Genomic DNA, 144,179 nt, shown 5'->3' with positions numbered 1-144,179 from the left:
CAAAGCGCATACGAGACTACCAGGCAATGAGCCAAGAAAAACAATATTAATTTACAGACAGTTCTTGTCTATAGTTACCGTACTGTGAAACGATGTTAACAGTTTAAAAGGTTACAAAGACAGTTTGTGTGGAAACACAAACTTAAAATCGGCCCCGCATATGGTCCACCCAGGCAGGTAAAAAGGCAGGTTTCAATGTTTTCAAAGAGAATATCAGAATGACAGAGAAAAATTGAGAAAAACGGTTGACAGATCTTGTGTGGTGCCCCAGCGGTCCAGCAGACCAAAGGTTAGGTGAATGTGAAGTTAGATGTGAACCTGGCCTAACCATGGCCTAACTGAAGTCTTATCATGAATATCTAATTGATCTAATTGTTTTGTAAAGGGATCAATCAATAAAATTCAAATCCTCAAGAAAAAAACATTTCCGTAAAAAAAAATATTTTTTTTCCTTTGGTTGAGTGTTTTATAGCCTACACTGTGGGGTGCAGTTCACGCGATAATATGAAAAACTACTTATTAATTGTTGTTTTAAATTCTGTCCAACCTATTTGCATACTAAATAGATTATTTCTCTTTAAAAAATAGTTAAAATTTTTTCATGTAAATGAATATAGTAGTTAGTATGGCACAACTTCCTTAACTTAGCAATACAAATGTAAAAAAATAATTTTTTGACAAAAAGTTCTAAAACCGTTGCCATAAATGTGTTGCAAATATAGCTTCTGCTTGGTCCTCCAACTAAAGAGCCTCATGTGTTTATCACTATTAATAGTGAATAGTTGTAAAAGTTGTGTATTTTAATGAAAAATCTGCTTGCATAGATAATTTTTTAAATTAGATGGTTCACTTTTGGAAAAGAAAAAAGTAGCCGTTGCATTATAACTTTGAATGATCTAAAATATCATGATGTCCGATTTTCATTTTCTCTTCTAGTTTCTGAGATCTAAACAGATGTACAACAGACAGGCCACACAAAACTAATAGCGTCTTTTCCCCTTTCGCGGGCCGTTAAAAAACTTTTGGAGATGTTCATGCATGGAGACAAATCCTTCAATAGCAAACTTTTTGACCTGTCCGGTGTACAGAATATTGGAAGCCTAGATACACTATGTTTTTTTTTTTTTTTAAATCTCTTTGATTATGTATGTGCACTTTTAAGCCCTGTAGAAACCAATTTTCTCAACGCTTTCCGTTTGTAGATTGTATTTAGTTGGTTACAAAGAAATGTAATGAAGCATGGGCAGCACTGACCGTGAGAATCTCCACATAGATATATGCTAAGCTTAATGACAAGACTGGCCACAGCACCAACGTGGAAACAACGATTTCATAACATTTCAGTTCATGGAGTACGAGAACAAAAAACAACGAAACATCTGGTTTATATTTTTAAACAATATGTATGGTGGGTTGTTGTTTTTTTCCGAATGTTGGTTCATTTTGTTTTTAAATTTAAGTTTTGTGATGAAGCTTTTCAAGCCTTTAAAATGGCTGTAATGCTATTTGAATAATAACCTTGTTCACTCTTTCAAAATATTCGTTTTATTACTTTTTACCAAACACTGCACATCAAAACGGATAGAGTGTAAAACAGTTAAAACGATATACTATTCAACTTGCTGTTCTCATAACTTTATATAAAGCGATTTGTCGTAGTGTGTAGCTCAGAACTTAACAACGTTTCACTTGCATGTATCCTGTTTGGATTCTCAATCTAAGCGAACTAACGAGAATGACTGTACACTTATCTCAAACTGTTTGGCTAAAGGTTTGGAGAGAAGTTGTGTTTTGGTTTGTATGACTTCAACAACAACAACAAAGTCATTAGGTGTTCTACAGACTGCACAGAAACACAGGGGCAACAGCTAAATATAGATCTGCATTTAAATAGCCATTTGATTCTTTACTTCATGTCTGAAGGTACCAAATGTTTTACTTTGACATGTTTAGCTCAGAGCTAATTGTGGCCACCAAAAATATTACAGATTTTAAAAATTAGAAATGTGTCAATATTTGTGTGACATTAAATTACAATAAACACTGAATCTGATCTTATAAAATACAAATGATTACGCCCTGCGCATGTTCCCAGGTCAATATTATCATGCATGTTAATTAATGACTAAACTGCGCCAAGTCGTTGGTTTTCCTGGCTGATACAGGCAACCCATTCCATGCTATAATAGCACTAGGGAAGAAAGAGCATTAGTACAAATTTGTCCTAGCATATGGAACAAGAAATGTAATGCACTACTTGACGCAAAAGAATTATTTTAAAATGTATAAATAAGTTTGTATCGAAAGAGCTGTTTGGTTTAGTTTGAAAAGTCTTCAACAAAACAGAGTATCGAAGCATATCTATTTCACTTCGTAGTCTTATTTGTTTTCATTTATGTTTCAATTCTTTAAAACTGTTTATTTCTATTGAATACTAAAAGTTTTTTCTATATACTAAATAATATCCTCTCTGAATACAAATATCTGACAATAGTTTTTTAACGTTTCTCTTAGGCTCAATCTTTTCACTATTTTCACACCTATTGTAAAATCCCCTATTGTAAAATCACCTATTGTAAAATCACCCTAGGATTGTATCTGTAGCTCACCATGCAATGTCTCTATATATCATCTACAATTTCACCCCTAATAACATCCTTACTTTCTTTTAGCCTTGAGAAATTCCCATGAGATTTTAGCAACATAAATTTTAGATCTAGCGTCTAGCGTGAGCTAGCTCTTCTACTTTATCTAATTTTTGGTTCAAGTCGCTCTATACGTCCAGTATTATCGGGGCAGTATCTCTGCATGGAATGTCTATCTGCCTAGAGCATGCCGGTACACAAATTGGTTTCATCTGCTGTGATTGATAACATCGTCTGTTATCAGATATTTTGTATCTGAGGCCAAACGAAAAGTAAAAAAAAAATTATAAATATTTTATATATATATATATATATATATATATATATATATATATATATATATATATATATATATATATATATATATATATATATATATATATGTATTTACTGTGCTATAATTAGAGCACAGTACCAGACTTTTAAAAGTGTGTCTTGAGCTCAGTAAGCACATCATTTTGTGTGTGTGTGAAGTGGTAAACTTTAGTTGAAAACAATATACACATTAGAGCAATTTGAGACAAAATAGAATCAGTGAATCATGCCCATGTTGAGGATGCTGGTCACGAGTTTCAACTGTACAATTTTGAACATGATTGATATACTGGTCCAAGGAGGCCCCTTAAAAAGACGAACTGCATGGAAAACTGCCTAATCTGGATATTTGAGCCTTCCAAACAAGTAACAAGAAAAGAAAAGTAATTAGTTTTGATCGCACCACAAACCTGTGTGTGTGAATTACATGTAGATTTAGGAATTTATTTAGAATCCTGTTCATTCTTCATTCGCTTGAACTAGAGAACTTTTATAACGCAGACATTTTTTTCCAAGGAAAAAAAAAGCCGATAGATTTGTAACATGTTTATGTAAATATGTAAAAATAAACACCAAAAAAAAAAAAATCCAACTAAACCTGGCACACCTTATTTCTTGTATAAAATGTCCTACATATAAAACAAAAAAAGCCAAATAGTCCTACCTGATACAATGAGACATTGCCAAATGTCAGCTATGATCTTGTAGTGTATGGCCGTGTAATACGAACCAGTAATTTACGTTTCCAAACTATAAGGAAAAAGTTCATGTGAAATAACAATTGCACATTAATTATGTCGTCCCCATAACTCTATAAATAGTTCACTGATCACCTTAGAACAAGATCACAATGAACAAAATAAGCAATAAAAGAATAATATCGATTCGATTCTCGTAGAAATATATATATGTATAAAAAAAAGGTGCTACTACAGACAGAGCGAGACGCTAGAGAGACACACAAACTCATGCCGCGTGGATCAAGGTATGCGCCGAAGAGGTGATCGCAGTCTTCATTTAAAACAAACAAAAAGACCTTTTAAAATCGAAACTTAATTCGACATCTGAAAGTCACTGGTGCGGAGGGTGTCTTCCCAGGTACACTTCCCCGGGGGCATGCATTAGTTCAGTGAGCAGGAAGACCATTAGACCATTAGATCATAACCTAAGTTTACCAGGTCGCCATTAGTGTATGTGTGTGTGTGTGTGTGTGAGAGAGAGTATATATATATATGTGTGTGTGTGTAAGTGTGAACTGTGTTATCTACTTATAGCATTGAAATAAACACAACTAGCGTATCGGACTGCATAAATTACTCTGAAGTGACTTTACGTTCTAGATGTAGGCTATATATAAATTTTAGTTTGAAGTCATAAATATAGGTTTTAAAGAAATTGATCTACAGAGCTTCGGTAATGGAAGAAGAGAAAAACAAATATGGGTGGGGGGTGGTGGATAAGGTGCCCATGTAAGTATAGAGTGTACATACCAGTTGAGAACAGGGAGGGGGTGGACACTATTTCCCAGAAAAGAATCAATAAAACTGATCTCTCGCCATTCAGCAGAATGCAACAAATCGATTACGTTCCGGACTGCTAAGTTGGCACATTTCACTGTCTGCAGGGAGGTGTATGGGAATACAAATTTGTGAATGAATCGTCACCCCGCCCACATATGAGATGTGCGCATGACACAGAATGGCGGTTGGTACCATTCACAAAGCGTGTATACATTTTTCATTAAGAGAGATATCTCTTAAGTACAGCTTGTATCTCTAAATACAGCTTGTATCTCTAAATACAGCTTGTATCTCTAAATACAGCTTGTATCTCTAAATACGGCTTGTATCTCTAAATACGGCTTGTATCTCTAAATACGGCTTGTATCTCTAAATACAGCTTGTATCTCTAAATACAGCTTGTATCTCTAAATACAGCTTGTATCTCTAAATACGGCTTGTATCTCTAAATACGGCTTGTATCTCTAAATACAGTTTGTATCTCTAAATACAGCTTGTATCTCTAAATACAGTTTGTATCTCTAAATACGTTTTGTATCTCTAAATACGGCTGGTATCTCAAAATACAGCTTGTATCTCCTCCCTACTTGAACCATTTTTAATGTTTTTCTTGCAATGCTTCAAGATAGTCAGATACAGGTTCCGTATGCAGATAATTTTGTGCAAAGCTGTTTGGGTAAAAAAACTATCGAGAAAAGGAGGTATAGACCATTCCTAAATGTAACAGAAGATATGGACCTAACATGCACGACTAGATAAACACAGATAGATAAACAGCTTGGATACAAATCAAGGGGGCTTGAGCTCGAATCCCGACTCGAGCAGAATTGTGTTTTTACTTAGTGCCTAAAGGCAGCACGGAAACCTTCTTCCAGATACACCCCCCCCCCCCCCCTCCTCCAACTGGTCCACAAAATAGATTGGACCATGGCGTTCTCAAAATGCTATAAGCATGAAAGTTGTGCAATAGAAAGGCAATTATGTATTATTGCTAATTCAGACTAAATGTAGTCCATAGTGGCACAGTGAGACGGCTGCAGACAAAAGATAGCTGCTGTAGGTGTTACGTCAAGAGTTTCTATTTCCAAAATAGTTTTATAGCCCAGTCTGCTCATTAGTCGTACAGAGTTGTCTTAACTACGTTTCATTATTAGCATTGTCTATTTGTAAGAACGCTTTAACGCTACAGTACGATTTCCTAGTTTTACACAGCTCAAACTGTAGAAGTTCTTCAATAAATAAGTTAGAAAAGTACTCTCAATGTCACATCTGCAATATTTTAAGAATCAAAATGTCTGCCTGGTTTGATTATTTTTGAAATAATAATGAAAAAAAGAATCGACATTAAATTTTAAAAATTCAACGTTGTCAGTATACGTTACTACAGTACTGAACGCGTCTTCCCCTACATCGAATACTTCCGGGTCAAAGTCGAGGTAACTGTGCCGGTCTTTAGAATGCTGAGACCCTATCCATATTGGCAATGGACTGAATAAAGGGCCCATTATTACAGGGTTCCGTTAGATCCCCACCCCCAGCAGACTAATCAAAGCATGCTAAAAGCGAAGCTCTAAGCACCCTAACTTTCTTAGATAACTTTTACTTGCCCCATGCAGTCAAAAAAAAAAAAATCACAAGGCGCCTCAAACTTCTGTGGGGTCGCACATTTTTCACACCACTAAGTCCATATCTGTCCATGGTAATCAGTGATAATGAAATGTCATGGGAAAAAAAAAAGAACTAATTGAAGCTAGGAAAACATATGTAAAGCTTTCTTGACAGACATTGAGATTCTTATCATGAGATACACAAAAGCACAGCCCCCACCTTTCCCACTCAGTTGATTGACATTTAACATTGATATAGAGAGACTAAATCAATAAATGTAGTGCTTTCTCTTTCACTCTGTATAAAATGTAGATCTCTAGTGTTAAGTTGATCTAACCACTTGTACAGCAGTGTTTCTCAACCTTTCACTTGGGACGGCTCCCACATCAGCTGTAAACTCTCCTGGCCAGTTCCTGCATTCCGAGCTGCAGAAGTACATTCTATTGGTGTCTGCATTGAAAACGTCATCGAAGAATACAAACATACAAATATATACGAACATACAGAAGTATATTTTTAATACACTTTTCATTTTAGTGCACTACAAAATGAAGAATAAATTGTATACAATACATAGAAATGTCGAGTTCCGACCATTTATTTAAGGCTATTAATGTATTGATTGTTCTGTCAGTCGATTTCTTGGGGAGGGTTCGAATCCTACCGCTTCCTATTTTTTTAAAAAACCAAACGAGATTAATCAGACATAAGAAGAGATCATCAGATCATCTGGTCTGAAAGTGGAACTTTACTTTTAAAAAGAGACAGATAAGTTCAATGGAAGTATGTAAAGTAGACAACAGGTCCAAAATAAGTCCAAGAAGAGGCAGGGGTATGACCGATGCAGAAGTAGGACAGACAATGGAGCCACGTGTAGGGCACGCACATCTGTAATGTGCTTGCTCGTTGTTAGATCCTCTTTATAAAAAAATGTCTGTTAAATGTTTGACATGTTTCGGATGTTCCTTCAGAGTTGAAGAGAATCTACTTCCTAGTTCCTTCAGAGTTGAAGAGAATCTACTTCCTAGTTCCTTCAGAGTTGAAGAGAATCTACTTCCTAGTTCCTTCAGAGTTGAAGAGAATCTACTTCCTAGTCCAAACCTCCTGCAGGACGACGGGGGATGGCAGCGGGCAGGGTATGAACCCGGTAATATCGAGACGACCGAACGACAGTCCAGCGCGCATACCGCACACCCAGGCAGCCATGTTAAGCACCATGTTTTGTAGTAGTAGAATGATGCTACTTCGCTAGGGAGTAATTTGACCGTTTAGAAGAGAAAAGATATCAACACGTCTTCTGCGAAAAATGGTATAAATTGTCCTAATTCGTAATTGAAAAGGTGTATGTTTATTTAAAAAAAAAATTAATAAAAAATTGCATTCGTCCCTGCCGGAGTCGCGCCCCACAGATTGAGACTCGCTGATGTAGATAGATAATGTAAATACAGAAACAGTTGTTGAATATGTTTATATAGATCTAGTTTTTTTTCTCCTATCTTGAAGAGTTCACACCTCAAGAGCCATAAGTCACTTAGTCTTAAAAAAGGGGGGAGGGTTATAAAGTTTATCTCTAAATGGAGGAATATATAAACGGTTTAACGGCATTATCTCAATGGTCATAAACTGGCCAGAATAATAGAACGACACATTTTTTTTTCGACCTTTTCTTGCTCTGATTTTCTTTTCTGTTTCTCATTTTTTTTGTAACATAATGCATCCAGTCATGTACACACACACAAAGCGTCTATTTACAATTCTCTCTCTCTGTTTGTCTGACTGGAATCTTGTACACTTCCAATGCTCTGATCAAGTTGAGACTTTGTATAATTATTCATTGTCTACGTCAACACATGAATTAAATCATTTTGAATGTCTTCGAGTCAGAAGATCAAGTAGTGCAGTATTTCACGTGACTTCGCAGCTCCAGCTGTGCTCTACAAACTTTACCACAATCAGTTTGACAGTTAGACCTGCCTGCCTGTCCTCAGCAGTAGCTTTCCATTGGGTCTCAAATGTGTATCTCGCATGTAAGAAATCTTCATCTGTCTCGTTCGGAAACCTCCTGCTGCCAGGTTTGTTCTTTTCTATGTGAGTGAAAGCAAAATGTGCATAAGAGCGTCTCTAAAGCGTTTTCGGTGCGGGGGTGGGGGGTGGCGCACCGTAATACAAACAAATTAAAACAAACCAACAAACAAGAAAAACAAAACAAAATATAAATAAATTGGTTGAATTTTACCGTCATCACCTTTTAAAAGCATTTTGTAAAAAAAAAAAAGAGGGGAGGGGGAGGGAACAATCCGAATTCGTAGTCATGGTTCTCGCCTTCTCAAGCCCACATACTAACTACTCTGCTAATGAGGGGAATATAGAAATAGAAGATTGTATAGTTATCTCTTGTTTGTTTCAAACTTACTTTACAGCGGCGACCTACAAAGTGGCTTATACCAACACTTCAGGCAAGAAGAATTTCTTTCCCTTGTTCGAGATACCAAACAAAATAGTTAATTACCAATAGTTAACTAATTGGTTAGTTTTTTAAATTGAATCTTATGTTGTCAGGTAAATAATAAAAAATAAAATAATTCTGCGAAATTTCAGCTTGGGTGTCGGAGAAATAACTTGTATGAACATTTAACCAGATAGACAGACAGAGTGAGTTGATATCAACTTTGTTTTGAGACTTCAACAAGATTTCACCACCGTTCAATAGCGCCCACTTCCCAACCAGCGAATTACAGCAACCACCATTCATAATACAAAATGATTTTTATGCTTGCCGCGGCAAATTTTTTAAATCTCATTTTGCAATCAATTCTAAGATTCAATAAATCATTGAAAGCGAACTAATCTTTAGCAGTTTATTCGGAGATAAGCTTTTGTCCAAACAACAAGGTTGGTTATATGGATAAGTTATTGTCTAAACTTAAAAAATCAAAAAGGAAAAAGAGAGAGAGAGAGAGAGAAAGAGAGAGAGAGAGAGAGAGACTCCCCCCTAAATTCGTAGAATATGTAGAACAAGAAACATATTTTAAAATACTTTCTACAAAACAAAGCTTACATTAAGTGCACTTGTATCCATTAGTTTGAATCAGATATGCAGCCCCTCAGAATACTGCATTAGAGAATAACGTATAATACTAAATATCTCTACAAACTGTTTTTGTTGAGCTTTTAGCCTTTCTCAATGCGCCTTGATCCTATCACTTGTCTGGACCAGTTAGGAAAGGGGGAGGGAAGAAGGGGGTATGTTGTTAATGTTTACATGATCTTTTTTTTATACATAAAAATGTTTCCTAAGGGTGCAAGAGTCCTCAGGGGGACGTATTCAACTTATACCACCACATCTGTCAAGTACGATTTCCTTCCCTTGTTCAAAGATACCAAACAAAATAATTAATTACTGTCATAGCTTTCCTACTGTATTTATAATAATAACTCTATAGAATCTACCTTAGGTCTCGATACGTCTAGGTGTCCCTGGTTCAGTTCTAGTTAACGAAATAAAACAATTAAACCACTAGATCAAACACATAAACTTATACAGCTTTACTGCATATCACACACACTGGTCTCAGCGTAAGGGTGCGTGATCTGTGCGGAGTACGAATGTTTTGCCCAACAGGTATCTGGCCAACTTGGTTACTGCCCAAACAACTGCCAAGCACTTTCTACGGTGCTGTATCGTTGTTCTGCTGAAGACAACTTTCTACTGACGTACATAACGGGATGTAGAATGCCCTGTGATTCCTGTGCTAGGCATCCCCCGATAGCAACAGCATATGCATCAGTAGCTAGTATGAATTCCTTCTGACAGTCAGGTAGACGCAGGATCGGCTCCTCAGCAAATGCCTTCTTTATCTTCTGCAGCGATAATTTACAGTCATGTGACCATCTGATCACGTGCTCCCTTTCTGGTGAGGTTTGTGAGTGGCTCAGTCATCTCTGCAAAATCCGCTATAAACCTTCGATAGAAGTTGCAGAGTCCCAATAAACTACGGACCTGTCTCTTGGTTGTTGGCTGACGAAGATTCATAATCCGTTGTCGCAGTTCAGGTTGTGGTTTCAGTGCGTGTCCTCCAATTACATATCCTAGAAAGGAAATGTTCTTGCAACCAATCTCCACTTTAGATGGTCTCACGGTTAAACCATTTCTCCTCAATGTATCTAGAACTATTTCTAGATGTTGTAGGTGATCTGACCAAGTAATTTCATGAATGCAGATGTCGTCTAGGTAGCACAGTACATGGGGTAGATTAGACAACACCTTTCTCATCATTCTGCTGAACGTTGCTGGTGCGTTGACAAGCCCGAAACTCATGACATTAAATTAAAACAACCCAAAAGGACTACTAAACGCTGTAAGTGGTTTAGCTTTATCTACCAAAGGTATCTGCCAATACCCACGGGTCAGGTCTAGCTTTGTACAAAATGTTGCGTCTGCCATTTGCGGTAACAAGTCTTCAGGATTGGGTAATGGTTCTGAATCAAGCACAGTAACTTTGTTAAGCTTCCTATAGTCAACACATATTCTTACTGTGCCTGATTTTTTTCTAACCACCACCATAGGTGCCGTGTATGGTGACTGTTGGTGATATAATATCTAACTTCAGCATCAATTGAATCTCTTCTTCCACTTCCTTCATATACCCTAAAGGTACTGGATACGGTTTCTGTTTCACTGGTTCATAGTCTTTGAGAATGATGTCGTGTTTAATGGCTGCAGTTCTCCCTGGTACATCCGTCAAGATATCATCGTATCTAGTCAGTACTTCTTTCACTTGCTTCGTTTGCTCTACTGATAGTGACTCTTCAATTTTGCAATCTGTCCAAGTTTCTGATTGCTTTAAAGTTAATACAGATAGTAATGAACCAGTCAATTCATTTTTGTCTTTCTCTGGTTCATTAACTATCGCACAACTGGAACGAACTACTTCATCAGTGTTAGCATTACTTTCCTTTGACTTTCCACCAAACTCTCTTAACATGTTGATGTAAAAAGTTTTCAGTTTTCCTCTCATATTGATTTGGTAATCTACTGCAGTTATTTTCTTGACTACTTGAAATGGTCCTTGCCACTGAACAATCAGTTTACTGTCTTTCCTTGGTGGTAGTAGTACATACACAAGGCTTCCTTCTTGAAGTTTTCTTAGAGTTTTATTTCTGTTAACAATGGTTCTGTGTCGTGCTGTGACTCTAGTGCTTGCTTTGCAAGTTGACATGTTGTTACCACTTTCTCTAATGCTTACTTTGCCAGTTGACATGTTGTTACCACTTTCTCTAATGCTAGCTTTGCCAGTTGACATGTTGTTACCACTTTCTCTAATGCTTGCTTTGCAAGTTGACATGTTGTTACCACTTTCTCTAATGCTTGCTTTGCAAGTTGACATGTTGTTACCACTTTCTCTAATGCTTGCTTTGCCAGTTGACATGTTGTTACCACTTTCTCTAATGCTTGCTTTGCAAGTTGACATGTTGTTACCACTTTCTCTAATGCTTGCTTTGCCAGTTGACATGTTGTTACCACTTTCTCTAATGCTTGCTTTGCAAGTTGACATGTTGTTACCACTTTCTCTAATGCTTGCTTTGCAAGTTGACATGTTGTTACCACTTTCTCTAATGCTTGCTTTGCCAGTTGACATGTTGTTACCACTTTCTCTAATGCTTGCTTGGCCAGTTGACATGTTGTTACCACTTTCTCTAATGCTTGCTTGGCAAGTTGACATGTTGTTACCACTTTCTCTAATGCTTGCTTTGCCAGTTGACATGTTGTTACCACTTTCTCTAATGCTTGCTTTGCAAGTTGACATGTTGTTACCACTTTCTCTAATGCTTGCTTTGCAAGTTGACATGTTGTTACCACTTTCTCTAATGCTTGCTTTGCAAGTTGACATGTTGTTACCACTTTCTCTAATGCTTGCTTTGCCAGTTGACATGTTGTTACCACTTTCTCTAATGCTTGCTTTGCAAGTTGACATGTTGTTACCACTTTCTCTAATGCTTGCTTTGCCAGTTGACATGTTGTTACCACTTTCTCTAATGCTTGCTTTGCCAGTTGACATGTTGTTACCACTTTCTCTCTGAGCTCGACGACATGTTGATAGCTTGTCCTAGATTCATTATCAAGATTTTCTTTTGTCAACAAATCTTTCAGCAAACTAAGTGGACCTTTCGGATTTGCTCCATACAATAATTCGAAAGGTGAAAATCCTGTACTTTGTTGTGGAACTTCTCGGTAAGCAAAGAGAACTGCTGGGATGTACATGTCCCAGTCTGCTGGTCTGTCTAGTGCTACTTTGCCTAATAATCATTTCAAAGTCCCGTTCCACCTCTCGCAAACCGAATTGCTCTGGGGCCTGTAAGGCGTTGTGAAGGTTTGACGAATCCCTAACTGTTTCAGAAACTGATGTGTTAACTCGGACGTAAACTGAGTCCCTTGGTCACTTAGAATTTCTTCAGGGAATCCTAAGCGAGATAAAATGTTGAACAATTCATGAGTTACATTTTCTGCAGTTATTGTCTTTAATGGCACGGCCTCTGGCCAACGTGTGCCTAGGTCAACCATTGTAAGGATGTATCTGTATCCTCTTTTAGACATAGGGTTTATGGGACCCACAATGTCTACGGCCACTTTCTGAAATGGTCTATCTTGCAGATCTGTGTCCTGTAATGGGGCTTTTGTATAACGATCTCTGGGCTTTGTACTGGCACAAGTGCGCACGCTGAACAATATTTTTTCACATCTTTAAATATTCCTGGCCAGTAAAAGTTATTCAGAATTCTTTTTCTTGTTCGTGCTGTCCCCATATGACCCGCAAAAGGTGAGTCCTGACCTAACTCCAAAATTCTTTTTCTTTCGGCAGCAGGGACGACTAGCTGTAGTTTCTCTTTGTTATCTTGTCTCATCAGAAGCCCATTTTTCACTTTAAATTTACTGGTGGGACGCTCAGCCAATTCAAAAAGTTTAACCAATGTTTGGTCCTTCTTTTGTTTCAATGCGTAACTGGATGTTAATTCTGATTCTGGCTGTTCGATCTGACTATGTAGTATCGGTTGTCCCATGTTATCTATTACACCAGATTGAGATCTAGTTACCGCATTTGTAACTTCTGACATTGCTGACCTTTGCCACTTGTATATATCTGTGATGGTAGGCTCAGTTATGCCAGTCACGTTTCCTAGAATCAAGTCAGCTGCAGGCCTCTCCAACACACATGCTTCAACTTTTCCAGATAAAAATGGCGTATCAATGCCAATGACAGCTGTGGGATATTCTTCAATTGTTCCTCCAAATGTCATACATTGGACTTTCTTACCCGTCAACTGGTGAGGGTGCACATGTAGTCTCTTCACTCCGATTGTGGTCGCTCCTGTGTCTCTCAAAACCCAAATAGATTTCTTCCCAACGAATCTAGGATAAATTTTTAATTTCCCAGCGTCACAAGTTACAGCTCCAGCCATCTGGATCTGATCAGATTCATGAGGGAGTTGTTCACCATGTTGATAGTCTATGCAAACTGACGCATTGTATGGATGTCCAGTTGGTCTTCCCCTGTTGCTGGTTTTAAACTCCTGACTTCTGCTTGAGCCTATAGTCTCATTTCGTCTTAATGGGCTTTTGTTTCTACATTGGGCTGCTTAATGTCCTGTTTTGAAACACTTAAAACATTTTCTTTTTTCACCCACACTTCTTTTCTGCAGATGGTCCTGTCTCCATTCTTGTTTAAAGCGACTTCTGTTATCATTAATTTGCAAATGCAAACTTGCTAGTTATCAAGTCTTCCTCTCTCTGAATTGTCTGCTCTGGATGTGCAGTAATATATTGCTGACACAACTTGACTGCTGTTGGCACATCTTTCGGTTTCCTTTCATGTAGAAAAGCCACTAACTGAGGATTGCAAGATGTGAGGATCTTGTCTCTGATGAACAGATCAATGAGACCTTCGAATGTCTTTTCAGTATTAGACAATTCTACCCAACGCATTAAGTATCTTGTAATGTCCTCAACAAATTCATGGAATGGCTGGTTTCTCTCTGGTTTAGCTTTATGGAACTTCTCTCTATACCCATCATCTGTCAAGTTGTATCTTTTCATTAATACTTCCTTCACCTTGTCATATTCCTCTAAATCTTTCTTAGAAAAGTTGATACAAGCTTGCAGTGCATTTCCCTGTAACAATGTGTAAAGATGACTTCTCCATTGAGTTTTAGGTAAATCTGTAGCTTGAGCATGCACTTCAAATCTCGCCAAATATGCATCCATTTGATCCACGTTCTCATTGAAAGATGGCAACTTTGGCTTCCATACAGGTTTTATATATATTTTTTTTATTTTGTATCCCTAAGCTCCAACTCTCTAACTCTCAATTTGTGTATTTCTACCTCAGCTTCTTTCTCTTTAGCTCTCACTTCTCTCTCTTTAGCTCTTTCATCTCGATCTTTGTCTTCTCTTTCTTTTATCTACTCTTGTAAAGCGGTTCCAGTCAATCCCATTTCTTTTCCAGCGGCTATTATCTGTGATAATTTGTCGGCCATCCTTGTTTATGTGTGTAGCATCAAATATATACAATACAAATTACTTTGTCACTGTTTGACCTAGTTTCGTATTGGCTGATTGACTTAGTTTTTTATTCCCGCCGTTGCACGTGAGCGCACACACTTCACGGCCTTCTTTGTCCTTGACCTTTTCACAATGGCGAACCGCAGTTCTGCCTAATGTCTTCCAAGACTAAGTCAAGTAACTAGATAAACGAGCCTCCAAATATGTCACAGCCTTCCTATTGTATTTATAATAACTCTATAGAATCTACCTTAGGTCTCGATACGTCTAGGTGTCCCTGGTTCAGTTCTAGTTAACGAAATAAAACAATGAAACCACTAGATCAAACACATAAACTTTAATCAGCTTTACTGCATATCACACACGCTGGTCTCTGTCTGATTAACCTCTGACAACAAAACACATTTCTGGTCATTCGCGCAGAATGTAAAAATAGATTATACATACATACACACATCCATCCGTGACAATTACCATTAGTAAATTAACTGTTTTTTTTTTAAATTGATTCTTGTGTTGTCAGGTAAAAGAAATAAATAAGATAAGAGATAAGATAATTTGTATTTGGTGCAATCAGATGGAAATTCAGTTTGACTACAATTGACGACCTTAGCATAACTACTGTAACATTAACAATATACTGCACTGGCAGATCCAGGGGGAGGGGGAGCGGAAGAGGTAATTCTTGAAGAATGCAAGAAAACGCTTTTTTTTTGTCGCCGAAGGCTGAGAAACCATGCTTTTATATATAAATGTATGTGCTGTACGCGCGTTTATTCTTAGGGCCAGGCTTTACAGGGCGTTAGGGTTATGGTTTGGAAAAAAAAATGACATGCTTTTGAATTTATTAACATTATTAAGTTCGATTTCTATTGAAGTTTGAAGAGGGTTAGGGCCCTTACCCAGGACCTTTTACAAACTAGAATCCGCACTGACCTTAGACTTCATACGAAACAAGCAGGTCTAGGAAGTCTGATAGACTAACAGTTCAACACAACAACTAGAGATAGTTTTGGGTAATTGCCAAGAAAAAGATATAAGACCTTTAGAATGTACACCACATTGATGTGGATATTCGGCCTTGATATTTAAAAAGCACTACATATGGATGATTTTACTATTATTCATTCTATTATTGTTATGTCCAGTGGCGTAGCTAGGAATTTGCCACCATTTGGAGGCCCGGGGGGGGGGTGAACTCTTTGGGGGCCCATGCATTTTGCGTAATATTTAACGAAAAATTTTGTTCGAACACTCATTTAGGGAACCTGAAGTGGGGGCCCGGGGGGATTTTCAAATTCTCCCCCATCCTCCCTCCACACTAGCTACGCCACTGGTTATGTCTAGCTTGAAGACGTTAACGTATTGATACTTGTGTTTGCTGCAAACGTAGAATCTTGTCTAAATGAGTGCTTCCCAACAGACTGGGGACACACGTATGTCACGTAGAAAATTCAGATAGCATCACGTCACGCGCCGAATAGGCTCCAAGTGTTCCTTGTTGTTACTGGTCTAAATACACTATTTCTGTCCAAATCTATCCATCTAAACTATGTATCTATTATAGAACCATTTCATTGTCTACACAGTACATGTGCCCTGTGTTTTCTACATTAACACACAGTCCATGTGCCCTGTGTTTTCTACATTAACACACAGTCCATGTGCCCTGTGTTTTCTACATTAACACACAGTCCATGTTCCCTGTGTTTTCTACATTAACACACAGTCCATGTTCCCTGTGTTTTCTACATTAACACACAGTCCATGTTCCCTGTGTTTTCTACATTAATTTACAGTCCATGTTCCCTGTGTTTTCTACATTAACACACAGTCCATGTTCCCTGTGTTTTCTACATTAACACACAGTCCATGTTCCCTGTGTTTTCTACATTAACACACAGTACATGTTCCCTGTGTTTTCTACATTAACACACAGTCCATGTTCCCTGTGTTTTCTACATTAACACACAGTCCATGTTCCCTGTGTTTTCTACATTAACACACAGTACATGTTTCCTGTGTTTTCTACATTAACACACAGTCCATGTTCCCTGTGTTTTCTACATTAACACACAGTCCATGTTCCCTGTGTTTTCTACATTAACACACAGTACATGTTCCCTGTGTTTTCTGCATTAACACACAGTCCATGTTCCCTGTGTTTTCTACATTAACACACAGTCCATGTTCCCTCTGTTTTCTACATTAACACACAGTCCATGTTCCCTGTGTTTTCTACATTAACACACAGTCCATGTTCCCTGTGTTTTCTACATTAACACACAGTCCATGTTCCCTGTGTTTTCTACATTAACTTAAAACCATTCAAATGTAGGAGATAACATCCACCGTCCCGGCCTTCATGTCATGACATTAATCAAGAAAGAAAAAGAAACAGCTGGCATTGAAGGTTACCAACCTTTCTTTATTTCCACAGAAACATAAACTATTTGTTTCATTGGTTTTAAAGGTAACACGTGGCAGAATAACTTAAAAAAAAAAACTTTCTAAGAGTGTAACAATGCTTTGCTTTGAATAATAAGGTAAGTCTTTGAGTCCGAAGATTTATGAAGAGTGCAGTATTTCCAATGACTACGCGGCCCCAGCTGCGACCTACATATTTTGCCACACGCAGCGCAGACATAACCATTTTCCAACGGTGGCCGATTCAGGTCGTTTTGATGGATTCTGTTGCAGCTATTCATTTTGCGGGCTATTTCTATAAAATACTTTGTATTGCGTCCAGCCTGCGCAGAATATTATTAAAGTGACCATTGGCTCGGGCAGGTCAATACCACTCTTTGCACTAAATGCAGTTCACAGTGGGACAGAAGTCTGAGACGGCTGTGATCAACAGGCATCTGTAGGTTTTAAATCAAAGTATCCATCTCCTAGGCTGGCTGCAGACCAAGAAACAAAGTGCAGTGTAAAAAAAAATATTCAACCAATGTCTCGGTGTGTGAGGATTAAATCTACCGAACAGTTTTGTTACATCTGTGGATCAAATCTAACGTTTATTGAGAAATGCCATTCTATCTTTTCAAAGTATTACACTGTAATACTGAATGGTTGTCTAACTTTAAAAGTGTTTTTTTTTAAATCTAAATATAACCTAATCATGCTTAATTAGAAATGGTGGGCGATCTGGTCGCAGACGACCAAGAAAGAATTTAAAACTCTGGTGCATTTCATGTCACTATGATCTGGTTGAGAGACGCTACTCATTTTAAACATGTGCGGTTAGCGCGGGTCAATGACTCATTTTAAACATATGCGGTTAGCGCGGGTCAATGACACATTTTAAACATGTGCGGTTAGCGCCGGTCAATGACACATTTTAAACATGTGCGGTTAGCGCCGGTCAATGACACATTTTAAACATGTGCGGTTAGCGCCGGTCAATGACTCATTTTAAACATGTGCGGTTAGCGCCGGTCAAGGACACATTTTAAACATGTGCGGTTAGCGCCGGTCAAGGACACATTTTAAACATGTGCGGTTAGCGCCGGTCAATGACACATTTTAAACATGTGCGGTTAGCGCCGGTCAAGGACACATTTTAAACATGTGCGGTTAGCGCCGGTCAAGGACACATTTTAAACATGTGCGGTTAGCGCCGGTCAATGACTCATTTTAAACATGTGCGGTTAGCGCCGGTCAAGAACACATTTTAAACATGTGCGGTAAGCGCCGGTCAAGGACTCATTTTAAACATGTGCGGTTAGCGCCGGTCAAGGACACATTTTAAACATATGCGGTTAGCGCGGTCAAGGACACATTTTAAACATGTGCGGTTTGCGCCGGTCAATGACACATTTTAAACATGTGCGGTTAGCGCCGGTCAATGACTCATTTTAAACATGTGCGGTCAGCGCCGGTCAATGACACATTTTAAACATGTGCGGTTAGCGCCGGTCAATGACACAGTAGTATAGCAGATTAGTATTATTAGTCTTGATCTTCTGATATGCTTGCTGATAGCTATTGGTGACATATGGGCTTTTGTCTAGTTCTCTCCCACAAATCGATAGAAGTTATCTTTTCTGGCCACCTAATTCCTAATATCCGGCGTAGGCATCTGTTAACAAAGGTCTGGAGCTTTTCCATATATTTGTTTTAGTGACTCTCCAAGGGGACACTAGTTAAAATTTCTTTACATTCGAAAAAAAAGAGCAAGTTGCTTCCCTTGCTTTAATAGAATTGAAAATAATATTTATGGAGAACATTTTATCTATTTAAATTGAATGAACATTAACTGATATATGAACTGTAATGACCTTATATTAAACCGACCAAATCACAAGAAAAATTTGAGGAAGATGGAGTTATATATGTCAGCCTAATAATGGGTAGAAGAAGAAAAATGTCAAAGTGTAAAATTATTATTTTTTCTCTTTTTAAAGGTAATATACCTTCATTGTGCAACCTATGGAGCGATTAGTTTTCGCTTACCGATACTATAGAGTAATGTTTGAGTTGATTGTATTCAGTCCTACGTGATGCAACGCACTGAAGCAACGATCATCAGGCGTTTTGTTGTCAAGATTTAAATAGTGTTCACTCCCATTTTGCTTTGTAGATTGTGTCTTCAAAATGTTCTTTAGCCAGGGGCGGACTGGGTATCAAAATCGGCCCGGGCATTACCATATAAACCGGCCCACAAATGGCATGTCATATATTTTCGGTTGGGGGGGGGGGATTTTTATCCCACTCCGCAATTTATATACATAAATATATGTGTGTGTATATATATGTAATTAACCTTCATTACATTCGGATCTTTCATTCTTTCAAACTTTTTTTCCTAGCCTAGAATACTCTCTTCCTATAATTAGTGGACAGTACACACCGCCAAAGGGCAGCTAGGAAGTCCGGGGGAGCGCTGTGAGCTCCTCCTAGTGGGGTCCGGGCGAAGCCCCGGAACAAAGAATTATTTCCGTTATTTTAAGCTTTAAAAATGCATATTCTGAGGTATCTACAGTGCAATTAGCCTGCTACTCTTTCGCTAAAAAAATTCAAAAACCAAATCTGCTATTCATTGGAGTCCAGCGACTGGTAGAAAATGGTAAAATGCTTTAGTTTTTGTACTGGAGGGGGAAGGGAAACCACAAAACCCCTTTTGGCTACGCTCCTGAAATTTGGTGACTGTAGTTTGCTTAAGTTGGCTGCACTGGGCAGTAAGTAAAATTTCCCTTTCAGACAATGAGGTCTGAGGCAAGTGATGGTTTGAAGACCCTCCCCTCCCGGCTACGCCCATCTGTTATATTATAGGTGCAAGCCTAATTCTCTACAAAATATATAAAGTTTGATAATGCATCGAAAACTGGATGTATGCATTCGTAGGATTACATAATGTATTCTATTTATAAAAACTATAAACAATACAATAGCAGCCTAATGAGTTTGAAGCTTTTTGGTATTACTTACAGATTACAGACGTTTCTTCAAAAAATAAAATTGTTACGTCTTACGCATTTCATGTGTCAATCTAGTCATGTATGTTGATCTGTGACTTAAAATATACTAAATCATTGGTTTTCCTGGCTGACTCAGGCAACCCATTCCATTAAAAGACAAGAGAAAGTAGAACGGTTAGAGAGGCACTTACTTAATGTGAAAAGCTCTTGCTTCCTCCTAGTACATTCTCAAAAACGCCATTTGTATAGGAATATACCATGACCCATTATTGAAAATATAAAACTCCTTTCATTAAATATCGGATGTGACAGCGCTATATAAATTATTGTAATTATTGTAATAATTTTCATCATTAATGACTTCATACTAAGTTGCTCGACCGACTAACCCACTCTTTAGTGGACGAGGTCTTATCTGAAAGCCAATGTGGTTTCAGAGCCGGAAGAGGTACATCTGACATGATATTTGTTCTGCGACAATTACAAGAAAAATGCAAAGAGCAGAACTTAAACCTATACGCTGCCTTTGTGGACCTCACCAAGGCTTTCGACACAGTCAGTCACGATGGTTTGTGGAGGATTTTAGCTAGCTTGGGATGCCCACCTACGTTCCTTTCCATTCTCAAGCAGCTTCACGTGGGTCAAAGAGGCCAGATCAGACACAATGGTGCCCTTTCTTATCACTTCCCAATAGAAAATGGTGTGAAGCAGGGCTGTGTACTTGTTCCTACTCTATTCGCTATCTTCTTAGGCGTAATGCTGGGTCAAATGAGGCAGCGATTGCACGAAGGCATCTATATCCGGTTTCGTTCTGACGGCAATATGTTCAATCTTCGACGTCTACTATCCCATACAAAAACAAAGGAGATGGTCATAACGGAGCTACTCTATGCCGATGATTGCGCCCTGCTAGCTCACAATGAACATGACCTCCAGAACGCGATAAACGAATTTGCATACACTGCCGCCTCTTTATGTATATGTATAAACCTCGGGAAAACAGAAGTCATGTTCCAGAAGTCACCCAATAAAATATACTCAGCCCCAAGGATCACCGTAAACGGACAGCCCCTTAATGTGGTAGACCACTTCACATACCTAGGTAGTATAATGTCAAATGACGCCTCACTTTCAAGGGAAGTTGATAACCGTCTGGCCAGGGCTAGTAGCGCTTTTGGACGCGTTCAGGCGAGAGTTTGGCGGAACAGATCGCTCCGCATGCCTACAAAAACCAGGTGGTGGTTCTCTCAACCCTTCTGTATGGCTCTGAGACATGGACACTATACAGGAAACATCTAAGACTTCTTGAGCGCTTCTACCAAAGATGCTAGCGCTCTATCATGGACATACGGTGGCAAGACCGCACTACAAACAGCGATGTCATTGCGAACGCCGGTATGGACAGTATAGAGGGACTTCTTTTGGTCCGACAGTTACGCTGGGTAGGCCGCGTATCCCGTATGGGAGACGAACGTATGCCAAAGGCAGTCTTTTTTGGTGAGATAAAAGTGGTCGATGTAACAGAGGCGTCCCACTGAAACGATTCAAAGACCAGCTTAGGCGTCAACTTTCCTTGGCTGGCGTAAAAGAGAGCACCTGGTTGAATGCGGCCTCAGAACGAGACAGCTGGAGGTCACTCACGAAGGCCGCGGGATACACATTTGAGAGCAAAAGAAAATCTGCTGCCGAGGACAAACGTAGACGGCGAAAGTAGAATCTAAATCGACCACCTGCGGACAATGGTTATGTTTGCCCTGGATGTGTCAAAATATGTTGGTCTGAGCTGGGGCTGCGCAGTTAAGGGAAATACTGCATTCCTCACTAATCTTCGGACTCGAAGACTAGCCTTATTATTTTTACTAAGCATAAATTTGACATTAATTATAATTGTATAAAAATTGATTTAGATCTAGATTTATTTTTTTTATTAAATATTTTAATTAAGTGTAGTATTTTTAGATCTATGTTATTAAAAATAAACAAAAAGAAATTTACTTTTTCTTATCAAATCGCAGAAAGAATAGCTTTATACCCCTATTGAGATGTGAATAAGTAGGGTGGTTTGCAATTTCGCGGCTGTGTGTATGTGTTAAAGTTAATTTCTAATTTTCGCGCCTTTTTTTTTTTTTTTTGGCTGCTTTATAGCACTGTTTTCTAAGTTAACCTCTCTCATCCCTCTTTTTGGTTAAATTTCATTGGAACCATTAAAAGACGGAGGAGGGAAGGAGCAAAACAAAATGGGAGTGCCATCAAAGGCCCATGCCGACCAGCAAAATGATGAGGCCAAACACAGCCTCGAAGACATCAAAGCAGTCCATGCCGCTTGTGCATTGCGCAAAGTACGGTCTAACGTTTTGCAAATGATAACACATACAGTGTATAGTGTTTTTTTTTTCTTGATATTCTTGATGAATTTCAAACAAAATTAATTGTAATAAGAATTTAAAAAAAAACAACAAGAAAACGTGTTCGGGCCTTTGTGTCTTGCTGCTGTCACTTTTTTTTTTAAGTTGTCTGCGTTAATTTTTTTTTCTTTGGTCGCGACCAGACCGGCCCATTTGGTACCGGCCCACCGGGCATTTGCCCGTTTGCCCATATAGCCAGTCCGCCCCTGATTCTTTACTCACAATTAATAAAAGGACCTTTTTTTAAAAAAATAAATTCGTGACTTATGTAGAAATTATGGGCGTTTCAAAGATCTTTTTAATTACCATTAAGTTGAAAGAAAAAGAAGATTGCATCACTAAATGTGGACACTGTTATCTCCCCTGACAGGCTGATAAATCCATTCACATCCCGTGAGCATGTTTATTCACTACTTGTATGAATAGCAGTTCTATCTTTAGTAGTCCTCATGGAATTTGTGATACAATAGTACATTACACAGAACACAATAATACCCGAATGTACTACAAGAAATACATTCCTATAACAGTCTCACTCAATGGCTTCATCTGGAGTGTGACATCAGAAAGTTGGCTTGTCATCAACACTTTTATTGCAACGATTTCTTTTGTGTGTATAGACATCTACGCAAGTAATAATAGTACTCATATTTTATACGAGTTCTCTGGATGTCTCTTTCGGGAGCCAGTTACTTCAGGGGCTCTATTCTCGGCCAATAGGAGTTTATCTGCTCTTTAAAATGCTACTAGTGAGTTCATCCGGTGTCTTTTACTTCATTTAACGCCGTGGAGAAGATGGCCTTATGAGCAACCTTCAACAGGAAATGTGGCTCAGATATAGGGCAGGGCAGGGTTAGGGATGAACTCTTCACAACCTCAACAACAACAACGATTCAAAAGTTTCAAGATAGAATTCTGTATGAGTGGGGGTGGGTTTCTTAGATTTTTATTTGTAATTTATAGACACATACACAAGAAACTATTGCGTAATACATGACAATAAATAGACAAGCCTAACCATCTGAATATTGTATGCAATCTTTCTGAACACAATCATATACATACTTATCTTTCTGAACACAATCATATACAAACTTATCTTTCTGAACGCACTCAACGCAATCATATCTTAGTAAACTTTCTTAGCACAATCATAGCTATTGTAAAGTTTCTGAGCACAAATATAGCTATTGTAAACTTTCTGAACACACTTATAGAGATAAAAAAAACCTTTCTGAACACAATCATAACTATAGTAAACTTTCTGAGCACAATCATAACTATTGTAGATTTTCTGAGCACAATCATAACTGTAGCAAACTTTGAAACATAATTATATCTTTCGTAAAATTTCTGAACACAGTCACATAGGTAAAAAGAAAACTTTTCTGAACCCATCATATCAATAGTAAATTTTCTTAACACAAGTGTTTTGTCTATAGTTAACTTTCTGAAAACAATAATTTATCTATCTCTCTCTCTCTCTCTCTCTCTCTCTCTATATATATATATATATATATATATCATGGGCGTAGCCAGGATCTTTTTTCGGGTGGGGGGGGTTCTCCCGCCCCCAGGCCCACCCGCGGGAAAAACAACTATGTATGTATATGTGTGTGTACATAATTAATGTTTATTACGTTCTGAGCCTTCATTCTTTCCGTTTCTTGTGCCCTAGAATTTGTTCTTCCTACTTCCCACTAGTTCCGGCATTGAAAGCCAACAAAATGCATATTCTGAGGTATCTACAGTGAATTATCCTGCTATTAAAAAGTTTTATTTAAAAAATCTAATGTGCTATTCTTACTCATTTAGACCCTCCCTCCTTAAGTTTAATGGGGCCACGTTTCTTAGCCTACCAGATTATTCCGCTCAAGTTATACTGTTGCCCAAGTCTGATGGACCCCATAAGAGGTAGCGTATCCTTGACCTTGTTTGCTGAATTTACCCGCAGAGATATTGTGTCCTTCACCTACCAACTTGTTAGACCACGTAGTTCAGAGGTTATGTTGCCTTGAAGTATTTATAGTAGGATTGAAGGGAAGGCAGATGTGGCTACTGCTCCGGGGGATCCACAAGAGAGAGGCCCCCACAAGAGAGAGGCCCCCACAAGAGAGAGGCCACCACAAGAGAGAGGCCTCCACAAGAGAGAGGCCACCACAACAGAGAGGCCCTACAAGAGAGAGGCCACCACAAGAGAGAGTTAGTTTAGTTTTTTTTTCACCGTTATTTTTTTTTTTTTCATTTTTCCCGACACTGTCGCGATTAAGAAGAAAAAAGTGTCCACTGGTAGCGTGCTCGTAATATATAGGGGCCTGCACAAAATTCCTGCCTCGGGGCCTTCCCTAACATGAATCCGGCCCTGGTAGTATTACATTAACACTTGTGTATTTTCAACCTCAAAGATCATTGGTTGCATACTGTTCACCTGACTCGTGTAGCCAGCAATCCTATTATTTTGTACTTGGAGGGACGGAGATATGACAGCATTTCGTTTACAACTAGCTGTGACATTTGAGCCTACACTTTTCAGATCAAGCATATATCTCATACAATTACTTGTCCACAATTTCTACTCTTATTATTCATGTGAAAATGCTCCTCTGTCAATGTGTGAGCATTTTGAGCATTTTCATCTATCAAAAAATAGAAACATGTCCAATAAAATGTAGTAACCTTCGTACACTGCACAGACACGCATGTTCACCGCATTCTCATGTAATATTGCACCATTTTAATTTTAAATATTATCTATATTACATCAGTAACAATAAATAAAATAATCTGTAATCAACATAATATACAAATCAATGTCTCATGACTCCATGAATTTAAAGGAATAAACTTGACCTAATGATTCAGACAAATAATACATAATGGAAAACATCGTATTTAATGTTACAAACATCCAGTATTTAAATGCTGTCATTTAGTAATTTTAGTCAATTGAGGGTTTCTCAATCACTCGTCTTTCAGTCGTCCTTGTAGAGTTGTAAATGGAGATTGGAATAACTTGAAACTATTCAGCTTATAAATGAGTCTTCTTAGATTTAATCTATTGATTGATCAACACGTAAGCTATTAAGCAGACATCTCTAATTCAATTAGATCTCTTAATTAACGAACTCTTTGACGGGAGTTTCAGTTCATGTTCCAGGTCAGAGCATGCAGAGACAAGGAGTATAGAGACTGTCTTATCAGTAGCTAGCTAGACTCTGCTAGACCTAGATAAAGAGTGCAGAACATAGCCAGAACAGGACACAGGTCTTCTAGCTGATTAAGAAAGAGTTTAGCTCTATCGGTATTGAACATAAACCTAACAAACATCATACTTCCAATCTAGGTCAAGTTGGCATTAACAAACTGAAAAAGTGGTATCAAGGGTTGAAACAAACAAACAAACATCATGTTTACTTCTTAGCATTTGTTAAAATACTGCAGGTCAGTCAGTTAGTAGAATAAATATATATCCATGTAATGTCATGAGCTCATCGTCAAGTATCGATCAAGCCTATTCTTCAGCAGTCTGCTCTGAGAGGATGTTGAGTCTGCTCTGAGAGGATGTTGAGTCTGTTCTGAGAGGATGTTGAGTCTGTTCTGAGAGGATGTTGAGTCTGTTCTGAGAGGATGTTGAGTCTGCTCTGAGAGGATGTTGAGTCTGCTCTGAGAGGATGTTGAGTCTGTTCTGAGAGGATGTTAGTATGCTCTGAGAGGATGTTGAGTCTGTTCTGAGAGGATGTTGAGTCTGCTCTGAGAGGATGTTGAGTCTGATCTGAGAGGATGTTAGTATGCTCTGAGAGGATGTTGAGTCTGTTCTGAGAGGATGTTGAGTCTGTTCTGAGAGGATGTTGAGTCTGCTCTGAGAGGATGTTGAGTCTGCTCTGAGAGGATGTTGAGTCTGTTCTGAGAGGATGTTGAGTCTGTTCTGAGAGGATGTTGAGTCTGCTCTGAGAGGATGTTGAGTCTGCTCTGAGAGGATGTTGAGTCTGTTCTGAGAGGATGTTAGTATGCTCTGAGAGGATGTTGAGTCTGTTCTGAGAGGATGTTGAGTCTGCTCTGAGAGGATGTTGAGTCTGCTCTGAGAGGATGTTGAGTCTGATCTGAGAGGATGTTAGTATGCTCTGAGAGGATGTTGAGTCTGTTCTGAGAGGATGTTGAGTCTGTTCTGAGAGGATGTTGAGTCTGCTCTGAGAGGATGTTGAGTCTGCTCTGAGAGGATGTTGAGTCTGTTCTGAGAGGATGTTGAGTCTGTTCTGAGAGGATGTTAGTATGCTCTGAGAGGTTGTTAGTATGCTCTGAGAGGATGTTGAGTCTGTTCTGAGAGGATGTTGAGTCTGTTATGAGATGATGTTGAGTCTGTTCTGAGAGGATGTTGAGTCTGCTCTGAGAGGATGTTGAGTCTGTTCTGAGAGGATGTTGAGTCTGTTCTGAGAGGATGTTGAGTCTGCTCTGAGAGGATGTTGAGTCTGCTCTGAGAGGATGTTGAGTCTGTTCTGAGAGGATGTTAGTATGCTCTGAGAGGATGTTGAGTCTGTTCTGAGAGGATGTTGAGTCTGTTCTGAGAGGATGTTGAGTCTGCTCTGAGAGGATGTTGAGTCTGCTCTGAGAGGATGTTGAGTCTGTTCTGAGAGGATGTTAGTATGCTCTGAGAGGATGTTGAGTCTGTTCTGAGAGGATGTTGAGTCTGCTCTGAGAGGATGTTGAGTCTGATCTGAGAGGATGTTAGTATGCTCTGAGAGGATGTTGAGTCTGTTCTGAGAGGATGTTGAGTCTGTTCTGAGAGGATGTTGAGTCTGCTCTGAGAGGATGTTGAGTCTGTTCTGAGAGGATGTTGAGTCTGTTCTGAGAGGATGTTGAGTCTGCTCTGAGAGGATGTTGAGTCTGCTCTGAGAGGATGTTGAGTCTGTTCTGAGAGGATGTTAGTATGCTCTGAGAGGATGTTGAGTCTGTTCTGAGAGGATGTTGAGTCTGCTCTGAGAGGATGTTGAGTCTGCTCTGAGAGGATGTTGAGTCTGATCTGAGAGGATGTTAGTATGCTCTGAGAGGATGTTGAGTCTGTTCTGAGAGGATGTTGAGTCTGTTCTGAGAGGATGTTGAGTCTGCTCTGAGAGGATGTTGAGTCTGCTCTGAGAGGATGTTGAGTCTGTTCTGAGAGGATGTTGAGTCTGTTCTGAGAGGATGTTAGTATGCTCTGAGAGGTTGTTAGTATGCTCTGAGAGGATGTTGAGTCTGTTCTGAGAGGATGTTGAGTCTGTTATGAGATGATGTTGAGTCTGTTCTGAGAGGATGTTGAGTCTGTTCTGAGAGGATGTTGAGTCTGCTCTGAGAGGATGTTGAGTCTGCTCTGAGAGGATGTTGAGTCTGTTCTGAGAGGATGTTGAGTCTGTTCTGAGAGGATGTTGAGTCTGCTCTGAGAGGATGTTGAGTCTGCTCTGAGAGGATGTTGAGTCTGTTCTGAGAGGATGTTAGTATGCTCTGAGAGGATGTTGAGTCTGTTCTGAGAGGATGTTGAGTCTGCTCTGAGAGGATGTTGAGTCTGCTCTGAGAGGATGTTGAGTCTGATCTGAGAGGATGTTAGTATGCTCTGAGAGGATGTTGAGTCTGTTCTGAGAGGATGTTGAGTCTGTTCTGAGAGGATGTTGAGTCTGTTCTGAGAGGATGTTGAGTCTGTTCTGAGAGGATGTTAGTATGCTCTGAGAGGTTGTTAGTATGCTCTGAGAGGATGTTGAGTCTGTTCTGAGAGGATGTTGAGTCTGTTATGAGATGATGTTGAGTCTGCTCTGAGAGGATGTTAGTATGCTCTGAGAGGATGTTGAGTCTGTTCTGAGAGGATGTTGAGTCTGTTCTGAGAGGATGTTGAGTCTGTTCTGAGAGGATGTTGAGTCTGTTCTGAGAGGATGTTAGTATGCTCTGAGAGGTTGTTAGTATGCTCTGAGAGGATGTTGAGTCTGTTCTGAGAGGATGTTGAGTCTGTTATGAGATGATGTTGAGTCTGCTCTGAGAGGATGTTAGTATGCTCTGAGAGGATGTTGAGTCTGTTCTGAGAGGATGTTGAGTCTGTTCTGAGAGGATGTTGAGTCTGTTCTGAGAGGATGTTGAGTCTGCTCTGAGAGGATGTTGAGTCTGCTCTGAGAGGATGTTGAGTCTGTTCTGAGAGGATGTTAGTATGCTCTGAGAGGATGTTGAGTCTGTTCTGAGAGGATGTTGAGTCTGCTCTGAGAGGATGTTGAGTCTGCTCTGAGAGGATGTTGAGTCTGATCTGAGAGGATGTTAGTATGCTCTGAGAGGATGTTGAGTCTGTTCTGAGAGGATGTTGAGTCTGCTCTGAGAGGATGTTGAGTCTGCTCTGAGAGGATGTTGAGTCTGTTCTGAGAGGATGTTGAGTCTGTTCTGAGAGGATGTTAGTATGCTCTGAGAGGTTGTTAGTATGCTCTGAGAGGATGTTGAGTCTGTTCTGAGAGGATGTTGAGTCTGTTATGAGATGATGTTGAGTCTGCTCTGAGAGGATGTTAGTATGCTCTGAGAGGATGTTGAGTCTGCTCTGAGAGGATGTTAGTATGCTCTGAGAGGATGTTGAGTCTGTTCTGAGAGGATGTTGAGTCTGTTCTGAGAGGATGTTGAGTCTGTTCTGAGAGGATGTTGAGTCTGTTCTGAGAGGATGTTAAGTCTGTTCTGAGAGGATGTTAGTATGCTCTGAGAGGATGTTAGTATGCTCTGAGAGGATGTTAGTATGCTCTGAGAGGATGTTGAGTCTGCTCTGAGAGGATGTTGAGTCTGTTCTGAGAGGATGTTGAGTCTGTTCTGAGAGGATGTTGAGTCTGTTCTGAGAGGATGTTGAGTCTGCTCTGAGAGGATGTTGAGTCTGTTCTGAGAGGATGTTGAGCCTGCTCTGAGAGGATGTTAGTATGCTCTGAGAGGATGTTGAGTCTGTTCTGAGAGGATGTTAGTATGCTCTGAGAGGATGTTGAGGCTGTTCTGAGAGGATGTTAGTATGCTCTGAGAGGATGTTGAGTCTGTTCTGAGATGATGTTGAGTCTGCTCTGAGAGGATGTTGAGTCTGTTCTGAGAGGATGTTGAGTCTGTTCTGAGATGATGTTGAGTCTGCTCTGAGAGGATGTTAGTATGCTCTGAGAGGATGTTGAGTCTGTTCTGAGAGGATGTTAGTATGCTCTGAGAGGATGTTGAGTCTGTTCTGAGAGGATGTTGAGTCTGTTCTGAGAGGATGTTGAGTCTGTTCTGAGAGGATGTTGAGTCTGCTCTGAGAGGATGTTGAGTCTGTTCTGAGAGGATGTTGAGCCTGCTCTGAGAGGATGTTAGTATGCTCTGAGAGGATGTTGAGTCTGTTCTGAGAGGATGTTAGTATGCTCTGAGAGGATGTTGAGGCTGTTCTGAGAGGATGTTAGTATGCTCTGAGAGGATGTTGAGTCTGTTCTGAGATGATGTTGAGTCTGCTCTGAGAGGATGTTGAGTCTGTTCTGAGAGGATGTTGAGTCTGTTCTGAGATGATGTTGAGTCTGCTCTGAGAGGATGTTAGTATGCTCTGAGAGGATGTTGAGTCTGTTCTGAGAGGATGTTGAGTCTGTTCTGAGAGGATGTTAGTATGCTCTGAGAGGATGTTGAGTCTGTTCTGAGAGAATGTTGAGTCTGTTCTGAGAGGATGTTGAGTCTGTTCTGAGATGATGTTGAGTCTGCTCTGAGAGGATGTTGAGTCTGCTCTGAGAGGATGTTGAGTCTGTTCTGAGAGGATGTTGAGTCTGTTCTGAGAGGATGTTGAGTCTGTTCTGAGAGGATGTTGAGTCTGCTCTGAGAGGATGTTGAGTCTGTTCTGAGAGGATGTTGAGCCTGCTCTGAGAGGATGTTAGTATGCTCTGAGAGGATGTTGAGTCTGTTCTGAGAGGATGTTAGTATGCTCTGAGAGGATGTTGAGGCTGTTCTGAGAGGATGTTAGTATGCTCTGAGAGGATGTTGAGTCTGTTCTGAGATGATGTTGAGTCTGCTCTGAGAGGATGTTGAGTCTGTTCTGAGAGGATGTTGAGTCTGTTCTGAGATGATGTTGAGTCTGCTCTGAGAGGATGTTAGTATGCTCTGAGAGGATGTTGAGTCTGTTCTGAGAGGATGTTGAGTCTGTTCTGAGAGGATGTTAGTATGCTCTGAGAGGATGTTGAGTCTGTTCTGAGAGAATGTTGAGTCTGTTCTGAGAGGATGTTGAGTCTGTTCTGAGATGATGTTGAGTCTGCTCTGAGAGGATGTTGAGTCTGCTCTGAGAGGATGTTGAGTCTGCTCTGAGAGGATGTTGAGTCTGTTCTGAGAGGATGTTGAGTCTGTCTTCCCACAGTTACACATCATCTATACTAGGAATGGGAGAAGAGGTAGACGGGAGGTGAGAGGGCACGGAAGGAGGAGTAGACTGTCACGTCAGCAACCGGTGTACCAGAAGTATAAACATGATGTAAGCCGTGTGAGTACTGGCGAACTGGACATTCAACATGGCACTGGACTCTGGGGGCACCGTCATCGAGCCAGCTGGGAACAGACAAAATACAAGCAAGATTATTTGTTGTAGAATCCAATGCAGTTATAGTGGATAGTGTTGTATCTATAAATATCTTAATAACAAACTTTATATGGCTGATATTAAATTCACTGTTAATATATCTAGAAATAGATCTGAACAATACTGAAGAATGTCCCGTCATTCAAAGCGAAAAGTGAAACAATTTATAATTGAATATCTCTATAACTTTCATTGAATATTTTACTCTCAAAGTGACATAAAGAACTGTTCAACCAACAGAGCAAAACTTGCCATAACTCTGTTCCTTGGATACTAATTGGAGCAGTGACGTATGTATAGTAACCCTAAAACAAACTGAAGACATTAAAAAAAATAAAAAAAATTGCCCAACTCTATGAAAGTATTGCTATTTTATGAATCTAGGCCATGTTTATCATGTTTACATGAGAGAAGATCTAAAGGATCTAGATCTAGATCTAATTTTTAAAACTACACTTTGCACAGATAGTTCTTTTTACTTTGACACATGAAAATTACAAAATATAGTCTATTGATTTCATTATTTAATAAAAATAAGCTTCAAATTTGTCTTTCAAAAGCATTTTTACATAAACTCGTTCCTTATATCTGCGAAGTTAGAAGTCCTGACGTACTTTATAAACCCATTCATTAAAAAAATCGTCTCATTCATCTCGCTCTAATTTCATTTTTAATACATGTGAATGTATCGGCTTAACGGGTAAACACATTTTCACAAAAATCCTTTTATTTTCGTGGCGAAAGAGAAAAACCTGAAAGGAACATTAGCTAAGTTTAACATACATCTGAATCCAATCCACTACATTAGTAATACAGAAACTAAGGACCGCAGGCCGCGGGTAATGTCCGGCTAGCTATTAATAAAATGTATTATACTGCATTTGTTTTACTCTGTTCTATACTTTTAAAATCGAAATTTAAGAATGGGATACCAAAATGGTCTGTACTTTATCATAGCATTAGAGACTTTGCTTACTGCTTTAACTAATTAGATTCTAGGACTAGAAAAAAACACACACACAACAATGACATCTACCTCTTTTGACGTTGTTTGATCCACCTGCAAATGAAGAAAGAAATCAAATGTTAATTAGCCTCAAGGCTCCGTGGCAGAAAAATGGTTGAAAGCACGTGCTAAGTAAATACTATCAGACTAATAAAATGACCTTAGCCTAAATACTTTCCACACCTACCTGTTAATACGCTGACGTGGGCTGACGTCATTAGCGTTTCGTCATGAAACCTACAGGTGTAAATACCTGAATCGTCATGATGAGCACTCTGAATCCTGAGATGACTGCTCACTTGATCTCTGGGAGAGAAAAAAAAAGTCTGTACAAATGGCGGCTTCATTTATTAATTCAGAACTGAACTGGAAACTTTGCAAGACATACAGCACTCCGGTAAATTCAATAAGCTTCAGTCTGCACAGCCTTCTAAACGTCTTGATCAGAGACAGAGACCGACTTGGGTCAAGTTGACCACATTAGATTAAGTTATTCGCTAATAGCCCAATGCTGATCCACTCCAAGCTCCAACGAGTGTAAACAATTGGTGAAACGAAATATTGCCAGGAAGTGCAAGCATTGGTTGCTCTAAATAGTGCAAGGTCGATTGTGTGCAGGTCGATTGTGTGCAGGTCGATTGTGTGCAGTGTGCAGGTCGATTGTGTGCAGGTCGATTGTGTGTAGGTCGATTGTGTGCAGGTCGATTGTGTGCAGGTCGATTGTGTGTAGGTCGATTGTGTGCAGGTCGATTGTGTGCAGTGTGCAGGTCGATTGTGTGCAGTGTGCAGGTCGATTGTGTGCAGTGTGCAGGTCGATTGTGTCTAGGTCGATTGTGTCTAGGTCGATTGTGTCTAGGTCGATTGTGTCTAGGTCGATTGTGTCTAGGTCGATTGTGTGCAGGTCGATTGTGTGCAGGTCGATTGTGTGTAGGTCGATTGTGTGCAGGTCGATTGTGTGCAGGTCGATTGTGTGCAGTGTGCAGGTCGATTGTGTGCAGGTCGATTGTGTCTAGGTCGATTGTGTGTAGGTCGATTGTGTGCAGTGTGCAGGTCGATTGTGTGCAGGTCGATTGTGTCTAGGTCGATTGTGTGCAGGTCGATTGTGTGTAGGTCGATTGTGTGCAGGTCGATTGTGTGTAGGTCAATTGTGTGCAGGTCGATTGTGTGCAGGTCGATTGTGTGCAGGTCGATTGTGTGTAGGTCGATTGTGTGCAGGTCGATTGTGTGCAGGTCGATTGTGTGCAGGTCGATTGTGTGCAGGTCGATTGTGTGCAGGTCGATTGTGTCTAGGTCGATTGTGTCTAGGTCGATTGTGTCTAGGTCGATTGTGTGCAGGTCGATTGTGTGCAGGTCGATTGTGTGTAGGTCGATTGTGTGCAGGTCGATTGTGTGCAGGTCGATTGTGTGCAGTGTGCAGGTCGATTGTGTGCAGGTCGATTGTGTCTAGGTCGATTGTGTGTAGGTCGATTGTGTGCAGTGTGCAGGTCGATTGTGTGCAGGTCGATTGTGTCTAGGTCGATTGTGTGCAGGTCGATTGTGTGTAGGTCGATTGTGTGCAGGTCGATTGTGTGTAGGTCAATTGTGTGCAGGTCGATTGTGTGCAGGTCGATTGTGTGCAGGTCGATTGTGTGTAGGTCGATTGTGTGCAGGTCGATTGTGTGCAGGTCGATTGTGTGCAGGTCGATTGTGTGCAGGTCGATTGTGTGCAGGTCGATTGTGTGCAGGTCGATTGTGTGTAGGTCGATTGTGTGCAGGTCGATTGTGTGTAGGTCGATTGTGTGCAGGTCGATTGTGTGTAGGTCGATTGTGTGCAGGTCGATTGTGTCTAGGTCGATTGTGTCTAGGTCGATTGTGTGCAGGTCGATTGTGTGCAGGTCGATTGTGTCTAGGTCGATTGTGTGCAGGTCGATTGTGTCTAGGTCGATTGTGTGTAGGTCGATTGTGTGCAGGTCGATTGTGTATTTCTTGTTTGTTTTTGTTTGTATTGAATGACTTGAACTAAGGTTGACAAACGTCCTTTGTGTTTGTGATCTGTCCTCTGTTAAGCCCGTCTGTCATGTTTATTTCTCAATATGCGAAACAGTTTGAAATAGGTGCGAGACTTTTGCTCTTTTGAATAGGAGACTCTTTTATTATTAAACTGAGCAAGCCAATGGTTTCTACATGTACAAATACAACGATGTACAAATACAACTTTGAAAGAAGATTTGAAAGTTATATAAAGTTTTTGTTTCTATAAACTGGAATTAGTCAAACTATTTCGTCTCCTGTCACATATTCACACACACACAAAACAATATTAAAAAGGTTGTTCGTGTTTATCCCCAACTGTGTAATTACTATGCACGGGAGCTTGAGTAAGTGCTATTAATCCGCAGGGAGCCATCTACGAGTTTATGTGCATAACAGAACCCTTTTCTTCTTGTGTTGAAACATGTCATGATTTATTTTTCTTTGATGCTTTTAGAATGATTAACGAAATGGATAGTTACATTTTGATACGTTTTCTTATTCCATTCTAAAATAAAAAAAAAAAAAAGAAACAAGATGACCGAAAGTAGTTACGAACCCTATTAGCATCGTATGATGCCAACGTGCTATAAATATGGCCATTTAATATTAATACCAGTAACAATCCATAGAAGAACACGTGGATTGGGGCGGGTCTGTCAAAATAAAAAAAAAGTGTTTGAAATGGAACTTGCATCAAGTACGTGGGATTAGTTTCTATAGACGTGTTCAACGATACGGTTTATAACTGACCTATTTGTATGCTAACAACGTCCTAAGTCCTAAGGAGTTGATTGTGAAGCCAGATTCCACGTCTAAGTACTCAGACATACTGAAGACTGGAGTTCATTATTCAGTTTATTTACATTTCAGTATCCTGATAAGAACACATTTGCATATTGGAGTCTCCTTCATTTCTTGGTTTTCTAGTTTAAGAATCAGTCCTCCACATGAACTTTACCCAGAGCTAACAAGGAAACTAAATGACCAGATCAACTGAAATTCGTGTCCTACATTACAAAACAACTTGGTGTCAGAAGAATGCTAAATGAATCTAAAGGAAATGTATCAGTTCGTTTTGATATTCTTCCGATCTGTGTGATAAACATTGATGAGCTAGATTTTATTTGACAATACTTTGTTTTGTTAATGAAATGCCTACGCTCATCGAATGTGCACCGAAGATAATGCAGCATCATTTTTCTTTTCAACCCTATTGCACTAGTCTCGGTATGTATAACAATAATAATTTCGGGAAAGTGAGTTAAGATAAAGGCACATTCCTCGTTCCATAAGCTAGGACAAATTTGTACAAATGCTCCTTCTTCCCTATTGCTATTATAGCACGGAATGGCTGGCTTCAGCAAGCCAGGAAAACCAATGACTTGGCAGATTTTAAGTCCTTGGTTAACATGCATGACTAGATTGACCTAGGAACACGAGTAGGACGTAATCATCTTCTTTTTTTTTGAAGTAACTTCTGTATTTTATGAAATAAGATAGTTACTTCTATTTGTGTGTACAAATACACAAGCCAATGAATTTAAAAAGGAAATCAACTAAAACCAAGAGACTACTTCGTGGGTCCTTATTAAATATTTACACCCCATTAACACTGACACGACCTCCCCCAGCAATTATCGTAATTAATGTGTAATCTAGGTCAGTCATTAGTGCCAGCTAGAAGTTTCGTGATTTTATTGAACCCTATCGAGAAGTTGAATCTTCTATGGCTCACGCGAACAATTGAAACATTTGGCATGTGTTTGTTTGGGCAGGTCACACATCAAGTATTAAGTACCAACAATTAAGAGAAAAACTCCAGAGTAATCACTTCCGGTGTTACATAATGCATTTCTAAGATTTGATAGGCCATTTATCAATGTAAAGAAAGTGAATTTCGTTGCATTTAATTCTTCTAAAATTGAAATTAGGAAATATTCGATAATTAATATGGCAAATGGCACAAATATAAATCACATAATTCTTTAAGTTATTAAAAGAATCTAGTTTTCTTTCCAATCCTCGGACATGTGAAGGTTTTTAATAAATGTTGCTGGAAATTATATTGATGTGTAGGAAGAGAGTCCAAAACACCAAATCTTTAATTGTATGAAAAACGTGGTCCTGTTTTTGATTGGAATCTTGATTTCAATCTTTGATTTATGCCGTAACACTCTTGCTGGCTCATCATCAGTGGCCTCTCTTGGGAAATATGGAAAGCGGAAATGAAAGAGGTTCAGTTCAATTGGGTGCGCATGTTTTCCAGTCACGTGGAGGCTCTGTCCGGTGGCAGACATCTTTAAATTCAAATATATTTTAGTTTGTGCTCGTGTGTCTTGTGTGTCTGTGTGTGTCTATGTATGTCTACGTGTGTCCATGTGTGTCTATGTGTGCTTTAGTGTTTGTCTGTGTGTACTTCTTCAGATTTATTTATTTATTTTAATAGAGCTCATTTTGTTACGTGAATGTTTAAAAACTGCGAAGATAAACAACAATCAAACGAAACCATAACTCAGTTATCGCATAATATCGGTACGCTACGGCTGACTATGTCATAATTTTATTTGCATTAAAAATACCAATCATACAGTCGCTTCTTTGTAAAAAAAATAGGTGCCGGTGATGGATTGCTAAACTTTTAACTACTAATACATTAATAATAAACGTTAAAATACTAGAAAAGTAATAATTTTTCCCCACATTGAAAAAGGTGCCGGTACTCCGTACCGGTGCGTACCGTCACAAAAAAGCACTGGATCAATAAATCTAGACTTAAAAGAGAATGCGCAAAATTTTCCTGAGTATGAAGTTATTACACTCTTGAATCAATAATGCTTTACATTCTGAAAGTCCCGAACGCGATAGTCCTTTCAAGATGGCGATAGTCCTTTCAAGATGGCGATAGTCCTTTCAAGAACACGATAGTCCTTTCAAGATGGCGATAGTCCTTTCAAGATGGCGATAGTCCTTTCAAGATGGCGATAGTCCTTTCAAGAACACGAAAGTCCTTTCAAGAACACGATAGTCCTTTGAAGAACGCGATAGTCCTTTCAAGAACGCGATAGTCCTTTCAAGAACGTGATAGTCCTTTCAAGAACGTGATAGTCCTTTCAAGAACACGAAAGTCCTTTCAAGAACACGATAGTCCTTTCAAGAACGTGATAGTCCTTTCAAGAACATAATAGTCCTTTGAAGAACATGATAGTCCTTTCAAGAACACGATAGTCCTTTCAAGAACGTGATAGTCCTTTCAAGAACACGAAAGTCCTTTCAAGAACACGATAGTCCTTTCAAGAACACGATAGCCCTTTCAAGAACGTGATAGTCCTTTCAAGAACACGAAAGTCCTTTCAAGAACCTGATAGTCCTTTCAAGAACACGATAGCCCTTTCAAGAACGTGATAGTCCTTTCAAGAACACGAAAGTCCTTTCAAGAACACGATAGTCCTTTGAAGAACGCGATAGTCCTTTCAAGAACGTGATAGTCCTTTCATGAACGTGATAGTCCTTTCAAGAACATGATAGTCCTTTCAAGAACACGAAAGTCCTTTCAAGAACACGATAGTCCTTTCAAGAACACGATAGTCCTTTCAAGAACACGATAGCCCTTTCAAGAACACGATAGCCCTTTCAAGAACGTGATAGTCCTTTCAAGAACACGAAAGTCCTTTCAAGAACACGAAAGTCTTTTCAAGAACGTGATAGTCCTTTCAAGAACACGATAGTCCTTTCAAGAACACGATAGTCCTTTCAAGAACACGAAAGTCATTTCAAGAACACGAAAGTCCTTTCAAGAACACGAAAGTCCTTTCAAGAACACGAAAGTCCTTTCAAGAACACGATAGTCCTTTCAAGAACATGATAGTCCTTTCAAGAACACGAAAGTCCTTTCAAGAACACGAAAGTCCTTTCAAGAAAACGAAAGTCCTTTCAAGAACAAGAAAGTCCTTTCAAGAACGCGATAGTCCTTTCAAGAACACGATAGTCCTTTCAAGAACACGAAAGTCCTTTCAAAAACACGATAGCCCTTTCAAGAACGTGATAGTCCTTTCAAGAACGCGATAGTCCTTTCAAGAACGCGATAGCCCTTTCAAGAACGCGATAGTCCTTTCAAGAACACGATAGTTCTTTCAAGAACGCGATAGTCCTTTCAAGAACACGATAGCCCTTTCAAGAACACGATAGTCCTTTCAAGAACACGATAGTCCTTTCAAGAACGTGATAGTCCTTTCAAGAACACGATAGTCCTTTCAAGAACGTGACAGTCCTTTCAAGAACGTGATAGTCCTTTCAAGAACACGATAGTCCTTTCAAGAACGTGTAGTCCTTTCAAGAACGTGATAGTCCTTTCAAGAACACGATAGTCCTTTCAAGAACGTGATAGTCCTTTCAAGAACGTGATAGTCCTTTCAAGAACGTGATAGTCCTTTCAAGAACGTGATAGTCCTTTCAAGAACACGATAGTCCTTTCAAGAACACGATAGTCCTTTCAAGAACACGATAGTTTCAAGAACACGAAAGTCCTTTTAAGAACACGATAGTCCTTTCAAGAACACGATAGTTTCAAGAACGCGATAGTCCTTTCAAGAACATGATAGTCCTTTCAAGAACGCGATAGTCCTTTCAAGAACATGATAGTCCTTTCAAGAACGTGATAGTCCTTTCAAAACCGATGTTGGCTCTAGTGTTTAAGCTAAATTAACATTTATTTATTTTTTACTTTGAAAAATTTTAACGGTCAAACTAGAGTTTTCCCCATGTGGGCTACGAGCTAGTAATTCTTTTTTTTCAGCGATATACATCAACTGTTACATTTCTGGGAAAATCGTTAGAGACGTTTCATGATCAGAGTCCATGAAGGTTCCTGGTTGCTGAAAGTTCAACAACAAAGAAACTCTTCCAAGGTGCCCATGGGTTAAAGAACAACAACAAAAAAGAATATAAACATATTTGTTTAAAACATATATTTAAATGTCCTAACATCCACTGAGAAGAAACACAGCTTTTTAAGTGTATCATGTTAAGTATGTTCACCCTTAAATCTTGATTTCATCTAGCTTCCATTAGACGTCACCAGAGATAGAGACCAAATAGATGTAGAATATAGATTATAACATCACCAGAGATAGAGACCAGATAGATGTAGTGTATAGATTATAACATCACCAGAGATAGAGACCAGATTGATGTAGTGTATAGATTATACATCACCACAGTTAGAGACCAGATAGATGTAGTGTATAGATTATACATCACCCCAGTTAGAGACCAGATAGATGTAGTGTATAGATTATACATCACCACAGTTAGAGACCAGATAGATGTAGTGTATAGATTATACATCACCACAGTTAGAGACCAGATAGATGTAGTGTATAGATTATACATCACCACAGTTAGAGACCAGATAGATGTAGTGTATAGATTATACATCACCACAGTTAGAGACCAGAGAGATGTAGTGTATAGAATATACATCACCACAGTTAGAGACCAGATAGATGTAGTGTATAGATCAAGTTTCTTATATTCGATTTCTTTTTGTTCGCATGAAATGTTCTATGTCAATGTCATGCAATGTCTATTCCTTTGTTATTAACTTCCAGACTTGAACGTGAGTGTTTGCATGTGTGTATCTGTGTTATTTTTAGCGTACATGTTTTAAAGAAAAGAAATGAAACATGTAGAGTAACCTACTTTGTCAACTCGGAACTAGAGCTATGCATGGCCAGACGGGTCAACTAGAGCTATGCATGGCCAGACGGGTCAACTAGAGCTATGCATGGCCAGACGGGTCAACTAGAGCTATGCATGGCCAGACGGGTCAACTAGAGCTATGCATGGCCAGACGGATCATGTATCATATTTTACGTATGTGTAAGAGCATTTGTCATTTACACCTGAGCTACTGAAGTGGAAGGTATTTGTCTAATGAAGCTGATGGTGATTTTAAATTTGAGTGTGCAGACTAACCTTATCGTTCTAAGCAGCTGACGAATGAATCTGTTAACGCTAGAATTCGACAGTTTTTAATGGTCGACCGATGTTTCTCCAATTTGACTACTGCCGCCCCTGCAAATCAAACCATTCGTGTCCCCCCTTTGTCATGTAAGGGATCTTGTGAAAGTCCGGGGAGCAGCTTCATGGCAAAACGTTTCAAAGCAGTATGAGCTCTAGACAGAACGCTATCTCTTCCAGTCAGAACGCAGGTCTATACAATGAAATGAAGAAGGAAGAAACGGGCTGACGTTGTAGCGTGAGAGACATTGGAGGAAGTAGAGCATGTAGACCTATGTACAGTCTGGACTTGATAGCAGCAAGATTATCTTCGTGTGGACTTGATAGAAGCAAGATTATCTTCGTGTGGACTTGATAGCAGCAAGATTATCTTCGTGTGGACTTGATAGCAGCAAGATCATCTTCGTGTGGACTTGATAGCAGCAAAATTATCTTCGTGTGGACTTGATAGCAGCAAGATTATCTTGATGTGGACTTGATAGCAGCAAGATTATCTTGATGTGGACTTGATAGCAGCAAGATTATCTTGATGTGGACTTGATAGCAGCAAGATTATCTTGATGTGGACTTGATAGCAGCAAGATTATCTTGATGTGGACTTGATAGCAGCAAGATTATCTTGATGTGGACTTGATAGCAGCAAGATTATCTTGATGTGGACTTGATAGCAGCAAGATTATCTTCGTGTGGACTTGATAGCAGCAAGATTATCTTGATGTGGACTTGATAGCAGCAAGATTATCTTGATGTGGACTTGATAGCAGCAAGATTATCTTGATGTGGACTTGATAGCAGCAAGATTATCTTGATGTGGACTTGATAGCAGCAAGATTATCTTGATGTGGACTTGATAGCAGCAAGATTATCTTGATGTGGACTTGATAGCAGCAAGATTATCTTGATGTGGACTTGATAGCAGCAAGATTATCTTGATGTGGACTTGATAGCAGCAAGATTATCTTGATGTGGACTTGATAGCAGCAAGATTATCTTGATGTGGACTTGATAGCAGCAAGATTATCTTCGTGTGGAGCACAACATCTTGTAGCGGGTCTGTTCTACGGAGCGATGGTTTCAGAAAATGCATCTCTGTTTTTTTGGAACTTATTGATTTTTGGTTGAGTTGGTGGGAACTGAACAGGCTGTAAGTTTTCATCATGTCCTGGCTGAGGCTGTCCAGGCCTGAGCAAGCTATGATAGCACAGTGCAGGACAGGCCACTGTCCTGTTGGCTCATATTTCTCACGTCTATGGCCAAATTTCGATTCACGGTGCCCCCGCTGTGGGAAAGAAGAGGAAACCGTGCCTCATATTCTGTTTGACTGCCTCAGACTTACTGATCTCCGCCTCTACTGGTCTAGGAAACCCAAAATTCTCGACCTGTATGGTGACATATATGCACTACGCAAGCCAGCAGGTTTCTGTCCAGGGCTTTTGCAAGAGAGGATTTGAGCCTCTCAAGCCTTTTAATACTACACATCCAAATATAAAACTCAAGCACGCATCAAACATGTATCATACTTATGTACCTGGCAGGTGAGTCTTCTTGTGATAAACTAATTCTATCATCCTCCTCATCCACCTCCTCCATGTCCTTGAACCAGACGAGTCCTCCGTCCGTGTTGCCGTCTGTGGTGGCGTTACAGTATAAGTTAATGACCTCGCCACTGTTTAGATAATGGGTGCCGCTTATGAAGATCTCTGAAATGGAAGAGAAATTTTGTTAGGTCAAGGTCCAATATTTTGCTGACTCAAAATGGAGTTGACGTAAAGAGTAGAAGTAGGTCAACCAGGCACCTTGGGCACACATTACAACATTCGTATGGCAGTGCGGAATGACTGAGAAAAAGAGAATGCTTCTTCTTACAAAGCTTATATCAACTTTCTCTCTCTTTGTCTGTCTCTCTTTGTCTGTCTCTCTTTGTCTGTCTCTCTATGTCTGTCTCTATGTCTGTTTCTCTGTCTGTCTGGTAAAAAATTTTTTCAACTTACTCTCTCTTTGTCTGTCTCTCTGTCTGGTACAAAGCTTCTATCATCTTACTCTCTCTTTGTCTGTCTCTCTTTGTCTGTCTCTCTTTGTCTGTCTCTCTGTCTGATAAAAGTTTTGTACTAGTTTTTGTCCCATTTCCTATTCTAGGATCAAGTTGAAACTTTGCACAATTATTCATTAAACCTGACAAGACATAAAGCGATAAAAAAAATTAAACAATTAGTTCATATATTATTGGGGATTGAAATAAGAGGAATAAATGCTACTTAATGAGAAATGTGGATATATATATATATATATGGGTTTATTCCCCTTATTACGTTTGGACACATTTTTTCTCCCATTTTCCATTCTCGGTTCAAGTTGAAACTTTTCATAATTATTCATAGTCGATGACAATACACGAATCAAACTATAAAAATAATAAATTAATTAATCATTTAGTACTAACTAATTAATTTTGTGTTATATAACAGTTAGGAGTTAGGAAGCATCTTCTTCGTTTTCATTTTACATGTTGAAGGGTTCAGATCAGTAATCCTATATCTGAGATGAATCGCGCAGTGGTTTCCAGATCAAGCAGTTCTCCGTATAGTTTCTGTTCTATAGGAGCTCCCTCAAGAGAAAGGGAGCTAAATCCAGCCATTTTCAGATCAATGGCAGTAATTAGTTGTTCTTTTCCTTTGATAAGCTTTGTTTTTAAAAGTATTTTTTTCCTTTATTGCTGGTTCAGCGACGGAAATAGCTGTCTAGATGAAGAATAATTATTTCAGTAATAATAATTTTGAAAGAACAAAGAAATGATTACAAACGATGCAGGGCAGTGTCCCCAACTTTAAGATGACAGCAAACATCCATCTGTCTACTGCTAAACTATTGACGATTTCTTGCTATCTTTAGGCAAAGTTAATCGGACACCAGTAACAAACTTTTTTTAAACACTTTAAGCCTGACTAAATATATTCTAGTTACATGGCTGTAAGCTTTGTGTGAAAAACAGTTCGCACAAGTCAATGTAGAATTATTGTAAACATCTGCATTTAGAGATCTATTATGAAAACAACATAATTACATACCTGGGTTTCTTTTAACGGGAGAACTTGATGTTTCTGAAATGAAGTCAACGTTTGTGGAAATCAGTAGTGTATAGAACTAAGTTACCTTATTTCGCTATAACGCAATAAACTACAGTCAAATCAGGCTTTGAAAGTTTTCCTTAAAAAATGATTCTCCTGAAAATGTTTCAGAATAAAATTGAAGTAAAAATGTAAACATTTTCCATCTATCCATCCACTGCGCTACAGCCCACAGAAGGCTCTGGCTTACTATAACATTTGATTCCATTCAGATCTCTCTTGAGCTTTGAGTTTCCATGCCCGTTTGCTATATTGGTATTAAATAGCGCTAAAACCCTTTCTTTAGAAGTAGTGCACATTTAGATGTAGACAATACACAGTGTGTTGCTTAGCACCAAATTAGTTTTACATCACTTCCTTTAGTTTCTCAGCTAAGTTATATCATACCGGAAACAGATAGATCCACAACACGGCGCAGGATCTTTTTGCTGACGCTAATCTGACACTCGTATTCTCCCGCGTCATCGACTGTCACGTCCTGGATGATCAAATCCCAGCGGTTCTCAGACATTGAATGATCCACAGAAACCCTTGGATCATTGATCCATGTCTTCTTTCCGATAGTGAGTGGTCCTTTGGCTGACAGCCTTCTCCAGACAACCTGTTAGAGAAGATAGTTCTAATTCTGAAGTGGGTCACACATGTCTTGTATATAATAATAATGATAATATTAATAATAAATCCTCAGTGAATACAACATGAATTTTGTTTCTATTTAACGAAACTCGAACCTGGCAGTGCCAGAGAAGGAATACTTGTTCGTTTCTAACATAATAATAATAATAATAATAATATAAGAAAAACCGAAATGGAAAAAAAAAAAAAAGAAAATATGGGAACCTAGGCTTGGAGATTAAGCGGTTATGGACTTTATCTAAAGTAGCGTCTAATATAGCAATATATCCTGTTGTTATATCAACTGGGGGGGGGGATAATGGCAACTGAATTCACAGATAGCTTTAGGGCTCTTAACATCTCTAAGAATATTCTAGTGCCTGTCAGAGGGCGGTACTGCTTCAGACCTGCCACATCACCAGAACATTTCTCAGTGGACACTGTTAAAGGGAGTAATTCGAATTATGTTTCTCGAAGCTGGACTCTGGCAGTGATTGTAATTCCCAGCGGGGCATGACACATGACACCGTCCACAACAAAAGGAAAAGGCAGAAACCATTGTAAAAACAGTAATAAAAGGAAAAGAGTTGGTAGTCAGGTGGGACAACTGGACAGGTCACATGTTTAAAGATGAAGATTGACAACTAAACAGGTCACTTTAGTCTTAAGATGAAGATTGACAACTGGACAGGTCACTTTAGTATTAAGATGAAGATTGACAACTGGACAGGTCACTTTAGTCTTAAGATGAAGATTGACAACTGGACAGGTCACTTTAGTCTTAAGATGAAGATTGACAACTGGACAGGTCACTTTAGTCTTAAGATGAAGATTGACAACTGGACAGGTCACTTTAGTCAAAAGATGAAGATTGACAACTGGACAGGTCACATCAGTCTTAAGAAAAAGATTGACAACTGGACAGATCGCATTAGTCTAAAGATGTAGATTGACAACTGGACAGGTCACATTAGTCTAAAGATGTAGATTGACAACTGGACAGGTCACATTAGTCTAAAGATGTAGATTGACAACTGGACAGGTCACATTAGTCTAAAGATAGAAATTAAACAAGACATAAACGTCGCGAGATAACAACGCGGATACAATAATTCGTAATTAGAAAAACACTTAAATAACACAATGATAAAACTATATATATATAATCAATTAGAGATTTTCATAAACGGCAGATAACTATAAATAGCTAGTAATTCGGTGCATCCAGTGTACAAATGATAGGAAGTGTTAGTCCGTTGATCAGATTAGATCCATGGTTCAGCTATGACATTCTAAAGTTCTATGCTAAATTGTGCGCACTTGTTAGCAGTGTACAGTGGAATAGAAAGGTCTAGGTTCTTTCGCTTGCGCCACAATTTAATTTGTAGTCATAGAAATAGAAATAGATCTTATACATGTCAATGTTTCTATGATTTAGTTTTCAACCATTATCTTTTTATATAGCATCCTCAACATAGTTTAGAATTGAAAATTTATCGTAAATAAACATCTTTACAAAAGTAACATTTTTAACAGAAACGAAATACAAATGTTTAAAATAAGTCGGCTTTTTCATTTTACGCATTAATGACTGACAATGTTCATGTCAGCTGATGTCAGAATTACAGGGACATGAAGTGAAACTAGAGCTCTCTTAGGTCAAGAGTTGAAAAAAAAAACCCGTCTATTTAGTAATTAAAAAACCTGGAGCGGGACTTGCAATAAAACAGCAAAACAAATTGTCGATTCCCCGAGGTATCCTAGAACACAGGCTTTAAAAACATTTTTTTGTTTGTTTTTTCAAAGACCTGACAACAAATAAAGCTCTCAAATTTCTCCCATGCAGTTACTCAGGATAAAACAGACGAGCCTCACATTATCTGTGCCATAAATGTTTTTCTAAATTCATACTTGATACGAATGAAATGTTTTAGAAGTGGTAGTGGTAGTGGTAACTGTCAGAACCAAATGTTAGTTAAATTAAGAAGTCTCTCCCCCTCTCGAAGTCTTCTGTGGAGCGAAGACGCCATTTAGCTATCTGAAAATAGGATACAACTATTCTCCCTTAATACAATACAAAGCACATTGTCGCCTGTAATGTGAGGAAAATGTTGCAAAATTCTTTTTTTTTAAACTCTCTAACTTAATCTCTTTTATGTAATCTTTATCTTAGTTTTTTTTTTTATCTCTAAATTTTCTCTATTTCTTTATAACAAACTTTATCTCGCTTTCTTTTTATAACGATTCTATCAACTCTGTCTGTCTGTCTAGTACAATGTTTGTCCACGTTATGTCTCCCACTTCCCATGCTCGGGTCAAGTTGAAACTCTGCACAATTATTCATTGTCCCTAACAAAACATGAATGTATAAAAAAAATAACAACTTTATTAATTAGTGGCAATTTATTAATTTAGTTTGATATTGATTAAGGAAAAAAATCTTAAAGTATTGATAGAAATGTCTTTATTATAAGTGTACAGTAATTTCCCTTACATAAGCTGGTTTCCTTTTAAATTTTGTGTTTATTTTGCTTGTTTTTTTTGTTACAAAGCTCATTTCAACTCACTCTGTCTGCTTGTCTGGTACAAAGTTTCTCCACGTTATTTCTCCCACACCCAATCTCGTAGGAAGAAATATTGCGAAATAATTTCTTTTACCTGAATTAACTATTTTGTTTGGTATCTTGAACAAGGGAAAGAAATCGTACTTGTCAGATGTGGTGGTATAAGCTGAATAAGTCCCTTTGAGGAATCTTTAGACCTGAGTGAACATTTCTTTATGCATTAAAAAAACGATCATGTAAACATTCACAAATACCGCCTTCTTCCCTCCCTCTTTCACAATTGGTCCAGACAATTGATAGGGTCATAGTGCAATAAGAAAGCTAAAAGCTAAACAAAAACAATTGGTAAAAATAGTTCCATCGCACAGACCTATATGTCTAGGTCGATCATACACATATATATACATATCTATACATATACATGACTGATCCAAACGTATTGATACAATTACACTTAATACAAGATTTTTTAAAAAAAGTTTTAATTGTTTTTCTTGTTCTATCAATTTTAATTGATTTCTTTTCCTGAACTTTTTTTTATATCTCTTTGAATCCTAGACATTTGTTGTTCTCTCTAAATCACTTGCTTTTGGTCACTGACACCCTTTTGGTCACTGACACCCTTTTGGTCACTGACACCCTTTTGGTCACTGACACCCTTTTGGTCACTAACACCCTTTTGGTCACTGACACCCTTTTGGTCACTGACACCCTTTTGGTCACTGACACCCTTTTGGTCACTGACACCCTTTTGGTCACTAACACCCTTTTGGTCACTGACACCCTTTTTTCCCCCAATCTTTTCTATTATCTTGATTTCTCTTTTTTTTTCTCTCAATCACTTCATCTTTGACAATTCTCACTAACTAATGATCCCTTCTTTCTCAACTAACTAATGATCCCTTCTTTCTCAACTAACTAATGATCCCTTCTTTCTCAACTAACTAATGATCCCTTCTTTCTCAACTAACTATTGATCCTTTCACTAGCTATTTATCCCTTCTTGTTCACTATTTATCCATTCTTATTCACTAACTATTGATCCTTTAATTTTCTCCGGACCAATCACTTAATATCGATCTTTCCATCATTTGCCTTTTTTTTTGTGTAAATGTTTCATTCATTATCACTCTTATTCTCACTACTCACTCAAAGTGTTATCTCTCTCTTTCTCTCTCTCTCTTTCTCTCTCTCTCTCTCTTCGTCTCTTCCCCACAGTAAAAAACCCATTGAACATAAAATGAGAAGATTGATGTGTTTACTAGAGGGTAAAATTTTATATCGAATTTTTATTTTACTACTCTCAATGACACTAAAGAGGCACATCAAAGTAAAACGTTACTAGTCTCGGTGCTGGAACACTTTGAACACGTGGACACACTTAGGAGTTTCATAGAAATAGTTTCTTACACCAAGTGTTTGTAATTAACTGGATAAGACATTTGAAAGGCATCATTGCTGTTCAGAGTTTTATATAGATTAGTGACAACCAGGAAGATCATGAGAAACAACATGAACTCTTGGACATGCAGACGAGTAGTTTCACTCTTTCTCTTTGCTATTCTGATGTGTGTGTGTGTGTGACTATGTGTCAGAACGTGTGCTGCAGCTAGTGTGTTTGCGTGCAGATTTGTCTTTGTATGTATGTTCGTGTTTTGTTTTATGGAATTAAATTTTCCTAGTTTCCAAAGTTGAACTTTGTAAGATTTTTGTTTCTTTTATTTATACTGGAGCTAAGTTTTCCGATAGTTCCAATCAAGTATCAGTCATATATAGACTTTGTTTTATTTATACTGGAGCTAAGTTTCCGATAGTTCCAATCAAGTATCAGTCATATATAGACTTTATTTTATTTATACTGGAGCTAAGTTTCCGATAGTTCCAATCAAGTATCAGTCTTATATAAACTTTATTTTATTTATCTTGAGCCTGACTTTAAGAGAGTTCCCATCAAGTACATATCAATATTAAAGGATACACTAATGTTACTATTAAAGAATGTTTTGAAAAAGATGCGTGCATGCATTTGCTGACATCGTTTCGACCATAGCTAAGGGCCAGGCATTCATCTTAATTCTATGAGATGATCCATAGCCGCTTCGCGACTGAAGGAAGCCATAGGCATGCATCTGTATCTTTAATTGTAACTATATAACAAATGTTTACATATGTATGTGCTAAAATACTCCGCTTTCATACAACGAAAAGGAAAGTTCTATGAAGACCATACATAGACTTACATATTATATCTAGACTGGAAACCGGAAACAAATTCTTATCCGCGATTGATTGATTCACAGACCTATATATATACAGATTTTTATGTACGTAACTCTTTTTCAAGCTCGTAAGAGTAGTCACCCCTTTAGTTTTCAAAGTTTAGAAATAATGCAAAATCATTTCTAGGATTTTCTTTAGAATGGGCTATTAATTCACGCTAATATATGAAACAAAGCCATTTCCTGTTAGTTTCCATTGAGATAATGTTTCAAAAATCCTAAATCGACATAATTCATGTCTATTGATTTTAATCATCTTATGTACATTTTAATAGATTGATGACCTAGATCTTTCTAGATTATGTATCAAAAAATTGCAAAATAATAATTATGAGATGAAAGTACTCTTATTTTTTATGTCCAATTACTAGATCTAGATCTAAAAATTAAATGTTATATAGGTAAGGGTTGAAAAAAAACAACAATTTACCTCTTGCAACTACTTTACAAAACAACGCCTTGTTTCAACTTTAAAAAATAAAATTCACGACATTTGTTTTTATTTTTTAAAGATCTCCATGTCCAGTCTAGATACAATATATATATATAAGTGTATGAGACCATAATAAATATAAATATATTCACTTTGCCTGTTTCATTTAACTAACAAATGAGTTCTTTTACACAAGACCAAAAGTAGCGGTTGCATCTATTACGATCACAGTACAATTAATAATGACCTGGGATTTAAAGAGCTCCTAAGTCCAGCCCAATCTAATGTTAAGGAAAGTAGAGGCGGTTAGTCCTGGTTATATCACACTTTTGTTAACCGTCAAAGAAACAGAGGACATTTCAATCAACATGGATGGCAAAGTCTGAACGTTAGGAACGGAGAGTTAGTGTGCCATTTAGAAAATGTACCATCACATGTGTGGTTTCTTATATTATATATATATATTTCTTTGTATTGTAGAATAGCTTAACATTTTAATGGTTGTATAGGTTTCCCATAAAAAAAACTCGAATTTTATTCAATGAAAGGTGTTTCTCGTGCAAAATCGTGGAAGACCCTTGGAGCTATGAATTCTATACTATTCTATATTAAGTACATTATGTCATGTCTTGATGTCGAATGTCGAAATGCAGAGTCCCCTAAAGAGGCCAAGCTGCCAGAGCCCCCAACTCCCTTGCTACGCCTCTGTCAGTGTCCATCCTCATTCTTTTGTTGACATTACAAATCTAGTCTAATTATTTGCTTTCCGCCCACACTTGGAGTTGAAACAGTCTTTGTAACGTGACTATACTTTACAATCAACAGTTGGACACGTTCAGCTATTGAAACAGTCAATGAGAAACTGTTATCATTCGTTGCACAAGTGAAATAACAATTTAATGGCTTGTTTGTGTACTTGAAACATTAGAGTGCCTTTACCAATACGATATTTAACAAACAAAAAAAAAAGTAATTCGTCAAGTATTAGTGCATCTGATCTGAATAGCCATTAAGAATTTGTTTTCCAAATGCCAAATAGACATGTGTTTACAAAACCATGGACATGCCACTATATAACATGCAAGATTAACTCTAATAATATCTGGAATAGCTTAGCGCCAGATAGGTTTTGAATGGTTATAAAAACAAAATAAAACTAACCCTTCTTTCCCGCCTATTACTGTATTAGATTAACACGCACATGTAACTGTTATTAAAAGTACGCTAAGAAGAAAACATTGGCCTAGCTCTAGGTTCTCATGAGAACTAAAACACATGTAAGGCTCTAGACTGTCTGCACTTTACGAGAGTTCATCAGAACATCGATCTGATCAATTTATTTTTCTTATATTCTCTCTCCTATCGAAATCTCTTATGTATAATGTTTTCTTGGGATCATTTTTTTATCCGGCTGTAAATAATACTATTTGTTTTGTACTATTTCTTATGACAAGCTCATTATAGATATTGTTATTGTTATATACGGATGTCTGAGTGCGCATGCGTACACGCGCGAGAATCCACGTGCTTGTGTGGGAGTTTGTTTATGTTTTCATGTTACAATTATTTGTCTGTACATGCTTGTAGTTTGATGTGCATGAGTTTGGTCATATTGTATTGTATTTAATAAACAAGAGTAAGGAACGCTAATAAAGTTAGAAGAGTTTAAAGCACTCACAGTTCTTTCCCCTAGGTGCTTGACTGAACAGTACAATTTCGCCTTGTCTCCCTTCTTATGCGTCACTTTAGTCGGCGCAGGCTCAAACTCTGGCAGACGAACTCGTATGGCGGGTAGAGCGATGCATGCTGGGGGGAGAAAAGAAACAATGGGGTACATTGAAAGTTCAGGCTACTCATTAGGAAGAAGGAAACTATCCAGTGGCTAAATGGCTAGATTTTAGGGTAGGAGCTTCAAACATTAGTAATGTACCCATAGATTTAGTGATTGAACAAACGCTTAGAGAAGAGAAAGAGAGAATGAATGGACATGTAGCAATGAGATGCAGCTTTCAGATGTGCTGTTAAAACATATATTTTATTTTCAATGTACTCTTAAGAAAGACTGGCCTAAATGTAAGAAAAAAATGGCAATGCGACTCTATTTCAGTTAGACTGGCAGTTATAAATATATTGCAATATTGCTTTAGCCTATGTGACAGTTGAGAAAGAGACAGGGGAGACAGACACGGATGGATTACGTCTTTTACATACATAAACATTAACCCATTGACTTTTGTTACATTAAATATTAAATTATGTGAATTGATCATAATATTTTAACAGCCATGGCGTTATAGGAATCATATATTAAATTTATCATAAAAAATAGAGAGAAACAAAGTCCAGAACGGGGATCGAACCCACGACTTTGAGTTATTAAAGCGACGCTCTATAACTGAGATATCCTGTTATACTATTACACACGAAATTAAGCTTGAAAAAAAATCGATTTTTACTTGAAACTTTCATGTTTTGATCTTCGCCTTTCCTTCCAAGAAGAAAGTTTGAGCTGATGGAAGGAATTGTATACGTAGGTCGGTCTGTCGGTCTGTCGGTCTGTCGGTCTGTCGGTCTGCGTGCTTAGGTCTAGGGTTTTAAAATGCACATTTTCAAATATTTTTTTTTGGAATGTAAGCGATTGGAAACAAAAAATTGTGAGCAGACGTAACTTTCATTGAAAGACGGAACAGAACTTGTCAGTCATATGACTCGGAATGTTTTGATTTGCAACATCATAAACAGTTAGAAGCAAAAAGGTGAAGCACCGCTGCACGTGGCGTGTAGCAGCTGGCTGTTGTCATTTTCTGAATTGTCTTCACAGACATGGATAACACATGCTGCAAGAGTAGAGAAAGGAGAGAATAGAGAGAAAATGAGTGAAAGAGAGAGAGAGAGAAACACTTGTCTGATAGAGAGAAAGAGAGAGTGCGTGTATGTGCCCGCGTGTGTGTGTGTGTGTGCGTGAGAGAGAGAGAGAGAGAGAGAGAGAGAGAGTACTTGGAAATAAATTCAAGAGAAGAAGAGAAACATAGAAAGTAAACACAGAAATAGTTTATGAAAAAAAAAAAAAAAGAAGAAAAAAAAAATTAATTGAAGATTTTGTTATAATTACGCCCTGCACACCGCCATCCACATTTTGTAGAGGGCGCGCACTATCTTGTGTACTATACAAGATCGAACTAACATGGAGTCTAGGCCTATTGGATGGTTGCTGAGAAGCAGGCTGTGTGTTGTAGCCGAAATATTGCTTATACAGGTCTGTCATTTCATCTTCATCTTCATCGATTTAAAACATCAACAGTCTCATTGTCTTCCTTTAGTTGAGCAGATTGCCTTAGATTGAGACCAGTCTTATATCTTTAGAGGGAGAGACAGACAGAGAGGATGGGAGAAAAAGACGAGAGAGATAAAAAAAGAGAAAAGAACGCAGGAGAGAGAGAGGTGGAGAGAGAGAGATAGAGAGATAGAGATGGAGAGAGAGAGGAGAGACAGAGAGGAAAAAAGGGAGATACCAAGAAATAGGATAATTACCATGTAGTGCTTTCAATAAAGGTTAATTTGAGGAAAGATATATCGCAAACGTTTGATTCAAAGATGTGAGAAATAGAAATATGTATTTTATATGTGGTGGGTTTGGCACAGAACAAACTAAATTCTAAATGATATGAAGAAGACAACTCGTAGGCCGATTTCAATCTCTTTATTATACACTAAAAACAAACCCACTACATATATATATATATTTTGTTTATATCATCAAACAATCCGGAAAATAGTTTTCTTTCCACAGATATCTTTGTATATTTTATCATATTATGAGTGTCATTGGCGTTTTAAAATGAATATAACAAACCACATACTTTCTCTTCACTCGCATAGAAAAAAAATAGATCTTGATTATATGACATGCCTTTCGCTCCAGTACCAAATGTATTACACATCAATTTATCTCTACAGGACTCTGAAAAGATTTCTCTTTAAAAATTAGGATGGAATTAATAAAGATGAACCTTACGTAAAGTCCAACCTCACTTTGACCTCAGTATGGCCTAATCGGTCAATAATGTTCTGACATACCGACCTCAGAGATATACAACATTCAACACTGGGGCACCCTAAGGGACTATAACACTTGGAATTTGGTTTTTGGTATTTTTATATGCAAGTGATTTCGGTCAACAAACTTCGCAGGCTTGTATTAGTTTGGCCTCTATTAGCCCAGATTTTACAAACTACATCACTGAAATGTGAAGTATTGAAACGTAGACCAGATATAGCTGTCCGGTTACAAATGTCAAAGAAAATTATTTTAGATTTTAAGAAAGAAAAAAACAACATGTCTCACTGCATAGACTATAGAAATTCTCGAATATTCGGCTAAATAGACTATAGAATAATCTAACATATTTTCCTAGGTAAGACTATAGAATAATCACAAATATTTGCTTTGACAGACTATGGAGTAATCTCAGATATTTGGCTGGATTTCTATATAGACTATGGAATAATCTCAAATCTTTCGCCTCAAAACAGGTCACAATAGAATCAGACAATATATGTTCCGGAAGCTAAAATTGGAACCAGTGAAATCTGCCCATGTGGAGTGTCATCAGAGAATGTTGACCATGTCCTTCAAAACCGCATTCTTCACCAAGTGGCCCAAACAAGACACTGGCCCCAAAACACCTCAATAGAAAGAAAACTCTATGGAGAGCTTCCTGATTTGGAAACCACTGCGCAATTCATCTCATATATTGGTCTAGTCATCTGAACGCTCCAACATAATGAGAACGAAGAAGAAGAAGAATACTCTCAAATAGAATAGAGATAATATAGAATAGAGATAATACAGTTTAGAGGTTATATAGAAATAGCTTTGGTATTAAAGTGGAGAAAGTACAGAAATATAACCAATTGGTTAAGAATCTCGATACAGTTTTTGACTTCCAATATTCAGTGCTTCTACAGAATAACTAAAACGAAACTGGTAGAAAACTTTTAGATATGATTTGTTTTTTCTTTGTGAATCCTAAACTCAAATATTTGAAGAAAACTAAAACAAACTTAAAAAGAGCTCTAAAGATTAATGGCTAGGAAATTTAAGTTAAAAAGAGACATTTCACCAATAATTTGCTGAGAGGAGACATTAATGTAAAAGAAATATTTTTCATGTAACAGTACAACTCATTTACTAATTTATTTTTCATGTGAAATTTCGATCCAACCATTTTTAAAATAATAATAATAATAATAAAAAAGACTTCGTACAATAAAGACAAATCTGTAGATAATAAACTAAGTTATTCTAAGAAAACGATTCTAGTCATACTGTGAAAAATGTAAACCATGATACTTGTTTAATATAGCAGTTGACATTGTTATGATGATAAGACAAAGACAGTGTTGTTTTACTATCACCTAAACTGAGATGAAAAACAACACTTTTAAAAGTAACTCAATATGTAAATTAAGGACATGTTTTACATCCTCAAACATCATTTACACTTCAAATACCTTCTCAACATCACACTGAAACACATATACACTATTTCCTAGTTCTAGTTGTCAAATAACAATCTGAAGACTTGTCTTCGAGTTCGAAGCTTAGCGAGGAGTGCAGTATTTCATGTGGCTAAGCAGTCTTAGCTGTGACCTATATATTTTGTCACATCCAGCACAGACATAACAGTTATCCGCCGGGGGTTTGATTTAGGTTCTTTTCCCACCGTCTACGTCTGCCCTCAGCTGTACATGTCCTTATTGTCACAAAGGTGTATCCCACTGCCCTCAGCTGTACATGTCTTTATTGTCACAAAGGTGTATCCCACTGCCCTCAGCTGTACATGTCCTTATTGTCACAAAGGTGTATCCCACTGCCCTCAGCTGTATATGTCCTTATTGTCACAAAGGTGTATCCCACTGCCCTCAGCTGTACATGTCCTTATTGTCACAAAGGTTATCCCACTGCCCTCAGCTGTACATGTCCTTATTGTCACAAAGGTGTATCCCACTGCCCTGTACATGTCCTTATTGTCACAAAGGTGTATCCCACTGCCTTGTATTAAAACTACTGCTGTCTCGTTCGTAAGGCGCTTGCTGCCTGGTGCTCTCTTCCATGTCAGTTAAAGCAAGCTTGAGGTCAAACTGGTCTTTTACGCGTTTCCTCTGTTGCACCGACTACGTTCAGTTCACCAAAAAAAGTACTGCCTTAGGCATACCCTCGTCAACCATACAGGATGCCCTGCCCAGCGTAGCTCTCGAAATAAAAGCAGTTTCTCTGTATCGTAAGTGTGTTTTAGTGACTTCAACAATATGTTAACACGTGGAATAATGTCCTTGAAGTATGTACATGTTGGTACTCACTATTTAAATTTGGATAATTACATCACTTGTAGAAACGCAATTTATTTTAGGTACTTATACTACTTATAGAAACCCAATTTATTCTACTTGAATTATATACAGAATTTCATAATATATTCCCCTTTAGCGCAGTAATAGGCATCACATGTTCATCTGTCTGCACTACTAATTTACATCAAAGGTAGATAATAACAGGCACCTAAACTCGTAATATGCATAACACACACACACGCTAGTCTTCTCACATTCACTTTCACCTTCAGTCAGTTGGACAGTTGGGACACCACACAAGATTTCTTAACAGTCTTTCTCCATTCCTCTGTCAATGGCAGGCCCGTCCATTATTATATGTTGTTTTCACATCGCTTTCTCTGTCTGCCTCTTTCTTATTTTTCCTGGTACTGTTTCCTGAAGGAGGTCTTTGCAATTACCGAAGACCTTGTAATATGGCCATAGAGTTTTAATTCCTTTTTTTTACAGTAATAAAAAAACAACAAAAAACAAAAAACGGAAAGTCTTCACAAGTAACTGTACATTGTATAGACTGATTGCTGTCTACTGGGGCCCAGGAAATGCAGTCCGGGCTACAAATTGTTTCCCTTATGGTTAATGGCTAAAACTAGAAACCTGTACATTTATTTGTACAATGGAATTCATGACTAATACTAAGCTCTGCGGAGGCGCGGTGGCTGAGCGGTAAAGCGCTTGGCTTCCGAACCGGGAGTCCAGGGTTCAAATCCTGGTAAAGACTGGAATTTTTGTACTTCATGACATTAGTACATTTGTACCTGACATTAGTTGGGGAAAAGTAAAGGCGGTTAGTCGTTGTGCTGGTCACATGACACCCTCGTTAACCGTTGGCCACGGAAACAGCTTGCTTTAACTTCCCTGTAGACCCTAAGGTCTGAGAGGGAAACTTTTTTTTTTTACTAAGCTCTGCACCTTACGGTATCATCCACTACACATCGTGACGTCTTGTAGGCCTAGTTTAGGTAGGCTATTCCATCATTAGGACAAACTATAAAAGGTCCAGTAAGTGCCCATGATGACGGTCCTGCCGACCATTTAACAACAAACATAACATGCTTTATAGGTTCTACCATCATTCAAACGTTAGGCGTTATGGGGTGTGGTGGCTGGTGTTAAAGCACTTGGCTTTCAAACCGATTAGTCTCAGGTTCGAATCTCAGTGAAGACTGGGATGTTAAATTTCTGTTTTTAGACCACCCAACTGTAATGGGTACTTGACATTATTTTGGGAAATTAAAGGTGGTTGGCCGTTGTGCTGGCCACGTGACACCGTCGGGCGTAGAAACAAATGAGGTTTACATAGTCTGCCCTATAGATCTCAAGGTCTGAAAAAGGAAGGGGGGACCCATAGGTCCATTCAGTGGCGTAGCAATAATGGCGCAAGGGAATTGATTGCACTTGGGCCCATAACTCTTGAACAGTTGGGACCCACGTGAGAACTTAGGGATGACACTAAAAAAAAAAATTCACTTTTGTAAAAAGTAATGGCGTATAGAATCTGAAAAAGCTCCCTCGAAATATCCAAAACATGGCACGACACTTGATATTAGTTTGAAAACATGAACCATGTGATTTAAGGTAGAGGGGACCATTGTTGCCAGATCGTCCCCTTGTTTTCCATGTATGTTCATAAACCATGGCTAGTATTCATAGGCTGTTATTATACTGAATGGAGTGGGAAGAAGAAGAAGAAGAAAGAGAGAGAGAGATTGGTGTAGAAACTATGAATGTGTTGTACAGAAAAATAAGGAAAGGGTGAGTAACAATGACAATAAAGTCTAGTGAGAGAGTCCTGATGGTCAAGAATTAATATTTCGACACATCTACTAATTATTTTTTTTTAAAGCTTAATCTGTTTCTTTTATTTTCTGTATTTAAAATACGTAAATTTGTTTATTTTGTGACATGGGAAGTTTTCACAATTGTAGATAAGTCTGAGATCTTAACGGACTTTAGAAATGTTATACACAAATTTTATGCGATCCAACAATGCTTATACCGTAAAGGCCTAGTAGTGTAAGTATTCATCATATTGTTTTGTTGTCCTCTGTATTATGTTAAGAATGTTTACAACAGAATAAAAGTATCATTAAATATTAAACAAGCAAAGGAAACATCATAGGTCTCGTGCTTGTGCTATTACAATGAATGGCGAAACCGAATTGAAGAGCAGGTTTATAACAAAGATCTAGAAGATAGATAGATGTCCAAATTGATCATGGAAAAGTATCAACAATCAACCAATGCTTAGTATTTATTTGGTTCATAGTTCTTAAAGAAAGTTATTAATTACCATTTATATATTTATAAAAAAAAACAACCTCTAATTAGGCTTTATTTAAAATTTCTATGAATATTGAAATCTGACAGGAAAAAATATTTTAAAAATGTCTATGACACAGAGCAGGTTACTCCACTTGCATGGAAATGTCTTATGGTAAATTTACCAATACATTCAAATGACTCAATTGTTCTTTCTCACTTTACATTCATCTTATTGGGGAAGGGGGCCCACCAACATTTTCTTGCACCCGGATCCACGGATACCTTGCTACGCCACTGGGTCCATTAGGTGCCGGCCCACCGGGAATTAGCCCAAATGCTCTTATAGCCAGTCTGTCAGTTTATATCACATGATGATACAATCAACTATTTTAAATTAAGGAAGATATACTCTATGGACTACTTAAATCATAAACATAAGTAGATATAGTGTCGGGATCTTACAACTTGTGTTTGTTAAAGAATGTCCAGTATAATAGAAGAAAAAAAAACGTATAATATTTTTACCAATTGATTTTATTTAGCACTATTTCATGCTTTTAGCTTTCTCAAGAAGAGGGTATCTGAGTAAATGTTAGCGATCTCTCTTTAAATGCATTTATAAATAAAACAAAATTTAAAACAAGGTTACAAAGACAGTTTGTGTGGAAACACAAACCCAAAATCGGCCCCCGAAGTGGTCCACCCAGGCAGGCTTCAATATTTTCAGAAAGAACATCCCAATGAAATTATATCAAAGACAAATGAGAGATAAGAATGGAGAAAGAAGGTTGACAGATCTTGTGTAGTGCCCCAACGGTCCAGCAGATCAAAGGATAGGTGCAAGTGAATGCAAAGTTGGATGTGAACCTGGCCTAACTAGTTCCCCTTTCAGACATAGTGGTCTATAGGGCAGATGCTGTTAATTTCATCTGATTTTTTTTTTGGCCTACGGTTAACGAGGGTGTCATGTAGCCAGCACAACGACCAACCGCCTTTACTTTTCCCCAACCAATGTTAGGTACCCATTAGAGCTGGGTGGACTTAGAGGCGCCCAAAGATTCCAAAGTTTAAAATCCCAGTCTTCACCAGGATTCGAACCAGGAATCGAACCCGGGACCCCCGGTTCGGAAGCAAAACCGCGTTACCGCTCAGCTACCGCGCCTCTCTAGGCCTAAATGAAGTCTTATATTTGATGTAATTGAAAAGGCTCAATCTCTTATTCGTTTTTTTTTGGTCATAAATATTTTATTTTCAAGGTCCCAGGATAATTTATGGCACACAATTATTGGGATTAGTTTCTTTTAAAACTTTCACGAGTTGGTCAACGAAGATGGTGAGTTAGGTCACTTCTGTTCTATGCCCTCTTCCTCTTTCGCTTTTTCTCTTTAAAAAACTGCTTGCATAACTGATTTTAAAAATTAGATTTTTCGCTTTCAGAAAAAAAAGTTGCCGTTGCATCAGAACTTTGAATGGTCTAAAATATTGTGATGTCGGATTTTCAATATCTTTTCTAGTTTACGAGATCTAAACGGGACGGACGGACAGACGGACAGAAATTTTGCACAAAACTAATAGCGTCTTTTCCCCTTTCGGGTTGCCGTTGCATCAGAACTTTGAATGGTCTAAAATATTGTGATGTCGGATTTTCAATATCTTTTCTAGTTTACGAGATCTAAACGGGACGGACGGACAGACGGACAGACATTTTGCACAAAACTAATAGCGTCTTTTCCCCTTTCGGGTTGCCGTTGCATCAGAACTTTGAATGGTCTAAAATATTGTGATGTCGGATTTTCAATATCTTTTCTAGTTTACGAGATCTAAACGGGACGGACGGACAGACGGACAGGCATTTTGCACAAAACTAATAGCGTCTTTTCCCCTTTCGGGTTGCCATTGCATCAGAACTTTGAATGGTCTAAAATATTGTGATGTCGGATTTTCAATATCTTTTCTAGTTTACGAGATCTAAACGGGACGGACGGACAGACGGACAGACATTTTGCACAAAACTAATAGCGTCTTTTCCCCTTTCGGGGGCCGCTAATAAACATGAACGACCTGTATTTGAACTCGAGGACTCAAGCCTCCTCAAGTAAACACACTAACTACTGTGCCAGGAACTGCTTATAAAAATAGGATGTATAGTTCTCTATTGTTAGTTTCAAACTTTAAATCGGCGACCTGCAAAGTAAAAAGGGGACTTATTCAGCTTATACCACCACCATTTCTTTCCCTTGCTTGATACCAAACGACATACTTTATTAGCAAAAGTTAATCAACTATTATTATTATTTTTTATATTGATAATTGTTTTGTCAGGCAAAAGAAATAATTGTGCAAAATTTCAGCTTGATCTGAGATTGGGCAATGGGAGAAATAATGTGTACGAACGTTTTATCGGAGTGATCTGATTGTAGCTTTGTAATAATGCGGCATTGTTTCAGAGCCCGAGATTAAGAGAGTTCATTGTTTCGCGTGGCTACACAATCCCAGCTGTGACCTACATGATTTTTGTAGTGCAGACGTGGCAGACGTTGAGTCAACTCAAGTAATAAACAGTACAGGTAAATATTATCTGGACAAGTAGACTAATATATATATATATATATAAACATAGGTAGGCCTATACTGTAAATCTACAAAAATATTATAGTCTACAACTGCAGCTTCAAAGGTATCAAGCAATGTACGCGCTTCTTAATCCTTATCATCTCCACTTCATTATAGTTCTTAGCCATTAAGTTGCTAAGAGACTAATCTAAACATAAACAACTTCTAAGACACTTGACCTAAAGTACTGGCAGCACAGCAGCGATAAGTTTTATTCCGGACATGTTCGCCTGGACAATAATTTCTGGTTAGTTATAAAAAAACACAATCTATTACAATCTAACACAATCTATTACAATCTAACACAATCTATTACAATCTAACACAATCTATTAATTTATCCAAATGTTCGGCACTTCATACCTTACAAGTAACGTACATTTTTAATAATAAAATCTACTCTTTCTTACTGTTATCAATGTACTATACAGAGTAGAATCTACCAAAATCATACACTCATTCAAGGTTAATTATATCAAGTAAGTTTAGAAGGGAAACATTAAATGATACATTCATAGACCTCCTCCCCAACTCCACATCAGCATCGAATCCTGTATCTGTCATCAGCTAGTAGAATGTTTTATGAACCACATTCAGGACAAACTAGCAAATACAAAGTGCGACGTTAGTTACGGGTACTCAAGTGCCTGGGAGATATAACTCTATTAGACATCACATTCCAGACATAGCTTAGTGTCAGACCCTAACACCAGACTTTCTTACGCGCTCCCTGGGATGTCGGCCTCCAGACAATGTTACACCTACATAATGCAATGTAACTCACGCAGTAACTTAGTTTTATGCAGGAAACTAATCTACGCGACTAGAAAGTCACAGAAGCCAAATGTTGAGAGATTCTTGATCCATCACGTATGTTGGCCAGACACAAATATAGTCCTTTGATGTAATAATGTCCCCTTCAAAACCACCGCAGAACATAAAGTGGCCACCACACTTCTTTATAGTTTATTGACTATAAAATAGAAAGAGATAACTATAAAACTGACCACATTACCCATTGGCGAGCATAGGGACTGCGAGGAACATAAAGTCTCTCCTACTTTTGATGGTCAAATATTTCTTTCTCTATCTTTATTCCTTTACAACTTACGAGCTTATTAGTAATCTAGTCTGAAGACGTCAGAGTCTAAACCGGAGTTTTAAAAGTGAGCTATCTTGAAAACAGAACATGTTTATTGAGCAACTAGACGACAGTGAATGTTTAAGTAATGAAAGTGGAGAATGAAACTCAATGATGAGAACTTCTGACAGTTTTAATACACTCTATTTATAACACTTTTTTTTTTTCAATATTGGATCATTTTAGATGCCACAGATGTCCAATGTAGTTGAAGATTTATAATAAAGTATATGTATAGGTGATCTGTAAATTTTCATTCTGTTTTTATCTCTCTCTATCTCTCTCTCTCTCTCTCTCACATAATTAGATATTTTGCGACTTATAAATGTAGTCTAATATATGAGTATCCATGCTAATACATCAATCACTATATAGACCCTATTTACTGACGTAACACTGTCCAAAGCTTCCTCAGAGTATATCCAAGACACTGTCCACCACATGCCACTCGAGCAGTTTTCTGCATATTGGATAGTGCTGAAGAAGTGGGGAGTGGACCTGAAATTCCCCAGTTTACACACAGGTCAAATTAGGATACAAATATTTGTTCATTTTATGTCGCTCTATTTTGTTCTTGTTTTATCTTATAAATACAGAATTTGCTTCTTAGCAGAAGATAATGACGTCCTACGCGTATCCATGTGTTCATCTAGTCGTGCTTGTTAATAAGAGACTTTAAGCTCTGCTAAGTCATTGGTTTTCTTGTCTGATTTAGGCAACCCGTTCCATGTTCTAGTGGCACTAGAGAAGAAGGAGCACTTGTTTGTATTAATCCTAGCATATGGAATAAGAAATATGTCTTTATTCTTGTGTCTATTTGAGTATTTTATTACTTTGCGTTTTTGTATTAGTAAATAATTTCACGACTCTGTGTCTGTTCTAATTACTTTTGGTTTTCTTGAGCAGATGAGTCCCATCAGAAATAATCGGAGATAGATTTGCTCTCACATAAAATGATGGCTAATTCCTAGCTATGCCCATGAATCTATAAATAGCCATTAAAATGACGTAATAAAGACGACATCGTTCATACTTTAAAGTGACTTCCTCCACTAAATTTATCTGTTACATAAACGCAGAATCACGGGAGCCTAAAAGAACAGCCTCGTTATCGCCATTGTCGTCCTACCTGTGGCTCATTCAACGAAGCAAATAGCGCTCCAATTTTATGGCTGATAAAAAGGGTGTACAGTACAGCTTTATATTTGTATGTTTTTGGGTGCTAGGCACGTTCCCCCCCCCCCCCTTTTAAAGTTGTTTATTAAAACGGTGTTGAGTTATCTGCAGGACGCGTGCTGCCAACTATAAGTATGCTAGAACCTCATGGTGAGCGTGACGGACGTAATTCAGTTTATCTTTTTTTTTTTTTTTGTTGCGTGGTATGAAAACATTCACAACTAAAAGTACAACTTATTTGTGCACTGAAACAATTAAGTCGCTTGGCTTTCAAACCGAGGTGGTCTCGGGTTCAAATCTCAGCGAACACTGGGATGTTGCAGTTGAGAATGTTTAGGACAACTCTAAGTCTACCTGGGTACCTGACTTACCTGGCGTTAGTTATGGAAAGTAAATAAGATTGGTCGTTGTGCTGGCCACACGGTTTCGTTGTTGATCATCAACCATAGAAAAAATAAAGATATTTACACCATCAGCCCTATAGATTACAAGGTCAGAAAGGGTTATTGTACTTTTTATTTGACTATAACATGATGGCATGAATTTGATACTATAGTTTGTTTCGATGTTTCCTTCCGTCACTTAGATCGTGCAGTAACCCTACGAATGTACTCTAAGATCCAATAGGACTCTTATAGGAGTCACATGTGAGTTGTGTGTCACGTGGTAGGAGTGGTTATTATTCTATTTAAAAGTTAAGTTAACCATATGCTAGCATGTAGAAATGGCATAGCCCAAGCCCCCAACATAGAAAGCGACTTGTGTACTGATAGTAACAAAAAATACAGAATGCTGTTAAAAAGAGTAAGTGGCAGAAATGAGAGAGAAGAGAGAGATAAGAGGAAGTGGATAAAAGAGAGAGAGAGAGAGAAAGAGATAAAAGACAGAGAGAGAGAAGAAAGAGAAGAGGAAGTGGATAAGAGAGAGAGAGAACGAAAGCGATAGAAAGACAGAGAGAGAGAGAAGAGAGAAAGACAGAAGAAGAAGAAGAAGGAGAGACAGAGAGAGAGAGAGAGAGAGAAATAGAAGAAGAGACTTGTAAAAGACACCCGTCTGTTGGACGTGTCTAAATGTGAAATTAATGTACACGAGCTCCCGAGGCTAGACTGTCAGAGAAACTCTAGATCTACATTGAGTGGAACGGGAAGAGTTTTTTAAGTCTGCTTCTGCAGTCTGCTATTCAATAGGCATGATCTGTCTCAAGGAAAAACAAAACAAAACAATGAGAGATGGTTAAAACAAAATACGATGAACATAGCATTCTGAGAAACGAAATGTCCAGATTGAGCAATATTTGTCAAATAGAGAGTTCTCATAGAAAATATCACATGGAAATATTTGTAGGATCGATTCTCCCCCCCCCCCCGCCACCCCAGCCAGAATTTAGTGTTGTTTTTTTTCTTTAGCTGAAGAATTTAAAAACTCTGACAGTTTAAAATCAGTTGTCCACTTCTTGAAAGAGGATGTCAAAACACCAAACAACTTTTCCTTACAAACATACAAACATAACAAAAAAATAAATAAAAAAAAAAATTTAAATCAAAATTATATTTTTTAAAGTCATGAAATTAAATGTGTAATAGATCTAGAATCTGGACTAACAATAAAAAAAAGTATTTATAAAAATAAAAAAAAAAAAAGAAAACGACCTGAATTTGGACACATGGCTCAAGCCTTCTCAAGTCAACACGGGAACCACTCTGCTAGTGGAGAGCTTATGCACATGGAAATTATTCATTGTTTCAATAGTCTCGACCTATTTTCAGGTTACATTTCACTAAGACGACGACCTATAAAAGGAACTAAGTCATTGGTTAATATACATGACTAAATGTAGTGATGGGCAAAAGTTAACTAAAAAGTTGCTAACTTTTAGTTTAACTAAAAAAAAATAGTTAAGGCCAAAGTTTAATTAAAAAAAAATAGTTTAGTTAAAATCCCAGTTTAATTAATTTTTTTTAGTTACAAACTAAAAAGTTTAATTACAAATTTTACAAACTTTTTTAACATACATACGGTCATACCAATAAATATTTAGATATATGTAATTCGGAGAATATATATAATGAAGGATAGAGAGGAGAATAAACTAGAGGGTGCACAGGTCACTAGAAAGCCTTTTGACCTTTACCCTATAATGGCCGCTATTCCCGCCTTTTAAAAAAAATACACGTGTTCATAATATTTCTAGCAAGTTTCGCTGCTTGATAAATCCTGATAATTCCTTGCTTCTATAGATCAACATTTTGCTGCTTTTTTGTTAAACACCAGTTTGTTCCTGTATAGCTGCAGGCAAAGAATTTTGCATTAGTATATAGATCTAAAAGAAATGTCGACTCATTTTATTTTAAAACTTTTTACTAGATAGATCTAAAGTTATAGTCTAGTGACGTCTAGTCTATTAGTATTAGTCTATTACTACTATTAGATCTATAGTCGTAATAGTCTATATTTAATTATTTTAGTCTCTTAGTCTTAAGTAGAGTCTAACTCTTCGTAGTCTTAGATCTAAATGTAAATTTAAAATTATAAGTCAATAATATAAATCTATTAGTTAAGAGTTTAGAGATTCTACTATTCTAGAATTAGAGTCTAGATTAGATCTAGATATATCTAGAAAATTCTAGATTACTTATTAAATTATTAAATTAACTAAATCTAGACTAGATCTACATCTACTTCTATTATAATTTATACTTATATCTACTATCTAGATCTATTAGATCTAGATCTATTATTATCTACTAGAGTATATTATATTATAGTATATTATAGATCTAAATACCCATATCTTGTTATAATCATGATTATAATAATCTAAAATCTCTAGATAGATCTAGAGTTACTAAGATATCTACTAGACTCTATTTAGATCTAGTAGTAGTAGTAGTAACTAGTATTTCTTAAATTATTTTTAGATTAAAATATTAATTATTTGATCTTGGTCTAGTAGCTAGATTTAATTCTAGATCCAGATTATATTTCTGATCATTTCGTTTGTAGAAGATATTAGATCCAGAATATTCTAGAATCTAGAGTTAGTTAGCAAGTCAACATGCAGTTTTATCATTACTTCTAAAAAGGTAACTTATATTAGAACTTGGACAATTACTTCTAATTTATTTCTATAATAGTATCATTCTAGTCTAATCTAGTGATTCTATTAAGATCTACATCTATCCCATAAAGACATTTAAATCTTTTTTCATGTGCACAAATAAATGTTTATTTATTACATTTTGCTAAAGAGATTGGTTGTTGTTTATATTTTTCTTGTTTGGCTGTTTCGTCCTTAAAAAAGGTCAAAATAGTTAGTAAAAGTTTAACTAAAGTTTCTTAGTTTAGTTTAACTAATTTTTTCAATTTGTGATTAACTAAAAGTTTAATTACTTTTTTTTAGTTCAAACTTAGTTTTAGTTTAACTAAAAAAAAATTAGTTTAGTTCCCATCACTAACTAAATGCATGACGCGTAGGACGTAATCATCTTCTTTTTTGAAGTAACGTCTGTATTATATAAGATAAGATGATAAGAAGATAACTAATTCAGCTTTTACCACAATTTTAGTCAAAATAATAAATTGTCAATAGTCAATTAACTTTTTGTATTGTTTCTTGCTGTCAGGTAAAATAAATAATCGTGCACAATTTCCGCTTGATCCGAGATTGGGTTTGGAAGAAATCATGTGCACAAACTTTTTACCTAACAGACAGACAGAAAGAGTGAGTTTATATAAGTTTTGTAAAAACATAGAGGTTTGATAGTCTAAGTAAGGTCATTGTATTTAACTTCAAAAAGACTACAGAAAGTAAAGTCTGAAATCCGGCATTCTATAGAATCATCCTCAAACTCTATACGAGTGAGAGCTTGGAAAGATCAAATCCTATCTTGCAATAGCTCTGGAGAGAAACCTTGCAGTTTTACTTAGTACATATATGTCACTATACAGGTCGAGAATTTGTGGTGTCCCAGAGCGAGACAGAGGTCAGCAAGCCTATAGAATAGTTTGACGCAAAGTAGTATACAATTTCGACATTTCCTACTTTGTCTAAATATTGCCTGTCAGGATTTGGCACTTCACCTGTAACATATACATCATATCATTTAATTTCAACTTGTCTGGTTGGAAGTAGAATGACATTTGAAACTCTTCACAGATGTGTCACTACAGAATTGTGTGCACCAGTGATGCACAAGATGTTGATGTGTCACTACAGAATTGTGTCCACCAGTGATGCTCAAAATGTTGATGTGTCACTACAAAATGGTGTCTTTGTTTTAGCTTTAAGACGTGCTAGGTTAAATAGCTTTCCATCGGATCTACTGTGGATATATAATCCATATTCAAGGGATTTAAAAGCGCTTGTGAGTACAACTGAAAAGAAGATGCTGAATACTTTTGGAGCCAGAACACATCCTTGTTTTACTCCGCTCTTGATGGAGAATGGCCTAGAGGCAGAACTGTCAAACTGTACGGTGCCCTGCAATAAGCCTCACCAAGACCGAAGTCTTAGCACAAGATGTTGCAGAAATACCAGTGATACATATTGGAAATCACACATTTACGGTGGCGCAGGAATTCACATATTTGGGAACAATAATAGCCAGCAACCTAGATTTAGACACTGAGCTGACAAAAGAATAGGAAAGGCTTCTGCAGCAATGGTAAAACTCTTCAAGCCAGTGTGGGAAAATACCAAATTGACTACGGCAACAAAAATCCTGGTCTACAATGTCTGCGTTCTGAGCACACTTCTTAATGGCAGTGAGAGCTGGGCAACCAACTTACATGCTTCAAGAATACAGATTAAATAGCTTCCACCTACGCTGCCTGCGACGCATAATGTGCATCTCCTGGAGGGATCATGTCACCAATCAGGACGTTTCGAAACGGGCCAATATGCATATCATCTATGCTCTCCTTCAACAGAGAAGACTACGCTGGCTCGATCATGTCACTCGCATGCCAGATGGAAGAATCCCTAAAGACATCCTATACGCTGAGCTTGCAGAGTGAGTCAGACCCAAGGGCCGCCCAAGATTAACTTACAGAGATGTCTGCAAGCGAGACATGAGAGCCACGGGCATCGACCAAAGTATGTGGCAGAAGATAACCCAAGACCGGACAGCATGGAGACAGACTGTACGTCATGGTATGAACTTCGCCGAATGCAAAATAAACGTAGCTGCATTAGCCAAGAGAAAGAAAAAGAAAGCTGCCCTGTCATCTAGCCCAAGCACTGATGCCTATACATGCACGAACTGTGGCAAACTCTGCTGCTACAGAATCGGCTTGATCAGTCACTCCAGATTTTGCCCCATCTCAAGACGTAACCAAAGCCAGTGACTCATCTGGGCGCATCCATTGTCTTCCGAGACAGAAGGAGCCAAATAAGATATAATAATATATATATATATATGGCTGCCTGGTCGTGCGGTTTGCGCGCTGGACTGTCGTTCGGATTTATCGACGGTCGAGGGTACAAACCCTGCCTGCTCCCATCACCCGTCGTCCTGCGGGAGGTTTGGACTAGGAAGTAAACTATCTACAACTCTGAAGGAACATCCGAAACATGTAAAACATTTTACAACAATAAACATATATAAATATATATATATATATATATATATATATATATATATATATATATATATATATATATATATATATATATATATATATATATATATTGTTATAAACCTGGTGGTGGCACAGATGGGGGTAGTGGTGTGTGTGTAGTCAGCCGACGCAAATCGCCCCAGGCCAACGGTTGACGAGCGGTCAACCGTGACGAGCTACGACGGTCAACCGAGACGAGTGTCAACATGAAGGTTCGAGTAGGATCGGCGTCGTGAACAGAGCTCAGGAGCGTCACGAGGGATGTAGTCATCTGACCACCCAGAATGGTCGAGCGATGTTCCGTCCGGTTCTAGAAGGCCAGTAGGGACCCTATATAAAGAGCGGAGGTGTCCAGTCTAGACGGTTCACGGCAGGGGTTCAGAACACGGTCGATTACAGCACAGTTCAACGTGTGGTTCTGTACGGAGCATTACGACGGTTCAGTGCGGAGTATTGTAAAGTACAGTTCAGACGACCGGCGTCTTGATCTTGGTCTGTGATCGAGTCCGACACAACGAGCCCAGTGTTTGAAGTCCGTCCTGAACTGTTGAACCCAGTGCAAGCCCGGAACGAGACGGAGAGGCCAGTGCAAGAGTTGATACGGCGGTTCGGTGTTATCGGAGAGATATTTGTACAGTGTACGTGTTGTCAATTGTACAGTATTGGCTGTTATTTATTCAACTATTAAAGTGTTACGTTACTCTGGAGCCCTGAGTTGTCAAGTTCTTTACGTTGGTGGTGTATGGTGCAGTTTGCAGAGAGCCTGGATAGTGAGATTCCTAACAATATATATATATATATATGCTAATTGTTGACACACATATAGACTACTTATACAACACGCTTATACTTTTTTGTTGTAAAGGAATCGGAATGACTGTCACTGGTGTTGCCAACAAGTTAATTTCCGTGACATTTATGATCTAGAGACACGAAATGTTACAAACCATCTCCCATAAATATCACATTTATACATTTGGAATGTTTCCTGAATACTGTGTAGTGTACGAGATATACAATAGACTGGAACTATCTAGAAGTTTATCTTTCTAGATTGCATACATGACTTCATAAGAATATTAGAAAGGATCTCATATATGTATATATTTTGTATATGTGTATATCTTTCTAGACGCCTACGTATTATGATAAAACCTTTCAGTTACATGTTGAAATCCAAAAACAGACAGACATATTCGGTTTCTTGTATTGGAATCTATCTTCACACATGCATATCTACCTACAGACAAGTTGAATGTATACAAATCTAGATACAATCTCTTTAACTAATAAATCTAGTGGCTGGTCTAGTACATGTTCCTCCGACAGTAAATCTACTCACACACACTCAAAGACACATAAACACACTCAAACAATCACACGCACACAAGCTTTTCACCGTTCTATTTTATGGACGTCATTCTAGATACCTGGTCATACATTCATTTCTAGATACCTGGTCATACATTCATTTCTAGATACCTGGTCATACATTCATTTATAGATACCTGGTCATTCATTCATTTCTAGATACCTGGTCATACATTCATTTCTAGATACCTGGTCATTTATTCATTTCTAGATACCTGGTCATACATTCATTGCTAAATACCTGGTCATACATTCATTTCTAGATACCTGGTCATTCATTCATTTCTAGATACCTGGTCATACATTCATTTCTAGACACCTGGTCATTCATTCATTTCTAGATACCTGGTCATACATTCATTTCTAAATACCTGGTCATACATTCATTTCTAGATACCTGGTCATACATTCATTGCTAAATACCTGGTCATACATTCATTTCTAGATACCTGGTCATACATTTATTTCTAGATACCTGGTCATACATTCATTTCTAGATACCTGGTCATACATTCATTTCTAGATACCTGGTCATACATTCATTTCTAAATACCTGGTCATACATTCATTTCTAAATACCTGGCTCAAAAAAACATACAACATAAAGAGTATTAATTTTTTTAAAATTTTAACAATCAGGCAAAAGATGCAGCCTGCTTAACTTAATCCAATACAGAAACATATAAAATATTTCTTTGTTGTTTACAATAGTTTGCATTAATTAGAATCAAGCGTAATGTGTATAATTGTAAAGTACTTTTATTGCCTAGGTTTAAAATAAAAACAAAACAACGCATGGTGGAAATCGGTGAGACGCAATGAGACTGTAGGACTTAGTATATGCAATGAGACAGTAGGACTTAGTATATGCAATGAGACAGTAGGACTTAGTATATGCAATGAGACTGTAGGACTTAGTATATGCAATGAAACTGTAGGACTTAGTATATGCAATGAGACTGTAGGACTTAGTATATGCAATGAGACTGTAGGACTTAGTATATGCAAGGATTCTGAACGATTTAGTAAATGCTAGCATTTTAAAGGACTTCATAAATGCCAGGATTTATAAAAAGATGAATGTTCCTTGAAAGTCTGAAGGAAGATGACCCACTTTACCTTACTGAGGCACTGGTACAACACAATAGTGAATATTTCTTGATGCAGAGGCCAAACAATTACACCAGGAATATCATCATAAAAATGGAAAAATAGTGAGTCTGTGGTAAGTCATCATGACATTGGAGAGTTTTTCTATGAAAGGATTCAAATAGTTGTTGGTTTGCTAAGACACAACAGCATTAAACGTTTCTTTAATGAATAAAAAGTCTATCGTCTTGACATGCACTAAAAACATTAAAAAACAAACCAAATCCTCCGTTGATGTTCTCTCAATCTTCTCATTCTAATGAGTTCTTTTAATGCTTCAATGACGTGCATGAGATTCTATTTAAGGCAAAAGAAACTGAGAGGAGAGGAGAACGACAGTCGGTAGATCGTATGTGGTGCCCCAACTGCTCGACAGACTAAGGGATAAGTGAAAGTGAAGGAAGGTGGATGCCTCAATAGTGTAAAGAGTATTTCCAATGAGTTTGCAAAGTCTATTTCCACTATTACAGACCAGTTCATTTCTACATAAGTTCAAAACGTTCATACAGACATACCAAGACACATTTGAGTCGAGTGCGGGAATATCCGCTGAGTGTTCAAAATAAGCCAATTCTAATTGAAAGATGTTTATATTTTAATACTTAAAAAAGTCAAACCAGAATTTTTCATTAGCAATTGTTTTCACAAAGATATATATAAACTATCCAATATAAGGAAATTGTTAGAGCCATTTTTGAAATCAGTGTCCACCCAAGAAGAGTTTGTAAGCTAGTAAAAGAAAACAACATTAAAAAAAAACAAAACAAACCTTTAATATTATGGCAGGAAATACTAAATAAAAATTCTACCATGATTTGAACCATTTTATAACATGTAGATCTTGTAATGCTATTTAAACTTGCAACTATTCCGTTCATGCAAGGATGTCAGCAAAAAACAAGAAATAATTATATTATAGTTTTGGCGTTGACTTTTTTAATAAGATGAAATATGAATATACTTAATCAAAACAGAGAAACCTGTGAAACAAATGAAAACTATATACCAGACTTATTTCATTGTAACTATTCTGTGACTGTAACTCTTCCATTTCCCAATCTTATATAAAAAATATTTGATTAGAGAGGACAGACTTCTGTTAGACTATTAAATCACGCCAATTAACTCCCCTCCCTTAAGAAATAAAGATATCACCAATAACAACATATAAAGATAAAAGATTTAAAAGAAAACAACGCCCTCATGTTTTCATATAAAATGACATATTGAACGAGTTAGGGTTGGGGCGTAAAACAGCTTTATTGTGCACTGTGGGTGACGGCAGTCTGAACTATATTTTATCGCGGAGGACTTGAGATGCTAGAAAAATCAATCCGCTTGTAATCAGTGTGGTCTGACTCCAGACAAACAAGAGACTTGTCTAAGGGAAGCGTATGTCAATAAATCTTTTTTTTTCTTTCAAAATTGACTCAAAGACAGAGAGGAAAGAAAGATGATCATATTGTTCCATTCACCTGCCTTCCACTGCAACACCATTTTTACCTTCCAACAGATTGCTCTGTTGAGGGAGTGAAACTGTAGCCTGCTGTTTGATTGGTGGGATCTTTTAATGTGCCCTTTATATTCTATCTTCTGCTTTTATTGTCTAGTGTGAAGTTTAGCGTCTTGTCTTCAGTTACCGTTAGAGTTTTGGTTTGCTTGGAAATAAATCAGAAATAAAATTAAGCATGTCGGCTTTAACCGAGGAGAAGCTGAAAATAGACCGGGACATGGTAGAAACATGTACTTTAAACACGAAAAAAAGAAACAACAACATTGGCTTACACCAGTCGCGTAGCTAGGGTGGGGGGAGGTAGGGGAGAATTTGAAAATCCCCCAGGGCCCCCACTTGAGAGAAGCCCCCAAATGTTTTTACATAAAAAATTACACAAAATGCAGGGATCCCCAAAGAGGTCAATCCCCTCGGGCCCCCAAACGATGAAAAATTCTTAGCTACGCCCCTGGCTTACACTTAATAATATACTCAAATCTACATGTATACTAATACACATATCTCTCGTAGATTAAATCTCTAAGGGATGCACCAAAGACGTAGGCAAAGTGGGGGCCAAATGGTTGCTGACACTTAAGGAAAGACAGACTTCAGACTCTATTCAGACATTTAATAATAAAGAACATTCTTAAGAAAAACAAGCAAAATGTAAAAATACTTTAAAAAACAAAGCAAAAGGGGAAAAAATCCACACTTACAACTATATCTCTAAATAATGGAAACGTTATTTCCCTTTTTCGATATCAAACGAAATAATAAGTGACCAATAATCAATGAACTAATGGGATAATGTTTTAATTGATCCACGTTTTGCATAGTTATTGATTGGGGAAGCCAAGACATGAATCAATAAAAAGATTAACCAATTTGTAAATTAATTGCTGTTAATTAATTTCTTTGTTGGATAACAACAAGGGAAATTGATCCTTCAGTATTCACAGAAATGGCTAAATATGTAGGGCTTTGTCTCCTTAGATAATTGCAAACGTCGTTTCTACCACACCCATTCTCAGATCAAGTTTAAACTTTCAGAAATAATTTATTGTAACCAACAAGACATTAATAACCAGTGATTCCCACACTTTTTCTACAACGGAACACTTCGCAAAATCTGAGTATTTAGAGGAACACTTTGCTTATTTTTTAGAGAGATTATTGAGTGTGTAGTTCTTCCCCTTAGATAAGTTTTTGCTTTTTTTTTTTAAAGGATTTTAAAAAATATATATTTTTTTTTATCACCCGGGAAAACTTTGTTCTTCAGATATCGAGCCATTTGATTACAGTTAAAACGTAGCCGAAATATGTATCCCAAATCTGCCATCAAACACAGTAAGAGTCGCCGTTTGGTCAAGTCATAACTTAACAATTTTGACTTTCCTTCTGTAGGAATCGTAAAGTATCCTTTTCAGACCTTACGATGTATAGATGGTGTCATGTGGCCAGCACAACGACCAATCTCCTTTACTTTCACCAAAAAAAGTCAACTTCCCATTGGAGCTAGGTGGATTCAGTCTTCACCAGGATTCGAACGCGGGACCTCTCGGCTCGGAAGCCAAGCGCTTTACCACTCAGCACCTCGCCCGTCAAGCTTTTCATTCAATAATTAGGTCCCATCTTGAAGTAACGGCTATGAAGTGTGTTAGTTACTTCCCTAAACAAGATCTTAGTGTTAGCTATGTTATAACTAAAGCAACCTAAAGCCCATTCTCTATAGCCAGTGATATCCAGACAATATATCCTCTACGTCATGTGCATGATTGATCACTAGATTTAAAGTCCAAACAGTCGGTTTACTGATGTATCATCCGAGGGTTAGATCTATCTGAAAATAGCCCGGCAATATCGTTCAGTCGGATACTTCCCGTGTCTGCCTTTACAAATACAATGAGAAATACAAATCTTAGACTTTCTATCTAGCGCTAGCCTATCCAGACTTGATGAACAAGAAGCAATGAAACATGTGTTCCTTGTGACCGTGTTTCTATAAGCCATCATTGTAGAGATCAAGTTTTATTTGCGATGTCAAATAAGTCTACCTACTCTCTAAAAACAAGCAAAAGTGCATTATCATTCGTAGTGTCAAGGATCCTTCTAAATGTACTAACATTTCTTAGGTGCATGCCATACAAACATCGCACTCACGAGATTATATAATCATTCATGAATGACGTCTATTTACTTAATCAAACACTCAAAAACAAAGATTTATAACTGCAGGGCTGCACAACTATATTGATGATGGCCTAGGCAGGATTATATTGATGAAGGCCTCGGCAGGATTATATTAATGAAGGCCTCGGCAGGATTATATTGATGAAGGCCTCAGCAGGATTATATTGATGAAGGCCTCGGCAGGATTATATTGATGCATATTTATTGTACTTTCTATGTATTTAATCAGCTGCCGGCTCATTCATCTCACACCAAAAGATTTTCGTAACACCGGAGATTTTCAAAGATGGCAGAAAAACTATTACTAGCTGTACAGAAGGAAGGAATTGTTGGTAGTTATGTTGGTAGTTATGTTGGTAGTTATGTTGGTAGTTATGTTTCTTGAAAGGTCTATGTTATTTCTTGTGCAATTTTCAGCACTGTAGAGTGAAATGTTCCAAGCTCTTCCGTTTATAAAACTCAATCATTTAAACATAAACGAAACAAATAGACTTTCATTTTCTAACTTACAATTTCTTTCAAACTAAATGGACAATTTCTTTCAAACTAAATGGACAATTTCTTTCAAACTAAAATTTCTTTCAAACTAAATGGACAACTAACTTGCGTTCAGAAAAGTGATTTAACCTGAAGATCCACATTGAGATGTTTATAGTTTAACTTACTTCGTTGTGATTTAGCAGCTTACAGTCAAGTTTAGCGTCCTTGACTTTGTTTAGTTGATCCAGAGTATGCACGATATGGCCCACAGCTTGTGGCTTACAATCCTCAAGTTAAATGTTCTTTTTACAATATTCATCTTGTGTTTAGTTTCAGATACTTCAGTTATTTAAAATATTTTTATTTCTCATTGTATTTGTAAAGGCCGACACACATGTGTTGAGTATTTATCTGATTTCAACATTTCCTTCACGGCTGCACATTGAGGCTACCTACAAAGTGTTGCAACGTTAATTTCGACATGCCCAAGACAAAACATTGTGACAGCAGTGCTTCCCCTCTCACAGTCAGCTCTAGATCAAGGCTATTGTTAACTTCTGCCAGTAGAACCAGGTCTACCTGTGAGAGCTGTGTCAGATGATCCACTGCAGCTGTTCTTGGGCTCCCCCTAAACCTACTTAAAGAAACGATTTTTCTCCACGGCCTCTACCACAATGTAAATAATCTTTGCCGCCACCAGCCGAGTACGAACAAGAGAAGTGTCATTCTTTTATTTTTATCTCCCTTTAACTGTTTCCTAGCTAGATCTATTGGTAGATTTGTTCTGATAGATTCTAAACACAGATAACTTAGTAGGATTCTAAAATACATAATTCAACTTCAAATTTACATAATTACACAGATAGATTTCCATAAATATAAGTATACAAGAAAACCCTAGTTTAGGAGAGCTACCATTCTAAGACATATATTAGATCTCTATTCTATTTTTGCATACAACATATGATATCAGTTTTTCCCTCCGGGGAGAAATATTTTCTTTGCCTAAGTATTCTTTCGCTGCATTTAGGTGAAAGTGATCCGTTGTATTCATATTTTATAGTATGCATTGTTTATATAAAGCTATAAAAAACAACAGCTAATTTTATAGCACTAATTACCCTAGTTATATCTTATAAGTTTTAAAAATCGTTATTTGAATGTTGAAAGTGTGTAAAAAAATGAATTAGTCTTTAAGGATCATGGAGCCTTTGTAACTTGTAGCCTCTTATAAACTAAATAGCAAATCGAAGATTTAAGAACGTCTGTGCGCTAATAGAATGAGATAAAGAGTTTTCTAATAATCTTGAGATTTATTGAGTTATCATTTAGTTTTCTGAGTCGTTACAGAATAGAATAACATGTTAACTGTTGACCATTCTAATCACACACACACACACACATAGAAAGAGAGAAAGAGAGAGAGAGAGAGAGAAGCGTAGTTTACTAAATCTTCCTATTTAAGAATACAACCTGTGAAACTTTATCATTTGAAACATATAATTGTATTTCTTTGTACTATCCTTTATACTCAGTACACAAATGAACTCAAATGTAGTTGAAAGGTTATTAAAACACTTTGAGAGAATGAAGTTTATGTCCAATTATTTTCAAAGGAAAAAAATCATTTCTTTATCAAGAGATAGAGTGCTTACCTGTATAAACAAAAGTCTCTAGTTAAATTAGCTTTGAGAGAGAGAAAAGAGAGAGAGAGAGAGAGAGAGAGAGTTGTCTCATCAAACATATTTATACAACATGATACTATTTAGACAATATTCTGCATTGTCGTATGTAACAGTTAAGCAGTAATTAATATAATTATTGTCCCCATGGTGTGGACTGCACATGTAGCTACATCCCAGAAGAAAATATTTGGATAGAAGAAGAAGATTACTAGTTAAGGCGGATTATAAAAATACGTTAAAATAACAGTTTGTATGAATAGACTCACTGATCCAAACTAGTAGTGAGTTCTTTGGATACACAAACTAGGAGGCTGTGACGTCAACTTTTGGTTGCAGCGTCTAACAGAGTGACTGGCTAGTCGTATCCTCATCCATTTTTTGTTAGAAATACAACATAATTTAAAATTACATTTTTTTAAATCTTTGTTTTTAAATAGAACGTCTGGTCTGGTCCCCCCCCCCCCCCAATAGCTCTACCCACGCTATGCCAGCGAGATTGTTTGTTGAAGGACATTCTCAGTCTGTTGGATGACAGCCTCGGAGATAGAGGGACGTGGTTAGCATGCATTCACAACTTCCTGAAGGACATTCTCAGTCTGTTGGATGACAGCCTCGGAGATAGAGGGACGTGGTTAGCATGCATACACAACTTCCTGAAGGACATTCTCAGTCTGTTGGATGACAGCCTCGGAGATAGAGGGACGTGGTTAGCATGCATTCACAACTTCCTGAAGGAATTGTGGGAGCGAGCATCATTTCAAATTCAAGGCCATCGTCTCGAAACGCCTTGGCTGAGATTAAAAGCTCTGTAAATATATTTTGTAAGGGGGTAGAATAGCTTAACTAGGGTTGAGTCTGTCCGCGGGAGGTACCAATGTCTGTCCGCGGGAGGTACCAATGTCTGTCCCGAATTACACGCGAGCACGCTACTCTGCCTCATCGTGGCGCTCGCCTGGAAACGACCATTAGAGGAAGTGGTTAGGCTAAATGGGTAGCAACACAAGACTCCACGAGAGTCCACCCATTGCACGGGCGGGGTTGCAAAAGAGTCCCCACAAACCTGTCACACATCCATGCGCTGTTCCTCAAGGGACCGTTACACAAAATGGCGAGTTCCCCATGGTTAGCTTGGTATAACGAAGGAAAATGGCGGAGGCTCCCGGTGGCCTCGGCCTTCGGCGATGTGCAGCCAAGCATGTGTCGGAGGCCAAAGGCATCGGAAATAGCAATGCTTTACATAGGCATTGACTCGAGTCTTTCTCAAACAGAACTGTGTTCTCACAGGTTTTTTTTTTTACTGTTTGGCGTCCAAACAGGTTTTTTTTGTTTACTGTTTGGCGTCCAAACAGGTTTTTTTTGTTTACTGTTTGGCGTCCAAACAAGTTTTTTTTGTTTACTGTTTGGCGTCCAAACAGGTTTTTTTTCAAGCTTAGAGCTCAAAGAGCCTTCGGCACAGCTCTTTAGACTATCAAACGGTCCCGAATTAGAACGGAAACTAAACTAGCTGCGTGTATGATTTCTCTTGCCAAATGATTGTAGAGCTTTTCAAGCAACAATATTCCAGTTGATCTTGTTCAGAGTTCAAGGACGTCCTAACCGTCATGCTGCGAGAATTTCCGGTCATTTCATATAGAGAATTAATTACTCTATTAAAAGCTTGCGTCATAATGACCACGTCGTAGTCCGAATGTGAGATTGACCTACACTGCAAGATTCTGACTGTATCGTGAACCTGAACAGTACACACATTCTTCTTGTGAACCTTTAAGAATGAGATGTAAAAACAGAGGTTCTAATTTTCTGTATATTAAATGGAGATTTTAAAGAGATGAGAGTTAGATAATGAACAAGTTTTGTAAAACGTTCAGATATTTTTTAAAAAGAATGCAAGAACCTTTGATTAAGAATTTATCCAACCAAGAAATGAGCTCTATATTCTGATTGGCTCACTAATTAACTGTTACATGTGTTGCCATTGGTAGATAGCCTATATAAAGAATCTTAATGAGGCGCAGTCAAGGTGTTGCTTTCGTTTATCTTCCAGAAGTAGCTATATGTTGAGAAATGCTCAGATCGACACCATTGTGTTACCTCTAGACCAGCCGCTGACTTGAGCACTAAATGGGATTAACGATGAAAGTTTATAACATGTGAACAATGGCTACATCCATGAAAGAGACACTGATCTAATATTGTTCGTTAATCGTTTAATGTGTCTATCTTATCTTATGCAACACAGACGTTACTTCAAAAAAAAGAAGATGATTACGTCCTACGCGTGTCCCTAGGTTAATCAGGTTAAGCATGTTAATGAATGACTTTAACTTTGCCAAGTCACTGGTTTTCTTGCCTGATTCAGGCAACCCATTCCATGATCGAATAGCATTAAGATAGAAAACGTAGTTGTACACATTTATCCTAGCATGTGGAACGAGGAATGTGCTTTCGTCTTAGGGTCTTTCTAAGTATTTTATTAGATTTTGTTTATGTATTTGAAAAGATTAAAGCTCACAAATCATGGCGATAATGACACTGGCATGATGGTTATCATTGCTTAAAGATACATGAGTATTAACAATGTTCAGTAATGCTATTATTTATATGTATAAATATACCGTACCATATTATTCATAGTAGCCTTCTAGATAACAGAATATTCTTGAACACACATGTGAGTGCGATAATATTAACATCAGGGTTTTTATTATACAGGTGATAGTTATGGATCATGTCTCTAGACATGGGAAATGTAGGCTTATGGAGTACGTCTCCTTGGACCTTAGTTGAAGCTAGATGACATTGATTCTTGAATCAATATAGATCTAATCCATTGAGACATCATATGACTGATTTCATTTCCTACGCTCAGAATGGGTTCATCTGGTGTTATGTACTAGACTTGTTTCTTATATCTCTATGTATTTGACTTTTTGTTTTCTCTGGAGTCAAGTACTGGACTTGCTTTATATAGAGTTATGTAGCAGACATCAGGAACCAACTGGTATCATGTATGCTACTGGCTTGTACTGATGTACTTCACAATATATCCTACAGGAGAGCTGGGGGAGTCTGATAAAATGTTTAATGTAAAGGTTAGACCAGCAGCTACTTGGAGCAGATGTTGGACTAGACACCTGAAGAGAGACACTGGTATTGTGATCACGCTGCAATGTCAAATGTCATCTATACATCCGTCATGCCATGTGTGTGTATGTAAGAAGGAAGCTACTAGTGTAGCTTATTGTAGGCACAGAGCATACATATAGGGGCTTTCAAAATCGATATTGTTGATGCGTTGATGTGGTTGGTTGATCAAGATTGTAGCTGTGTGTTGATGTTATATGCGAGTTCGGTCTAAACACATCCAACAGAACAATTAATAGATAGATTGAATACATCCAGACGATAACTTTAACAACAATTGATCAAATACTAATGCTCAGTCTAGGTCGTCTCTATTCAATCTCTACCACAAGTCGGTCTTTCTTTAAAGTACTGTCCGTTGATTCCGTATTTCGTTCTTTTTAAATGATTTGTCACGTCACAACGGAAATACCCGATTAAACCCCAATTTCTACGCGTCTTGCTATGTCACTACAATATCTTCACGCTTTTGTTTTATCTAGATATCGACACGGAAATGTGACATTCTTTGTCTGTGTTAAAAAACAAACAAACAACTGAAGTACAGTACAAACTAGTACAGAGCTTATTGACGATTGAGTCCTTTTTCTAGAGAAAATGAAAGAAGAACAGGACCTAAAGTACGGAGGATCACTATTCAATAAAGTAGCAAGTGTTGACCAACAACTGCCCCACGACAGAAGGCCAGCCTTCAATTGGCTATGTGATGGACTTTCAATAATGGCATTAATAAAATAGTTTAATTGTGATAGTAAGTGTATGTGTTTTACGTGGCTAGTAGTACTGTGTGTGTGTGTTCCTGTGTATGAAATGACCAGTTGACCTTCATTGTACATGGATGAGTGAACAGCAAAGAAGGTGTGTAAGTGAGGACTGTGTGTAAAAGAAGGTCAGATTCAGAACAAGTGGCTGGAGTAAAGAAGGCTAATAACATCAATATATTAATTGAGACTCTTGTTGCTTTAGTGTGTCTATTACATAATGACTAGTAAAAAATACAATTCCTCCTATGTACAGCTGAGATCCTTAGTAAATGTTGCTTTGAATAACTAATGAAGGATAGATTGATCAAATGGAACTCTTTTTTATCTCGTCCCTATTCACCCTTCACAACGCCATGAAAAGTATTTCTGTAAAGCGAATCTATAAATCTAATCAGGGGGCGCAGGCGGATGCTGGGTGGCTAAGCGCTTGGCTTCCGAACCTTGGGGTCTTGAGTTCGAATCCGGGTGAAGACTGATTTTGAAATTCGGGATTTTTATGGCACGCCTGAGTCCACCCATCTGTAAAGGGTACTTGATTTTGAGGAAAGTAAAGGCGTTGTGCTGACCACTTGACACCTTGCCCGCTGGCCAAAGGAACAGATGACCCTAACATCATCATAGATCTGTATAAATCTGAAAGGGGAGCTTAAATCAGAGTTTATAAAATTCTACTGCTAGGCCTCTAGATCCTAACTTAGAAGATTGTGCGTAAAATGTTCCAGAACGTCTATTTATCTATTCAATTCGTTCACGAATAAGGCCTACATGCGGGAATACCTGAAGGCGTATGTCTGTTCTGTTACTAACAGTGATGCCCAACCTAATTCGACCTGCGGGCCATTTTAATTTCCAACCCTCGTTTCGCGGGCCACATCAACGAAAAGATCCGAAAACGAAGTGAAATTGGCCTAAAATCATTGGTTAGAAACCAGTGGTTCTAAAATTAAATTAATTAATGGGATATTTGAAGTTTTTTTACGCGTCGAAAAATGGCTTCATTTTTCTACTTGAAATGTGAGTAACGTTGTAGCTTGCAGACTCGTTTTCATGTCTCTATTTCGTAACTAGTCTCAACGATCCTACAATCTCTAGGCATAGTTTCACTATCATTTTATTCCCGGCTCAAACCAAGATTGACGTCATATTTGTGATATTTTGTTATAGGCCCTACAATGCCGATTATATGTTGTTTTTTAACAGCCACACTTTCTTTATAAAACAAATATATTTGTTTATTATCATGTTCCACAAAAAAGTAAAGATACGTTCACTTTTCGTGCTAAATTCTACATTCAGAATCATATTTCTTAAACAAATTTTAAAGGTCATGGTACCAATCCATCAGACAAAAAGTGAGGGCCCTAACGAAGGTGAAGATTCACTTTTAAACGTTTTCTTCTTGGATGGGGAACTTCTACACTTTATACCAACGTTTCGGCGGGCCGGATGGAACCACGTCGCGGGCCGGATCTGGCCCGCGGGCCGTATTTTGGGCATCACTGTGTTACTAGATTTAAAGCAAAATTATTTTTTTTATCAAACTTTGAAAAATTATAGCAGTCAAACTAGAATTTTCCCAGTGATCCAATATTAGTGGCTCTTTCCTCAAAGATATACACCAATTGCCAAATTTGTAAAATAATCATTAGAGACGTTTTAGAGAACCGTGTCCACCAATCTAGCTTTTTTTTTTTTTATAAGCTCAATAGAAGAATTGTAATAAATAGAGAATATATAAAGTCCAAATGATAAAGTTCAAAGTCCACAATCTTACAATGCATGCATTTTATTGTTAGAAAGTGAATTGAATGACGTAATAAGGTGGATTTGTTTTTCTTAGCAGCAACGTCAGAAGTTTGGGGATACATGGAGAATGGAAACTTTTTTTCTTGTATAAGATCAAGCTCTTAACTCGATAGGGTGTGCTTACTCTTTGAATTCACTAGAGCTGTGTCCTAGTGGAAACCAAAATCAATTTGGCAGCTCCATTTATAAAGTCTTGTCGGTCAAAGTACTACCCTTTGTTGAAATGTCAGTAATATAGCTAGTTGAAAAGGTCAACGGTTTAATTAACCGAATCTATGAATTTAGTTTCCAAACCCAGCCGCGTTTTATTTGCACAAAAAGTTCAAAGACAAACTTTTAGTCACCTAATTAAAACTTCCCTTGGTTCCAGAACTTCGCCATTTAAAGTGTGGTGATTAGTAGTGTGACAGGGTTTCCTATTTCTAAGTGTAGAAAGAAATGAGATTGTGACAAAATTAACTCTCAACCAAACGTGGTTCCCACTGAGTCAGTTTGATAGCCTAACTCTAACCTTAACCAGTTTGATAGCCTAACTCTAACCTTAACCAGTTTGATAGCCTAACTCTAACCTTAACCAGTTTGATAGCCTAACTCTAACCTTAACCCTTTTGACAATAATTGATTTGTGATGACAGTTACGAGAGTACAATATTGGCATGACAAACTAGTACTCCATAATTGTTGCTTCACAAACACGTGTATAATCAAACTATTGAAATGGACGCCATACCATCATATCATGCTGTTACTAAATTAAACAGAGTATAAAAATACCTACCTGCTTCCCAACATATCAACATTGTATGTAAGTAAAAGAAAATACAGTACCAATGAAAAGAGAGAGAAGAAAGTCATCCCTATTTGGTGGAGGTCTACAGAAAAGTTTTATTCTACCAAGCGAGTTATTGTACACTTACGTTAAATATCAACAAAGTAACAAACAAATTGAAAACATGGCGCCACAGGTCGTGAGACTTCAGGGACTAGAACTCTGGGTATTGATTTTGTAATTCAATGCTCGTTAAAGGAATGTAATGTGTAAAATTTAATGTTTCATCAACAGAAAGTCTGTCTTCAGTAAATCACATCTCATCAACAGAAAGTCTGTCTTCAGTAAATCACATCTCATCAACAGAAAGTCATTCTTCAGTAAATCACATCTCATCAACAGAAAGTCTGTCTTCAGTAAATCACATCTCATCAACAGAAAGTCAGTCTTCAGTAAATCACATCTCATCAACAGAAAGTCTGTCTTCAGTAAATCACATCTCATCAACAGAAAGTCAGTCTTCAGTAAATCACATCTCATCAACAGAAAGTCTGTCTTCAGTAAATCACATCTCATCAACAGAAAGTCAGTCTTCAGTAAATCACATCTCATCAACAGAAAGTCATTCTTCAGTAAATCACATCTCATCAACAGAAAGTCTGTCTTCAGTAAATCACATCTCATCAACAGAAAGTCATTCTTCAGTAAATCACATCTCATCAACAGAAAGTCATTCTTCAGTAAATCACATCTCATCAACAGAAAGTCAGTCTTCAGTAAATCACAACTCATCAACAGAAAGTCAGTCTTCAGTACAATCTCAATAAAAGTTGACAACATTTACTTGCCGAGTTGAAGTTTTACTCTGAAAGAACTACCATAGTAACACGTCTATAAGTAATTGTGATTTTGAAAACAATTTCAGTTTCTCTCTCTCTCTCTCTCTGTCCGTCTAAAGATAGATAGACAGATAGATAGATAGATAGATAGATAGATAGATAGATAGATAAATTTTAATGAGTTATATTTTAAAGTGATAAGAATTGCTAGGAATGAGCTATTTCGGTTATTGAGAAAAAAAATTTTGGGTTTAAATGAGACTCTAAATTTGACCGCTTAGCACTAGAAACTTAAGCATCTTAGTGAAGCGTAGGTGGGATCAGTCTGGATCTGTCTACAGACTCACAGAGATCAGTCTGGATCTGTCTACAGACTCACAGAGTGACATTGTTTTTATGTGCTGGAATTCCGCTACAAGTAAAGTATCCGGGCTAATTTCTGAAACACTAATTAGCTGCGTAAAGGTAGGCACAGTTCAGGTGTAGAGGTAAACATCTCAGGTACGGATGTACACCCCACCACCGCTAGCCCCCAGACGTCCCAGAGGCCTGGAGGAGTGTGAGTTCCAAGCTAGCTAGGTATTAATCCGTGCCAGATGGAACCAGGCTCAACGATAAGTGAGAGTGATTTGTCACTGGGAAGACCATAGAAACAGTGGTGTTCCATGAATCACTCATGAGTTGTTTTGTATCCGAATCAGAATGTATCCTTAATATAACACGGCTGGTGTGGTGTTGTATTCTCTACGAAGACTAACTTGATTCATATGATGTACATGCACTCAAGACTTTCACGCTTTTATTAGTAGTATAATGTCCTGTATCCTCTTCTGAAGGTATGCAAGAGCTAGAGGCTGAATAGAGCAGGTAATGTTCACGTTCAGCCCTTTCTAGGACAACGGCTAGCGAGTGTATTGTATGACTGGAACAAAGCCTGACAGCTATCTATTTAAAGCTGGATTAACTAAGGGCTTAACTAAGCTGATTTCATATTTTGATTATTGTACCTGGCCAAGTCTAAAAAGAATCATGGAAAGTAAATTGTTGGTTATTAGAAATTTTGTTTCATTTCGTCCCTGTCGCTATGAAACCATCTAAGGTGTAACATCTAAGGTGTAACATCATTGGAGACAATGCCAACATGAGAAAATAAACAAAGATTCAAAATACTCTGCAGCACTTTAAGTTCAGAATAGACCCACAGTAGAAAAAATGTTTGATTAAACATCACAAAAAGAAAATGGTTTGTGAGCGTCTTACAAAATTATTACTTAGGCCTATATCAAACTCAAGAAAACTGCAAACTTAAGGCCAATAATTGATTTGCCTGTCCATTGAAGAGGTATTAAAACCAGTTTTACACATTTCTATATCTGATATCATGATACAAATTATTCTAAGCAACACTAGCCTACAGTTCCAAAATGTAATGGTCAAATGAATTAGGGCAATGCAAGGTTCATATGTAATTACTTGCAAACAACATACTTCTAAAAATAAAAAGCTGGAATTGTTAACCTTGCCCGATAAAATATGTGTTATTTCTATCATATTATCGTTTTGTTATGAATCAAGGAATCCACAGATGACTGCTCTTTGTCTCAAACTTTGACCAATTTCTCCTTCACACTGAAGTATGATAGGTGTTGAAGGCTTGTTGGGCAATCTTTTTTCTTGGGTGCTAAAGATCCAATTTAAAAAAAAGCGGGAAACGGATGTAGTCTATTAATTAGACTTGTTTCATAAATTTCATGAGGTTAACTAGCAGCTACAAGGTGATAATCTAAATTTGTTCCAAATGAAGTCCTCATCTCAAAGTGTTTCATGTGAGGATGAAATCTACGAACGGGATTACATTTTGTTTTCAACTGTTCAAATGTACAATAGTCAAGCATTGAGAAGTTATAATAATAAACCTAAAACTAAATTGAAGCCTAATATTGAAATATTATTATCAAAGTCGTCCGTCCATTTCCGTTTCTTTTTGTTTCGCCAACATATGTATTACATATTACATTTTATGTTCGTCATTTTCAGTTGAATTTTTCAATGGCTTAGAAATCATAGAGAAATACACATTTGAAGTTGATGAATCTTACAAAATCTTACAGGGGGTCTATCGAAAACTAGAAAACATGGCAAAGGGTCTACGAGACTAAAATGTTTGGGAACCACTGATCTAAACACACTAATATGTTGTTTTTTTTAAATAGGCCTACGATCAATCGATTTTTTAAGCACTTGTGCAAACTTATTGCCTCCCCCTAAAAGCTTTTGACATTGTTATTTCCTTTCTTACGCGCCTTGAACTAAGTAATTGAACACACTTGTATGTCCATAGAACAAAATATTATTTGTTGGTTGGGATACTCGTCTAATTCAGTGTTTCTTAAACTAGATTAATACCTACTACAGATTATACTTTGGGAAAAGGCCGAGACTAAGACAAATCCACAGTACGATTGTTCCATGGTATGCACATCTCCCGGTCCTATGTAGGTTATGTTTTAGAAGTATACTTGTCGCCTATTCGTTTGTTATGAATCTCACTGCTTTATTTTGTGTCTGTTCCACCGATTCATTGATGAAATTGTATTGCTTAAAGAACGTCAACGGGATGTTCAAATCCATGTATTCAGAGAGCAGATTAATGGGATTCACTTTTAGTGTGAGCATTCCCTATTGTCACGTACACTGTATCGATATTTAGCCAAGGTCTGCCGGCAAGGTCAACTACCTCGGGTAAAACCAGCCTTGTATTACTTTCAGTTTCAAAATGAACTTCATTGGTTTCAAAATATTAATTATTATGTAGTTGCTGCATTTATTGGTCAGATCTCAACCAAGCGGCAATGAGATATGAGTCACATGGCAATTCGCCCAAAGCTTTGTATTTTCTTTATATTTTCTAGTCAGTCTTGTACGGAATGTGTTAGTGTAAAGATGTACAAAAGTCTTGTCTTGGAAGTTGGAATGTTAAGATCTAACTTGTATGTAACGTGAAATTAAGAATATATATTTTTATTTGTATCAAGACTCAGATATACTATAGTGTAGATTCAATTCAAGTACATTTTAACCATTGTAACTATTTGTGAATAGTGTTTTCAAGTTATTAGTTAAAGTAATTGTTTTTGGACGAAGAGAAGTTTCTTCATTGAATTTAGAACGTACTTAGATCATATTTGTCAAGTAGTAACTCCTAGACCTAGATGATCCTCTTATCAATTGGCGACATTCTGTATGATCGTATTATCAACATTGATCTGTCTACTTCTATACGATCATCTTATCGAAAGATCATTTCAAGATCCTCGGCAATCACGATCATTGATGGTGCAATATAGTTTAAGTCTGATCGTGACAGTAGCACCATCTTAGAGTGTGACATTAACACCATTGATGATCGTGACACCTATAAAAAGACTATGTAGAGTACAGATTATTTCTATTAGTTTTAATATCAGGTGACCGAGCCTCGCTCGGATGAATTATACGCTAAGGAAGGATATATACCCGAAGTCATTTTGGGAATATTGCTGTAATTACGAAAATGAACGATCGGGTAAAGACTATCAATCCGAAGAGTTGCTTTTTCATTCTGTCAGTTCTCAATGTAATTGTACATGGCGATTAGAATAGAAAGTCCCCCAACAGTGGTCTTATAGAAAACCACAGCTCACGTCCTAACGTTTTACATTGCTTCTTTCGCGTAAAACTATTGGGCTATAATAGGCTTGGAAGAAAGTCTTTGCAGTGTTACTTCTAAAATGGTTATTTTCTGACATTTAATATTGCAATTAATATATTCATTGTCTCTGAGACATGCACACTTTACAGAAAACAACTAAGACTTCTTGAGTGCTTTCACCATAGATGCTTGCGCTCCATCATGGACATACGGTGGCAGGACCGCACTACAAACAGCGATGTCCTTGCCAACGACGGTATCGACAGTATAAAGGGACTTCTTATGGTCCGACAGTCACGCTTTGCAGAGACGAACGTATGAGAAGGCAGTCTTTTTTTTGTGAGCTAAAAGGTGGTCGACGTAACAGAGCCGTCCCACGGAAACGCCTCAAAGACCAGCTTAGGCGTCAACTTTCCTTGGCTGACATAGAAGAGAGCACCTGGTTGCGTGCGGCCTCAGAACGAGTCAGCTGGAGGTCACTCACGAAGGCCGCGAGATACACATTTGAGACCAAAAGAAAATCTGCTGCCGAGGACAAACGCAGACGGCGAAAAGAAAATCTAAATCGACCACCTGCGGACAATAGTTATGCTTGCCCTGGGTGTGGCAAAATATGTAGGTCACAGCTGGGCCTGCGCAACCACGGGAAATACTGCATTCCTCACTAATTTTCGGACTCGAAGATAAGCCTTATTATTATGGCTTTAGTAAGAATCATCAAGTGATGCAAAATCTCTACGTTATAGTGTAAAACGTGCACCTAGTAACAAAGTAAAATCGCGCATTTTTTCCTAAGAGACTTAAAAATATCGCGTTAGTATTCTAAAGAAGCGTTATTGTGAGTCATCTCTGTTACTCCGACAGCCTTTCAGCTTACTAAAATTAAAATTGCCAAAAATATGTTTGTCTCCCATACGGAACAAGTGCCCTGCAAAGCGTGGCTGTCGTATTATAAGAAGTTCATACCGTTTTGCAAGAATATCGCTGTTTGTATTGCGGTCTTTGGTGAAGTCGTTCAAGAAGTCTTAGTTGCTTTCTATAAAGTACTCATGTCTCAGATCCACATAGAGGGTTGAGAGAATCGGTGGTTGACAATGATTTTGTAGACAGGCGGAGCGATTTATTTCGCCACACTCTCGCTTGGAGATGTCCAAAAGCACGACTATCCCTGATCACATATCAGCCTCTCTTTAAAGCAATGCGTCATTTGATACTATGCTTCCCAGATAATGTGAAGTTATCTACCACTTTAAGGGAAGTCTATGTGCGGTGATCTTTGGGCTGAGTAGGTTTTATTGAGTGACTTCTGGAACATGACTTCTTTTTTACCGAGGCTTATAGGTTAACCAAAAAAAAGCAGCAGCGTGATGAAAATTCGTTGATTGCGAGCTGGATATCATCAGGGCCAGCCTTAGGCGTATACTGCCGCAGTGGACTCCGAAGGTTCAAAAGCCCCGCGCTGATTCTGGGTGTAAATTATTAAATTAAACCATTATATTATTAAATTAAACCATTATAATTTATAATAGGGTTCCCGTGGTCTCCTTGTTTTGAAATCTCCTGAAACTCATACAAATGTCCTTAAAAAGACAAAATTGTCATTTTGGGGTGTCAATCAATATGGTAAACGCCAGGCAGTCCTACGCATCTTATAAAAAAACGGCATCGTCAGCTTTCATTTAATAAAAAATGTAATGCAAATACGAATTTATTTTCTAATAAAAAATCTTTATTTTCACTTATTATCCTTTTCCCTACCCTTTCTGGTCCGCGCGCAATCCATTTCACATAGGGCACCGAAAATGTTAGGGCCGGCCCTGGTTGTGCAAGTAAGGCATAGATAATGGAACAGTCATTAGACTTCGAAGCTTAAACACATTGCAATAATTTACCAGCAAAATAATAACAAAGTAAAAGCTACCTACGGGTGTAAGCAATTAAAGTGTAAACAATTTATAAAGCCTTTAAAATACAATAACTAATCATATATAAAGATATTTAATTTCATTATTTTTCTTTCATAGTTTCATAATGGATCAATCTACAATAAGATGGTGCGCAAATGTTTAATTAGGCCAAATGAATCATTAAAACTTGTTCTTGTTTGCGAAGAAAAGTCTTAGTGTACCGATGTGAGCCTAGTGATGTAAGCGGTGTCAAGTTGTGACTGTCGGACTATAGGAAGTTCATACCGGCTTTTGCCATCCATCCATCCTAGTGGTGCTATGGCCTGCTTTTACACATCCATCCATTCAGATCTCTCCTGGCCCTAACTCCAAGCTTTTTACCGAGGTTTATAGTTAAATCAAAAGAGGCTGCAGTGTACGCAAACTCGTTGACCGCTAGATGGATATCATGTTTAGTGTGAGCAAGTAAGGCGTAGAGAAGTTGTGTTATGACCATTTCCTTTGTTTTGGTACAGGACAGTAGACACTGAAGCATGAACACATGGTAATAATTCACCAGCAAAATAATAATAATAATAAGGCTTGTCTTAGAGTCCGAAAATTAATGAGGATTGCAGCTGTTACCTACATATCTTGCTACATCCAGGGCAAGCATAACCATTGTCCGCGATGCTCGATTAAGATTTTCTTTTAGCGTCTGCGTCTGTCCTCGGCAGCAAATTTTCTTTTGGTCTCAAATGTGTATCCGCGGCCTTTGTATAGAGGGAAATCTTTAAGTCCGACAGTTACGCTGGACAGAGCAGTATCCTGTATGGGAGACGAATCTCAGACGAACGCATGCCAAAGGCAGTCTTTTTTGGTGAGCTAAAAAGTGGTCGACGTAACACCGAAACCCTTAAAAGACCAGCTTATGGCGCAAACTTGACTTAGCTGACATAGAAGAGAGCACATGGTTGCATGCAACCTCAGAACGAGACAGCTGGAGGTCACCAGCAAAATAAACAACAAAGTAAAAGGTATCTACACCGCTCTACACAATTAAAGTGTAAACAATTTATTAAGCACTTAAAACACAATAACTAATCATACATCGGCACATTTAATTTCATTACTTTTCTTTCATAGTTCTATAATAAATCAATCTACAGTAAGATGGTGCGCAAATGTTTAATTAGGTCTATTGATCCTTTAAAACTCGTTATTGTTTGCAAAGAAATATTTTAGTATACTGCGGTAAGCTTAGTGACGTAAGCAGCGTTTTTCCCGTTTACGTCATGGAAAATTTTCGTTCATAAAACATTCTAGCCAAAATTAATTTTTCGATAATGAGGCATTTTCAAACCGATATAACGGTCGATCTCGAGTTTTCCCAATGTGGCCAATGAGTTGAGAATTTTTTTCTCACTATTATGCACATACCGTGAAATTTTAAAGAAAATCGTTAGAGCCGTTTTCGAAATAAAATTTATATATATATATATATATATATATATATATATATATATATATATATAAATATATATACATACATACAAGAATTGCTCGCTTAAGAGTATAGGATTAGTTCATTGGTGTAACAGCAATTTATGTTCTTTTGAATGCGTGTTCTTGTAAAATAATCTATGCAACTTGTATGTCCATAGGATCTTAATAATAAATCATTTCCAAACCAATTTAACAAAGGAACTTAGGTATCATTCCATAGCTAATAAACCAAGAAGCTAAAAATTTAAAAAAAAATTCTAAAAATAAAAAAAATCATTTTTAATTAGAAAATATAAGAAAGAAAAATTACACGGACTCTTTCTAACAAGGAGCGGGCAGGCTGAATCAGTCAAGGAAGTGACGTCAGAAGTTGAGACAAGGTTCCGAGATTTTCATCGCTTTATTTCTCAATGTCGTTGTGTGACGAGACAGGAAACAGAAACGTCACAATTTGTCAATCCCTTGGAGCTCATGTCACTTTCCCCAACTGAGGCAAGACCAAAAGTCGAGTATCCCGTGAAATCTTTTAGACTACTTCTGTAGACAGTAATATCCCAATGGAAAAACAGCCCCATTAAAGAACAATGGTTTTGGACCCCATCTAAAGGCCCTAATTGTTTTCTTTGTTCGCTAAGCCGTGTCGTCTTTCTAATGATTACTGGCACGTAAACTACAATGGAAGAAAAAAAAATCAAGTGACAGCGGCAGGAGCTGCAATCACTCAGTAAAACCCACGACTCTTGAAATCTCCAGTAAACAAATTGATGTGTGTCTAGCATACTTCTTGAGTATTTTATAGGAAGGCCTGTCATTCTAAAGTAAGATACATATAAAATCGTCTAAACTTCGTTACCGAATTGGGAGTGTCAAAATAAAAGCACCAAAACTGCAGCTTAAAAAAAGCAACTTAAAAACCACAACTTTAAAACCTCCTGCTTCAAAATAAGAGATCAAGTCTAACGACAATTCGCAAGTTTTCTTGTATTGTTAATTTAATTCCTTAGTACCTGGATGACCGATCCTAGCTCGGTTAAATAATTTCCTAAGTCATTTTGGGAATATTTTTGTAATTACGAAAATGAACGATCATATAAATACTACTAATCTGAAGAGTTACATTTAGTGTTCTGTTAGTTCTAAATGTAATTATACATGGCGATTAAATATAAAGTCTCTTAAGTCCTTCTATAGTCTAGACAAACCACAGCTCACATCCGTCTTATAGTTTTAAAATCCATTTTTTTGTGTAAAACTATTGTAGGTCTACTATTACTGGCTTAGAAGAAAGTCTTTGCAGTGTAACTTCTTAGATGGTTGCGTTCAAACATTTCATTATGGAAGTAGTCTACATTCATTATGTCTTTAGTACAAAACATCAAGTGACGCAAATCTCTACGTTATAGGGTAAAACAGGCACTTTGTGACAAAGTAAAATGGCGCATTTTTTCTTAATAGACTTAAATCATTGCATTAGTTTTCTAAAGAAACGTTTCCGTGGGGCACCTCTGTTACGCCGAAAAATATGTTCGTCCCCCATACGGGATACGTATCCTGCCCAGCCTGACTGTTGGACTATAAGAAGTTCATACCATCCATCCATCCCAGTGGTGCTACAGCCCGTGGAGGGATATGGCCTGCTTATACACATCCCTCCATTCAGATCTCAACTGGGCCTTCCATCTCCAAGCCCTAACCCCAAGCTTTTTACCGAGGTTTATAGTTAAATAAAAAGAGGCTGCAACGTACGCAAACTCGTTGGCCGCTGGCTAGATATCATGTTCAGTGTGAGCAAGTAAGGAGTAGAGAAGCTGTGTTATGACCATTTCCTTTGTTTTGGTACGGGACAGTAGACACAAAGCACGAACTTATGGTAATAATTCAACAGCAAAAAAAAAAAAATAATAATAAGGCTTGTCTTCGATTCCTAAGATTAATGAGGATTGCAGTATTTCCCGTGGCTACGCAGCCCCTGCTGTGACCTACAAATTTTGCCACATCCAGGGCAAGCATAACCATTGTCAAACAGTGGTCGATTAAAATTTTCTTTTCGCGTCTGCCTCTGTTCTCGGCAGCAGATTTTCTTTGGTCTCAAATGTGTATCCGGGGCTTTGAATAGAGGAAAATCTTTAAATCCGTCAGTTACGCTGGACAGAGCGGTATCCTGTATGGAAGACGAATCTCAGACGAACGCATGCCAAAGGCAGTCTTTTTTTGGTGAGCTAAAAAAGTGGACGACGTAATAACAAGACGCTTATAGACCAGCTTAGGCGCTAACTTGCTTTAGCTGAAATAGAACAGCTGAAGGTCACCAGCAAAATAAACAACAAAGTACAAGGTATCTACACCGCTCTAGGCAATTAAAGTGTTATCAATTTATAAAGCCTTCAAAACACAATAACTAATCGTACATTGGCACATTTAATTTCATTACTTTTCTTTCATAGTTCTATAATAAATCAATCTACAGTAAGATGGTGTGCAAATGTTTAATTAGGTCTATTGATCCTTGAGAACTCGTTCTTGTCTGCAAAGAAATATTTTAGTGTACTGCGGTAAGCCTAGTGACGTAGGCAGCGTTTTTCCCGTTCACGTCACGGAAAATTTTCATTCATAAAACATTCTAGCCAAAATTAATTTTTCGATAATGAGGCATTTTTAAACCGATATAACGGTCGACCTCGAGTTTTCCCGATGTGGCCAATGAGTTGAGAATTTTTTTCTCACTATTATGCACATACCGTGAACTTTTAAAGAAAATCGTTAGAGCCGTTTTCGAAATAAAATTTATATATATATAAATATATATACATACATACATACATACAAGAATTGCTCGCTTAAGAGTATAGGATTGAAGAAAACATTTTCATGTATTGTAGTCCGAAATGATTCTGCTATATGAGCTTTTTGTTTCTTAACCGTGCTGAACGGAAGAAGAAAATGCCAAAGATTACATGAATTCTGAAAAATTCACTTTTTTATTATTGCAGAAATTTTTTAAAACACCTTTAGTGTTTACACCTTTAGTGTTTACATAGCAAGCTTAGTTTGGTATATCCGGTGTACAAAATAAAAGAGTGTTGATTATCTGTGTATTTTAAAAGGATTACGTTTTTTTTTCACTGTGAAATGAAATTTGTAGACTCTTCCGCTTTAGCACAAAGTAATTACTTTTTAGTTGGCAGCTATCTTTCAACATGGCGCCCATGACATTTTTTATTTTGTCTATTCATATCAAAAACTCTCCCAAGCTTCCTCTTTTTATTTCGTTACGTTTTCTTTAGGTTCCATTACATAGCTATCCAATTTATTCATTTCGCTTTTCCTTCTTTTTCTCTCTTACAGAATTGTATTGCTTAAAGAACGTCAACGGGATGTTCAAATCAATGTATTCAGAGAGCGGATTAAAGGGATTCACTTTTAGTGTGAACATTCCCTATAAAAAACTATGTATAAGACAAAATCAAATTTAGTAGTATTTGTTTCCGTTTGTCTTACATCTGAAGATTGGGTTTAAATAAACAGTGAAAAAAATGTATTGGACAGCAACTGTTGGTGATAATTGATGCTAAACCAGCAATGGCATAGAATATAGGGGAAATAAAACTTACAATAAAAACAAAAAGCAGGTGGGTGAGTGAAGGCGATCCAGAATACTGGAATTGTTGACTTTGTACAATTAAAAGCGGAACCATACTACTGGACCTGGAGATTTAGAGATGAAAGAGAGCGCGGACTTAGAGATTTAGAGATGAAAGAGAGCGCGGACCTGGAGATTTAGAGATGAAAGAGAGCGCAGACCTAGAGATTTAAAGATTGCTAGAGCGCGAAGTCTAGAAATTAAGAGACAGATATAAAGATTTAGAGCTTAAGAGAGCGCGACATCTAGAGATTTAGAGATTAGAAGAGATTAAGACCTAGAGATTTAGAGATTAGAAGAGATTAAGACCTAGAGATTTAGAGATTAGAAGAGATTAAGACCTAGAGATTTAGAGATTAGAAGAGAGACCTAGAGATTTAGAGATTAGAAGAGATTAAGACCTAGAGATTTAGAGATTAGAAGAGAGACCTAGAGATTTAGAGATTAGAAGAGATTAAGACCTAGAGATTTAGAGATTAGAAGAGATTAAGACCTAGAGATTTAGAGATTAGAAGAGATTAAGACCTAGAGATTTAGAGATTAGAAGAGAGACCTAGAGATTTAGAGATTAGAAGAGATTAAGACCTAGAGATTTAGAAATTAGAAGAGAGACCTAGAGATTTAGAGCTCTAGAGATTGAGGCTTCTAAAGACATATCTATTAATATAATATCTAATATTTGAAGATAGAGAGATATACATATCTAAAGGTCCGGGACATCCTAGAAACTTGACCTCTAGGAATGTTGAGCCTCGATTAAAATAAAAGTTTGAACACATTCAAAAAATGTAGATCTATTCTGTTTTTTTTTTTAAATACGCCACCCCCCCCCCCTCCCCGTGTAATATTAACAAGACCCATAACCCTGAGTGTTCAATAAAACTGTCTGGTTTTAATTCTCTGTTCACATAAAAAGGTGAAGTGATATCAAACAATATACTAATTGAATGAAGTAGCAGATAGCACTTAAGATGGTCTGATGTATGGAAATAACACTTACAACATATTAAAGTAATTTTTTTTAGCCTCTCAGTAGGGCGCGATCAAATATATAACATTCATCGGAAGCCCATTACTTGATGACGTCATACTCAACATTTTTTCGCACGCCAATATTTCCTTTGGCTATATTCCAGGGTATTTCTTTTTTAACTATCCAGGTTTTCTTGAATGAAGAGAAACAGAAATATGCTCAAAATGTATATTCTTTTATTTATATAACAACAACATCCAGGCTTATATGCAAATTTAAATAGCAAGGAAAACAACATAAATAGTACAGATATCTTCAAAACAAGATCAGTAAACACGCAAGATCCAGGAGGCTATGAATACAATACAGCGTCATACAAATGATTGTCTTATACTAAGTTTATTGTTATATCACATCAATTTAAAATGCGCATCTTAAATATATTTCTAAAAGCCCTCACTCAACACTCTCCTACATGCGATGGACGAAAAAAGGCACAAATGTAACCACCAGTCACCTATCTTTGGTCTGCTACAATTAAGGTATTTTCATGATTGAAACAGCAGCTGTTACATTTACTTCAAAAGATTTTTTTATTTTCATTGAAAAGTGCTTCTACTTCCGTTTTAAAACAGTTGACTTTGTATGTGTGTAATGTCTTGTTATATCAACAACGCTCGGCTTATCTCTGTCAGTACAGCATCAGACTTTATAACTGAAGGTCAAAGGTCTAATCCTGCAATGATTTTGAGAATATCTCTTTCGTATTTTTTTATAAAGCGTTTTTCACACAATTTAATAGGAATACTTTGAGTTAGAAAACAAGTTAAAACAAAGTTGGATACTTTATACAAGACTAAATGAGCCTTCCATAGTACACTTGTAAGACTGAATCTTCTACAACTTCTCTTGTAAGAATTTGTACATGTACAACTTCTCTTGTAAGAAATTAATACATCTTCTACAACTTCTCTTGTAAGAATTAATACATCTTCTACAACTTCTCTTGTAAGAATGACTATATTTTCTAAAAATACCTTAAGTAAGACTAAATGAATCTTTCACAACATATTCACAACTTCCTCAACCTGTTCGTAGTTTCTTTTTGTTTTCCCTAGCACCAGCCTACCTTTACACTCTGTATATTAGTAATATTTTATACAGCAATTATTTTGTTGTAAATTCTAGATATTAGGACCAGATAGCAGTATATGTATATCAGTCTCTCCCCACTACACATAGAAACACTTGTGTCCTGAGTTTGTTATTTGTGTGTGTGTGTGTGGGGGGGGGGGGAAATAAAAGTACATGTTTGGCTGTCAATCGTTTCATCCACACGTCAGGCCAGAGTGGTATTGAACTTCACAGCGAATGCATGTAATCACTTTATGGCTGGTACTGGAGTTAACATTTAAGGTGAAATAGATAGCCTTGCACTGCTTAGTGATAGCGAGTGTACACCTTGTTTCTCAAACTCTTGTCTGACACCGACAGTCATTCTCTTTCTCTTTCGATCTTTCTATTATTTTTTACGAAAATCTTTTTTTTTTTTTTTTTTTTTCTATAGTAAATTAGAGATATTTATTTAAATGAGCAAATAATGACGTCCTAAGAGTATCCATGTATTAATCTAGTCATGTGTTTTAATTAGAGACTACAACTCTAAGCCATTTGTTTTTCTAGCTGAGTCAGGGAACCCATTCCGTGCTAAAATGTCACTAGAGAAGAAGGAACACTTTTTTTTGAAATTTTCCTAGCATATGGAATAAAAAATGTGCCTTTATCTTTGTGTCTTTGTTATGTTCCCATAATGCTTTGCTATTTTTGTATGGTTCTAGTCCGTAGAACACAATTTAGTTGTCATTGGTTCGCCAAGTGTGAGAACCACTGATCTCCTGCATCAATCGTAGTTCCCCGCCGCGGGTATGAGAATCTTTATGTTCATCTCCTGGCACAGACAACGTGTCGTCCTCTTCCTAGCTTCACTATCAAAGTTGTTATCATATAATGTTAGTCTTGGAGAGACTCCACCATCAGATTCCTGGAGCTTCAAACAATAGAACCCGGATACAGAAACTATTCAGTATTTATACATTATAATTAGGCAAGCCTTGCCGAAAACAAACAAAAAACAACATAAATTTAAAAAAAGCACAAAAAAAACAACAACAAAAAAACAAAAAAAAAACAAAAACAACTTGAAAACACAAAGTCATCAACCTCACTCTTCATTAGACTTATTTAATTAGAAATAGTTTTAGAATAAACTAGAATTGGTGAAAGGGAATAAAATGAATAGTACATTTTTTCAATACAGACTTTCATTTAGACTTTGGTCGTGTTCCTATAAGCCAAATATAGTTAGGTGTTTTCTTTAGGTTGACAATAACACTGGCCTCCCAAATATATTGCGTAGGAGACGCCAATGCATTTTTTGTTAACTTTTTTTTGTTGACAGTTCAGACCTTCTGTCTGGTAGATGCAAACAAATTTAGTGTTTAGTCCCTGGAGGCGAGTCTTGCACTGCAGACGAGTCCTATGTGGACTGAGAGATTGCAGACGACACATTTCAATAAAACAAACAGTTTTCTGGATAGTAGCTCACGAGGAAGTGGAAGATGTATGTGTGTGTGTGTGTGTGTGTGTGAGAGAGAGAGATAGATAGAGGGAGAGTGGAGTGTGTGAGTGTGTTTGTGAAAGTGTTAAGACAGGAAGTCAGTTTTGTATTATCTTGTGCGTTCACTTTTCTTTTCTTCACCAGCGTGTTAGAAAGTAGAAAGTAGTCCATAAAATGCAGGAAGTGACAAAAGTAATTTCAAACCTTGTCAATGTTTTCTGGAACCAAACCGGCAGTGAAACATTTGTTTGTCATTAGTCTGTCTTATGTCTGTCTGGTAGAACGTCCTGGACATTGACAGCAAAAGAAAATTGGCTAACGTTTCTTTTCGGATGATCTTTTCTTTCAGAATAAATATTGGCCTAGGCATCTCTCTAAGTGAATAATCTAATCTCTTTCTTAACTTTATCTCTCTTCTCCGTCTCACTCTTTTCATCTCTCTTTCTATAAATATCTAATAAAATTGAATATTCTAATCAGCTGGCCTTGCTTTATCACAACATTAATATTCAGCTATGAATTTATAACTACAACGCTAATACAACAAAGTTTTGTTTTTTACTGTGAAAAATAAATTTAACGCTATCATGGTACTGTATAGAAAATAGCCCCTCAATGTGGGGAACGCCTCCCTATTTGAGAAATGGTGTTGCAGTCTGTAACATTCTATGCACGGTTGAATGATCACCAGTTAGTACAGAACACTACATCTTCCCCACAGAACTTTGTTTGACTTGACAACAAAATGGAGGCAGGAAATTCAATTTCAAATCTCCCAAGTTTCCTCTGATTGGACTGTTCACAAAGTGACGCGTATATCCCATATGTTTGTCTTGCATCTGGCAGATCATTGACCTACTTATCAATCAATCTGTCAGTCCAGATGTACTATGTACCTTACCAAGCTGCTGATAAAACAGAGTAGCCCAGGGGCAATGGGAAATCTATTATTTGCCCTAAGTAAACACTTGGTGTGTGAGTATTCCTTGTCTCGCGGGGCCAGTCTGGGAGTACAGAGTAGCACGATGTCGTGCAAGTGTAAGTAATGTAAGAATTAAAAACAAATAGATGGAACTTCGGGCTGTACTGTAGCAAGGTTTTACTTAAAATGAAACTGTTCTATGCTGATCAATTTACTTGTTAGAAAGATACAATTTTTAAGTCAAACTAATATTCTTAATTACAATCACCAATCGCCAGTCACGATTCGAGTCTCGTCTGCTTGATAGATGTCACGAGCTTTGCTAGTACTTTAAGACACTTTAAGCTGTAAGAGAAATAATTATCCTGTTCATTTAGGTTATCTACTTGTGTCTATCGAAAGCAGAGTGAGGACCATCTACTCCTTGATTACAAATCTGATGTTAATTGTTTCGTTTGTTTCTAATGTATGTCCAAGTGTTCTGTAGTTTTTTGTTTGCTCGCAGTCTCATGTGTCCTAACTAGTTTGTTTAGTACCAGCGAATACACAAGATCCACTGGTTAGAAATTATATAAAGCAAGCCATTTGATGCAATATGCAGCACCAGTAGCAACAGATTATTTACTGAAATCAGCCGTAGGCAAAGTTTGATATCAATATGCTCTTTTTATCATTGAATCAAGTGTTTACCAACTAGAACACTTTTTGACACGAATACTGGAACGCTGTAACAACATGCAAAGTAGAATCAATCTTAAAAAACAAACAAACAACAAAGCTTATCTAAAGTGGAAGAACTAACTACGCTATTTAAACTATATCTATCAATAATGTTCAGGTTATTTCCCTTATTCGTTATCAAACAAAGTAATTAATTACCAATAATTAATTGACTAATTGGGTATTTAAAAAAAAATGATTCATGTTTTATTAGGTACAAGCAATAATTGCTTAAAGTATCAACATGATCAGAGAATGCGTGAGGGAGAAATAGCTTCAACAATTATTTAAGGGACTAAACACTACAAATTTAGTCATATCTGTGAATATTGAAGTGATAAGTTTCCCTTGCTGGTACCAAACAAAATAATTCATTACCATTAATTAATTGACTAATTGGTTACTTTTTGTTTTATTGGTTCATGTCTTGTCTATGCCAATGAATAACTGTGTCAGGTTTCAACTTGATCCGAGAAAAGGTCTGGGAGACATAACGTATACACACTTTTCCCCAGACAGACAGATAGACAGAGTGAGTTGATGTAAGTTTTGTAAGAAAAGTCAGGCAAAAAAATACAACATGATTAGCCAAAATCAGACGTACAACTTAGAGATAAAGCATCTCTTCGTGTATATGTGACGCCGCGGTCCAATTAGTGTTTCACTAGCCTAACATTATTAGATCTAGTTTTGTTTGAAAGTTACGAGGCAGACAGGCAGTACTTATGATGTAGTGAAATCAAACCAAATCCATGTTGTACAATTGGGTGCTATGGTCTCTACGTCGACAAATGTACATACAACCCAGGCATGTGGGACATGGAAATAAATAAATACATAAAACTTGGCATCAACGTTCCTTGGGTACTAACTGGATCCGTGACGTATGTATAGTAGCCTTAAAACAAACTTAAGACCCTCAAAAAAAGTTGCCCAACTCTATGAAAGTATTCCTATTCTATTGATCTAGGCCATGTTTATCATGTTTACATGAGAGATTACTTTGACACATAAAAATTACAAAATATAGTCTATTGAATTCATTATTTAATAAAATTAAATTTCAAATGTGTCTTTCAAAAGCATTTTACATAAATTTCCTCCTTATATCTGCGAATTTAAAAGTACTGACGCACTTTATGATCCCATTTATCTATCGAAGCAGACATCTAAGTCTAGACTCTACACAGTGTGAGTGTAATTCTAGATCTAATTCAAAGATGAAAGTCTTCTTTATACTTTAACACATTAACATACAAAATAAAGTCCATTCATTTCATATTTTAATCAATTAACCCTCAAAGTTTGTGTTTCTAAAGCATTTTTCATACATTCGTTCGCTATAGCTTCCATGTTGACAAGCATTTTAATAGTCTCATTCATGTGTCGTGCACACCGCTATGTAAACACACCATGATTGGACAGGCTACATGAGGCTCTATATGGGGGATATTAAATATACTAACATACAATAATTAATAAGCTTCTTGAGCCCCTTGAATTCACTCTTATAATAGTAGGTCTATATCTATTATAATAATATGTAGCTCTAGATTTAGATCTTAATATATCTAGACCTACAATCAAATGTTTTTATTAAAAAAATGGATTTAGGTCCATTAGCTATTTTGATAGCTCCATTAATACTATTTTTTTTTAAATTCACGCATTCGCTTTCTTATAGCATTATTATTTCGTTTAATTGTTTCTAAAACCCTGTTAGTGACTATATCGATAGTGATACGCAAATTAAGACCCGCGGGCAGCGGATAATATATGTCTAGTATCTCTCTCTCTCTCTGTATATGTATATATAAATATTTATGTATATATATATATATATATATATATATATATATATATATATATATATATATTATATATATATATATTAGCAAATGCCAATCTAGTTGATGACATACACATTCGTGTTGCACAGTTGTCAGACTTCAAGAACAAGTATAGCCAGAGAGAGGACACCTACAAAACTGAAAGTCTACAAGGCTGTAGTCCTCCCTTCACTTTTAAGTGCTTTAGAGTCTTGGACTTTATTATAGTCCCGCCATATACATAAAAAATGAAATCCTTCCACCTCCTCTGTCCAAGACCAAAGGACCAGTGAACTGGTTTGACCACGTACCAGATTTTAAGATCTTACCGCTGTCACAGATGAACAGTATCCATGCCACAACAAAAAGTTCCAAGCTGCGGTGGGCTGCCATGTAGTCTGCATGCTTGACAATCCTCCCCCCCCCCCCATATTTTTTTTATGTTGAAATGTATGCTGAAAATCGCTCTCAAGGGGGTGGGGGAGTCAACAACAACAACAACAAAAAAGTTGCCAACTCTGCAACAAACTCCTCCCATTCGTGCCTTCTAAGCTAGTGAAAGCGAAGATTGGACTCCACAGCCATTTTCGAGTTGATAGGAAATACGAATGTTCTAATCTTAGTCCAAGAAATAGAAACTGAAGTGTGGGAGATGACAATAGAAAGCAATGTAAGCACTTTGATACATCCACTTCCAAGACTTAATGATAATTTAGGGCCCGAGACTGCAACGATTGCAGACAGATCGATAGAGCAAAGCGTTTGAAACTGCTGTCTTTGGTAGGAAGAGATGTCAAGCTCTGGAGCTACTAAATGGTACAAAAACAATAAGGTCAGTTTTGTTCCCGCTAGAGCGATGAGACCAAAGACTCGATTTGACTTTCTTTAAGAGACATAAATACAAAGACTCAACTCTTGCATTGAGGGACATAAGTACAAAGACTCAACTCTTGCATTGAGGGACATAAATACAAAGACTCAACTCTTGCATTGAGGGACATAAGTACAAAGACTCAACTCTTGCATTGAGGGACATAAATACAAAGACTCAACTCTTGCATTGAGAGACATAAATACAAAGACTCAACTCTTGCATTGAGGGACATAAATACAAAGACACAACTCTTGCATCGAGGGACATAAGTACAAAGACTCAACTCTTGCATTGAGGGACATAAGTACAAAGACTCAACTCTTGCATTGAGGGACATAAGTACAAAGACTCAACTCTTGCATTGAGGGACATAAGTACAAAGACTCAACTCTTGCATTGAGGAAAAATAAATACAAAGACTCAACTCTTGCATTGAGGGACATAAATACAAAGACTCAACTCTTGCATTGAGGGACATAAATACAAAGACTCAACTCTTGCATTGAGGGACATAAATACAAAGACTCAACTCTTGCATTGAGGGACATAAGTACAAAGACTCAACTCTTGCATTGAGGGACATAAATACAAATACTCAACTCTTGCATTGAGGGACATAAATACAAAGACTCAACTCTTGCATTGAGGGACATAAATACAAAGACTCAACTCTTGCATTGAGGGACATAAGTACAAAGACTCAACTCTTGCATTGAGGGACATAAATACAAAGACTCAACTCTTGCATTGAGGGACATAAGTACAAAGACTCAACTCTTGTACTGAGGGACATAAATACAAAGACTCAACTCTTGCATTGAGGGACATAAGTACAAAGACTCAACTCTTGCATTGAGGGACATAAGTACAAAGACTCAACTCTTGCATTGAGGGACATAAGTACAAAGACTCAACTCTTGCATTGAGGGACATAAATACAAAGACTCAACTCTTGCATTGAGGGACATAAGTACAAAGACTCAACTCTTGCATTGAGGGACATAAGTACAAAGACTCAACTCTTGCATTGAGGGACATAAGTACAAAGACTCAACTCTTGCACTGAGGGACATAAATACAAAGACTCAACTCTTGCATTGAGGGACATAAATACAAAGACTCAACTCTTGCATTGAGCGACATAAATACAAAGACTCAACTCTTGCATTGAGGGACATAAATACAAAGACTCAACTCTTGCATTGAGGGACATAAATACAAAGACTCAACTCTTGCATTGAGGGACATAAGTACAAAGACTCAACTCTTGCATTGAGGGACATAAGTACAAAGACTCAACTCTTGCATTGAGGGACATAAATACAAAGACTCAACTCTTGCATTGAGGGACATAAGTACAAAGACTCAACTCTTGCATTGAGGGACATAAATACAAAGACTCAACTCTTGCATTGAGGGACATAAGTACAAAGACTCAACTCTTGCATTGAGGGACATAAATACAAAGACTCAACTCTTGCATTGAGGGACATAAATACAAAGACTCAACTCTTGCATTGAGGGACATAAGTACAAAGACTCAACTCTTGCATTGAGGGACATAAGTACAAAGACTCAACTCTTGCATTGAGGGACATAAATACAAAGACTCAACTCTTGCATTGAGGGACATAAATACAAAGACTCAACTCTTGCATTGAGGGACATAAGTACAAAGACTCAACTCTTGCATTGAGGACATAAATACAAAGACTCAACTCTTGCATTGAGGACATAAATACAAAGACTCAACTCTTGCATTGAGGGACATAAGTACAAAGACTCAACTCTTGCATTGAGGACATAAATACAAAGACTCAACTCTTGCATTGAGGGACATAAGTACAAAGACTCAACTCTTGCATTGAGGACATAAATACAAAGACTCAACTATTGCATTGAGGACATAAATACAAAGACTCAACTCTTGCATTGAGGGACATAAGTACAAAGACTCAACTCTTGCATTGAGGACATAAATACAAAGACTCAACTCTTGCATTGAGGGACATAAGTACAAAGACTCAACTCTTGCATTGAGGACATAAATACAAAGACTCGACTCTTGCATTGAGGGACATAAATACAAAGACTCAACTCTTGCATTGAGGGACATAAATACAAAGACTCAACTCTTGCATTGAGGGACATAAGTACAAAGAGTCAACTCTTGCATTGAGGGACATAAATACAAAGACTCAACTCTTGCATTGAGGGACATAAATACAAAGACTCAACACTTGCATTGAGGGACATAAGTACAAAGACTCAACTCTTGCATTGAGGGACATAAATACAAAGACTCGACTCTTGCATTGAGGGACATAAATACAAAGACTCAACTCTTGCATTGAGGGACATAAATACAAAGACTCAACTCTTGCATTGAAGGACATAAATACAAAGACTCGACTTTTATTTACATTGAGGGACATAAATACAAAGACTCAACTCTTGCATTGAGGGACATGAATACAAAGACTCAACTCTTGCATTGAGGGACATAAATACAAAGACTCAACTCTTACATTGAGGGACAAAAATACTAATTACCTTTACAACTGTTTAGCAGGGCCGAAGTTTTCGCTCTTCAATGGGAAGTACGCACGACCTATTTCATTTCGATTGGGGGTGGGAGATAAACAAGTTTAAAAAAACAACAACAGTAAGGAATAGTAGTAGACAATTTATTACAAGGGAGGTAAATGTGGAAAACCAACTACAATTTCTTTGTATTACATTTAAACATTCGGTGTGCCATGTAAAATGTTCTCTCCATGAAATATTTGTGTTTATAATGTTGAATAGAACAACAGGGTTGTAGATATTCTCAGAGCAGGATTACTTCATTAAACACTGAATCCCTCTCTGTCCCGCAAAGAGCACACATTGCCTTACAGCCTGAGAGAGTTATTTAAATACGACAATAGACCAATTAGACGTACACTCTGTTGTGTCTGGTATCTACAACCTTAAACACAAATTTTGTTAAAAGAATAAAACAAATATTATGCTAAATTATTTTCAACTGTTTATGAACACAAAAAAAAAGGTGTACGTTTGCTATGGTAATGTGTTTATCATGGCAGTCTGGCGCTAGTGAGGGGCTAGTGTTTCGATGCGTTTGGCGTTATGGTGGTGTTGATTAAAACGTACAACATTGGAAAGAAAGCCATAACAAAATGTTTCAACTTGCCACTGGCTAATCAATTAACTGTGTATTGATTTAAACTCAAGCTGTAGACAGATAGTTAATAAACTGTTTCTGTATAGTGCAAAGTCTATAGAGCTTTATATGTAGTGCAATGTGTGGGCCAAAGAGCTTACAGTGCAGCAAAATGATGTGTGGATGAAGAATCACTAGTAGTGGCTATTTGTTTTTTATTGCTTGATTTAGTAACTTATTCACAATTTGAAGTCCTACTTTGGTTCTAAAAAAAGCTCCCCTTTCAGACCTTGTGGTCTATAGGGCAGATGATGTAAAGTTCATCTGTTTTTGTGGCCTACGGTTAACGAGGGTGTCATGTGGCCAGCACAACGACCAACCGCCTTTACTTTTCCTTAACTAAAGTCAGGTACCCATTAGAGCTGGGTGGACTCAGAGGTGCCCAAAAGATCTCGAAATTAAAAATTCCAGGATTCGAATGCGGGACCTCCGGTTCAGAAATCAAGCGCTTTACCGCTCAGCCGTCGAGCCTACTTTGGTCCTACTTTGGTCCTACTTTGGTCCTACTTTTGTCCTACTTTGGTCCTATACGTTCTGAACGTTCCTTCAGATTGTTATAACCTAGCCTAAACCTCATTTAGACCGGCAGGGGAGGGCAGGGTTTGAACCCGGGACAATCTTGATGACAGTCTGAAGCGCAAACCACACTCATGAGATACAAACCTGAGCAACAGGTTGGAAAGAGTGTTTCTTCCGAACGACTATCCCAGTATTTCTGAAACCGGCGTCACTCGTGTTCCTACAATGTACCGCCACCTATTGTGAGAAGGTCGCCACTATATGTAAGGACCGTCTTGGTAGTTATGGAGCCTTTCCTTCTTCCGCACCAGGTGCAATGTATTCGGAACATTGGAAACTCAGTATAGTTCCCACTCAATTTATCTTTGGAACCTTTTGAGAAAGGTTCAAATATGAATCCGGGAAAAGGGTACCATATAATCGACCATAAAAAATATTGTCATTTCTTCTTCAATAAATCCGAATTGAAAATTAGCTTTTTGTTTTTATATCAATGTAATCAATACAGTGAACAATAAAGATGCAGACAGACAAAAATACAGACAATAGAAACTCAGAGAGACGGAGAGGGAGAAAGAGAGTGAGACAAAAAAGAGATAATTTACATAACTTAAAAAAAGAGAAAAAAGAAACGACCTCTTCAGTCTCTTAGAATCTCCAAAAGGGAATGAAATAAATCCTTTTGAAGAAAAAAGTAATTAAACTGACCAGACAATTGAAATCATAAACTGGGGGGTAGCATGAGATACAAATAAAATTATATTTCGTAAATTAAATTTAAACCATGACATTTCATTACAGTTACTCATCTTGCCATGTGTGACATACAGGGCACGGATGTTCCAGCAATTAAAATACCAAATAATTTATTGATTTCTTTAACTTCAATAGGCAATCATGCAAGTAGGAGAATAGAAAGTTCCAATCAAGCGCCAAGTTCAACGTCCACTAAAAAAACAACTAGTCACTCTATTTCTGTTTGAGTCAGCCAAGAACAATAACTCTTCCAGTCATCAGTCTAGCTGAAGGGGAGTTAAAGAAATGCTAAGGGGAAGTTAAATAAATACTATGTGAGGTGCTTACTGAAAGATTCATTGAATGCGTGAAATCTACGTTCCCCATCTTGTCGACCTAGATACTGGAGTTCTAATACATTTGATAGATTTGTATCCTCTCTTTACAGTCCCTCTTACGCCACGTAAAGGTCAGCGTGACATTCGAACCTGTTTCTTGGATATGTAACTCCAGTCAAGTCTGTTTTACTTGTTCTTTCTAAATCCAATGCTAGGCTCTGGGTTTAAATTGAGTTTCACTGCCTATAGTCAATCATCAGTCATCCCATAATAAGTCGGTCATCATCAGTCAGATGGTCAGTCTGACTGTCAGCCTATAATCAGCTTATCAGTTAGCTCATCATAAGTCTGTAGTGATTGTAGTAATTGTGTCATCAGTCAGTCTATCATAAGTCTTTCAATCAGACAGTCTGTTGGTCAGCCAATCATTTGTCTGTCACTTTGGTTCTGTCATGTCAGCCTTTCATCAATCAATCATCAGTTTGTAATTTAGCATATCAGTTTTTTTCTGTAAGCCTACAACTAGCCAATTATAAGTGTGTATTCATTTCTTAAGTTGGTCTATAATCAGCCTGTTGGTCATTCTGTCATCATTGAGTTAGGTCATCATAAGTCTATTATCATTAGTTTGCAAGTTAAGTCTTTTATCATTAGTTTGCAAGTTAAGTCTTTTATCAGTCAGTCTATCAACATTTGTCATTCGGCTGTCAGTCAGTCTGTCATCAATTTGTCATCATTCACGCCATCAAAAAATCGGACATTGGTTGTGTCACGCATCAAAACAACAGTTAGCTGTAGGCCTACATTTACACATTTCAAGTTAACGGGACATCTGTCACGTGTTAATTAATAATGATCCAATCAGATATTGAGGTCAAGTCTAAAGTCGTTGACGTCAGCTCTAGAAAACAAGAGAAAGGAAAAAGAAAGAAAACTCTCGTTCTCGAAGATACAATTATAGAAATGTTAATAACAGATTTGTTTAGTTGATATGATAAGCAGTTTTGATACAGTAGGCGTGAAAAGTAAAGATTGAACTCGAAAAATGAGCCCAGTTGAAAGAAATTGATATCATTAGCTTGTTTCATGCTTGAGTGTAATAGTAAGATTTAAAGTTAAAACTCATGTGGATTATTATTACAGGACTATTGATTAAATTATTTAAATATGGAATATATAATTATACAAAAAAGTAAATAAGAATAGTACCAAAGACACAATCCCATTGTAGCACAGCGTCACAGAGTACACATTGTTTATATTTGAATGTATTTTGTAAATGATTTAGAAGCTCCATAGCTAATACTTGTATTGTGTAACTTTAGTTCATTTCAGAACAGTTGTAGTGCTGTTCAAGCATATATATATACACACACAAGCTGGATTTGACTCGCGATTTTCGTTTGGACATCATAGATCTAGTGTATTTATGTTAAACATGGCGCTATGTTCCTTGTGTCAGAAAGCAATGGCTTCTACACTTTTAAATTTATCCCGGAATGGAAAGTAGACTGGGAAAATGGGTTTACCCGATTGGTATTTCAAACATGGTTTCCTCCTACTATGGAGTTAGCACTTTTTTTTTTAGTTTTTGTCCTTGGTTGTGGGGGGAGGGGGGATTTAAAACATGAGCGTAGTCAGGATTTTATTTCGAGTGGGCGGTGGTTGGGGGGATTTTTTTTCTTTCTCCCCCCCCCCATATGGCTGTGAAGATTTTCTAATTATATAGGTCTGGCTTCTAGGTTTTTAGTGTGCTACCTCCTACTTTGTCAGATAGAGCATTAGAGTTGCACATCTTTGAATTGTATCTGAGATTAGGGCCAGAGACTGCAACAATTGCAGACATATCAATAGAAAGAGTAGGAAAGTTAGGTGTATTTGGTGCGAAGAGATGTCCAGCCCTTTAGGAACTTAATGGGCAATCAGGGATGGAATAGAATGACACACATTGTTGAAACAAAACACTCGGGTGCCGGTAGCTGTTCAATTAATATTTATAACAATTAAATTTATAATCGCTAACTTTAAGATGTACAATCAATAATTATAGGATTTATGATTAATTACTATGAAATGTAATTTTAATCATAGATAACTAAAAGATTAGATTGATTTATAATTGATGACTATAATATAACGTGTGTGGCATAAATGAAAACTATAGCATACGATTTCTTATTTAAGACAATAGCATATGATGTATGATTGATATTCTATAACATAACATTTATCATTGAGAGAGAGAAGACTTCATAGTTTTCCAAGTGTTGTAAACATGAACAAAATTTTTGGATATATTTAAAATGATAAAAAAATTTAAGAAGTAAACAAATGATATATATATATATATATACATACATACAGAAAGCGAAAGAGAGAGAGAGAGAGAGAAATCTACTGAAGTATTTAAAGAAACAATTTGTAAACCTGTAGCGCCATTATATCTACGAGGTATTTTTTTAAAAAGCTACGATTGAAGTATAAGAACTCCTGCAGTAGAGATAGATCTAACAGAGTGCTCTGTAAACTGAACACAATTTCTCATGTCAACATCTGTACTATGTCGTCATCCATTGGTCGGACTCTATTTATTCTATCAACAAAGATCTCCGGCAAGTTCATCAGATGAAATGTGATTTACTGAGACACAAGAAACAAAGTGTGCTGCTAACATTCACTTGTACGTAGTGATAGCCAGAAACAGACATTTGGAGGCTAACATTCCCTTGTACGTAGTGATAGCCAGAAACAGACATTTGGAGGCTAACATTCACTTGTACGTAGTGATAGCCAGAAACAGACATTTGGAGGCTAACATTCACTTGTACGTAGTGATAGCCAGAAACAGACATTTGGAGGCTAACATTCACTTGTACGAAGTGATAGCCAGAAACAGACATTTGGAGGCTAACATTAACTTGTACGTAGTGATAGCCAGAAACAGACATTTGGAGGCTAACATTCACTTGTACGTCTTTGAATGTGATGCCTAGGATCCTTCTGTAGCATCTCAATTCCATTGCTAGGATCCTCCTCTCAAGCTCTGCATTCAACGTCCACGACTCACAAGCATATAAAAATGTGGCCATGACCAGAGAGCGCATCAGTCTAATTTTGGTGCCGAGGGCTAAGCCCTTATCTTTCCATATTATTTTAAGTTTTGAAAGGGCTGCTGTGGACTGTGCTATTCGGGCCAATAATTCGGGTTTTGTTCCCTCATCTGAGACAATAGCTCCGAGGTATTTGAAGCTGTTAACACTAGTTAGCTTTTCACCTCCAATACTGATGCCTCTTTTAAAGCCCTGATGGCTATTGGTCATAATTTTGAGTTTTTTTCGGCATTTATTTGCATGCCATATGCTGCGGAAGTCTTGTCAATGCGCATCACCAGGTCAGCTAGTTCTTCTTCTGTCCCTGCTAGGCCGTCAATGTCATCTGCGAAGCGCAAGTTAGTAATTCTTCTTCCTCCAATGCTAACAGTACCTCCATAGCCCTCGAGGGCATCTTCCATTATCCTTTCAAGGAAGATATTGAAGAGTGTTGGTGACAGTAGGCAGCCTTGTCTTACTCCAACTGTGGTTTTGAACCAGTCCCCAATATTATTGTTGAAGTACACCGCACTGGTGGCCTCCTTGTAGAGGTTCTGGATAACTTTGATTATGTTTTTATTAATGTTGTACTTTTCCATTGTCGCCCAGAGTGCTCCGTGCCATACTCGATCGAAAGCTTTCTTGAAATCAATAAAGACATGGAAAAGATTCTCTTGGTGTTGGAGATATTTCTCACAGAGTATTCTGAGGTTTAGGATTTGCTCTGTTGTGCTGCGACCTTGTCTAAAACCTGCTTGTTCTTCAGAAGGATCCTAGGCATCACATTCAAAGACCGCATCACAAACCAAGAAATCAGAGACAGGGTTACTGTAGCGATCGGAGCTCATGACGACCTGCTTACTATTGTGAAAAAACGAAAGCTAAAAACCTTTGGCCACATTTACGAGATCTACGGGGCTCGCAAAGACCTTTCTTCAGGGAACAGTGCCAGGGAAAAGAAGAAGAGGCAGACAGAAAAAGCGATGGGAGGACAACATTAAAGAATGGACAGGCCTGCCATTGAGAGAGGTTCTGAACAAGGCAAAAAAAAAGGGAGGAATGGAGAAAGACGGTCGACAAATCTTGCCTGGTGCCCCAACGGTCCAACAGACTAATGGATAGGTAAAGGTAAAGGTATTCACTTGTACGTAGTGATAGCCAGAAACAGAAAGTTTGATGCTGACAGAGACCAGAAACTTAAATCAGAAGACCTAAATATGTATCTACACACTATTTGTCCAAGTCAATGTCAAAAGCATACACAAGTTCAGTCATATGCGTATTAAACTTCCTATAAGAAATGATCTTAAAGTACCATTCATCTATTCAGTTCCGTCGTGTAGTAGAAGTAGAAGCTCAGTTTATCGCCTTGATTAATTACAGGTTGACTTTACCTTTGTAACAACGCCTATAGAAATGATCTCAATCTCAAAATGTGACATTCGATTTATTGTATCGGCTTCAACATGTTTGAAGAAATTCATTTAAAATACTCTGTGGATTAATGTTCCTCTTCAATGTTCCTCTTTACTCTGTAATGTTCCTCTTTCACTCTTCTATTTTTTTTTAATGTTTTTTATTATTTTTATATTGTTGCTTTTTGAAATAGTTTATTATGAATGCATCTTTGCAGACATAAATCACTGACTTGTGTATTATATTTAGTTATGTCTTTGCTGATTACATTAAAAGTTCAATGCTAATAACTTAAATATGTAATTCATGAAGGGTACAATAGTTGGGGTTAGGGGATAGGAATTTACGGTCTGGGCCAAGCTACCTACTGGCCCAAGAAAGCGCTAAAGAGACAATTCTCAGTTTAATATATAGAATGAGACTCATATATATTTTTTTAATTTTTGCATTGTATTTTGTACCCAATAAATTGCCTATCAAAAACTTGCAAATAAATTCACGTCTCTTTATTTCTGATTGAAGTCTTCATACTTGTAGACACATTCACGTCTCTTTATTTCTGATTGAAGTCTTCATACTTGTAGACACATTCACGTCTCTTTATTTCTGATTGAAGTCTTGATACTTGTAGACACATTCACGTCTCTTTATTTCTGATTGAAGTCTTGATACTTGTAGACACATTCACGTCTCTTTATTTCTGATTGAAGTCTTCATACTTGTAGACACATTCACGTCTCTTTATTTCTGATTGATGTCTTGATACTTGTAGACACATTCACGTCTCTTTATTTCTGATTGAAGTCTTGATACTTGTAGACACATTCACGTCTCTTTATTCCTGATTGAAGTCTTCATACTTGTAGACACATTCACGTCTCTTTATTTCTGACTGAAGTCTTCATACAAGTGTAAGACTTGAAAAGTACATGCCACATTTGGATTATGTTTCATTCACATGTCATCTCTTGCCCTTACATCATCACAACATAAGGTACATATACTAAGTTGATTTTGTCACATATACATTTTCCCTCATAAAGAAACTTAAATACCATACTAATACACAAAAGCTAAAATTTCTCTAGTATCTAGAGTCTAGACTATTGATGAGATAAGATGTTTTTGAAAATTTTTTCAAAATTATAAAGGTTAGTAGCTTTACTGTATAAAGCTTCTTTAAAATTTGAATAGTAAAAATAATTCTAAGGTACTTGTGACAAGTCAAAAACTCGCTGTCAGAGTCACTCAAATTTATCACAGCATTAATTATTATTTTTCCTTATTTATTTATTTTATTTTAATTATTTCCCCACCCTACCCCTAAATTCTCCACCCCGCACCACCTTTTCCGCTCCAGGCTAGACTTAGTTGACCACATTGGGGATAGTTAGGCCACGTCTTTCGAGTTATCTTCCCTTGACCGGGGCAAAGATACGCACAGACTTTGATCTTATCGGCAGGATGTCTGACAGCCGCAGTGGACACCACCTTGTGTGGAATGCAAGTCACTCCTCCCCCCCCCCTTTTATCCCACGTCTCTCTTTGATCTAGGAGATCACGCGGACCAGCACGCCCATTGACCTTTCAAAGTGCGACTCCCACCACGAGTCAAATCCACCCACGTGTAAGATAATTCTAAGCCTAGGGCATTTCCTGGTTCCGCCCGCATTTTCCAGGCCTATATAAAGTAGATCCAAATCAAGCCAGACCCTTTCACTCCTCTATCGCTACCAACGAGTCTGGACTACTTCATTTATTCTCCCTCCTAGAGGAATACCTGGTGGTAAGCCGAACTTAATCACAAGTTCCATCTTATTTACTCTGTGTATATTTCCATTGGATTTTATCATGTGTATTTTGCCTAGTTCATTTATATTTAATTAGTGCATTGTGTATTTCTCACTGGCGTAAGTAGAAAACATAAACATGTCCTATGTATTTATTTATGAATTGCATTAATCTATTAATGCTACGTTGCTCAATTGATCGTTGATGCAACCATGTATATATTTGTACATCTTATTTTATTTTCTTCATCTCGGCTGACAACCGTGATAATTTTACTGGCGCACTAATACTGCGTCTAGAAAAGAGTTATGAATTATCTCCCCTTTACTCATTTTACTCTAATGAGAGTTGCGCCGCTTGAAAGGACACACTCTCCATTCAAGCGCGCTCCATTGTTCTCGACCCACGGTCATATGTAAACAAATCGTCTGGGTCGCTGACCACCGCCCATCCACCCCCCCTTTCTTTCTCTATCCACCTGTGTTGTTTATTTGAGATTATTATTTCCCCTTCTGTGTACATTCTTATATTATTATTTCCCCTTTTATGTACATTTCTATATTGCCACTATCTGCCATCTATTCTCCAAATCCCATTTGTCATCATCTCCCCATTGTGCTCTAAAGCAATTTTACCAATCTGACGAATGCACCTCAGTCGAGGGCATCGATAAGATGCATGAGAGACATGTCCTAACTTGTCTTTATTTATCCGCAGCCTCCCTCAGGTGTCTGCCTATTTACCTGCCTATTTATTCATTGGATCAACGATCTATTTACCTATTTATGTGCTTAGTGCTATTCAGCACTGCACTTGCCTACTGAGATCTACTCAACTCTACCACTTGGCGCTATCGGCATTGCCCGCCTATTCGACAGCCCACCTGTCAAGCTATTAGGTGCGACGTCCCTATAGATTCAGATCTGTGTGAGACGTCATAGCTACGCCAACCCTCTGCAACTCACTGGACATATCCTGTCAACTACGCTGCCCACGGCAGATCAGCTCTGCCCGCAGTAACCTTGTGCCCACGGTAGCCGGCCACCCGCCCTACTGTGCCCACTACAGATATTAGATTTTGGGGATTGAGACTCCACAAGAACTATATCACCGGCGTCCCTCTATCCGCTAGAGCGCCACCTCCAGCTGCAGAACCTCAAGCCAGGACACAGCCAGCTGCGACATCAACAAGAATACCAGCTAAGTCAGAGGACAAAGTGACATACTCTCTTATTCAGTGCAAGAGTGATGATTAAAGCTACTATTATTTAGAGATAGAAGCAAACCCTCCCCCTTTTTATTCTTATATGTATATTTATGTAAATAAATATTCTTCATTTTTAACTTTGTATCTATCTTTCATTGCTTTGTCTCGTTGCGTGTCTGCTCCCGATTCATATGCTGATAGGTTGGTGTGTGATAGCTTTAAAAATAATCATCCCCTAGACATTAAACGCGCCAAACACACGTCACATTTCACCACCTGTCACAGTACTAAATACACAACTTAGTATTATTGCTAGAATAGACATTTTTGAAACATCAACGAAGTTCAGTAAACGAATTTCGATCCTAGAAGTGCAGAGACATTTTTTTTCGCTGATGAATACTTTAATTAAAAAATAAATAAATTTAAAAACAATAAAAGTAATTTGAAGAGAAGTTTAATTTGTAAGACTAATTAACTAAGATATTTTTTTTTAAATTAATTTTTAACTAATATAGATCATTTAAACTAATTTTGCTTTTCAAACCCCATTAAATATACTGGACCAACAACACAGACCAAATAAATAAATAAACAAATAAATACAACAACAATTTACAAAGATATTCTAAAGGTTACTCGCCGGTTAGTGAGTATATGTTAAAGCAAGAACAATACAAAGTCGCAGTAAAAAAACTCATCAGATTTAAAGCTTCACTGTCTGAAGCTATGCTATAGAAAGATGAAGATCAAGACAGTCATAGTCTCGTGGACTCAGTTTTCTTGGGTTTTGGAATGCAAGCAATTGAAGTTGTTGAGCTTCATAGACATTGCTCACATGCTAGGTGTTCCCCTGGCTGCTGGTGCCCTGATCCAGCCATGCTTAGGAGTTGATGATTTATCGCCGCGCATCTTTTAACTCTAAGATTTGTTCACACGTTGCAATTGTAATAGTTTTATGAGCTGAATGACGAGCACAGAACTAGATCTTGGCTTGGAGTCTGACTACTGAGATGTAATCTAGAGCCATGAACTCATAAGTACACCACAAGACGAATAACAGTACATGTAATGTAACGTACACAGTAACACATATGCATTTCTATCCATGTTACCTCACTCTCTACCTCTCTGTATAGACTGGCATATAGTTCTTTTCTAGTTGACATGTTATAATCTGATGGTAAACTTAGTGATCTGCTCTTTGTTTACTTTTCGATTTAAAACAAAAATAAATCTCACGGCTTACATAGAAAAAGGAGGAAAAAATAAAACGCTATTGAGAATTGATATTAAACAAAGTTCATTAATTACCCCTAATCAATAATAATATTAATAAACTGGTTAATTTGTTTATGTATTGTCTTCAACTAAAAATAATTGTGTACAATATTTTAATTTGCTCCGTGGATAGGAAGTGGGAGACAAATTGTGTAAAAGAATCCAGACTGACAGACAGACAGACGTTATGAGCATACTATAAGCTTTGTAATAAAAAGATAAAGATTGGGATAGATTTTTAAAAATAAATAAGTCACATGGATTGATCCCTGATGCCAGCTGAATAAAACATTTGGGCTAGAAGCATAAGAATAAAATTAAACTTAAACATTTTGATTTAGTAATACTATAAGAGTATCTACAAAATATCTTAGATCTTTATAATTACACAGCTTATAAACACTACCATATATTCTGTACAGCAAAGACAACAAAATAGTTATTTATATTTTTGTGGTATGCACTATGGACTAACATCTCGATAGTCTCCTGTTCGGACCTTACCTACCGCCATCACCCCCTGAGGAAGGTTTTGGCTAGGATCTTCAACACTGAAGGAACATTCAAAACATGTAAAACAAAAAGAATTTTGAGATTCTAGACTCTTCACAAGTTGAGTTGGGTCAAGTTGGGTTACAGTATAGGTGTCGAATTCGGCATCGCCTTGTTCTCAAGATGGACCACCACGAAGGAACCCCCCCCCCCCCCCAACAGCAGCAATGGTCTTAATCCTTTTGCTATTTGCCCCGCCCCTGAACTCCCCCCCCCCCCACAGCAGCAATGGTCTTAATCCTTTTGCTTCTCCCCCCCCCCCCGGCACTCCACATTTGATGTCAGAATGTGAAATGTAATTAACATTGTGTTCAACAAGATTGTGTTTAGTTCTTTAAGCCTTTGTCACAACAAGTTCTTCCCTCCCCCTTCTCCTCCGCATCATCCCCCCCTTACCTGGCACTTACCAGTGCATGAGGCGATATCAGATGTGAAGAGACATTGTGCGGTGGAGTTCCAAGAAAAACGAAAAGACTTTTTTTTTTTAAACCTCACCTCTCCCGCCCCCCTCATTATTACTTCTGCTGAAGCCACTACATGACTATTAGCGTTGTTAGCACACATTGCCAATAGCATGTTTTCTAAATATTGCTTCAGCAATAAAATGATAAGAGGGGGAGTTTGAAATGGTGCCAACCATGCATTTGTCGTTTACATTAGCCCATTCTACATAACCCAGTGATACCCTATTCGGGTTATTGATGGCCAGTATGCCCAACTTATCTTTTCTTTACACTGGAGCCAAAAAATGATATTCAATGATTATATCAGAAATAAATTAGGAATTAGTCTAAAAAAACGGGGTTGTATTTACTGGGTTGAAGCTGGGTCAGACTCGAATTCCTGTAGACTAGTTGGAAAGTAAAAGCTCTCAAAAAAGGTCCCAATGAATTGTGTATTCTGCTCCCACTAACAGTATCTTTGATTTCTTTTCTTCATTTTTCATTTAATTTGGGCAAGAATGATTCTGGTAGAGTCCTCGAAATTCTGTTTTCAAACACAACTATAGAACCCGGAAAAGGAAGATTTTGAAAAAAGAAAAAAAGATCACGCACGCTTTTCGCATCGTTGAAACTCAAGACGTCTGTCCTCTTTTGGTAAACATCAACTAATGCTAAATGAGCAAGGTGCATTTACGGTCTGCCTTATATCTTCTTGAAAAAAAAAAACAACATTTTCGCTTGTAGTGTACCAATTTTGTATTCACTGGCAGCTGAAATAATATAACACTTGCCTATATCTACATAAAAATATTTAATAGAAACAAACATTTTAATACTAATATCAAATAAAATTACGCCACCTTAGTATAAATAGATCCGCACTAACCACTCCTTGACATGCCCGTAAATTGTACTATAAGCCAGGATAGACTTTGTATTTATTATTCTATAAGCCAGGATAGACTTTGTATTTATTATTCTATAAGCCAGGATAGACTTTGTATTTATTATTCTATAAGCCAGGATAGACTTTGTATTTATTATTCTATAAGCCAGGATAGACTTTGTATTTATTATTCTATAAGCCAGGATAGACTTTGTATTTATTATTCTATAAGCCAGGATAGACTTTGTATTTATTATTCTATAAGCCAGGATAGACTTTGTATTTATTATTCTATAAGCCAGGATAGACTTTGTATTTATTATTCTATAAGCCAGGATAGACTTTGTATTTATTATTCTATAAGCCAGGATAGACTTTGTATTTATTATTCTATAAGCCAGGATAGACTTTGATGCTAAAACTTAATAGGAAAACAGGCAAGCAAAATAAAAATGGTCACACAAGAAATAAATACATTCTGATGATTAGGTTTTGAAATGCCAAAGCTGCAACACAACTTGATGGTCTCTGGACAACTTCATTCAAGTTAAAAACTTAAAATTAAATTAACTTAACTCGATACACCAGAAAGCATAAAGATAAAATCATATACACTTTTGAGTCCAAAGTGAATCTATAGCAGAGAGCAGAATAATATAAATATCATATTTAACAGCATTTCTTCTTGTGTGTTCCAATAATAAAGTCCCCCCCCCCTCCACAGGCCTCCATAAAAAAAAAATAGAACCTGGACATATTTTAAGAACGGTCAGTTTGCCCATGGCAAGTTGTTGTAAAGTGCTAGTAAAAGATTTCTGAGGGCCAGTAAATATTCACATAATACAAGATTTCTGTGTTTAAAAAATCTTTGGTCTATAAATGTTCAGTATTTCCAAGCCCGGCTGTTCCCTTGAATATAAACCTCAATAGACTCAGTAATTGGTTCATTTCATCGCCATACAGTTCCAAATGTCCTGTAAAACTTCGATCTTTTGGACTGAACAGAGATGGAAAAGGTTTATTTGATAGAAAACAGATGGACATCAATACACCATTCAATCCCATAAATACATTCTAACAGCTCATGGAGATGCAAGACTTGTAAAAGACTGAATTTCGATTGAGATCTACATTTTTTTTTTGGGACCAGATGAGGATGTTTATTTACAATGAGGATGGGGTTGGGGCGCTGAAACAAAACACATCCTGTTTTGGGCTGTGGAGACCAATAGCTCGTTGCCATGTCGTACACACACGCGTGACGTGGCGACCTATTGGTCTCCCCTGCACACAGGTTTTCACGTTGCAGGTCAGTGTGCAGGTCAGTGTACAGGCCTTCTATGACGATGGGCCTCGACTCAACTCTCTTGTTACAGTCAAATCTGCAGTTTGTCAGTTCTTCTAACCCGGACTTTGTCATTTCAAAGATACACATTTCTTGGACGTACTAAATTATAGGGAAACGCTTGAAAGCTAATTCTATTAGTTGACTTTAAACTGAACAACAGTTTGAAGGCATTGAGTTAAATGAGTTGTCAATCTGAAATAATAAAAAACAACAACTTTGCAAGTTATATTCACCACAGCGGCATATGTCATCCTGGTTTAAGTCTTACTGCCATTTATTAAGTATAAAAACACATATAACAAGCTTCATGAGTTTGAATTGTTATAAAAAAAGATATTGTAGAGTACCGTAAACATTTTAAAAGTCAGCTTTTAGATGTAGGTGCTTTTTTGTTTAGCTTTTTGAATTATCTGAAAATAAATATTTCGGTATTTGAAATTTAAAGAAGTTGTTCGTTGGTTGATATTAGTTCTTTTAAAAAGAATATTTCAATAAGAAAAAAATATTTAGTATAACGACGTTTCCTCCAAAGTAAAAAAAAAAACCACAAAAAAAACAACAACAAGGTTACAAAGTTTCAAACTCACAATACAAATATTTTTTTTTACATTTTTTTAAAAGAAATAACAGAAATTTTGCATAAATATAATATCTTATATCTTATATAATACAGACATTACTTCAAAAATGAACCAATGACTTAAATTTTTAAGAATGCACCGCAACTATTGCATCCGTTAGTGCTATGAATCCCCATGCTCTTTACTATTCATACTAAATAGTTGTAAAAATGGTGTATTTAATGAAAAAAAAAACTGCTTGCATATTTCCTTTTAAAAATATTTTTTTTTTGCTTTCAGAAAAAAAAAAGCTGCCGTTTCTTCAGAACGTTGAAAGGTCCAAAATATCATGATGTCGGATTTTCAATATCTTTTTTAGTTTCTGTCATCTAAACGGGACCGACGGACGGACGGACTGACCACACAAAACTAATGGCGGCTATTCCCCTATTCAGTAAATCGAGAACTCATTTTCGGAAAACTCAATATGTCATTGACATTAATGACGTCAAAATGGTTCACTTCCTCAGGTAGGTTACGTCAAAGATGAGCTATGTAGGTGGCTCTCAGACAGTTGTATAAACACAGGCTGCAGATTGTCTAAACTTCACTGTTTCAAGGTTTGCCTACACACAGGGTGGCTGTTTATTGCCCGATTTATTTCATTGGGTTCTCACTGCATACAGTGTATCACCAGTCTATAGCAACTTTTGGTCTCTCACACACCAATATGCTAGGCTCACTCTAGATGTTTAGCTGTCACAACCGAGTCTGAATAGCAAAAAAAAAAAGTAGAAAATGGTCAGATGGTGCTTGTGAAATTAACCTTGAGGAGTTCAGAAGATATGTGACGTCAGGTTTCTCCAGGTCTCGGTATACTATTTCACATGACATTAGATGACATTACATGATATAGCATTTACACGACATTAAATGACATGATATTACATTATATGGCATTACTTGAGATGACATTACATTACATTACAATACATGACAAGACATTAGTAGAACTGTACAATATATTTCTAACTATACTCTCCGGTATTGACACTGTCAAACAACTTGGATCTAGAGTTACAATGGGACTGTGTGGTGAGTACGTCTTGGTATGGGCAGGAGTTCAATCCGATGACACACACACACACAGTCCCAAGTATGAAACTTGTTTATGTAAAGAAACAAAACAATGTCATTCTCCAACTAGAAATCACGACAAGATTGGAACACACACGGGAAATGGGGGGGGGGAATGGAGCGGGGTGAAAATGTTCCAGTTTTTACATCTAACATTCACTAGTTATTTAGAGAAAAAATAATCACTCTGTAAATTGTATAAAGGAGGTATTGTCTTTAAATAAAAGTATTTCTCAAACTGTTGTTCTTGTATGTACAGTTTTATAAACGATATTAACCTGGTGATAAATGATACATTCTTCAAAACATAGAATCGATTGATGGTCTGTGGTTACGTTTAGATCTGATAAGAGAACTAGAAACTCTGATCTATAAATATTCAACTGATGTTTAAACCATTTGACTGTCATACAGAGATATTTTAAGCAGGAGGCGGGGGAGAAGTGGATAATAAAATGTACCCAAGGAACAAAATCATCCACACAGTCGCGTACACACACACATACACACGCGCGCGCATTCATACACAAGGAAAGATGCTGTAGATACATTAAGACACAGCAGGAGAGAGGGAGAGTTGAAAGTAATCGCTGAATCAACAAAGAAGGCGAGACACTGAAGGAAAAATTGAGGGGAGAAAGAGAGAAATAGAAAGAGAGAGAAAGAGAAAAAGAGAGATAGGTTGATAAAAAGATCGAGAGAGCACATGCATTTCAGTCTATGACACACACACACACACATGTTTCCTAAAGTCACTTCACTGACAATCAGTCATTGGCCAATGTTCATGTTTTTAAATATTTTTTTTTCGTCCTTCAACTTCCACTCCTGCCCCCTCCTCCATGCAACTCCTAATGGAATGCTCATCGTGGGTAGGTGACACAGAGTCAACAAATTACTTTAAAGCAAGTACTTAGATATCATCGGATATAGTAGCTGAAACAGTTCCAACCAGACTATGTGCGTCTCACTACTGTAAGAAACCACCAAAATGAGAATTCGACTTGTGCAACCTTACACAGACTAAAGTTTTGATGAACTCAAGGACTCAGCCTGGCCAGACAGTGACAAATTGGTCAACTTGGAGAAGCCTTAGAGTGTCTGGTTCGTTTGGTTGAGCTGTCAATCACATTAGATGAAAGTGTGAAGAACCGCCCACAAGCGAGTTGTAGACCAGCGTGAGGACGTGAACGGCTGCTGACAGCAGACTTTGGGTCACGACTTGAAAACTAATACATCTAATGTAGACCTAAGAATAGTTGAGAACAATATATTTTAGTTTTATGATTACAAGAGCGACTTTAGACCCGGCACCAAGAGGATAGAAGAAGCAAAGTTCATTAGAGAGATTGTTTTTTCATTTCTATGAGTGTTGTAGCTGCAAGAAGAGACTCGTGCTGGGTCCGATATTACAAGAGCAACACGAGTCTCTTGGCGCACCCCCTCCACCCCAAAAAAAACACACACAAATTCATTGTTGGCGAGATGAAAACTTATTACCCTAAGAAAATATTTGTTTAACAGCAGTAAGATATCACTTTTGTTTAATTTCTATATAGGAATGATTGAATGGTAATGACTTTAATTCCCAAGATTAAGGATGAGTGCAGTGTTTCTCATGGCCAGGCAAATCCAGTTGCCACCTGAATATTTTCCCACACCAGATGCAGTCAAAGCCGTTGTCCAGCGGAGGTCTATTAAAAATTCTTTCTGCGTATGTCTTCTCCGAGGGCTTTTCGTTGAACCACGAATGTGTGTCTCGCGGCCTTCATGACATCTAACAGTTTCTTTCTGAGGCCATCTGCTGCAAGCCACTTTCCTCTATGCCAGTGACGGCAAAATGGCGCCTGAGATAATGTTTATAGCACATATGGGGGACACCTCTGTTAAGCCGTTCTCCACTGTGTGTGCCTCTCGAATATTGCAATTTTGTTTTGTTTTTGTTTTTGGAATAACGTAAAAGTTTATCATTGTTTGCATGGACAGTCGTTCAGTGGTCTAGATGGTCCCAGGTTCGAATCCTGCCAGCTTCTATCCCCGTCGTCTTGCGGGAGGGTTTGCAAGGATGGAATTATCTTCAAATTTGAAGGAACATTTAAAACATGAAAAATAAACAAACATTCACATTGTTATTCTGCTCAAAGAGCTTATTTAAAATCACCATTACGATATCACTCGGAAAAGATTTAAAATTACTTATTTTCCTAATAGCATGTCATTGTACTAGCTATTCGTAGTATATAAGAATACACACACAAACTCAAAATTAGAGATTCCTTTGTAGGCTTCCATTAAAAAAAAATTGCATTGAAGAGTTTTTAATTTAATACTTACACTGTGTTGTTAGATGTCTTATAGATTTATCTAACACTTTATTTCATGTAGAACTTAGAATGAAAGTCAATACTACCATCAAGTCCTCTATGTAGCTGAAATTGTACAAACATAAGTGACATCTACGTGGATATGTGAGTGACATGTCTGACTCTGGCCAGTCTTGCTTGATGTTTCATGTCACTGAACTCTTCAGCTTCAGCTTTCCATTTCGTTTCGTTTTGCTGACAGGCATAGTTCTTTACAAGCACGTGCAGTATAAGCATTTGTCATAAATCTGAATGATTCTCTGCAGGTAAATAATGTCTCACTAAAACGTCAGTTTCTATGCCATATTTCGTATTTCATATTACAGTTACGTCTGTTAATAAAATGTAAGCATGAATTAAGGTTCAACAGTGACCAAAACATCATTTTGATATAATAAATAATTATAGTATAGTATAATTAAGACTGTCAGACTTCTTTTATATGTTCAGTAGCTACATTTGATATGTTTTGAAGTTGTCTGGTCTCTCCTATATGTACATTTTATATTCTTGGAAGTTGTCTAGGCCAGGGGTCGGCAACCTGCGGCTCGCGAGCCACATGCGGCTCTTTGGCTGTGAAGCTGTGGCTCTTTAGTTCCATTCGAAAATATTAATTATTTTATCGAAACATTTTTTAAAAATAGTTCTGAAATGTTTTAAAGAGCATTAGGCACCGATTCTATTTCTCAGCCACTTGTACTCGCTTTTCACCACATCCTTTCCCCGTGACACGCGTCGTCACTGTCGTCAGTCCGTCGGAAGCTCTTGAATGACTCAGTCGTCGAATGTTTTTATGTAGGTTTTAATTCTCTTTCGATGCAAGACAAATTGGCATTTTCACCACTCGATTTGGCTGTGACGTATAGTGTGTTGTTTTAAATAAATGAGTTTTAAGTACTTAGAAGGGATTATCTTCTCAAAGTTAGAAGCAATCTATAAGTAACGCTAATCTGGTAGACTTTGCGGTACCACTGGAAATTGCACAAAAAGGCAATCCATTTACAGATGGTGAGTATGTCAAGACTGCTTCTTGCAGGCATCTGAAGAACTGTTTCGTCATTTCAAAAAACAAACCATAAATCTTGAAAAAAAAAAAGATTTGCCACTATTCGCTAAAACAGTGCAAGATAGAATATCTAAAGTGTCTTCAAATGTAACATATTCGAGGGTGGAAGATATTCAGCTTCTGTCTCATCATTTGCTGTGGATGAGTCTTGCGACATATACACAGGGTACAAATTGCCCTTTCTGTCAGGAATATGTCTTCCCAAAGTCCAAAAGAAGAACTTCTAAGATTGCTACCACTCCCAAGACAAACTAAAGGGGAATATAGAATGCCGTGCAAGAATACATTGAAGACAATAAGATCGATTTAAATAAAATCATTTCAAAAGCAACTTATGGAGCCAGAATATGACAGGAAAAAAAAGGGACAACAACGATTCTTCGAAACAAACTAAACCATGGAATTCTTACATTTCACTACATAATACACCAAGTAGCGCTTTGTGCCCAAAACAATTCTGATCGAAATAGTTAAGGTCATAAATTTAGTAATCAGGATTGTTAACAGCATCTTGTCAAAAGCCTTCTACCATCGTCAGTTTCAAGACTTCTTAAAAGAAATGGTGACTCGGTATTCCGACCTCCTTCTTCCCAATTAAGTGCGAGGGCTTTCCAAAGGTTGAAACGTTTTGCTTTGCCTTTGTGCTTGAATGAAATAAATACATTTCAAAATGAAAAAGGCGTTAACCACCCTGAATTAGAGAACGACTAATAGTTGCAAAAAGTTTACTTTATGGTGGATATAACAGAAAAGTTAAATAAGCTGAATCTAAAACTGCAAGGAAAGGGAAACATAGCCTATGTTTTGGTAGAAGAAATTGTTGTTTTTTTTTAAGAAAAAAATATTTTTTTTTTACAGAAGATATTCAGAGCGGTAAGTTACTTCATTTTCAATATTTAAAGCAGTATCACGATAAAATCAGTACAACATTTGACACGAATTACTTTAGCACTGTTATAAAAAAAATCAAAGATGAATTTCTTGACAGATTTGAGCAGTTCAAAACCAACAAAATCATTCAAGCATTCCTGGTGCACCATCTCAACACAAATAGTCACGAAATCTACATCAACATATTTGATTTGATGCTGGATCAAATGCAATTACTCGATTTAAAAAGTAAAGCTTTGTGGGGTAGAAAGTTTAGAGTTAAAAAACAAGTTGGAAGTGTTGGAGGTCTAGAAATGTACGTAACGCAACAAAAAAATGGACAGCTTTAAAAGGAATGCCGCGAGTTGATTCTGCGCATGGTATAATCTTCCAGATTTCTATAACGTTGGTGAAGAAGTTGGCATTTGGAATGCTGACTATCTTTGGATTGACATATTCGTGCGTGCAATCGTTCTCTGGCTGGAATATAATTAAAAGAGAAGTATGAAAACAACTAATACATGAAAATCCGGAGTTTCAAACTAAAAACAAGTTATGAGCCAAATTATCCAAACTATCTAAAACCTTGCAAAGCCATGGCTCCCATTGCATTTATTTGCTTAATTGTTTTTTTTATTGAAGAATAAATAGTGTGAGTACTATTTATAGTTGGCAGGCGAGAAAAAACGTTTGTGGCTCTTTTAAAACTTTGAAATTTTGTAAATTGTACTTTTTGGCTCTTACGACTCAGAAGGTTGCCGACCCCTGGTCTAGGCTATCTGTTATTTCTTTTTTTTTTTGGCCTATCTATGTATGCTAGTATGCAAGACTAAGCCAGAGGTCCGTCTTCCCTTGTAAGTCTTATATACACGGTATATCCAATTCATTCGTCTAAAAATAGCTTCTTAATCAAAGTACATGTATTAGCCAATACAAACACATCTCATAACTAGACCCTATGAAAAATAATAGTATTTCCAGTGTTAATAGATCCTTGAGTAGTAGGCCATGGCAGTAGAACAGCTGATCTAAACTTTTCAAGTCCTTACTCTAAGGGGAGTCACTCCTGAATGCTAAACGAGATAACTCTACATTTAGAATCCTAATGTGGCACTCATTGACCCGATCTCGAGGGTTAATCTCGGTGGATCTAGACACGGGGTTGCAGGGATTTATAACTGCCACAAGCCGTATGGAGAAATACATCCAACTGACATTTTCTTGCAACGCTGCAGCCGTTAAAGAGTTATTTTTAATTATGTAAACATCGCGACGTCTAGATTTATGTCGCTACACTTGAAGTATAGCTAGGAATAGATACCGAAACAGAGTGTAGGCTAGGCCGTGACGGGGAACAGATCAGCGCAATACGCATGGTGGATGAATTTTATCTGACGGATAATTCGTATTGAGATAGAAACCTAGATGGATTTACCAAATCTCCACACCATCTTGACTGCTTTGCAGAAGGTTTAAAACGTTTCTCTACTGCTAATGGGTAAGTGCTAGCGGGCCACACAGATCTCCAGTCTAACTTCGTACCTATGTCGTAAATCATTGCCACACACACCAGTTCTGGAGTGGCAGTAGTAGTAGTAGTAGTAGACAGAGGAGGTAGCAACAAAGGTACTTCACCTCTTTGTAAAACACGACCTAGATATTGGATAAATCATTTCACCATGTCTCACTCCACCACAAAGTGAACTGGTGAATGACTATAAGGAAATGTAAAGTAGATCTATCTCCCAACCACAAAGTGAACTGGTGAATGACTATAAGGAAATGTAAAGTAGATCTATCTCTGGGAACAATGTGAGACAGTAATACATTTTCTCGGGTCTTCAGTTTGAGGTTTAAATTAAACAGCTTAACCCTACCATCTAAATTAAATGGAGTTTATAAGAGTGTAGATTCTCTGCCACAATTTCGTCACGAGAGTGCTATTAGCCTGCGTAAGCCAATTAACACTTTCAAAATAATCAGCGCAGGCTTAGAACAATGCTGTATTTTATTGTCATAGACAGTCAGAACTTGAATCGCATACCAGCGAACAACGTTTTTGTCTGCGTTGATTGAGGTACAATATTTAGGTCACAGAACAACATGACCACGTAGAATTCCTCAATCAATCTTTTAGAAATCGAAGACAAAGCCTTAACCTTTAACCTTATAAAACATCTTTAGATTCCATCACGGTCATTGTTGTCTTTATGGTTTGTTTTGTTTCGTTAGAATTTAAAAACAAGAGATTGAAAATAAAAACACGGAATGTTCCAGAAAGTTATTCTTGTCAACACAAATGTACTCTGTAGTGTTCACACAAATGTACTCTGTAGTGTTCACACAAATGTACTCTGTAGTGTTCACACAAATGTACTCTGTAGTGTTCACACAAATGTACTCTGTAGTGCTCTGCTTCTGGTTTCATCCAGAAATAATTGACCATCAAATTTGATGAAGAGGGTTTAGCTTTATCTCACGCTGAAGACGACAACAATTACTCTGGTCTATGGTGTACAATTTCTTTCGTTTAAAACTAATGCTATTTTAGTAAAAGCTTTGCTAAATGTATAGATAGTTTATATATAGGCCTATATATAAATGGGGGGGGGGGGGGGGGGTTGATGGCTGAGTGGTTAAGCACTTGGCTTCCGAACCGGGGTTCGAATCTAGGGGAAGACTGGGATTTTAAAATTCGGGATTTTTAGAGGACCCTTGAGTCCACCCAACTCTAATAAGTCACTGACTTTAGTAGGGGAAAGCAAAGGCGGTTGGTCGTTGTGCTGGCCACATGACATCCTGCTCGTCAATGGTGGGCCACAAAACAGATGGCCTTAACATCATCTATCCTATAGATCGCAAGATCTGAAAGGGAAACTTTACTTTACTTTTTATTTAAATTTATTCATATATATAATAAACACAGTTTACAATGTATAAAATAATACATACTGATTTCATGATTAAACTTATTCAGAAATGTTGCACTGAATTGGTTATATCAGGGGTGGGCAACTTTTTTCAATCGAGGGCCGCATTAATAATATTTGGGGACTAGGAGGGCCGCACACACATATATATATATATATATATATATATATATATATATATATATATATATATATATATATATATATATATATATATTTATTTATTTTGTCACTGTCTATTTACATCCAACATTTCAACAAAAATGTATGAAGTATATAACTGTTTACTCTCGTGCATAATGTTCCAGAACCATGTAACTAGCTTATTAGTTGTTGTATTTCTTGTGACTGCTGTCAAATTAACTTCAATAAGCATCGCCCTGTTCTAACACTTGCTAATTTTTAAACAAAAAGAAAAGCTTGTTCAAAGATGAATGTGGTTCCATAAAATGTGAAAGTTTAAGTTTCTTAAAGTGTGGATATACAGCTTCTGGCACCCATGAAACTCCCTCGAAAGAACTGACTGGAACTTCTCTTTCAGGTCATAATTTGCTTGGAGGTATGTTATCTGGAGCTGAATCAGCTTCTGCATTAAACGGTGAGCTGCGGCTATTGGTTTTAAGTTTTTGACGTCTTAAAATTTGCTTTAAAATTTCACAATCAAGGAATCCAAATATGTCTTGTACTTTTCAACCATTTCACTAGAAATAATTTCACCTTTCACCTTTTATTTCTCTTGCTGGCCTCAAGAAATGGAATAGCTTTGTTTGAAAAGATTTAAGATGCATGTACATTTCATGTGCAAACAACAAATTGCAATGGTTCCGATGAATAAACATGAAGTCTGTCTTCCACTCTTCATTAGAAATATTAGTCACAAAGTCCCAGTCGATGACCTTCAAGGAACCTTACGATTTCTTCCTTGACATTCCATATTGATCTAATGATTGGCCAGCGAATACTACTGTGTTACCGAACATCAGAATGTTTTAATTCCAAATCTTCACGTACCTTTCGGAACTGCCAGTCGGGGCCGGCCATGGATAATTGGAGGCCATAGGCGAAGTGAATTTGGTGGCCCCCAATAAAATAGAAAAATACAAAATAAAGGGAAAAAAATAAAATTATGCAATTTATTAAAGACCTAGTGTACTTCGAACAATAGCATTGAATATAAGTATCGCTATTCCTTCTCTAAACTAGCAAAGTGAGAGCCATGTGCGAGGACCCATTACTCAAGGACCTTGGCAGCTGCATTCTTTGATAATGCCTATGGGCGGCCCTGTGTGTGAATCCAGTGTTCCTATCCTGCTGCTAATATTTTTTAATTTATTGTATCTTTGTGTAAACTTTCCAGTTACTAGTTTATGGTTGGGACATTTTCTTTATTTTATTAAAAATGATGTTTTTCTCAGTCATATCTCCATCAGTTGTTACCTTTGCCATCTTGTACAAGCCAACCCAACTCTTTCTACACAGTTCTTCATAGCATTGAATAAATACTGGCCTGGGCTTATGTCTTTTACTGAATTTATCGAAATATTGCTGTTAAATATAATCTTCGTTTACTTCATACTTTATAGAAGGACTTTTGGAGACAATGTTTCTGTAGCCTTTTCATTATAAGTGATCAGAATCAAGAGTTTCAATAATTTTTATAGATATTTACAATTATTTATTTTAATATATTTGCATTTTTATATATGTAATGTGTAGGCACGCTTGATTTATTTAGTGTTTCGCGGGCCGCATAAAACATTTCGGCGGGCCGCATGTGGCCCGCGGGCCGTAATTTGCCCACACCTGGGTTATATCGTTGTTTATCACAGATGTTTAATGCCCCCGCACTAGAAGTGGTAAAGTTTCCAGCATGTGTGTTATTAGCAGTGTCTTTCCTTCCGAAGATTAATGATGAGTGCAGTGTTTCACATGACTATGTAAACCCAGATGCGACCTGCATATTTTTCCCAATCTAATACAGGCAAAGACGTTGACCGATGGAGGTCTAAGATGTCTTTTCGTCTGCATATTTTCCCACATCTCGTGCAAACAAATCTGTTGTCTGCCTCAGGTCTAGTCAATGTCTGCCGCAGGTCTAGTCAATGTCTGCCGCAGGTCTAGCCAATGTCTGTCGCAGGTCTAGTCAATGTCTGCCGCAGGTCTAGTCAATGTCTGCCGCAGGTCTAGTTAAGTTTTCATTTCGTCTTCTATGCTTGTCTTCACTAGGGACTTACTTTGGGCTGTAATGTGTGTCCCGCTACCTTTGTGGGAGTTCTCTAAGTATCTCTTTCAAAGGCCATCTGCTGCTAGCTACTTTCTCTATGCCAGAGAGGGCGAATTGGCGCCTGAGTTGATCTTTATAGCGTTTACGGGGGGCACCTCTGATACGCCGCCCTCCTTGAAATTCGCCAAAGAAGATCAACCCAGATCAATCCAGTATGTGTAATATTAGTTAGTTATAAAAATGTTACCACGTGAGTGTTGAATCTAATGTCCCCATTAGTAAAATTAGTCCCATTAGATATCGGCAAAAAAAAAAAACCCACAACAACAACAATAACAACAACAACAACAATCCTGAGTTTCTAACCTAAATTGACAACATTTCTGAATTCTAGTCCTACAATGATTGAACTGTATTGATTGCTTGGAAATTTAAATATCCCCCCCCCCACCTCATATTTCTTCCTATCTCCCTCCAAAATAAATAACGAAGTAATCTTTGCTAATTAGCAAAACGATGGATTATAGGTATTTAAGCTCTTCTGTACTAAAGAATTTTTAAAAACCTTTTTTTTTTATCATTACAGATTAGTAGATTCAAATCTGGATTTTTTAGATATTACCATCACTCGTGAAAATCAACGTCTTGAGTGCCAGACTCTAATGGTAATTTGTTTTTTACTGACTAGTTTGACTAATGATTTGTTTATGTTATAACTAGGTTTGAGGAGTTTTCAAGGTTTGAGGAGTTTTCAAGGTTTGCAATGCTTGTTACCTTTGACTACTTCACCTGAGAAGTTCACTGGCTGATGTAGCTCAAGTCGTGTTCTTGTTCAGACTCTTATGGCGCCGTTATTGTCCTTGACATTACACCAAAAATGAGACTCAGGTGTTGGATGAATGACCAACGAAAACACGAAGACGCACAGAGATCTACAAAGTTAATGACGCGACTCTACGTGTGAAACATTCCAGGTAATGGATTGGACACAGTGCAGATGACAATCTAATTCTGTCCACTAATTAGAGTTTCAAACTTTAAAGTGAAATTCATTAAGACAGTTAAAAAAAGACTCATCAATGGACAAGGTCAAGCTGACCGAAAAACTATTTTAAACTAGAATTTATAAATAATAAATCGAAACATTTATACTAAAAACCCCAGCCGTTAGTCAATGATGAAATGATACTATAAACCTTTTTGCGATTCGACTGTAAATTAATATCCACTATGTGTTTAATGGCACAAGTCTTGGATCCTTTGCGCTTTACATTTCTGTAGGTGAGAACATGGTTTGTAAAAATGTTTGTTTGTAAAATGTTTTACATGTTTCGGATGTTCCTTCATAGTTGAAGATAATTTACTTCCTAGTCCAAACCTCCCTCAGGACGACAGGGGATGGTAGCTGGCAGGGTTTGAACCCGGGACCATCGATAAATCTGAACGACAGTCCAGCGCGCAAACCGCACGACCAGGCAGCCATCCAACATTGACTGAGTACACATTTCTCTTGTGTTAGGTAACACCAATATTTCCTTTTACTGTCTGTCTGTCCTACGTAATCGTGTTGACATATGAACTATGAAGGAAAGAAATATGTCCATTTGAGAGCTCTGCGCACCATGGGATCAAAGCTTCTACTTGTGCCAGGTTTCTCCCTTAAAAGTTACGATTTGTAGGCTTTTTAAGTGCATGGACCAAAGGTTTGAAACGCGCTCACAAAGCAACAACATGCTTCACTACATTCAAGAAGAACATTAAGACTTCTCGGTTCAAGTTTTAAAAATTAGTTTGTCGTTTTAACGCTCATGTTTATGTTTGTATCTTAGCATAGCGTTTTAAGCATACATTATGTTGTTATATAAGTTAATGTATTACTATTAAGTTTTAAAGGTAAATTGTAAAAGATAAATTACATTTAATTTTTGTTTGTATAAGATCCAAGGTTGGTCCATGATTTAGTACAAGAACAATGAAGTTATTGACTTGTAGAGGAGGCGAGAAGGTGTAGAAACATTTCTTGTTGGAGTCACAGTGAAGAAACGAAACGAATAATTGTCGTGACCTAGTTTGGTTTAGAGATTATGTTAGTTTTATAAATAAATATATTGTGCATTTGTTTTAGCGACGGTAAAAGTAATGACGTAGTCAGACGTATGACGTTGCAGAATACGGGTCCAAGATAGAAGAAGAGTTTGGCTAGGGCTTGTAGAAAGATGGATATTGAATAGACTGCTAATTGAAACGACGAATAGATAGACTAGACGATCATCGCCATCTGTAAATAAATATCAGTTGAAGTCTTCAATAATTTTATTAAGTATAGGTCAATGGTGTGTCCCTTGGATGTGTTCGGACTGGCGTTTAGAATAAATGAAATAGTATCAAACACACACGAAATCCAAGCCAGGACATTACATATGAAGGGATTTAAATCATTCATATATATATATATATATATATATTGGTATAGAGATTCATATTATACTTATTACATAGAGATCCTCATTAGACAGCCTGAAGACACTGGCGGATCCAGGGGGGGGGGGCGGTAGGGGGCGGACGAGTTTTAGTATAGAATTCACACAATTTGTATACGAATTCATTACTTATGTTAATAATATATACTAATTATTTATATTTCAACCTATTTTTAGATTATTTCGCCCCCCCCCTCTAGTATGTTGGCCAATTTGGTGGGGTCGGGAGGGGGCGATGGTATCAATCCCGCCCCCCCCCCCATAAACTTTCGAGTGGGGGGGGGGCGGTCCAATTTCTTTGTAGAAATCACAGCTTGCTAACAGAATCAATTACATATCTATGTGATTAAAACTTGTTATTGATATTTTATCCGATCTTTGTATTATGTCGTTCCCTGTTTGCCAATTTATCTCTACTGCCCTTCCCACCTAAACCTTTTGAGGGGGGGGGCGGTCCTACTTTAATGGAGAAATCATAGTTTGTGAACAAAATTAGTTGAATTAATCTATAGATTTATATTATGTCGCTCGCCTTCTTGTATCTTGGCCGTTTCGGTGAGGTTGGGGGAGGGGGAAATTGCATGTACTGCCCTCCCCACTCTAGCCCTCTGAGTGGGGGGGGCGGTCCTATTTTTGTGGAGAATCATAGATTGTGAACAAAATTAGTTGAATATCTATATAATATAAACTACATATTGATATGTGAACTCATTGTATATTATGTCGTACCACACTCTAATCTCAAATTTTAACATTAGTAAAATTTAAATGAAAAAGGGTTGTACCAGGTGGGAGGGGCGATTCATGCAATCGCCTTTCCCCCATCGGACAAACCAATACTTTTTCTTTTTATATTACAGTTAGGAAATTACAAAACAAAAACATCTGTCACTAATATAATTTATATATACTATAAATTAAATTCTTACATCGAGTCGCCACACCCCTATTCTTTAATGCCAAATGCAATCTTTAGCAGAAATTATTAAAGGAGCGAGGATTAATCGTTTTCACTCTACCGCCCCTCCCATTTCCAGACAGAGTTTATGTAATTTCACATGAATTTATCATAACTATTTTAAGAAAGACTTTGCATTCAAAAAATTAGAATTCAAACGAAATTTTTCAGTATAAGAGTCACGATTGAGATGAGTTCTAAACCCAAATCATTTTTTTCATAGTCGCCTTTTTCTAACCTTTACTCAATCTGATATTTTTCTAGTTAAATAAATTTGGGACTATAATTCACAATTTATACTTTGATTTTATTGAATATTATTTATCGAATAATTTTTTTTCGGCGGAGATCCTCAAAGCCAAAATCTAAATATGTGGGGTATCTTATCTTTTCAAGGAACAAATCGGATTTTTTGCAATGTATTAAGGGCCTATAAATTCATATTAGAATATTATAAGTACAACATTATTCAAAAGGTCCTTTTTTAATAGTATGAATAATGAGTTTTAGGTCAGGAGAATACCTTTCTTCTGTGAAGTATGCAGGAAAACTCTTTTGGCGGCGGGGCTTCGCCCCGAACTCATTGGATGAATAATGAGCTGTAGATGTTAGGAGAATGCGTTACTGCAATGAAGAATGCAACAAAAAGCTTTTGGCGGCGGGGCTTCGCCCCGAACTCCATTGATGAATAATGAGTTGTAGATGTCAGGAGAATGCGTTTCTACAGTGAAGAATGCAAGAAAACGCTTTTGGCGGCGGCCGAACTCCACTGATGGATAATGAGCTGTAAATGTCAGGAGAATACTTTTCTGCAGTGAAAAAAGCAAGAAAACGCTTTTGTCGTCGGGGCTTCGCCCCGAACTCCATTGATGAATAATGAGTTGTAGATGTCAGGAGAATGCGTTACTGCAATGACTAATGCAAGAAAACACTTTTGGCGTCGGGGCTTCGCCCCGAACTCCATTGATAAATAATGAGTTGTAGATGTCAGGAGAATGCGTTTCTACAGTGAAGAATGCAAGAAAACGCTTTTGGCGGCGGCCGAACTCCACTGATGGATAATGAGCTGTAAATGTCAGGAGAATACTTTTCTGCAGTGAAAAAAGCAAGAAAACGCTTTTGTCGTCGGGGCTTCGCCCCGAACCCCACTTGAAAACCTTATAGCGATGCCCCAGTTGTTTTGTTTTTCACCAAAGGGTTAGAAATGCTGCTTTTTAAAAATTCTCATATATATATATATATATATATATATATATATATGATATATATATATATATATATATATATTATATATATATATATATATATATATATATATATATATATATATATATATATATATATATGCACGTTTATGCATAGGGTTAGGGTTTACTGGGCATTAGGGTTAGGGTTTGGAAAAAAATCGCCCCACCCACTCAAAAGTTCTGGATCCGCCAGTGCCTGAAGATAGCGTATGTCTTTCTTCTATTAATACGGCCCGGCATTAGCTTGATCAAATGTCAGACCTCTGGGACTCACACACAATCTTCTGCGCAGAACCCTATGAACTTTAGCACAGTTTAAAACGCAAAGATATCTTTATCCTCTTTAAAAGACGACCCACATAACATTAAAAGACTTATCTGGTTCGCTCTGTTATTATGGGCCAGTTGAAATGTCATCGTGACAATATCAGTAGACAGATGACGTAATAACCTTTTTAAAGACACCCCATTTCTAAGTAGAAACATATTGGTATAGTGATACCATCTTGTCGTGGACAGAGATCATTGATAACATGATCACGTATATCGTTATAACATTTCCAATTGCATTATGGTTCAGTATTTATAAATAACTTCAAACATGTCAAACATTTTTTAGAACAAAACTAGTGGAGACCCGTGCATCTGTTCATTAGAGAATCAAAAAAAACTAATTGTTCAAATATCACATTTTGACTTTTTTTTTTTAAAGCACAACAAAGAACGAGTTGAGAGAAAGAGAAAAAAGAGAGAGGGAGAAAAAAAAAGAGAGAGAGAATGGGAGAGAGAAAGAGAGAGAGAGAGAAAGAGAGAGAGAGATGGAAGAAAAGACATGCTATTCTTGTACATACTGTTCGGACATGTAGGCCAATGAAGTTGATAGAAGTTATTACAAAGACTTATAAGGTGAAATCAAATAGTTTGTCGAATTAGCATTGAGCGTGATGTAGTACAGCCCCGTATTGTTAGAGATTCAAGACTTGAATAGATTATCAAGTGGGGGTGATCAATATCTCTATGAATGTAATGTCCTTCACACCTCACCACTGCTGTCTCGTATGCTCAAAGAATAGGAATTGAGAATTATCTTTCCTGCCAGGACAAATGGTATATAACCTCGCTAACAACTGAACTAGACTTTTTCTTTTTCAGTTTAATTTCTTAGACATGATAATGCTTCGTGTTTAAAAAACTTTTTGGATCTAATCCTGGCCACACATTAGTCAATGGTGTTTCAAAAAGGGTCACCAGAAATAGAAAAGAACTTTTGTTGGAATATTTCAAAGATTTAATTCAGTTTTATGAGTGTTGTAAAGACGAATAAAACAAGTTTATAATTACCACAAGGTATATGAAAAGGTATTTAGTTCATTAGCTATACTACGTGGCTCTCAGAGATGATCTATTTTGGCTAGAGATTTTTTTTTTGGTTAGAGATGATCTATTTTGGTTAGAAATGATATTTTTTGGTTAGAAATGATCTATTTTGGCTAGAGATGATCTATTTTGGCTAGAGATGATCTATTTTGGCTAGAGATGATCTATTTTGGTTAGAAATGATCTTTTTTGGTTAGAAATGATCTTCTTTGGCTAGAGATGATCTATTTTGGCTAGAGATGATCTATTTTGGCTAGAGATGATCTATTTTTGTTAGAATTGATCTATTTAGCTAGAGATGATCTATTTTGGCTAGAGATGATCTATTTTGGCTAGAGATGATCTATTTTGGCTAGAGATGATCTATTTTGGCTAGAGATGATCTATTTCGCTGGCTTGGTTGCACAAGGTTTAAAGCTTCATTATGGCTCTCGCAAACATTTACGATGTATAAAAAGGTCACAAAGTAATGTCCGAAAATTAATGAAGTGTCCGAGACCCAGCATTGACCTTAAATATAATGCAGACATGCAGGGATTTACATGTTGTTGTTTTTTTTTGTCTCTGTACTTCATTTGGTCTTATTTTTGTAAACATTCGCCAGTTCTTTATTGGGAACTACTGCCAGATAGTCTGAAATCCAGTAAGAATACGTTAAGTTGTTAAAAAAAAGTATTGTTCCCATTTGGCACCTCATGGTCTATAAGTTCAAGCTATACTATAATGTCTTTCATAGAACGATTCAAAACAGGTATAGATGTTGATGTTTTTTGTTTTAATATGTTCGATAAATGTAAAGTAAGATTTATGCTTTCTCAGGCTCAATAACCCCTCACCTTAACCCCGAGTCACTATTTCACTCTTTCCCTACTTTACTCTCTTCTATCGAATTGTTCTTTTTTTTTTTTTAAATACGGATTATAGACATGAAGAAAACAAATCGAGAGAAATGGACAAAAAGAGAGAGAGAGAGAGAGAAAAAAAAAGGGGAAGAGAGAAGGAGAAAGAGAGAGAGAGAGAGAGAGGCAGAAAAGAAGTAGCTAAAGAAAACAAAATGAACGAGAAATAGTTAAGGGGGGGGGGGGTGTTGTTAGACAGAAAGAACAAGAGACGTATTTCTAAAGACGATTCTTTGAATCAATAATGCGCTCATCAACTCCTAGGAATGAAGTGATCTACTTCGGGCTGAGTGATTCAAACGTAAACCCAAATGATCAACTCGAGAGTTGTGCGATGATTCAATTGAGTAACTGGCATCACAAAAAGTGTCAGAAGTACAAGTAATCACTAGCTAAAACACTGAATACTTTTGTGGGACAGTAGATTTCATTAGACCAATCACCCCTTAATAATTTGTGCAAATATTTAATTTAACTTTTAAAAATGTTAAGAAAATGTATCTACAAAATAATTATTTTTTTAAGAATAAACTTTTTCGTGTCTTTCCAATCTAAACAGAAAGGGGAAATCCCTTTGTGGTCCCGATATATATTTCCACAAAAAAATGTGACTAACTGCTTTCAAAGTTTCAATCAGGACCGCCGGGTTCAAACTCTGAATAATCAACACGACAGCCTACAAGACGCTACGTTGTCCCTTATCTATTACTAAATGATTATTGGTTACTTAAGCTACTGTGGCATTGCCCGATTTTACGTAATCAATGTGTCACTAAATAAGAGCATCACTAAAGAAGAGTCTTGCTAAATAAGAGACTTAGCCTACTAATGAGAGTTTCACTGAATAAGGATTTCACTAAATAAGAGTCTCACTAGTTAAGAAGACTAGGTAAGACTAACTCAACAGAAGCTTCACGAAATAATTGTCTCAAATAATAAGACTAGAGAAATAAGCATATCACCAAATAAGAATTTCACTAAAATTTTGCAAAATAAGAGTCTCAATAAAATAGCCTATATAAATAAAAGTCTGTATAAATAATAGTCTATATAAATGATGGTTTCACTAAATAAAAGTCTCTCTAAACAGGACTTACTATATGAGTCTCACCAAAGAAACAGTGTCACTAAATAAGAGTGTCATTAAATAAGAGTGTCATTAAATAAGAGTGTCATTAAATAAGAGTCTCAGACTATACTAGTCTCACGAAATAATAGTCTCACTAAAAAGAGTCTCACTAAATAATAGTCTCACTAAATAAGAGTCTCACACCTACCTCCGAGTAGAATCACACCTAGCTGTGTGATAGTAAGCAGACTTTTAATCAAAGCCGTTATATCCATGGCGTTCTAGCGTTAAATCCATGCATACACATCCCTGGAGACACAACAGTCAGATGCTAACAGAACAAATTATCCGCCGGATACACAACAATCAGTGACGAAGTAATCAATTTTATCCTCGGTCTGATGACCAGTCACATTGAGGAACTTTCAAACCCACACCAATACACATGAGAAAACGGTCCTGTTTTGGTCCCTTACTGCAAGAAACTTGCAATCATTTCAGCCCTAAATATAAGCACAAGTCACATGCAATTTACATAAACTAAGTTCCAAATGTAAGCAAAATATGCGATGTATTATGTTGAGATTCTGTCGGTTCTCACACAATAATTAATCACCCTATTGACGAAATGCACCGCTTGGTCAACCTTTTCTTCTTATGAATGTATAGATTCTAACTTTGATTTTGTTAAAATAAATACACAAAAGATACTGTAACAGCTTTGAAGAGTTTTTAACACTTTAGGATTTTCTAAACGGCGGCCGCATGTACAGAAAGTCAATTCAATCAAACGTCCTATGAGAAGGACAGACGTTAATCCTGGCAAGGGGAAATAATGCTTCGCTTTTTAATCCTCGAAAGAATCGATACTTTCATTAACGCGGTGAGTAAAAGGAGAGACCGATACTACAACGTGCTTCGTTCGGGTGATTTGTAGAATGTTAAGTCAGTAACCACGTGACAGAAATGGCGGAGAAACCGTTAGTTCACTACATGCATCCATTGTCTGGTTATTTTTGTTTGAATCTGCCACTCAATCAGCTAGAAAGATTACGTTAGAAATACAAGTCTAATGAACTGCTTTCTTGAAAGTAAGAACCGTATCGCCCATGGATTGGAATAAAGAACAATAACTTTAAAATAATATTTCGATATTTTTGAAGTTCTACAACTCCTGTCGTCTTGTTGACCAGTTTGTAGGAAAGTAGGTAGACTAAACAATTAGTCCTTATGGAAAACACTTTTAAAGAATGTCCATATGGTGAGATTAGAGTTTAGATCTATTTACTTTTGTTTTTATACTACAAGCTTATAAAAACACTGATGCCAGAATGTGAAGCTTATTTCTGTTAATTTTTGTTTGAAATACAAAGAGATATCTTCAGTAACAAAATCTATTGATAACTGTTTTAAGCCTGCTGTTTTTTCTTAAATTAAACCTGCCATTTTAGAATCCAGAGTTTGTTTTATATCATATGATGACCAGCAGGAGTCACTCACTTGTCCATTGTTGACCGCGGCATCTATTGTTGCATCCGCGGTCTAGAGCTTCCAGTCAACAACTTTCGCTAGTTCCTACTCCCCGCTTGTGTACTCACGCTGAGCGCAGCAAATCGACTGTGGCCGCTCACACTACGTTGTATGTAGGAGAACAGACTGAGGGCTAATACCTCACCGTGAGTAGTAGGATACGACCAGGGAGGAGAGGAAGGGGGAGGGTTAGGTGCAGATGTGAGGTGGGGGTGGCGGGGGAAGATTTATAAAATCATAAAGAGAGTGTTAGAGAGAGAACATGAAGATCGGGTGGTCTAAGATTGTAAAGGGTAATAAATAAAAAGAGAAAGAATATAAAAAATGGAGACAGAGAGAGAGAGAGATAGACAGAGAGAGAAAAATATGTAGACATGGAGAGAGAAAGAGAAATAAAGAGAGATAGAAAGATAGAAAGAGATAAAAGATGTAGGCAGAGAGAGGGAAAGAGATATGGACAGAAATAAAAAAAAGATATAGACAGAAAGAGACAGAGAGAGAAAGATGTAGACACAGAGAGAAAGATGTTGACACAGAGAGAAAGATGTAGACACAGAGAGAAAGATGTAGACACAGAGAGAAAGATATAGACACAGAGAGAAAGATGTAGACACAGAGAGAAAGATGTAGACACAGAGAGAAAGATGTAGACACAGAGAGAAAGATGTAGACACAGAGAGAAAGATGTAGACACAGAGAGAAAGATGTAGACTCAGAGAGAAAGATGTAGACACAGAGAGAAAGATGTAGACACAGAGAGAAAGATGTAGACAGAGAGAAAGATGTGGGGAGAGAGAGAAAGATGTAGACACAGAGAGAAAGATGTAGACAGAGAGAGAAAGATGTAGACAGAGAGAGAAAGATGTAGACAGAGAGAAAGATGTGGGGAGAGAGAGAAAGATGTAGACACAGAGAGAAAGATGTAGACAGAGAGAAAGATGTAGACACAGAGAGAAAGATGTAGACACAGAGAGAAAGATGTAGACAGAGAGAGAAAGATGTAGACAGAGAGAGAAAGATGTAGACAGAGAGAAAGATGTGGGGAGAGAGAGAAAGATGTAGACACAGAAAGAAAGATGTAGACAGAGAGAAAGATGTGGGGAGAGAGAGAAAGATGTAGACACATAGAGAAAGATGTAGACACAGAGAGAAAGATGTGGGGAGAGAGAGAAAGATGTAGACACAGAGAGAAAGATGTAGACACAGAGAGAAAGATGTAGACAGAGAGAGATGGGTAGTTTGAGAAAGAAACAAGAGAGCAAGTGGTAAAGAGAGAACAGACATTGATGAGGGAAAAAAGAGTGAGAGATATCGTAAAAGAGAATAAGAAAAAAGAGTCAGAGGAAGAGAGAGTGAACATTTTTGTAAGGTAAATAAAGAGAGCAAACAAAAGAGAACGTGAGAGAGACAGAGAATGAGAGAAAGAGAAATAGTGAGAAAGAGAGAGACAGAAAAAAAAGACAGAGAGAGGGAGGGAGGGAGAGAGAGAGAGAAAGAGAGAGAAAGAGAGAGAGAGAAAGAGAGAAAGAGAGAGAAAGACTTGGTAAAGGGAGACAATACATGTACACGTTGGTTAGAAATAAAAAGGGGAATAAGAAAGGCGTAGAAAACAAAGGGGAGATAAGAAATGTGAGATTGCGGATGTCTTGTAGATTCCCTGCCTTGTAGTGACAGTTAACCCAGAAATGTCATGACATGTCATAAGAATGTAATAGACTTTGTTGTCATTCGTCCGACGATGAAATAAATAAACTAGTCTCCTCCCAGTCAGTGCAATAGCTTTTATCTAGCGCCTGACTTCTCCAGGCCTTAATAGAAAGAGACATTATGGCATTATCTCTGGAGACGTTTCATCATTACTAAGTAATTTAAATGGGAGGACTGGCCAGGGTGTGAATGCTGACCAGGGTGTGAATAGACTGTAATTTACACTTTCTCTTCAAACCTTGTAGTTTGACTTCAGACACACAGTACAGCAGAGAGTAAAGAAGAAGAGGCCACCATGCCATTAAGATGAACCCACAACGCTGTTTCTTTTGCTATCAGACTGTGTCGCCACTGCTAGGTGACTGAGGGGCCATGAAAAAGATCACGGTGTGTGTGTGAGTGTGTGTATGTGCGTGCGTGTGTGTTTATGTGCTTGCGTTGGTGTGCGCAGACAGTCATCATTTGCTGAGATAAGCTTTTAAATTTTGACTGGACAAGTTCACTTCGAGACTTTTCACACGCTAAAAATTATTTTTTACAACCAAGAAAAACATTTTTAAAAATACATTTAAACAAAGACAATACGTCCATCACACAAGTTAAAATAAAATAAAATGAAAAAAAAAGAAAATTTTTAAAAAGTTTTTTCGCTCGAGACGGGCATGGAACTCAAAATGAGCACTATCAGCTGTAGGCGTTGTCTGCTTAGCCCGTTGCTCCAGAGCTACTCTTGTGTTATTGTATGATTATTTATTGTTACTTTCATAGAGACATATACAACTAGATTTAGATCTAGTCTTCTGATGTAGAACTATAAAGATCTTGTTCAGATCTAGATGTAGATGTAGATGTAAAATCTAGATGCAATCTATATTGGATTTACAGAAATATCAGCAACTTTAATTAACAACTCAGCTATCCTTGCAGTACGACTGACTACGCCATGTTTTTTTTTTTTTACCCAAATTAAATTTCTTTCTTTTTTTTACTTTAAATAATTATAACAGTCAAAGTAGAGTTTTCCTCGTGTGGCCACCGAACTAGTAATTCTTTACTCAGCGATATACTTAAGCAGTTAAATTTCTAGGAAAATCGTTAGAGCCGTTTTTGAGATCCACGTCCAAGTTCCACCTACCACTCTCCAGGTTCCATGAAGTTCTGACTTGAATAGAGGTAGTGTAAAAAAAAATAAAAAAAAAAAAATATTTTATACCTTTTTTTGCTTTCCCGGCTCTTTAATTTCGTTTCGGCTTATCAGAAGATCTATGTACTATATGTGTTAGTGAAGCTTTTTTTTTGTTCTTTGCGTGATGTTCTTCCTCATCATCTTAATGGATATCTTTTATCTTTTTGTTTTAATCAAATCATATAGCTCTGCGTGTAAGTGGGTGTGAACGAGAGCGCGTGTGTGTACAGTATCTGGGTGTGTGAATGGAAAGCGGTGTGTGTGTGTGCATGTGTACGTGCGTTTCTGTGTTCCTAGTAAAAAGAGCAACAAGAAGCGAACATTTTCTTTCTACATTAGAATTAAAAAAAAAAGGTTTTCTCCTTAAGTTATGGGCAAACATTTATTCTATTTGGCATTAGACAAACCCCATAGACTTAATTATAGAGATGGATTCATATATCAACAAGCTTGTATGCACCCCCGACACTCGGACTAAGACAGGAAGGGGGCTGGTTATCACGAATTCTTATTAATAAATTTCACACTTGAAAGAATAAAAAAAGCTGCAATGAGATTCGAACCTGATCATCCTGTCTTCCGGACTATTATATAGATGACTAAATGGCCAATGAATTTCCTATGACAGAGGCATTGCCCTTACATTTAGTGAATTAGAACATGCACAGTATCTATATCTATAATGGCAATGTCCTTGATGTCGAAGGCTGTATAACGTAAAGTGTGTCACAAATACGTCATTTAAGTTGTCGAATATCTCCCGAGCAAATGGGCAGCTGACTCTAAAAAGTATATATATATATATATAAGATAAGATAAGATAAGATAATTTTTATTGATCCAATCTAATGGAAATTCAATTTGACTACAATTAACAAGCTCAGCGAAACTACTGTACAAAAACAATATTGATTAAAATTTGAACAGCATACACACACGAAACACATACACATTCACAACCAGCGCTTTATCAATTTGACTTCGATGTACTTCTCGATGACGACAGATGGGTTTGTAACACTCTAACCCAGGGGTGGGCAAATTACGGCCCGCGGGCCACATGCGGCCCGGCGGAGTGTTTTATGCGGCCCGCCAACACCTACGGAAATCA

The 144,179-nt window shown here is 37.3% G+C and overlaps 2 protein-coding genes across 9 annotated transcripts in view; both read right to left on the bottom strand.

The window, feature by feature from the left end:
* LOC106060776 (uncharacterized) overlaps positions 1–4,150 on the bottom strand; it is a 23,188-nt gene extending 19,038 nt beyond the window's left edge. For 7 of the 8 annotated variants that reach the window (XR_008778279.1, XR_008778281.1, XR_008778280.1 and 4 more), the window contains exon 1: positions 3,625–4,150. The gene's annotated coding sequence lies outside the window, so the exon portion shown is untranslated. Of the gene's footprint in view, positions 1–2,662; positions 2,901–3,624 lie in introns of all 8 variants that reach the window. The other variant, XM_056031432.1, reaches the window with a different exon arrangement.
* Positions 4,151–30,666: 26,516 nt separating this feature from the next.
* LOC106073302 (lachesin-like) lies at positions 30,667–140,237 on the bottom strand. Its single transcript, XM_056031417.1, has 8 exons — positions 138,854–140,237; positions 50,756–50,883; positions 43,574–43,787; positions 43,127–43,159; positions 41,590–41,761; positions 32,218–32,336; positions 32,061–32,084; positions 30,667–30,993 (listed from the first exon to the last, which is right to left on the bottom strand). Exons 1-8 carry the CDS (start codon positions 138,918–138,920, stop codon positions 30,881–30,883), a joined length of 870 nt encoding a protein of 289 aa, XP_055887392.1. The 5' UTR covers positions 138,921–140,237; the 3' UTR covers positions 30,667–30,880.
* Between the last annotated feature and the right edge of the window lie 3,942 nt (positions 140,238–144,179).

This window comes from Biomphalaria glabrata, chromosome 1 (genome assembly GCF_947242115.1).
Source record: "Biomphalaria glabrata chromosome 1, xgBioGlab47.1, whole genome shotgun sequence".
Classification (NCBI taxonomy): domain Eukaryota; kingdom Metazoa; phylum Mollusca; class Gastropoda; family Planorbidae; genus Biomphalaria; species Biomphalaria glabrata.
The sequence above is the reverse complement of the archived record's forward strand: the minus strand, read 5'-3'. Positions and strand labels throughout refer to the sequence as shown.

Bases quoted from the DNA above. Each gene is read 5' to 3' on its own strand.
- LOC106073302 (XM_056031417.1), bottom strand. From the start codon at position 138,920: ATGGATATAACGGCTTTGATTAAAAGTCTGCTTACTATCACACAGCTA. The intron at 32,085-32,217 runs GTAGGTGTGGAA...CTTCATTTGCAG, and splicing joins CCACGTCAGCGTATTAACAG to GTGGATCAAACAACGTCAAA. The intron at 30,994-32,060 runs GTAGATGTCATT...GTCTGTTCCCAG, and splicing joins ATCAAACAACGTCAAAAGAG to CTGGCTCGATGACGGTGCCC.